The sequence below is a fragment of the Hirundo rustica genome, chromosome 20, assembly GCF_015227805.2.
Source record: "Hirundo rustica isolate bHirRus1 chromosome 20, bHirRus1.pri.v3, whole genome shotgun sequence".
Lineage (NCBI taxonomy): Eukaryota > Metazoa > Chordata > Aves > Passeriformes > Hirundinidae > Hirundo > Hirundo rustica.
Window position 1 is genome coordinate 11,003,470 of NC_053469.1, and position 142,154 is coordinate 11,145,623.

The 142,154-nt window shown below is 47.2% G+C and overlaps 4 protein-coding genes across 4 annotated transcripts; 2 read left to right on the top strand and 2 right to left on the bottom strand.

The window, feature by feature from the left end:
* Positions 1 to 2,509: 2,509 nt before the first annotated feature.
* On the bottom strand, positions 2,510 to 17,699 carry SAPCD2 (suppressor APC domain containing 2). Its single transcript, XM_040083478.1, is given in 6 exon segments — positions 2,510 to 7,487; positions 8,378 to 8,491; positions 8,977 to 9,075; positions 9,193 to 9,339; positions 12,595 to 12,728; positions 17,186 to 17,699. Coding segments are annotated over 6 exon segments (1,137 nt in total). The 3' UTR covers positions 2,510 to 7,358.
* A 19,427-nt stretch (positions 17,700 to 37,126) lies between these two features.
* On the top strand, positions 37,127 to 57,480 carry UAP1L1 (UDP-N-acetylglucosamine pyrophosphorylase 1 like 1). Its single transcript, XM_040083305.2, has 9 exons — positions 37,127 to 37,403; positions 46,477 to 46,681; positions 48,295 to 48,470; positions 49,511 to 49,683; positions 50,503 to 50,696; positions 51,503 to 51,643; positions 53,190 to 53,375; positions 54,131 to 54,197; positions 55,096 to 57,480. The coding sequence occupies exons 1-9, from the start codon at positions 37,127 to 37,129 to the stop codon at positions 55,180 to 55,182; spliced, it is 1,506 nt and encodes a 501-aa protein (XP_039939239.1). The 3' UTR covers positions 55,183 to 57,480.
* A 2,032-nt stretch (positions 57,481 to 59,512) lies between these two features.
* Positions 59,513 to 82,963, top strand: MAN1B1 (mannosidase alpha class 1B member 1). The gene is made up of 13 exons (XM_040083502.1): positions 59,513 to 59,708; positions 61,901 to 62,009; positions 64,691 to 64,821; positions 65,796 to 65,956; positions 67,627 to 67,736; positions 69,002 to 69,187; positions 71,724 to 71,872; positions 72,475 to 72,663; positions 73,514 to 73,704; positions 75,288 to 75,408; positions 77,039 to 77,236; positions 77,537 to 77,668; positions 78,455 to 82,963. Exons 1-13 carry the CDS (start codon positions 59,580 to 59,582, stop codon positions 78,656 to 78,658), a joined length of 2,010 nt encoding a protein of 669 aa, XP_039939436.1. The 5' UTR covers positions 59,513 to 59,579; the 3' UTR covers positions 78,659 to 82,963.
* A 467-nt stretch (positions 82,964 to 83,430) lies between these two features.
* DPP7 (dipeptidyl peptidase 7) lies at positions 83,431 to 108,521 on the bottom strand. Its single transcript, XM_040083503.2, has 13 exons — positions 108,400 to 108,521; positions 107,986 to 108,099; positions 103,819 to 103,958; positions 100,021 to 100,184; positions 95,006 to 95,141; positions 91,253 to 91,334; positions 89,354 to 89,520; positions 88,571 to 88,631; positions 86,670 to 86,788; positions 86,430 to 86,586; positions 86,052 to 86,116; positions 85,168 to 85,238; positions 83,431 to 84,209 (listed from the first exon to the last, which is right to left on the bottom strand). The coding sequence occupies exons 1-13, from the start codon at positions 108,464 to 108,466 to the stop codon at positions 84,068 to 84,070; spliced, it is 1,485 nt and encodes a 494-aa protein (XP_039939437.1). The 5' UTR covers positions 108,467 to 108,521; the 3' UTR covers positions 83,431 to 84,067.
* Between the last annotated feature and the right edge of the window lie 33,633 nt (positions 108,522 to 142,154).

A 142,154-nucleotide genomic window follows, 5' to 3' on the forward strand; every position in this document is an offset into this window, starting at 1 on the left:
GCACATCATGTGCATCTACAGGCACAGCTGTGCCCCTGTGCTCATGCCCTTATGTGTGTCTGAGGCAGAGGATTTCTCTAGTAGTGCCTGAATACCTGGGCATCTCCCAGAGCACTGCCATGGATACTGGCACAGCAGCGTCTGTGGCAGTGTTCCCCCATCCATCTCTCATTGGAGGGAGTCATTAGCATGCAGGCAGTCATTAGCTCACAGGCAGTGCTGGAGCACCCAGCAGCTGTTGAGCTGTGGCAGTGGCCAGCCAAGGAGGCTGTCACAGCCTGACACTGGGACACCCCAGGAACAGGAAAGCCGTTTCTTAGCCCTGCAGCTGGTCTGGCAGCTGGAAGGGTGGGCAGAAGTTCCCTGGCCCTGAGGGCATTACCCTGGTGCCTCCAGCCAGCAGCAACAGGGCAGGAGGGGCCCAGGGACCTTGAAGAAAGGATTTTCCTCCGCAGACCCACATCCCATGCTGAGGCTAGCACACCAGCATCCTGTGAGCAGGGAGAGCTGCCAATCCCCCAGAGAGGCAGGAGGAGGAAAAGCAGCTCATGCCCCCACTAAAATGGTGGAAATCCCTGGAAAAGCCACAGGAGTGGGAGATGGGCTCCAGCTCCCATTGTTCCTGGGACACGGTGCAGTCACAGTGGGAGCTCTGCCCCACCTCAGACCCTCTGGCACAGCTGCCCTGCAGAATGCACTCAGGTCATTCCTGGGGGTGTTGGATCCTCTGGGATGAGCTGCTCCAAGCCTCGCAGCCCCAACAACCCAATTAAGTTTTCAATACTTACCTTTTTTATAACCTCTTTGGTTTCATAATTCTGGGCTCCCTCTGGAGACAGGTGCTGCATGAGAAGCTGAGCAAAGTGAGTGAAGAAGGCTGAGGACCCTAAAGAGAAATAAACACCCTCTCCTAAAAGTATTGCTTACAAAAGCCGCTTTTGTGCAGTTTTTTTTTCTTTTTTTCCTCCTAATTCCTTGATTTTAGGAGGGCTAAGGAGATTTATGACTTTCTGGGAGCTGGCAGTGATGCAACAGTCTACTCATCCAAGGAAAATGTGAAAAATGGCTGGATTAGGAAAACCCACTTAGAATTTGGGACAGTGAAGTAGGACAGGAGCTGACAAGTGCAGGTGTCCAGGCAGTGGGACACTGGGTGAAGCTGCTCCTGGAGACCTCACCAAGAACCTCCCCAGAATCAGCCACTTGCCTCCAAGCTGTCAGGGATGCAGGGGTGCCAGGGATGCTGCTGGGGTGCTGGGTCCCTCTAACCCAATGGTTGACAAGCCTGGCAGCCTGGCATGGAGAAACAGCTGCAGGCACTCACCAGCCACCAGTGAGAATGCACTGGCACCGATGCACCGATGCAGGAGCATCAGCACCAGGATGTCTCTCACAAACCCAAATAATTTCTTTCCTAAGCCATCAATATTAAATATTTATGATGGAGTTGTTAGATTATTTGGTTATTAACTTCTTGGCTGAACCAGCTGAGGCCTTTCTAAGCTGGTCAGGGCACAACCTTCACAGGGGATGGACACTGGACTCAGGGTCTGGGGCGCCTCCCAGCCTGGCACAGTGGCTTGATCCACCCGTGGGACAAGGTCTTGCCCACAAAGTGGTTCAGCCTGAGGACTAATGAAGGTTTCAGAAGATTTGAACAGCTAATGGAGATTTTGGAAGGAACCCAAAGAACTGGATGCTTTCTGCCTAGCAGAACTCATGCCTCCAGAATAAAAAAAGGGAAGTGCTTAAAATGCCCAGCTGTGGGCACAAAGACATGGATGTGGCTGTGATATTTGCCCATGGCAGCTGCAGGATGCCCAAGGCTAGTGGTGCAGGCAGCCCTGCCTGCCCTCAAGTTCTTGACAGGAAGATGCCATAATTTCGATAATAAAAACTGGATTTTTTTTTACCCCCAAGGAAAAGGTCCAGGGGACATCTCTACTGCCATCATATCCCTACTGCCATCATATCCCTACCTGAAGTCTTCTTGGGCTTGTAGACACTCACAGATGCCCTTCATGGGCAGGAGTTGTTTTCAGTAGCCCAAATAAACCAAACTTGCCTGCCTGGACCTGAGGATGGGTAGTCCCTGGCTGCCCATGGCACATTTGTGGGTTCTCTTAGATCCAAAGCAGGGAAGCTTTGGGGGTAAAAGGAGGGCACATGGACTTGCTACTACTCCCTGTGCTGTCCCCTGGATCATGTCTCCCCTGCCCCATGTCCAGGGGGCCAGACAGCAAGACAGGAGAGTAAAGTGCTGGGCTGTTTGTGTTTGTGCCTACAGAATAGTCCAGGCTTTCTGCTTTGGGGATGTGCTGGTCCATGGAGAAGAGCCACAAAGATGATTAGAGGGATGAAGCATTTCTCCTGAGGAAAGGTTGCATAAGTCAGGCTTATTTCAGTCTGGAGAAGGCTCCAGGGTGACCTTAGAGCCTCTTCTCATGCCTAAGGAGGCTCCAAGAAAGCAGGACAGGGGCTTTGTACAAGGGTCTGGACAAGTCACAGCACAAAGGGGAATGGCCTCAATGGTTAGAGAGTATATGAGGGAGAAATTCTTCCCTGTGAGGGTAGTGAGGCCCTGGCACAGGTTATCCAGAGAAACTGTGGTTGTCCCAACCTGGTAGTGCTCAAGGCCAGGCTGGATAGGTCTTGGAGCAACCTGGTCTAGTGGAAGATATCCCTGCCCATGGCAAGATGCGGAACAAGATGGTCTTTGAAGATCCCTTCCAACCCAAAGTTGCCTGGGATTCCGATTCTCTGATTCAATGGTCCATGTGCCCAGCTCTCATCTACAGCTGAGGCAGGGTAGGCAAAGGGTGTTTTTACATGGGTGGATTTTGATGGCTCCCTGGAATGTGACAGCAGCCCAGACCTAGTGCAGGCTCTCTCCAGCTGCCTGTTCCCACCCTAAGCATGATCGCATCTCCCAGGAGGAGCAACCAGAGATGTTCCAATGGCACAGCAGGAGGGTGGGGCCACCTGTAGCCACTGTCTGCACCCACTGCCACATGGGTGTGTGTACCACAAAGGGACACTTTGGGTCTAAGGGAACCCACACAATGCATGTGGTCCTCCAGGGCGCTGGCAAAGACTTCAGCCCCTGCTCTGCTCCCTGACAGCTGCTTTTCCTAGGCTGGGGATCTGCCATGTGCTGCTGTCTCTTCGTGTAACTTGGGGGAGTTTAAGTCCCTGTGGTACGCAGCTGCAGAGCAAAGCGGGGATTCTGGGAGCCTGGCTCTCCTGGAGGGAGCATCTGCCTTCAATCAGCTGTACCTTGGAACAGAGTGGGAGAGCTGTGCAGTCAGAGGTGAGCGCTCACGCCAGGCTGGGATCACAGCCACAGCACGTCACTGGCCCCAGCAGAGATCCGACGGGATGCTGAAGCAGAGCGTGGATGTTGCAACTGAGCCCCTCAGGATGGGAAGTGCCCTCCAGAAATGAGCCATGCTGGTGAGTAGAGGCTTAGCCTCCACCCTACCCTGCAGCGGGCAGGGCAGACCCTTCTCCATTCCACCTGGGAGAGGGCCTTTGTTCACAGTGCTGCAAACGTCAGCCACAGGCAGGGAGGGGGAACAGGGGGCACTGGGTAGCACCAGGTGACGCTCCTAAGACAGGAGGCAGTTTATCCCTGCCAGGAAGAGAACAGTGCTGGCATTCTGGAACCTGAGATAGAAGCAAGAGCCCAGCACACCGGCAGGGCTGCAGCAACACAGCATGGGGATGATCTGGAATGGGAGAACACTAAGTGAGGGATCACAGCGATGACCAGCACCCACTTGCAGGTCTGAGATACAACAGGCACCTCCTTAGTCCAGTCAGCCCTGCATGGCCCAGCTCCCCATCCCAATGAGAACCATCCCCAGGACCCAGGGTCTTCTTCAGGACATCACATCCCTGGTGATTTCCAGGGAGTTGCACTGAGCTGCAGGGCCAGGGCAGCAGAGACTGTGGTGGCCCAGCAGTGCTGACCGTATGGCAGGGAAGAAAAGCAAAAAAGACAGAACATTCAGGTCAGGGGCCCAAGATGTAGCTGTTCCTTCTGGCATGTGGTATAATTGCTCTGCTGGGACAGCAGCACTTCTCACCTAGAGCCTAGGCTCAGAGGACATGTAAAGAACACATAGCTGCGCAGAAGAAAAATAGGTACAAATAGGTAAACCTGGGTGACTGGATCCTTCCTAAACTTCATGGCTAAGGACACAGATGAGACCCCGCATCCCAGGTACACCTCCACTGGTGTACTCGTGGACTGAGCTCAGGAGACAGCTCACTTTGCTCCAAGCACTGGCAGTGGGGACGCCCCATGCAATGTCACGCTGGCACCCACCCTAAATGCCCAGGGACAAGCATGTTGACCCCATGGTGCTGCACCTGCATGTGACAACCTCCAGTGTGGAGGGCTGTGGGGAGGTGAGGTGGGTTGGCAGGAGCTGTCCTGGCTGGGGACAGCAGATCCCTGCTCCAGCTGTTCCCAATGTAACCAGTTTCACACAGTGGGTTCCAGCAGCTGTTAAGAGTCCTGGAGGCACCACAGATCTATGCAAACCCAGTTCCAGCAGAAAAAAGCCTGAAGAGAATGGAAGGTGTTCACCCACGTGTCCCAGCATTGACATCAGGTACAGACCTGGCCCCGAATGCAGGTCTCATGGCTCCTGAGACAGCCCCACAGTAAAGGGTGCCAAAGTGGACACAGCCCAAACCCACAGGCAAGGGTCAGGCCCATCAGGGACCTAGAAACTCTGTGGCCAGGTCAGGGTGACAGCTTGAGGTGAGCCCTGCAGTTCCCAGGGGAAACCTCGTCCCAGAGCACTGTGGCACTCCCAGGGCTACCCCGCAATCTGGGGCAATCTCACAGTGCTGCTGGCCAGGGCTAGGACAAACCCCCTAGGCTGGGGGAGAAAGAGCTGCCCTGGCTCTGCATGGAGCAGCCTGGAGTGGGAACCATGACTCTATTTTTCCTTTGGAAGCCCTCATGACCTCCACACCCAAACAAAGGCATAAAATGGAAACCAAGGGAAATTACCAACGCTCTTCCCGCCCCAGCTGGAACTAGCAGCTGCCCTAAGCAGCACCATGGCAGAGATCCCTCTGCCAGCACTGGGGTCTCTCTCTTGGCTCTGCTCCCCGCAGGGGAAGCTCAGCCTCTGCAGGATGCAGGGTTCACCCCACAGCCTGGGAAAGGAGGGTGCCCCAATCAGTGCAGAGCCTCATGCTTACCCCACGTGAGTTGCCACGTCAGCACAGGGCAGAGGGACATGTGCCACACATACCATGCCACTGAGGTTCCCTGTGGCTGACCCTATGGGAAGGAGTCACTGCAGAGCACCAGTCACTGTTGCCACCACTGTGGGCAGCTCTGAGAAAGGGTACTTAAAAGCAATAAGAGGTTGAGAATTGCACCAGCACTGCCTGAGCAGTGTGAGCCCCAAGCACAGCTTCTAGAGTAGACATATGAGGCTACAGCACTTAAGGGGGACAGGTGGCTTTAAGACCCTGCCCCACAGCAGGTGAGAGGGGATCCCCAGTCCCTAGGAAGCCCAGAGGGAAAGGACAGGGAAACATGTCCAGGTGCAGAGACCCCTGGGCTCTTTGCTCACCAGATTGCAGTTTCAGCTCCCCCTGCATTCTAACAGACAGGACAGCCAGGGACTTCAGGGCTGGCAACAGTAGATGGGCTGATTTAGGGAGAGGATAGAAGGATAAATTAAATAGGTGACCCCACTTTATTAGCCTCATAAAAAGGGTCAGTTCTAATTAAACCTCAGGCAAAACAGGCACTGGACACCAGAGGAGGCATCACAAAAAGGATAACAGGCACTGATGCCCAGGGGACAACTAACACTGAACTCCTGCAGACAGGGGACACGACTGCTCCTCTTCCACCATCTCTCTGGCACTCTGCTGATCCCCACTCCAGCTGCAGGCACAAGGGCAGAGCAGGAATTCAAGTCTTGCAGTGAGCTTTAGCTCAGGATCAATCTCAAAGAGAACAGCTGGAAGGGACAGAGAGTCCTGACAGATAAAAAAAGGAGTGAGAACAGAATTGCCCGCCATGTGTCAGCTCAGGACAGAGCCAGCACCTTCTGCCCACCTCAGCTCTGCACCACAGCATCGTGCCTGGAGAGTCAGAGCATGAAAACAACCCCAGAGTGAAAGGTCCTGGCCTTGGGGATACAGAGGGCCAGGCTGTGCTACATGGGATCTTCAGTGACAGCACCATGGATGCCAAATACCAAACCACAGTCAAATGTCATTCAGCTCAAGCATCATCAAGCTGGATGGGAAGCAGGAGGAGTCCTGAGATGTGCCATCTTAGACCACCATCACCACCACCCCTCAAGAGAGGGTGGTGCACTCCCTGCACAGGAGTGCAGCTCATAGTCAGGACGTCATCCCTGGCAGTAGCCTCCACAACTACATGAGGCAGAGACGTAATTTCTCCACGTGGAGTTGTGCACAGGAAGGAGCCTGTCAGCCTCTGCTCTGTCCCACACTCAAGTCAAATACAAAACCAAGTTTTAAAACCCCTCTGTGAGGTCAGGCTGATGTGAGCATCCTCAGGTGACAGAACATCACTTCCTTTACAGTCATCATGAAAAGAATCTAATCCTGGCAGACATCAGGAAGTATTTGCCAGGTCAAGACAAGTAAAGGGTGAGGTTTCTGTCTCAACTTGTTAACAGCCCAGAACAGCAGCTCAGAGGTGTAGGCTATCTTGGTAGGTTCTATGGCTCATTCCCTACAGGAGCCTGCAGTCATGTAAACAGCAACTATGGTATGACTACCACAAACACAACAGAGAGGTTGCCACAAGGACCACCAGATTGGGCACTACAGCGCTAGGACGGTGTCTCTGGCAGACAACATGGGCAGCAGAGAGGGGCCAGGCACGTCTCCTTGGATTTCCAATCTCGTCTTCCAACGGCAGGACAAGCAGGAGCCAGCAACCTCCAAGTGCCAGGTTTGTCTGGAGATGCTGGCTGGAGCATTGAAGATGCATCACTTTTTCCCAAGAGCACCCAATTTGCAGCCTAAGTCAGCAAGGGCACAGCAGCTCACCCCACACAGTTAGCACAGACAGCAGCCATGTCTCCCGCATGCTGGGGGTCACAGGGCTGGGGACAGCATCCCTACAGCCCATTTACAGAAAGGAAAGGAGCAGCTTGAGAGCAGCATGGCTGCTAAGCCAACAGCAGGGCAGGGATGCTCCTCAAGAGAGGTCCCGGCTTCCTCCCACAGAAATGCCACCAGCAGTCACAGACCTTGAGACACGACACCTGGAGTGTGATGAGTTTGGGGCAAGAGTCCCTTGAAGCCCCCCGGGAAGTTTAGGAATGGGGCAGGGGAGGCATATGCTAGATGAAGGTGGAGTCCAGCTGGCTCATCTCATGGTTGTTGTGGGCACGAGCCTCAAAGAGCTGCTTGATCAGGGCAGATTTCTCCTGCTCCAACTGGGTGATGTGCTCGCTCTTATCAGTCACCTCCTGCACAAGATAGGGTAGGAAAAGACTGGTTAGAGGAGGAGAATGCTGGCAACTGGCTTGCTGCAGGTAAAATTTCATAGAACCACACAACCACAGGCTTTGGGTAGGTTTGGGTAGGAGAAAATTAAAGCCGATCTCATCCCAGCCCCTAACCATGGGCAGGAACACCTTCCACTAGACCAAGTTGCTTCAAGACCTGTCCAACCTTTTCTTGAACACTTCCAGGAATGGAGCAGCTTCTCTGGGCACCCTGAGCCAGGGCCTCACCACCCTCCCAGGGAACAATTTCTTCCCAGTATTCTATCTCACCCTGCCCTCTAGCAGTGGGAAGCCGTTTCCCCTTGTCCTGTCCTCCAGGCCCTTGTCCAAAGTTCCTCACCAGCTCTCATAGTGCCCATAAAGTGCCCTTTAGGCACTGGAAGGGGCTGTAAGGTCTCCCTGGAGCCTTCTCTTCTCCAGGTAAACACCCCCAGCTGTCCCAGCCCGGCTCCAGAGCAGAGGGACTCAAGCCCCCAGGGCATCTTTGCGGCCATGTGCTGGGACAGAAACTGCAGCAGCAAGCCTGGCCCTGGCAGTCCATCTCTTCCCTGCAGCCCCCAGATGCAGCTTGTCCACTCTCTTGTTACAGCCATTTGTCACAGTCTTTTCCCTCTGTCAAGAATGCCCCATCCTTGCCACTGACTCACCCAGCAAACAGCTGGAGACAGCTGGGCACAGCTGTGTGCCAGAGGGTCTCCACGTGCAGTCCACATACCCTTCTCTGGGATGACAAAGTCTGGCCAGGCTGAAGGAACACTTCCCACTGCCTGGCATTCCTTGCCCAGCCCAGCCCATGCCCTTCCTTTTCCAACACCCCCAAGGGCATTTCTTCCACCCCTACCTCCGCTCACCTTGGTGAGAAGCCGATTCTGCTCCTTCAGCATGTTGATGACTTGCTGGGAGCCTGTGGAGGCTGGGGATGTCACAGGGACCAGCCTGCTAAGGGCTGAGGAGGGGTTTGCTGTCTGTAGAGAAGATGAAGGGATGAGACACTGAGCCTCCCACCCTGTGGCTCTTCCCAGCCATTTTTCAAGGCAAGATGTTTCTATGGCACACAAAGAACTGAGAGAAGCCCAGCACAGGCCATCACAGGGTCTCCAGCCCACCAGGCAGAATGGGGAAGCATTTCTGCCAGTGTGCCTGGTTCCTGCCCACCAGGACAGTCTGCTCTGGAGTGGCTGACTCAGCACCTCAGCAGGTTGTGCTCCTTATTCCCTTGACAATGGGTGTACCTTTTTTGGGGATCTCCTTTAGTCCCCTGAATGCCTTAAGTGTCCTCCAGCCCACCTCAGGACCAGCAGTGCTTTCCTCTTGGCTGTTCCCTGTCACCTTTCCAGAGCTGGGGGAAACTCTGGTAGCTCTAATGTCAACCCAGCCACCAACATGGAGGGGGCAGGATGGGTCCTAAGATCACACAAACAATCTCAAGCTGCTGATGTGCTGTTCTCACCTTGCCAGCAGTGGAAAGAAGGTCACTCAGGCAGCTGTTCACCTCCTGCAGCTTGGGGACCAGGCGCCCCAGGTGGCTCTGGCCACCTTCAGGGAAATCCTGCAGGATGGGGAAGAAAAAGAAGCTAGAGGTTACCATGGGGCCAGCTCCAGGTCCAGCCACCTCCCAGCCCTGTTCTCCAAACTCACAAGCAGCTAAAAGAAGCCCCAGACTTACAGCACTGGTTCTCTTCTTCCCCAGGAGCCGCTGGTGCTCCTGCATGAGCTGGATGCGCTGGTGGTACCACTCCCGAGCCCGGTCTATAAGCTCCAGGCCCTGCAACAGGAAGTCCTTCTCCTTTTCCAGCTCCTTCATGTGTTTCAGCTGCAAGATAGAGCACAGGGATGTCACTCGCTCCCCACCAAGGCTTTGTCAAGTCCCAAAAGTTGGTTTCTTCATGAGGTGTGGGGGAATGTGGACATAGGCAAGGGTCTCAGCCACTTTCCACAAAAAAAGAGAAGCATGGAGATGACTGCTGCCTGATGCTGCTTTAGAAGATTTTTGGAAGAAAAGGTCTCCAGTTTGGGAGAACCAAACTGTGTGAAGGACGCTTGGGTCAACTCTACCCTCCTGCTCACCATTGTAGGTGCAGGTTTCTTCACCTATTTACCCAGGGAGGCAGCAGGAGCAGCGCCCGCAGCTGCCCCCAGCTCCCTTTGGGGTGTGAGTGTCAGCCCCAGAACAGATACACTTGGATTTTGGTGAGCACTGAAGAGTCTAGCTCACTGTGCAGGATGGAAGTCAGGGAAAAACTGCAGTCCTGTTACCCCAGTTTGCCCCATCCCTGGAGGTGCACAAAGTTGAGCAGAACATAGCACACCACACCTCTCTGCAGAGGATCTCTGCCAGTTGCTCAGGTTTCAGCACCAGCATCAGCTGGAGAGCAGTGGAGGGCCTTGCTGTCCCTCGAGAGCTGCTACAAGGGTGCCTGGGGCTCATTCTCCCAGAGAAGCCCCTTGGAATATGTCAAGCAGGACCCAAGGCTCCTGCAGTCCTCACTCCACTGTCACCTTCTGCTCCTGCTGCCCCTTCGCACCATGCTGCCAGTAGCAATCAGAGAGGTGGAGAGGGGTGAGGGGACATCCCTGGGGAACAGAGCAACTGCTGCAGTGACCTGTTCATCACCCTCACCCTGTGAGTCCATGGCCCTTCTCCCCTTTTCAATACCAGGCTGCTCCCCCAGCTCCCAAGGGCATGGGGAACTTCCTGCCTCACTACCTCTACCTTCTTTGCCACAACACAGCCTGGGCTCCACAGTCTTTTCCAGGCACCAGAGACTTTGGTCACCTAGAAAATGCTGGATGCACTAGAACCTCCTTCTTTGGAGAGCATCAGGAGTGGTACAGCCCACAAGTGACCCTGAACAGAACCCTGTGAACAAGTGGCACCATACAAGGACCTTCTTCGGGCCAACAGCATTTCCATGTCCCCACTGCCAGCCCCAAAGCCTCCCCACATCCCATACACCCCATTACACTAGGGCTGCTCTTGCTCCTGCTGCTCCTGGAAATGCTTTTTGTAACACAACTCCCCCTGCACCCTTCTCCCATGGCCCAAAGGGATGCACCTAGAGGAAGAAGTGCAGAGCCTTGGTGCTGCTGCTGAGGGGCAGGAAGAAGGTGCTGTAAGTGGCAAGGACCCCCACCCAGCTGGGGGTGCAGCCCACTGCTGCCTGGCCTGCCCTCCTCCCACAGGACTTGCTGGCCAACACAGAGACTGGAGGAAGAGGGAGCATCCCACAGAGTAGAGGGATACTGCCAGCCCTGCCCAGTGTGGGACAGGCAGCATCTCACCAGGATGAGACACGTGGGGCAGGAGAAAGACAAAGCACTGGGCTTGGCTGGTGCTTGGTGGCCGGTAAAAGGGAGGGGACTGAGCTATGCCCTGGGCTGCCTACAAATGACATTGCTCCACCTCTCAGGGAAGGTCTCAACCCAGCCACCCTAGTGGCCATGGGGAAATCAGGCCAACAGATGATGGACTGGCTGGAAAAACACCAGCTGAGTGAGTGGGCACCGGATGAGATGGTGTAAAGGGTCCTGGGGCTGTAGCACGGCCTCCACAGCTCTGCTCCCTGCTCAGGAGGAACCAGTCCTGGTGGACTTCAGGATGCACACCAGTGCTCCTATGCCCCATGGGCTTTAGGCACATTAGTCTAGTGACAGAGCTCCTTGTCCCTTGGGAGCCCAGCATTGGGGCAGGGAGGGGTAAGGGAGGTGACAGTGCAAAGATTCAGTCCTTGCTGGACTCAAATCTGTTACAGCTGTCTCTGTAGGACTGGAAACGGCACCAGCACCCAAAGGCTGTGCTCAGGGTGTCAGGGAAGGCTGAGACACCTCTTCTCTGGAGTAAGAAGCACAGAAAGGCAGTGCAGCACTTGGCAACATATAGGGAGAGAGGGAAGGAGGGGACATCCCTCCCACTGCCCACACAACAACTTGGGGGAATAGAAACCAGAGCAACACAAGCCCAGAGCTGGGGACAGACGTGGTGGTCACCACCCCCCTCACAAAGCACCCTGAGCTTGGGACCTTGAGCTGTACTCCAGCCCAGAGCTGCACACACAGGGAAGAGCCTTGACAGGGAAGCAGAGACGTTCCTCTCTCCAAAACCCCAAGAAGAGCCCTCAATCCCAGACATAGAGCTACATTTATCACTCCTTATCACCATCTTTCAGCAGAGGCCCTTCACACGGCTGCAAGCCTAGCAAACTACTTGCACAAACATCCTCTCCCCTGGCTGGCATCGGGGCAAATTGTGTCCCCCAAGGCCAGCAATGGGTTGGGCACCACTGGTCAGGCCTGCTGAGCTGCAGGAGCAGGGTGACACCAGGGTGCAAGAAGTGAAAGTGCAGTGGTGACAGTGCCACCAAGTACTTATCCTGCAGGCTTGGTCTTGGCTCTCTGCCCAGGAGAATTTAGCTTGAGCCTGTGGGCAATATGTCCAAGGCAGCTACTCCACTCCACCTGGGAGCAATGAGATCCCTTCACCTAGGCAATTTGATCCAAACCTCTTCACTCAGTGGGGGTGATCCCTCCACCCCAGGCTGCATGGATAAATTCAATGTAGACTTCTCTGCTTGGCTACCAGAATGTCTGTCAGAAGCCAAGAGGACCTGCAAGTTTGAGCCTCGATCTACATGGAACACCTAGGAGGGGACACAGTCTGGCCCCACTTCTTGCCAGCACAAAGCATACCTGACCCTCGCTGGGGTGCTCTAAAGGCCCAGAGATCCATCTGTTCCCACACCTCCACCTTTGTCTTCCTCTTCCTAAGACTTTCATCATGGGGAAGGCAGCCAGCACACTGGCTTCATGGGCTGACCCCACTCTCAGGGAAGGCATCCACCTCCTCCATGTCTGGCATGATTTAGGACAGAAAGTACCTTGAAAATAATGGCAGAATATCCACACACATCAAAAAGACCTTCATATCCAAAATATCAGGATTTGCCTGATGTCCCACAGCTCACACGTGCAGGGTGTGCAGAGAGGAAGCCAAAGCCTAGAGATGGTGTCAGCAGCGAGGGACCCCTGCAATCTGCCTCCCCCTTCATGGGAGCCCACAACACTCCCTTACCATGCTGAAGTCCACGCCATTGGTGATGGTGTGTCTCCGGTGTTCTGCACGGCCTCTCTGATGCCTCCGAGAGTCCCCAGCCCCTTGGTGGCCACTGTCTCCCTGGGACTGCCCAGCAGACTTTGCATCACCACCTGGAACAGAGGAAGTTGTGAGATCACAAGCTGCTTTCAAGAAAATCCTCCCTAGGGCCACTTCAGTGAGATGATCTGCACGGTTGTCTCGTAAGCCAAGAGACTGAGCAAACCACCAGCCTGAGTACCTGCTCCTGTTTCTGTCCAGGCAGCACAGGCAACAGAATAACTGACTCAGCTGTGCCAGGCTGCCAACAGACCTCAATGACATCTTCTGCAGAGATCAAGCAGCTTCCAAACAAAGCTGATCCAGTCCCAGCCGAGGCAACTAAACCATTAGTGATACTGCCTGCCTTCACGTGTCCTTATGGGACACCTGGCTTCCATTCAGGTGAACAGCTCTGCCAGGAAACCAACTTCTCCTCAAGGCAGCTCCTGCTTGGTGATGGACTTGGCCATGTGGATATCCAGCCCAGACACTATGTCTATGATGTAACCATGAAATAAATCAGGCTGTATGTTTTCCAAAATTTTATTAAAACCCCAACATCCTATCTTGCAAAAGACTAATCTACTACAAATACATCGCGCTGATGCAAATCCACGCATAACCTATTTTTGAAGATTAAGCTCATAGTGGCAGGTTCCAGGCTGGATCAGGCATCTCCTGCCCATCAGCCAGGGCAGGAATTCCTTGGGCACCTCCAGTGAAGTCTGTACAAGCCCCATGCTGCCTGCCCTCACCAGAAACCCAGCCCTGCAGTCACAGCTGAGCCAGCTCCAATCCGCTGCTAGCCAAGCTGGTAGAACAGCACCCTGACACCCCACCGTCCCAAACCACAGTGTCAGGACAGCCAGGAGTGCAGCCAGCACATCCCCAGGCAAGTCTGGGCAGCAGCCTGTTGCCCCTCCCTTCCTGCCCCAGTCCCCAGCCAAGTGCCCAGCACACCCTGTCTCGTACCACCCCCTCAGCTCTACAGCTCGCCTGCTCCCTGCATACCGGTTTCCTCAAGAGTTCCTTTCCCAACCTGGCTTTTCAAGAAGAGCAGCAGGGAGCCGGCAATTGATGGCAGGCAGCTGGGGGAAACACCCTCTTCCCAGGACAGCTCCCCATGTATCTGCCAGGCACCCCCACCCCTCGCACATCCTTCTACCAGAGCTGCCTGGCACAGGTCTGGCACATTTCTTCCCTCTGCTCCACAAGTTTCCTCAGCTGAGCACATGGACATGATGGAGGAAGAATATGAGGCAGCAGAGGACAGCCATGGGCACAGGAGCCACCCTCCATCTTGAAGGTACAAGATGTGGGAGCCCTGTACCAGGGCTGCCCGTGCTGCCACAGTCACACCGGTTCAGGGATAGGAGACAGGCTCAGGGGGCAGCAGGCTATGCAACACCTCAGTTTGTCACTTTGTGTCACTGGGGAAAGAAGCCACCATACTGTAGGAAAAGTCCTCCTTCTGGTCCATCACAGTATCTCACTCCATCTCCCAGCAAGTATTCTGGCACAGACAGGTCTCCAGCACATCAGTAAACACAAAGCATTTGTGAACACAAAGTCTTTGATATCACCCATCCATCTGCTTTGCCAGCTCCCTTTGGTTTTCATACACCCTTATCTATGTGGGAGGAACCCAGCAAGACTGGTGTGACCACACACATTGTCCTAGCATATCCTACTCGAAAAGCTGAGGAACAGCCCCAAAACCAATGATACTCTCAACAGTCAGAATCCCAAGGCAAAGCCAGAAGTACTTCTGATAGGAGCTGCAGGACAACACACGTTAAGTAAGTTTTTGCTGCAGTTAACTACAAGTGCTGGGTTGAGCTGAGCTGCGCCTGTGTTAAGCAGGTGCTCCTGGTCAACCAACTGAGCTCTGCACACTTGAGCTGACAAGGTAGTGGCTAAAACAGGACCCCTGCTAATGAGCTGAGATAGTTCTTCCGAGGGAAAGAACAGGATCAGATCACAAGAGGTAGAAGAGATCCTGACATGAGAAAGTGGACAGGCTCCTTCCTCCCTCTGAGACTCTCCCTGCCCAGGACAAGCAGACACCTCATGGCTGTTTTACACTTCTCCAAGGGCCCAGACAAGCCCTTACAAACCATCCCCTCCCTCCTGCTACTGCCAACATCTCTCCAGCTGCTAGAAGCCAAGTCACCCCTGCAGCAAGGGAAAGAACTGTGCTGGGGAGGAGCCAGTGCCCAGGGCCTGACACACGTCCTGGGCTCTTTCTGCCCTGTGCTTTGACTACTCCAGGTCCCAGCTCACAGGGGAACTACTGGGGTGAAGACCCCCAAGAGCAATGCACACTGCACCAGAGGTAGGGACATCATTATGGTGACTTCCCTGCCCTGTGACTTCTCCAATATCCATCTCATCATCCTTGTGTCCAGTGGGTGCTGTTGGCTCCCCAGGGACCATGGGGTGCCAAGCAGCAGCTCGCAGACTGCACCAGCACTGCTGGGCTGAGGAGAAGCTGAAAGCTGACTTAAGGAGGGACCTCAGAAGCACTTCTCTCCCCACACTAGCAGAAGTTAGTGTGGGAGAGGGGACAGAATTGTTGTCCCACTGGCTCACTGCACTCCTGCACATGCCAGGAGAACCAGCTGGCCCCAACCTCTGCCATTCTGCCATGAATCACATCCAAATCACCTCTGACACATGCAGATGCTCCTTACACCATAAAGCAGAGGTGGGGAGGCACCCTGTGAGTACTCTCTTCCCCTAAAACACAGGGAACATTTCATCTGACACACTGCAGCTTATGAGCACTGATACATCGTCTCACTGCTCTTGGTTGGGGTCTTACAGAAGCCACCACATGCAGCTCAGAACAGCCTCACACCCCAATTATATAATCTTAATGGAAACAAGTCTTCCTGGAGCCACAGGTGGCTCCCAGCAACCACCACACATCTCCACAGTAGGGATGGAGCCATATCCTGCCATGGCACCACCCAACTCCCTTGCAGCCAGCTGGGAACAGGTGGATACCTGTTCAAATGCACCCTGGGAAACCATCTGTGGAGGGGTGCACTGGGCAACTGTGCAGGATCTAGAGCTAGAAGAGATGGAGTAACAGAGTTGTACAGTTTTCTAAACTGCTGAATGAACCTGAAACTCAGCCCTCTTGCCAAAATACAGCCCTACAGTGTGGGATGGTGGCAGCAAGGGCTGAGGCACTAACCCTGCCTGCAGGTTCTGGACAGTTATGAAACATCACCCTGTAATGGAAAGATCCTCAGCAAGCAGAAAGCTTCTGCAGTCATCTGCCTGCTCCTTCCCAGGGCAGAGATTTCAATCTCCTGTCTATTCACCAAGCAGGATTTTTTTCAGGTTTTTCCAGATTTACACTCTTGATGATAGAAGAATTAGTCTGCTTAATAATATTCCCTTAGATGAAGCTCGAGTGACTAGTCTGGAAGCAAAATGGAAAGCAGAGAACCTCAGTCACAGTTAAAAGTTTCTTCTCCACTCAGCAGAAGGGATGGCAAAACCAGCTTGACCTTCCCAAGGTGGAGGAAGTCATTGCACTCAGGTGGTGCAATAACAAATACCAGGTCCTCACACAGACTTTGTCTCCTCTGATTTCAAAGCACTTCACAAATCTAGATAAAGAACTATTACCTACCCAGACAAGCCCAGAAGCATGGTTTCTTTATAATGTCTTCTACTGACTAGCAACAAATCTAGATGCCAGTGAAACAGCCTCTGCCATGCCAAGATCAGTGTACCGCCCTGGAGGGCTCTGGCAGAGCCAGCACAGTGAGCCCAGATCCCGAGGAAAGAGCAGAGTCCACAGGGATGTGCAGGTGAGCTCTGTAGACAGAGCCTGGGACAGCAGAGCACATTGCCCAGGTGCTGCTCTCCCACTTATTCATTGATAAATTATTTGTTATTGGCAGTAGTGCTGTGGAATGATCCAAATAAAAAAGCTAGATCAACTTTTGCATTTTTTTATTTGTCTAAACCATACATGATATCGTGAAGGAATCATTTCTGAGGGCTGGCCCAGCGCAGAGACCACCGAGCACACGGCCGCTCCGCAACGGCTCCGTGTCCGCAGCTTCACCCCAGCGAAGCTGCTCAGCTTTGGGGGTCCCCAGGGCCCAGCCGTTCTCCGAGACGCCCAGCTGTGCCACCCACCCCCGGGGTAGGTCAGGACAGACTCTACGCCAGGGGACAACCACGGACACATTATAGCAAAGCCCTTAGCTTGTCAGCGCTATAAATAGCCAGCGCACGGCGAGGGGAGCACAGTCCTGGGCGGGCAGCGGCGCTGGGATATTCGCACCGAGATGGGAATACAGCAAAGCCAAACCAAGACCAGCAGTATCTTCGGGGGAGTTTTACACCGGCGCTGCGGGGACCGCTGCCTCTGAGCACGGAGGAAGGCACGAGAGAGCGGGGCGAGCCGCGGGATCCCATCCCGACCTCCGAGAGTCAGCCCCCGGCCCCGGCGCTGCCATCACCCCCGAGAGCCCCAAGCCCCGAGTCCAGTCCCGCCACTCACCGCGGTCTCGGGGCTGGCCGTGCCCCGGTTCCCGCTGCCGGGTGCTCTTCCCCCGCCGCTCCTCGGAACAGCGAGGGCTCGGCGGCTTCTCCACGCTCCGCCGTCCGCCGCTGCCACCCTCCACCGTGAGCTCAGCCCCAGGCAGGGCCGCCCGCAGCCCCAAAACGAACCTCTCGAAGGTGAGGTACCCGCTGGCCGGCGCCGCCTGCCGCAACCCCTCCAGCACCCCGACGGGCAGCTCCTGGGCTTCCGTTCCCCGCCAGCGCGACTCGATCTCCCGTAGGTGCACGTAACCCCGTCGCCGGTCATCCAGGATATCGAAAAGAGTCCGCAGGCTCTGCAGGAAAACCCGGGGAAGACCCTCGGTACCGGCGAGGAGCGAGCGCTCACCACGCTCCGGCGCCATCGCCGCCGCTCCGAGCGTTACTACGCGGTCCGCCCCCCGGTGCCCATTGGTTGGCGGCGGGGAGTGCCGTGCTCCCATTGGCTAGCGTCGGGCAGGCGCTCCGGCCATTGGCTGAGAGGAAGCACGGCAATTTGAGTTGCACGCGGCGCCCGCCACGCCTTGGGCTCGCCCCTCTGGCGGGAGGAGCCCGACCCTCCCCTGCGGACGGGAGACCGCGACAAACACCAAACCCCTCCTCCTTCTTCCCCCGCTTTATGTACTGAGGATGACGTCGTGTGGTCCAGAATATCTCTTGGGTCCGTTGGGGTCATGTCCTGGCTGTGTATCCCCCCAACTCCTTACGCGCTCCTGTCCCCCTCCCTGGTGAGGTGGGGTGAGAAGAGGAAAAGACCGTGGGTCTGTACAAGCCCTACTCAGCAATAAGAAAAATATATCCATATTGTCAACGCTATATTTTGGTCCCCGTAGTTTCAGCACAAATCCAAAAGCTATCCCCTAACAGCTACAGTGAAGAGAATTAACACTAACCCAGCCCAAATCAGCACAATTTCTCAAGACTTCAGAGCCAATGTGATTAGTGAAAGGGGACAAGGAAAATCCCAACGACTCTTACTGCCGCCTTTGCAAACACACCCAAGAAGTGTCAGTCAACGCAGCATCCCTACAGGAGGGGGATGTAGAGCACCAGCACCGAGGAGTCCTCTGTGGTGTACTTGGCTGGTGCCATGGGGGAAACAAATGCTGAGAGGGAACAGAATCCCATCCTCCCACTGCTGTGGCTGGTTAGGCACCAGTGGCCAGCAGCCAGCAGGAGATGGGGTAGTGTCTTGGTTTTGAAATATAGAAAGACAGAAAAGCTAGAGCCTCCCTTGGAATGGAGAATGTAACCGCCCTTCCCTCCAAATTACTATAATTTTGCAATTAGGGGCTTTCAGGCAAAGATATGGAAAATAGGAGTAACAGTTGTACACTAGTGTTAGGAAAATTAATCCACGAACACCAGAGGTTTATGTCCAAAAAGGAGACAGAGGAGTCCTTTTACTTTATTCAAATAAAGGGAGAGGCCATGGGGCATTTCCCCTGGGGTCTCTCAGTTTTTTGGAGGATGCAGCCTCCTTTTTGTCCTAATTTCCCAGCCGCATTTCCCTCTCTCTTTCCCCATTGGCTGAGGTACTTGAGAAGTACAGACTTCCCGAAATGCCTGACCTCCGATTCCCCTTTTAATGTATAACTCCCCTAATTTTTAATTTTTATGGGATTTATGGGTTTTCCCCATTGTTGCTTTCATCTTTCAATAATCAATTTCATTTACAAACAAACCTGTGGTTTGTTTGTAAAGGCAAGTATCTTCTTTTCTATTCATCAATCAATAGAATCCTTCCCATTGTTTCTCTTGTCTCTCAGTGCTAGTTTTATCTACCAGCAGACCCAGGGCTTGTTTGTAAAGACAAATCTTGTCATTCTTCTCAATCCCTCCTCTTTTATTTTTAATAATTGTCTTTACAAACTTTAGTTATCAGTGACTTAATTTTCTGTTCTGTGGTCTTTTTTGGTTTTGCAATTATTTGCAGTGACATTAATTTTTGTCTTTTTGTCCTTATCTTTGCTTCAGTGGGCTGGCTACTACGTGCATCTCTTTCATTACATGTTGAATAAGTTGTACTGAGCAAGGGAACATGCATGGTAAAAAGATTAGAGTTGCTACTGCACATAAGAGGAAAAAAAGCATTTGTTTCATTTATAGTTTACCAGGTAACTACGAAAACATGTCTTATTTTATCTTTTTTTATGTTTGGACTAGCACATGAGCTAACTTTTTTATTCCTTTTGTTATTTGTTTTACTACTTTTCTATTGTCATCTATTTGCAAACAGCAGTTTGAGTCACTTAATTTGCCACACACTCCTTTTTCTTCTGCTAATAAATAATCTAATACTATCTGATGTTGGAATATTGCATTTCTAAGTTCTCACATAAGATTTCTACTTTCAGTTACATCCTAGATCTGTTTTGTTGGATCTGAACGAGAACCTATTAAAAAGGGTCCGAGTTCTATTCCGGTGTTGCCATTTCTACTGATAGTCACAGACAACATGTGTCCTACTTGTGGAATTATCTCAGGGGAAGCTTAAAAATAAAGGATAAAAAACCTATCCTTCTCCACTGCTTTACAGCCTTCAAAATATTTTTGGTAATTATGGCAGGAACACCTTATGCAGCTACTATTATTGAGCTTAACATGTGTTTGATTCTATCTGCCTTGATATCTGGAACAATCATAAGGAGGGCAGTTGGGGGTCTAACAATCTTTACTTATAGTCCAGTCACAAGCACTTTTTTCCCACATATATGCCTCCTGTTCTATTTAGACAATAAATGCCTCTTTTAGAAGAATGAAGCCGCCATGGACTTCCTTCTTCATCCCAAAATCCTATTCTATTATGGACCTCACTCAGGGTGCTAATCCACCATTTGGGTTCGACTGGGCTGGCCACCCATGACCAGTCTTCAAATCCCCCTGACCCTCTGCAGACCCAACAATTGCTAAGGTTAAATGTTTTTGCTACTTCTTCTCCTAAGGTTAAAAAATTATTTTCCCACTTTTGGCCTTAACCTAACTGACTATATAAAAGTAAGATTATTAAGAGAAACATTCTAATGGTGTCATCTAATCTTCTAACCTAATTTTCACTTTCATGTTGTCCTCTACACCACCTGTGGCGAGCGAAGGCACAGAAACAGCTTGACATAAAGAAAACAATGACAGCGAGGATTGGCCCTCAGTGACTGGAGATCCGAGAGGAGGGATGCCCACGCAAACCATTCATCGTGGGTTAGCACAATTTTGTTTTCTAGATATAGAGAAATGTAAAATGTTTTTCCTTGCCCTAACCGTGGCGTGGGTTGGGGGGGGGGGGGACAAGGACCTATCAAAAAGCAGGCTGGGATATTGGCAGCTAAGTTAACCAATGAGAATTGTCAGTGCAACTTTGGAAGGAACATTTAAAACTAATCTGCTGGGAGCACCTCGCTCTCTTGCTTCAGTGATCTGCCATGAGGTAACATCATGGTCAGGGCTGGGTCCGGGCCCGGCCCGGGTTGGGCTCTGCTGCCCCTCTGGGCAGCTGGGCCGGGCCCAGCCGGGCTTTCAGAAGCTGCTGCCTGCATGGAGAGCAGGGGGAGCCCAGGCTGGGCCCCTCATTGCTGGCTGGGCGGCTGGGCCAGGCCCGGCCAGGCTTCTGAAAACTGCTGCCTGAATGCAGCGTGGGGGAGGCCAAGGTCAGGCCCTTCTGCCTCTGGACAGCTGGGCCAGGCCTTGCTGAGCCCTCTGAGAACTGCTGCCCACATGAGAGCAGCCCAGGTGAAGCCTTTTTACAGCTTAGTGATAGTTCCAAGCTGGACCGCTCTAGATGAGACCGAGGGGTGGAAAAAGGACGTTTATCAGCTTCTTCTACCAGCACGGCCTTGCATTTTTTTTTCTTCACCCTTGCAGCCCAGCGCGTGCACGTGGCCTTTGCAATCCCTGGCAAATTTTAACCCTTTCTTAGCAACACAGAACTTTTAAAGCACAATTCTTCCTCGAGAGAAGGAAGAAAGAAAAAAAACAGAAGGTACATGGAACAGACGCTGCATGAAGTCAGATTGGAAGTGAAAGAACTAATAATATTGGAATAGCATTGAAGAAGTGGACATTTTTAACTGGACTTTTCTAAGGTAAATTATGAAGAAATGAACTGTTCTTTACAGCATCTAAGTATTATTTGGGTAGAATGCTATTCTAATCAAAATTAAGGACTGATGTAATAGAGATTTATTTGGGAACTTTGAAACCCATGTTCCTGGGTCAAAAGGAGGTCCCAGCCTTTTGAGACAAAGATAATTTTAGATCAGAAGAAGTATTCATAAATAATACCCCAGATACACTGAGAAGCTCTGTGGATAGAACATCACAGTCTGCAAAACTCCGGGCGGCAGCAGATGTGTAACAGAGAGAGAGCACTGGACTATTTTGTCTTATAGCAAACGTCTTCATAAAAAGATCTTAGAAGGACTCTTCTCCTAGAGTAATGAGTAGTTATGTTTAAGTGGTGAAACTGACTGAAAATTCTAAGGTGTCTTTCTATGTTGTTTAATAAGAAAGTTAATAGTTTGTAAGAAGAAAGAAGCGTGTTTTAAGGTATTATTCTGTTTTAGTTTGTTTTTTCTTGTTTCTCAACTTTTTTTCCTTTTCCTAGTCTTTTAATATATGTTAATAAAACTATTTTTGTTCATTTTTAAGCTTAAGCCTGCTTTGTTTATTTTTTCTCCTAATCTCCCCTGCCACAAAAATATTAACACTAAAACCCCTACATTAATTAGTGTTTCTGCCTGGTTTTATTAAATTAAAACCATTACATCATTTCAGCAGGCAGTTTGTGGGTAGGCAGAGGAGGCTTCCCCCTATGTCAACGCACTGGCTACTGCTCCAGTCCACTCCTGCAAAGTGTCTGTTGTGGCTTCCCATCCTTCTCCTCCAGCTGATTGTTTGAATCCCCAGGGCCTCAGAGACCTTGACCCAAGTGTGGTGGGTCCACCCGTGTTCTGCTGTCTTGACGGCTGTTCCTGTGGTCAGCAACACTTGGAAAGGTCCACGCCACTTAGCCACTAGTGGTGCTTCTTTCCACTCCTTAACTAGGACCCAATCTCCTGGCTGGATGTTGTGAACAGCAAAGTCCAAAGGTAGGGTCTGTGCCAGCTGAGCTTCCTGTTGAAGAACAACAGACAGTATCCTGGCCACATATTGTTTTAAATATACATCACTTTTCTCTACCCCCCGACTAGGCTGGGAATTATAAGGGTAAGGAATTCTAAACATCAATTCAAAGGGAGATAATTGAATATCTCCCCTGGGTCTAGCCCTTATCCTTGCTAAAGCCAGTGGCAAGAGCCATACCCATGGAATCTTAGTTTCTATTACTAGCTTCAAAAGGTGTTTCTTTATTTCTCCATTCATCCTCTCCACCCGGCCCAAACCCTAGGGGTGACAGGGGGTGTGGATGTTCCATTGTATCCCTAGAGCAGTCATAACTCCTTGAAGAATTTTTCCTGTAAAATGAATTTCCCTGAGTTTATTGCTTCTACAATCCCATATCTTGGAATTATTTGTTCCAAAAATACTTTAATAACTGATCCTGTAGTTGCTGAAATGGCTGGAAATGCCTTTGGCCACCCTGTTAACTGACATACTATTACCAGAAGGTATTTAAACCTTGCCACTGGTGGCATTTCACTAAAATCCACCTGGCATCTCTGGAATGGGCATATAGCCCAAGGCCTCCCTCCCCTGGCAAGTTTCTTTGTAACTCTGTCCTTGGTTTTAGCACAAATTAAACGACCTTCAATAGCTCGCTTTGCCAGAGTAAAAAGACCCCCAGCAGCATACGTTTTGAGGGAGGCTTCTGCCAGTCCTCGAGAGCCCCAATGGCTCCCTTCATGGAGTAGTTTTAATAACCATAAGGCCAGAGTTTTTGGTATCTACTGCTTACCTTCCCTTGTAAACTAATTATCTCCCTTTTTCTTCTGCCCCACTCTTTTTAATTATCTCAGGTTCCTCTGGTGGAAAAGACAGTTTCTCTGGCAGTGATGTAGTTACGGGGAGCAAGGGGAGGATATTAGAGATTTCTGGTGACAATGCAGCTTTTTGAGCTTCTTTATCAGCCAGTCCGTTTCTTATTGCCTTCTCTGAGCACTCTGCCTGGTGTCCCATAATATGCATTATTGCTGCCCCTGTTGATTAAGTTCACCACCTCTAATAGGCCAGAGATTGAGTTCTCATGAACTAACTTCTTTCTCCTGCAGGTTAATAAACATCTCTCTTCCTATAGTTTCCCAAATGCATGTATCCCCCCATATGCATATTTAGAGTTCGTAAAAACATTCACTGACTTGTCCCAGTATAATTCACAGGCTCGCACAAGCGCATACAGCTCTGCTGTCTGAGCTGACCAGGTGGATGGTAACCTCCCCCCTTCATTTAATTGCTTTTTATTCAAGATAGAGTATCCTGTAAATCGTTTCCCTTTTATCACCCTTGAAGACCCATCAATAAACACATTTTTTCTTCCTCTTGTTTTTACTTAAAGGCAAAATACTGTCTGCTGTCATCTGTAATCGGACAGCCCCAGAAAGCATCCTTTAAGTCCAGTACTGAATAATACTGATGTGAAAAAGGATCAGATTCAGGATTGTATAGGGATCTGGAACTGTGGGATGCCTTGATTTGACAATTTCATTTATTATTCTTAAATCCTGCACCATTTTGTAGGTTCCATCTGGTTTCTTAACCAGCAGGATAGGGGTGTTATAGGAAGACATACGCGGCCTCAAAAGACCCTCCTTTAGCAGGGACTCAATGACAGGCTGTAACCCCTTCTGTCCTTCCCTTGACAGAGGGTATTGCTTTTTAGACACTACTTATCTTGGTTGTTTCAAAGTAATTTGCAGAGGCTCTATGTCTAGTTTTCCGTATTTTCCTGGGGCTACCCACACTACCGGATTTATTTCAGCATAAGCCTTCTCAGATATTTTACATAAAGATATCACAGTGTCGGACTCTGTGTCATTTTTTACAATACTAATTTGCATTCCCACTTTAGCCATTAAATCCCTTCCCAGTAAATTACAATCACAATTAGGAACAAACAGGAATTTGTGTATTTCAAACTTGTCCCCCACATTTATTAATAGTGGTTGAATAAAATGCACTTGCTCATCCTTTCCACTCACTCCTTGAATGCCTAATGATCTTTTTGATAATTCCCCCCCCCGAGGTATAAAATTTAAAGGGGATTGAGAGGCCCCTGTATCTACCAGAAAACACACCTCCTCTCAATCTGGACCCACTTTACCACTTTAAAAGTTATCAAGGGCTCCTCAGTGGTGGGTCCTTGATATAATGGGAGCCCCTGACACCCCTAACAATCCATTTCCATTATCCTCTGGACTTCCTCCTCCTGAGGATCCAGCTGTTTCTGCAGACACTCCCTTTTCCAATGCCCTTCTGCCTGACGGATTGCACACTGTTTCCTTCCCAACTGCTGTTTGGGTTGGCACTCCCCTGCTGAGGAGGGAATGCCTCTGCCACTTCCCTGTGGCCCAACCCCATCCCCTCTGTCCCAGGGAACCTGTTGGACCCTGCGGTTTATTCTTCCGTGGCTGCAAAAACTCTGCCATCACCTTTGCCTTAGCTTTCCTCATCCTTCCCTTTTTTTTTTCCCCTTTTTTCTTAACACATAGATTTCTCTTGTTGCTTGTCTAAACCATATTAATCCACATTCCTGTTCATCCATCCTTTCCAATTCTCCTCTAAATACTTCAACAAAATTCTACACAAACAAATTCTATCTGTTCCATAAGGTGGCCACATAAGCCCCTTTGGAAACTTATACTCCGGCCACACAAAATAACAATATTTTACCATCATCTCCATAGTTACCTCTGGGTGAATGCACAGTCTGTCCCACGACCTCAGCATTCTCCCCAAAGGACTCTCCAGGGGTATTATGAGACCATCATCCCTTTTGCTGGGACCCCTTCCCAGCTTTACCCTTGCAACCCTCCATGGGTGCTGTGTTTCACCTGTGCTGCCCTCCATGGGTGCTGTGTTTCACCTGTGTTGCCCTCCATGGGCGCTGTGTTTCACCTGTGCTACCCTCCATGGGTGCTGTGTTTCACCTGTGCTACCCTCCATGGGTGCTGTGTTTCACCTGTGCTGCCCTCCATGGGCGCCCTCCCAGGTTTGCTCCCCGAAGATCCCATTTTACTCACCGGTGAGATTTTCAGTGGTCCTTCCCTGCGGACTCTTTATGGCCCCCTGGGTCTGTCACTTGTCTGTCCCTGGACAGTCTCGGGAACCCAATCGATCGCCCGGTGCCGGCCGCCACCAAGGGGAGCTGATCACCAAAACTGGGTAAGGTGCCTTCAGCTCCGCTCGCTGCCCGCCGCCCCGGACGGTGGAAATATCCCGGACGAGTCCCAAAATTGTTAGGAAAATTAATCCACGCACACCAGAGGTTTATATCCAAAAAGGAGACAGAGGAGTCCTTTTACTTTATTCAAATAAAGGGAGAGGCCATGGGGCATTTATTCCTAACACTAGGAAAATATATATATATTAAAAAAAACAAAAAACCAAAAGAAAACAAAACAAAAAACCCCAAGCAAATGTAGTAGTACAAAAAACCAGGCAAGACAACAAACACAAATCCTGGAAAAAACCCTGACAGGGTCAGGGATACGACCTGGCACCCTGGTGGTCAGGGTGTTGGAAGCAGTCCATATAAATCCTCCTGGAGTAACAGATGCGGTCTTGTGGAGTAGAGATGGTCCTGTAGAAAGTCCAGTGGCGACGAGATGGTTCCAGTCCTCCTCCAGGAATCCAGTGGGAAAACAGGATACCTTGTGTCCTTCAGTCCCAGTTTTTATCTAGCTAGGAACAGTTGGCTCCTCCCACACCGTGTGGAGCATCTCCCAATGGGATGATGGAATGTGTCATGTCACTGGTGGGCCCTAATGGACCATTATCAGAAGATGTCCCCCTGGAGGATGGAGAGGTGGTGAAAGAGATAAGAAGCACTGCCCCACCTGGGTTTAATGGCTGGGCCATTATCAGAAGGCATCTGCCCCCCTCCCCCGTGGAGTTACAAGAGAAGGATAAAACATCTCCCAAAAACCAGTTTTCAACAGATGAAATAGAAAACACATTTTTAGGTTACATAATCCAATACAGGTAGGAGCCCAATTAAACCACAGACATACAAAAGGAGGGAAAAACCCACCAGTGTTGACAAAAGTGAGAGAAACAGGATCTGGATCTTATCTTTTACAAACTTAATATGCACTGCTAAGAGAAAGAGTTTCTCTACCTTACAGGGAAATTTATTGTGTCTGTTAGACACAGCAGCATGTTAATCCTAGCGCAAGGTGCTGTCTCCTCTGCAAACCCCCTTGATCAGAGTCCATTGCAACACAGCAGATTGCAAAGCCCTGATGTCATGATTCCCATGTCACAGGCACTTCAGTTTGTTCAAGGAGCTCTGGGCAGCCATGTGCCAGCACCTCCAGAACCCCCACCCTGATTTGATGTTCATGATGTTAAGAGGTGTGTCAGGGAGCAAGCCTGCTGGAGAAGGGTGATATGTCCGGTTGGTCCCCGCTCCGGGTGGGAGCTGACCTCCAGCTAGCTCGGGTCAACACGGACACAAAGTTTCCAGTTCGTTTTGGCTTCTCGGCTCAGCAGATGGACCCAAAGGTGACAGTCAACAGCAGCAGAAGAGAAAAGGCTGGCTCTCAGCTTAGCAGGTTAAAGGATGTTTATTAGCAGAGATCTCCAAGCTCCGAGGCGAGCGGCTTGGAGCTTCCAGGCTGAGAACCCCGCGGCTGAGAGCTTCTAGGTGGAGAACCCAGCGGCTGAGAGCGCTTGCTCCTCCCTCCCACCCCCTATAAGCGGGGGAGGGTCCCAGGGAGGATACAAAAAAGACCACAAATCAGGGGTTTCAGGGGGTAACAAGGTGTGCCCACCCCCAAGCTTCAGACCACTAAAATCCAGAGCTAAAGGAATTTCCCCCAGGCTACCTATCACCTGAAGCCCTCTGCCGGAGATTTCACAATCTGGGAGGGACCCCGGGAGTGATAGGCAAGCTGCCCCAGAGAGGGGGGTTGGGGCAGAGGGGATGTTACATGTCATGTGAGGTATGGGATGATTGACACAAAATACCTTAATATACAGACAACACAAAAGGGATACAGAACTGGGGATACAGTGAAACGAACCATAACATAAACTTCTTACAAAAATCTAATAAAACAGTTCTGCACCACCACAGGGTGATGGCCAGGAAAGGTGATGAACCACTGCCCAGGAGCTCAGGTTGTGAGACTACCTGTGTCATGGACAGGTGACATCTCCTTGTGCCACATGCCAGGGGTGATTCCCTTCAGCTCTGAGTTGGCTTTGAAGGAAGAGGGTGGAAGCTACCTGGGGCTCAAGCCCTCCCACTCACCTGGCCCTTGCTGTGCTCCCCTTGACATCAGATTCCCTCTCTAGGTCAGACTTCATCCACGTGTCTTCAGCACCTTGGTCCTACTTCTGGCTTCTCATTCGATTCTTGCCACTTCTCTTCTCCATGGAGACTCAGCCTTGGCAGCCCCAGGCTGCCAGGTAAATCACAGCAGCCTCTGGAGACCCTCGGGGCTTTTTCTCTACCAAGGTCCTGCTCCAGCTGCTCTCTGTGCTGCAGCTGAGCTGTTCACAGCCTGCTTTTCTTTAACTCATTTCTTTTCATAAATTTCCCGGACCTGTTCTACCTGTTTGAGATCTCTGCTTGGCTTAGGTGTGTTTGAACAGGTTCACACCTGCTCAGGATACAGGGAGAAGGAACCAGTGCTTCCCTTCACTTCCTCCTCCAAAAACAGGGCAGTCACTCTGGTGCTGCTCAGCTCTGGCAGCATCAGCAGATGGGCACTTTTGCTCAGCAAAGGCTTGATCTGCAAAAAAAAAGGGGATTTCCTCTAGGTTCCTCCCACATCTCTGACCTTGCAGGAACAGCTAGGAATAATAGGGGGAAATCAGAATGACCTTAACGTCTTGTGTCCCATCTTCCTGCCTAGACAGTCTATCCCACCAGGAAAGTGAAGCAGAGATACCAGAAAAAATTCCTGGTGTTTACTGTGTCTGCAAGTTCAGCTGAAATACTCTTGCTGATGTCCATGTGGCAATCAGGGAGCTGGGACACAACTGCTGAGGGCAGCTTACTGCGTTTTCTGTACCAAAGTGCCCTTGTCAAAGCTGCTTTGAGACAGGCTGACATTTCCATCCTCAGGGTGGTCTGGTGGATAAGATTAGGGAGATTTTGGATATTCTTGGAAAAGACTTCTTGGGAGTTTGGGGGATTTTTTAGAGGCAGTTTTAGTTTTTCTCACTATGTAGTTTGTCTTGGGGCAGCCCAGACTCTTCTGACAAACAGAGGTGTCTTTAGGTTTTTTTAATATAAACAATGTAGTTATTCAGCTCTCCTTCCTTCAAGTTGCTGGGAAGCACCAGCTGGCATTCAGAACTGGCCCAGCCCTCCCTCTCTCCTGGCGTGTGGGTACTGGCAATGACACACACAGGTCTGGTGTGGTGACGCCCGACATACTACTGCCCCTCTCTGGAGAGGGCACAGGGCATCTGCTGAAGGCTGGTGGCAGCCCAGTGTGTCCCACCAACCAGCACTGTCACCTCTGTGAGGAGGGGACAGAGCAGCTGCATCAAACCTCAGCAGAGCACTGGGATAGAGAAATGCTGATGTTGGAGACTTGGGCACCTACCTACATGACCTTGGACATCGAAGGTTGCTGATGGGTGATTGTGGCAGTAGATTGAGTCCTGTGCTGGCTTTGGCAGCAGGTAGATGTTCACATGTAAATCTCAATGCTGCAGAGGACACGTGGTGACTTACAGCCACAAGGTTGTCTCCTGATGACCATGTACCAGCAGATGCTGTCAACCTTTACTGCCATGACTTCCCAGGGGAGAGAAAGGTCTGGTGGGGAACCAGCCACTGGTCTCTGGACTCAATGTGTGTATGCTGCTGCCTGGCATGTGGAACAGCTGGCACTTCCACTGGTCCATGCAGTGCTGCACCCAGAGCAGGTTTGTTCCGAGTCAGTGCAGGTCACCACCTGGCATGGTTGGTTGGGTCTGTGCCAGCAATAGTCCAGGTGCCAAGTCCTGCTACTTCCAGTCACTGAACAATTAAGTACAATTGTTGTTAAGTGTTCTTTCAGCCCCATAGCTAGCAGGGAATCACTCCCAGCAGGCTACCAAAGTATCAACCCATGTTATACAGAATATGTAGCCAATTTAATATAAAGTGATTTTATTTCACCATTTAAAAGCAATCTGGGACAGCCACAATAAAAGATACAACCTCGATCCCGGGTTATTGAAGTTGGGTGAATGCAGGGACAGCCACAAATCAACCTATCCCTCCCTGTTCACAATCTCCTAGGTTCAGGGAGCAGTTTTTATACAGTTTTTCTTCCTTGAGGAAATTCTGTTGTTAGTTTGTGCCTGCTGTGCATATTCATGTACTTTCTTTCTTTTGCTGCTTGGTTTTGAATGCCTTTCCCCGGGGCAAAGTCAAGGACTTGAATTGGGTTCTGAGAACTCAGCATTGGGATACTGATACACGACATCTCTTTTCCCTCTCCTAGATCCATATCATGTGCTGATCATGGAGAAAGCAGCAGACCCTCCCTTGATGGATGAGGCATCTCCTGTCTAGCCAGTCCTTTTCTGTTGTAAATTTGGACTTCGCCCTGCAATTGTCTGGAATCCTACATTTGCAAATCAGTTTCGGCAGCCAGAAATGTCTCCACAGTTTTTGGAAACCCTAGCTTGTAACACAGTTTTTATGTTATAACATATAACACATTTGAAACACGAATTTATTTCAAAACATATGTCACAACCCAGAAATACATCTGTCTCCCGGAGACCTCTCAGCAGAGGCTAAAAATAGTGAGGGGAGCATGGTGAGAGAGGTTTCCCCTTGGGAAGGGATATCTCATTTGATCTTCTCAGCTCTGCAATGCCATTGTGTTTTCCATCTCTCTGGCCTGGGACGTCTTCAGTACATGCTCTGCTTGCCTTGGTGAGGGCCAGGCACTTGCCATAAAGCATCTTTTCTCTCTTCCAGACTCTTTTTTGCCCCAGAAGGTCAGCAAGCAGGAAGTCTGGTGGATGCCCTTTGGCTCAGAGGCTATCACAAGGGCTGGGAGAAGGGAAGCTGGTAAGCTGTTGAAATAAGCTGTCCAGAGGGTAGTTTGCTCACCCCAGTCCAAGAGCAAGAACTGATATTAGTAGGAAATGGCAGTCACTGTGCCCTGTCTCACCATGCTGCCTCTCCTGCTGTCTTAGCACAGCAAGTTTAAGTAAAGGGAATCATCTGAGGCTTAAATGTGAGAGGAATGACAAGATTTGTCTTTACAAACAAGCCCTGGGTCTGTTGGTAGATAAAACCAGCACTGAGAGATAAGCAAAACAATGGGAAGGATCCTATTGATTGATGAATAGAAAAGAAGACACTTGCCTTTACAAACAAACCACAGGTTTGTTTGTAAATGAAATTGAATATTGAAAGATGAAAGCAACAATGGGGAAAAACCCATAAATCCCATAAAAATTAAAAATTAGGGGAGTTATACATTAAAAGGGGAATCTTAGGCATTTTGGGAAGTCTGTACTTCTCAAGTACCTCAGCCAATGGGGAAAGAGAGAGGGAAATGCGGCTGGGAAATTAGGACAAAAAGGAGGCTGCGTCCTCCAAAAAACTGAGAGACCCCAGGGGAAATGCCCCATGGCCTCTCCCTTTATTTGAATAAAGTAAAAGGACTCCTCTGTCTCCTTTTTGGACATAAACTTCTGGTGTTCGTGGATTAATTTTCCTAACAATTGTAAGTCCAATAGATGCTGGAAGGCTTCCAGTCAGAATCCATCTAACAATCACTCTGTCCTATCACACATTCTATTCTCTTCCTGCCGACAAAGCCAGGGGTGGCCAAGGGCAACAGCAGTCACAGCTGTGACACAGCCAGAAATTCACCAGCCTTTCACTTTGTCCAGGGAATGACTTTAATACCATATTTCTTTGGTGGTGTGTGGAAAAGCCAGAGTCCACAAAGTAGACAGAGGAGTCCTGTAACTTTATTCAAATAAAGGGAGAGAGTCCACTGTGGGATTTCTCTTGAAGTTTCACAGGATGCAGCCTCCTTTTCTCCTAAACTCGTGGCTGCATTTTGCCCTCTTCCTTTCCCCATTGGCTGCGTTACTAGAAAGGTACAATCTCCCCGAACTGCCTACCACATATTCCACCCTTGAACATGAATTGACATTTCCCCCCAAAGTTCAGAAATTCGGGCTTTGTTCTGCAGATCCACCAGAAGGTTGGACTGTCTGGGTTCTTCAATAGACTTTGTGAAGCTCCATTTCACCTATTACCCTGAAGTTCAGAAGCTCAGACTGTCTGGTCAAACTGTTTGTGTTCTGTAACAAACTTGTGTGGCTTGATGTTTATAGATTAAGACCCATTTCAAAGATATTAACACCCATTTCTCTTAAAGACCCTCACCTATCGACTCATTTGTAAAGACATTAGCACACATCTTTCCTATCAGTGCATACTTACATGTTGAAGCCTGGAGCAAGGTCCTAAACACAACCTCTGCCTCTCTCCTGGTGGGATACTTCATCATGATGGAGCAGTGTTTGCTGTCTCTGTTGTCAGTGAGCTGGAGCGTTTTTCTTGCTGAATTTCCTGTTCCACCTGCATGTTTGTGTTTTGTTTGGCCCAAGCATCCCTCCCTCCTGTTCCTTAGGGCTGTTCTGCCTGCTGTAACTAATCCAACCTGTCACCATTTTTATTGCTTTGCAGAAGAAAATACCTACAGAGTGCCATGGGCTGTAGAACCAGCCGGGAGGATGCTGCACAGCCAGACTAAGCTGTTCTGGTGGATGGCTGGATTTGGGGAGTGGAAACACATTAGCCAGCAGCAGCATGACTTGCTTTGGTTCTTCTAGAGTCCTATGGGTATGAAATCCCACAGCTCTGAGATGGGATTCTGTGATTGTGGCACACAAAGCAGTCACATGGAGACCAGAGATTTGCGGGTCAGAGTTGCTCCTCAGGGAGAGCCCAAGGGAGAGCCCAAGGCTGAGCCAAGGCCAAGAGCCCTCTGCCTGTTTATTTCCTACTTTTTATACATTTGTGGGTCTGGTTGTGGATTGGCTTCTGGGGTTATCACCTCTCAGCCGAATGGCCAGACCAGCTGTCAGTTACAATTGTTTTCAGGTTAGAAATATGCAAACAAAGGACAGGGAATGAAAAACAAAAGGTTTGTGTTACCATGTGTGAGAAAAAGCAAAAACTGCTCCTAATATTGTGCAGAAGCTAAAGAGACTGACTCCATCTTATAAACAATCAGAAGGCTTTAAAAAAACTCAGAAAAACCAGGGTGACAGGATTCCTTCAAGGCAAGACAGTAAGTTCTGCAGGAAAAGGCACAGCTTGATTTACAAGAGCATTTTCTGATAAGGGTTGGTGGTTATGTAGGCACCATGTGTGTGGAAGGACCTGCACTCCTTTACACACTGGGCATGTGTAATAAATGATCAAGCCCAATTTCGTGAATCAAAATATAGAGTTTTATTTCGAGACTTAAACACAGTCTCTAACAGCCACAATTAAAAAGGAACAGCGTCGAACCCGGGTTTCGGCACTGGGTGAACACAGAAACAGACTCTATCACTCCGAATCTCCCCTGTTCACGAAGCGTGTCCTGAGCTGCTGGTTTTTATACAGTCTTTCGCTAAGGATGAGGAGTTGCTTCACTCCTCGTGTCCCCTCTGCTTCATCAGATATTCATGTCCATGTCTCCGGTCAGTTGAATAGATTTCCTGGGGTGGAACAATGTCTTGATTGCTTTCTCCGGAGTGGGGTTTAGAGATGTAGAACTCAGCTGGAGCAGATAAGATACCCATCTGGTGTTGATTGCTGCTTCATTAGCAGGTTCGTCTCCGGGGGGGACACATCTTATCTGGTTACTCCTTCTATTCACTGAGTAAATGAGTGTTCTGATGGTTTCCTGGCAGAAACCCCTCATTTCTCAATCCTTTGTGTCCCCCTCACATTCCGTTTCTCAAATCCCAAGTACATTTTATATTTTACAAAGTTTAATTCAGACTGAACACAAATTAATTTTATATTAAATATCACAGCATGCAACCACATTGTGGTGGTTTCAGGCAGATTTTGGGAGAAACCCTCCCACGGGGCCCCCCTCCCCTCCCCCAACCAGCTTGGGAAAAGACTTCCTCAGAGAGAAGTGGAAAAAACCTGTTTATTAAACAGGCAAAGCACTCCCAGCACAAGACCCGATGACAAGAGTTTCGTGCCGCTTCCGGAGGGATAACAAACTTAAAGAAAGTCTCCTCTTGAAGATAGTCACTGTGTTCCCACCGCTCCGTCTCCGCTGGCGCTGGGAGAAAAGGAGATGTGCAGGGCTGGTCTTGGTGGGGTGGATCCCCTGTGGAGGCCCCCGGTGCTTCCCCCAGGTCCTTAGTCCGGAGAGGTTGGAACAGTTCCAAGGAGAGGGCAAAAAAGAAAAAAAGGAAGGAAAAAAAGGAAAAAAAAGCAAAAAAAAAAAAGCAAAAAGCTCCAGCTATTCTACAGCGTCTAACTACGCTAGCACTAAACTAACTAACTGCCGGGGAAAAAACAACAGAGCTTCTTTCATCTTGCCGTGTTCCAGCTCCCCCGCTTCAAGGTCACTCTGAGGAGCAGAGCTGTCCTGGGGAAAAACAAACTGCACTTCCCCTCCCCTTTGCACCCAATAGACGATTGAGGGATACACAGTCACCCTCGGACACACATCAGGGAGAGATTTCATGTAAAGGGAAGCAGAGTGAGGAACTTTCAAAACCCCAAGGTTTTTCTGAGCAGGAGCTGTGTCAAGTCACATAAAATAAGAAACAGAATGTGAAACAGAAGCTTTGGCAACTCTCAGGGATTCTTCCTGACTTGAAGGTCCCATCCGGATGGGGTCCAGCTTCCCTGACTCCAATAACATGCAGGGAGGTGGCTGTGTCTAAGCTGCTGTCTGTCTTCTCATGTTCTCCTACCCAGCTGAGCTCTGACTACAGGCAGGATGGCTACTGTGAGTTAGGGGCAATCACAGCCTGTGGGTGAGGATTTTACTATGCTCGTGTTAAAAACAGGACTCCAATATGATACTGGCTTTTACATTTATACATTAGTTTCTGCATTGATCATAAATATTAAGATATAGTATCATATATACCTTTATTTAGCTGTTTGTCAGTTTAAGTATGTGTTGCATAGCTTATAGAGATAGTAGTGTGGTGAATATAGATATTATAGGCCTTAACTAAACACTGGGTGTTAAAATACTTCTTTATAACCAAAGCTAATGGTGTAAGGCAATCATGTTACCCGCCCCCCCCCCCCCCCCTCCCGCCCCCGGCTGAATTCTCCAAGTGATAAAATAACCACGACACAAACCATAGCACTGGAGGACAACTAGAAAATACCATGTTAAATTTAAAGAGGACATACCAAATCTTTATCAGATGATGTAAAATGACAGGGTGGAAACACAAGGAGGAATAAAATGTATTAACTTGACACACAGGATGTCATGCAGATAAGCCATAGTATGAAGAAACTAAAGAGAAGAATTCCAGTAACATCACACAGCTCACAAGAACATTTGACTAATGTATAGACACTATAAATATGCATGTACCTCAGTAAAATAACACTATATAAATAACATTGTTTTAATGTACCAGTGTGTTTTTTGGCTGCTTGCCAGGAGCACTGCAGCGCTGGACTTTTGTCTCTTATTTTCATTCCCTTATTAAACTTTTTAAATTTTTTTTAAGTTTTATTCAGTTTTTCACATTCATGACTACAAAGTTAAAACAAAGTTGTTTGGCATTTTAGTTTGATTCATAATGTTCTGCTCCTCTTCTCAATTCATGGCTCTTGGTTCCTGCAGGTTTGGTTATTCCTTCATCATTCCTTCATCATTCCTTCATCTTTCATAATTTCTTTTATTTGTCCTTGATTTTGCCCTGTTACCCTTCGCATTGGTACTTCATTTCAAAAATGGGGAATTGGATCTGTGAGCGGTGGTCTGAGTCTGCACCATGTCAGTACAGCTGGGCCTATCCAACTCCTGCTGCACTGAGGGAACCCTGAGACCATGCGATGTTTCCAAGTGTGAGTGTAAGACAAGGCATTGAGACCTCCTGGCACAGGTTGCTCCAGGACCCAGAGGTCATATCAGACACACCTCATGCCAGCCACGGGACCATGGCCCCTGCAGAGCAAAGGTTTGGCCAATTTTCAGGGCCCAATTTTCAAGAAGGGCAAGAAGGAGTACTCCAGGAACTACATGCCTGTCAGTGTCGCTTTAGTGCCTGGTAAGGTTATGGAGAAGACTGTTCTGGGAGTTTTTGAAAAACACCTGAAAGGCAACACAGTCACTGGTCTCAGCCAGCAAGGCTTCGTGATCAAACCTGATTTCCTTTTATGGCAAGGCTGCCCACCTGGTTGATCAAGGAAAGCTAGTTGATATAATCTTTTTGGATTTCAGTATTTCAAAACCTGTCTCTCATAGTATCTATCCTTCCAGACAAAATGTCCAGCATTCAGCTGGGTAAACACATCATGTGATGGGTGAGCAACCGGCTCATGGGTAGGGTACAAAGGGTGACAGTGACTGGGGTGACATCAGGCTGGTGCTGGTCACTAGTGGGGTTCTGCAGGGCTCCATCTTTGGCTCTGTGCTCTTCAACACCTTTGTTAATGACTTGGACACAGGACTGGAAGAGAAACTGAACAACTTCACAGATGTGACTGGGTGGAGCTGTTGACTCCCTCAGTGGGAGGGAGGCTCTGCAGAGGCATCTGGACGGTTTAGAGAACTTGGCAATTACCAACCATAAGAAGTTCAACAAGGAAAAATGCCAGATTCTCCACTTGGGATGGGGCAACCCTGAATACACAAACAAACAGGGGAATGAGATGGTGGAGAGCAGTGCCACAGGAGGGGCCCTGGGTGTTCTAGTTTACAGAAAGCTGAATGTGAGCCAGCAGTGCCCAGGAGCCAGGAGGGATATCTGTGTCCTTGGGGGCACCAGGCCCAGCATCACAGGCTGGTCAAGGGAGGGGATTGTCCCGCTCTGCTCTGGGCTGGGGTGGCCTCACCTCGAACCCTGAAAGCAGTTTTGGGCACCACAATATAAAAAAGAGATTAGGCCATTGGAGTGTCCAAAGGAGGGCAAAGAAGATGGTGAAGGGCCTGTTGGGGAAGCTGTATGAGAAATGGCTGAGGACACTTCTGTCCAGCCTGGAGAAAAGGATACTGGGGGGAGACTCATCACAGTCTACAACCTCCTCCTGAGCAGAAGAGGAGGGACAGACACTGACTGCTTCTCAGTGGTCACCAGGACTTGAGGGAACGGCCTGAAGTTGTGTCAGGGGAGGTTCAGCTTGCATACTGGAAAACGGTTCTTCCCCCAAACGGTGGTTGTGCACTGGAATGGACTCCCCAGGGAACTGGTCACCAAACACCAAGCCTGACCGAGCTCCAGGAGTGTCTGGACCACTCTCTCAGGTACACGATGTGACTTTGGGGATTGTGCTGTGAAGGGCCAGGACTTGGACTCCATGATCCTTGAGGGCCCCTTCCAACTCAGACTATTCTGTGATTCCACGGGGAAAGCGCAGCGCTGGCCGCAGTTCCTGCGGGGCCGGGAGTGGGGCGGGCCCAGAAGCGTCTCCGGGACGCTCTGAGCGAGGAAGGGACCGCAGCACCGGGAGCACGTCACCCGCCAGCGGCGGGGAGGGGTTCCCGGGGGCGGGACGGCACCTCTGTCCCCGCCGCGGCGCCGCCCCGCCCTGCGCCGCTCAGACCGGGATCCCCACGCCATGGATCCGCCCGAGGAGGTGCGGGCGCAGCTGCAGCGGTGCGGACAGGACCATCTGCTGCGGTTCTGGGCCGAGCTGGACGCAGCGCAGCGCGGGGCGCTGCTGGCGGCGCTGCCGCCGGGGCTGGGCGAGCACTGCCGGCTAGCGGCGGCGGCCGGGGCCCGCCAGCGCGGCCCGCCCGAGCGCCTGGACGGCCGGATGGAGCCGCTCCCCGCCGAGCTGCTGGGCAGCGCCCGCCGCAGCGGCCCCGCCGCGCTGCAGCGTTGGGAGGCGGAAGGTGAGCGGGGCGCGAGGCCGCCTGTCCCTTCCGTTCCGGGGCTGCCGGGGTCCGGCCGCGGTTCTGGGACGGCCGCGTTCCGCCGGGCCCCAGCCAGTGCGGGGCGGGGGCTGCGCCCGGCCGGGCCCCGGGGCAGGGGACGCCTCTTGCGGTGGCACCGCGGGGCGCTGGATAGTCCCACCCCCGGCACCGCGTGCTGCCGAAGCCGGTGGCCGGTGGGTGGGAGCCGCAGGGACGGCCCGTCGGGCAAGGAGGGAGAGAGCGGGATCACAGCTACACCCCGGCCCTTAGTGCCGGCAGCCGGTGTCCTCGGCCTGGGGAACCTCGGCTGAGACATGGAGTTTTCACTCTGCGTTATGAAATGTAGCGGCCGAGGCCCCGCGGCCGTGCCTGGCAGGATCGGAAGATCTCTACAACTCTTTGACAGGCAGTGATAGCCGGGAGCGGGGAGTTCAGTCTCTCCTCCCACATAACAAGCGGTGGGATAAAAGAAAAGAGCCTCAAGTTATGTCAAAGGAGATTCAGGTTGAATATTGAGGAAAATTTCTTCACTGAAGGGGTGGTCCGGCACTGGCACAGGCTGCCCAGGGCAGTCGTGGAGTCACCATCCCCGGAAGTGTTCAACAAACAAGTGGACATGACGCTTAAAATACTCTTTAGAGGGTATGGGGGTATTCTGTCAAAATGATTTACAGTACCGGTCATGAAAAATATGTGATATGAAAGGATCTAAAGGGGCTCCAGGAGAGCTGGAGAGGGACTTTGGTCAAGGACATGGAATGACAGGACAAAGGGGAATGGCTTTTACACTGACACAGGGCAGGGTTAGATTAGATATTAGGAAGAAATTGTTCCCTGTGAGAGTAGTGAGGCCTTGGCACAGGTTGTCCAAAGAAGCTGTGGATGCCCCGTCCCTGGAAGTGTTCAGGGCCAGGTTGGACAGGTTTTGGAGCAACCTGGGATAGTGGAAGTTGTTCCTGCCTGTGGCAGTGGGTGGAAGGAGATGGTCTTTAAGATCCTTTGCAACCCAAACCATTCCATGACTAGGAGTCCCTGGGGGAGGAGTTTCATTGCTGCTGAACTGCCTAAATTTTGACAAGTGGCTGCACAGCCTTGGCCCAACATTGCAGGTAAAGAGGTGAGGATATATGGGCAGGGGAGCTTTTCTGCTGTGAGACTCCACTCATGGGGCTGAGTGGTGATGGAGGGAACATAAGCTGGTACAGTGAATGGAATAGAATCCCAGAATGGTTTCGGTTGGAAGAAACCTTAAAGACCATCTCATTCCACCCCTGCCACAGGCAGGAACATCTTCCACTAGACCAGGTTGCTCCAAGCCCTCTCTAGCCTGGCCTTGGACAGTTCCAGGGATCCAGGGGCAGCCACAGTTTCTCTGGGTAACCTGTGCCAGGGCTTCCCCACCCTCACAGGGAATAATTTCTTCCCAATATCCCATAACGCTACCCTCTGGCAGTGGGAAGCCATTCCCCTGTGTCCTATCCCTCCATCCCTTGTCCAAAGTCCCTCTCCTGCTCTCCTGGAGCCTCTTTAGGCCCTGGAAGGGGCTCTGAGGTCTCCCTGGATTCTTCTCCAAGTGAACATTCCCAGCTCTCCCAGCCTGGCTCCAGAGCAGAGGGGCCCCGACCCTTGGAGCACCTCTCTGGCCTCCTCTGGACTTTCTCCAGCAACTCTATGTCCTTCTCATGCTGACAGCCTCAGAGCTGAAGGCAGCACTGCAGGTGCGGTCTCACCTGAGCAGGGCAGAGAATTCCCCCCTCACATGCTGCCCCTTGTGGTATCAGCCTAGGGCACAGGGGCTTTCTGAGTGGCAGTGCACTTGGTCAGGGTATGTTGAGCTTCTCATCCACCACACCCCCAAGCTGATCTTGGCAGGGTTGTTTGAGGGTGTCAGAGTGAGGAGGAAGGGACCCTTTGAGCCCTAGAGGCAGATGGGGCTGGGTCAGGGCCCCACAGTTAAACTAACAGCTTTATCAAACTGGGTCACTTGTCCCCAGCCAGCTAGGCGAGTGAGAAGCTGGTGTGTCTGCCTTGTGCCACTGGCCACAGCACAGAAAGGAAGAGAAAGGAAGGCCAGGCTACCTGTGTGGGCTGGCCTTGCTGGTTTCCAGCATTGCCTGCAGGCAGCCCAGATCCAATGTGTTTGAGGTCTTGCCACTGTGCCCAAATCATCTGGCCCTAAAGTCTGATAGCTCCAGGCCACCTCTGCCCTGCAGGCAGACTGAATTTCTACCAGAAGGGGTACACACAGATGTTCTGTTTCCTTTGGTTTATTTTTATGATCCGGTTTATAGCTGAAGAGGGATTTTATTTCCTGGAAGAGGGCAGTCAGGAGCAAAAACTTTGTTCTGCTGAACCTGTGCATTGCTGTGTCCCTGCAGATGTGGCAACATCCCTGCATGGCATTTCCCAGTGGAACTGGTCTCATGGGCACAGGCTTTGCAGGATTGTGGGTCTCTGAGGGGATGCAGCTCTGAAAGGCCTTTGTTTGTGGTGTGTTGAGCAGGCTGGGAACAGATGAACCATCCCAACCTGCTGCCCAGTGTCCCTGAGGCAGCTGTATGGCTGGTACAGCCTGTGGCTGTGGGGTCATCATCACCCTGAGCTGAGCTGACCTGTTCTGTGCTCTGTCTGTGGGTGTCTGAGCTCCCCACAGCTGCCATCTGCATTGCATCCTCCAAAGACTGAACAGCTGAAATGATGTCTCCTTCCTCCCTATCCGCCTTTTTCTATGATAAAAAATACGGACAAAAGAACCAGACAACTGAAAACTTGTCTTGGGAACACCTGAGTTATTTTTAATAGTTAAAAATTAATACTTTTGTTATTGTGTCTCAGACAGCAAAACTGCCTGCTCAGATTTGCTTTCAGGTCTTAAATGCCGACATTTAACAATCACATTTTCCAGGCAGCCCTAGGAATGATGGTATAAATCAAATAAAGACACAAGCATTTTTGCATTCTGTCAGTGTTTCATTAATGAAATCTAAGTCATGGCCATGGGCTGAGGTGTACCTCATTTCATCAGAGAGTTTGATGAGCCATTCTGGTTATCTGACTGCTCTGCAGAATTGAAAATTTGGAGTATTCTTCTCTTGCTGACTGCTGTAATGGCACTCATGTGCCTGTTCAGAAGGAGAATTCAGTCTGTTATTGCAAGACCAGTCTGTTCCTCTTACAAAATCTATTTTTGGTTTTTTTGCTTTTTATGCAGAGTAGGACTGATTGCAGCATTGGTGGGTGTCACAGCAGCCAGCACATTTTCTCTTTAGTTGAGCTGTTTGTGTTTCATATACTGCAGAAAATAAGGTGGATTTTTTAAAAGGGAATAGGTCTTTCCATTGCACCCAGAGGAGTTAGTTCTTATGAACTTTAGTTGTGAATATTGGTAATTTTACAGTTGGGAACTCAGAGCAGAGCTACTTACTCTTTTTATTTTTTATTATTTTATTTTATTTATTTATTTGTTTTCATGGCGACCTAAGAGCAGAACTTGGAAGAACTCTGGGATCTGGTGGGGTGTGGTCTGTTGCATCAGAACCTGAGTGTGCTTGTTGGTGTGAGCCTGGCAGTGCAGGGGGGAGATGCAGCGGGGCGAGTGCCCAACTTTTTCCACTGGTGGGTGAATCTCAATTGCACCCCAAAGCAGCACACCCCACACTGCAGCAACTGAGATCAACAAGTGCTTAGCTCAGACCTCAAGCAGTTTTGGTTTAAATTGCTGTGAAATATTTGAGCTCAAGTTTCAGTTCTAGATTATTTTAAAGAAAAATAATTTTTAAATAATGTTTTAATTGCCCATTTCACAGAATCATGGAATAGTTTGGGTTGGAAGGGATGTTAAAGACAAGATTATCTTGTTCTAAATCTCCTGCCATAGGTGCAGATGCTACCCACTATTTGAGATTGCCGCTAGATGAACATGAAAAAAATGACACTCATGCAGTCAAGTTGTCAGAGCAAAAAGTGTGCATTTATTTCTCGACCTTGATTTATATAGATTCTGGACAATGACCAGGGATGGGAGAATGAGGTTGCCACCTCTCTGACCCCACTGGTCAAACTAGAAGTCCATCAATTGTCATTACTCCAGAGAGGAGTGCGAAAACAATCACTTTTTTAATGTTACAATCCGTGAGAAACTCCACTACTTAAATGCAAATATCAGAAGGCTAAGAAGATTAGGGCAACATCTCACCCTTTTTCTGTTAAAAGAAAAAAGAAAAATGAACAATGTTCATTGTCTGCTTGTGGAGGGACCATCAGAGTGTTCACTCGCATCGTCTGCATCTGAGTCATCACTCGATGGTTCATTCACTTGATGACTTTCATTTTGGTCACGGTCTCCAGCTTTCCTATCAGCTGGATTTTCCCTTTGCGGTCGCAGGTCAGGATGAACACACTTTGCAGGTACCCAGCATACCCCAGTATCTGTGGATACACATGCATACCCACGCCCTGAAGCGATAAAGTAATAGGGACCTTCCCACTGTTTGGTGACTAAATTCTGCACCCGAACCTTCGCTTGAGGCTGATGCATCTCATCCAAAGCCTGTAACGAAAGATGATGGTTCAAAATGACAGGATTGTTAGAATTCTGCGGCACTGTAAGGTGATTGATGGTATACAAAGCTTTTGCCAACTGACTGTGCAGGGTTTCACCCTGCATTCCCCGTTTCTGTTTGTGAAGAACCCACTTTAGGTTACCGTGAGCGTGTTCTACAATAGCTTGACCAGTCAGAGAATGAGGGATACCAAACTTGTGTGACACCCCCCACAGCTGCAGGAACTGCCGCACCTTCTGCGTGGCGTAAGCAGGACCATTGTCGGTTTTCACAGCAGAAGGTATGCCAAGAACGGCAAAGGCCTGCCTCCAGTGGGCAATGACATCGCAAGTCTTTCCTCCATTGTGAGCAGAAGCCCACATCGCAGAGGAGAAAGTGTTGACAGTGAGATGCACATACTTGAGCCAGCCAAATTCGGCAACTTGGGTGACATCGGTCTGCCAAATCTCCAAGGCCCTAAGGCCTATGGGGTTTACCTTTGCCAGCAAAGGTGCAGCAAGCGCGTGCCAGTCGTCATACGGCTCGACAATCTCACGAGCCTCAGTTGGCATCAACTGAAACTGCTTCTGCAAGGTATGTGCATTATGATGGAAAAACCCATGCGATGCCTTGGCCTGCGCGAGTGTATCAGCTGAGGTGCTACCCACACTGGGTTAGCCAACTTGTCAGCCCTCGCATTACCTTCCTCTACGAACCCTGGCAAATTGGTATGACTCCTCACATGCAGAATGTAGTACAGATGAACACGGGCCTGAATGGCACACCGCAGGGTCTTCAGCAAGTAAAACAAAGCGGCATTGCTGACTTCCTTCAAAACTGAATGACCCAAGTGCTGCGCCATGTCAGCCACATAGGCAGAATCCGTGACCAGATTGAAAGGTTCCTGGGAAAATTTTTGAAATGCCATGACAGCAGCCCTCAATTCAACCAATTGGGCTGACCCATCCTCATGACCTTCCGGAACCTGCCACTCAGATCCATCCCTCCAAGTAACAATGGCCTTCCCTGTCCCTCCCAAACCGCCAGTAAAGACAGTGGGTCCTTGGACAGGCTCCTGCCTAGTTTTGGGTCTCAGAGAAATTTCTGTGAATTTTGCCACTTGCAATAGCTTGTGGCTGGGCAGATGATAAGTGATCTGCCCAGAAAAATTTTCCAGAGCACTTTGCAGAGAAATACTGTTTGCAAAGCTCCAGTCCAAGTCCTCCCGCTGTGCCGGGAGTACGATCTTTGCGGGATCCGCACCCATCAATTGCAAACACCATTGCCAACGTTTGATTATCAAACGAGCGATCAGCTCAAACAATGTGGTTGCTGTCTTCTGCAGCTGATGGGGCAGGAAGACCTATTCCAAGACATGCAAGGAATCAGACTATTTGTCACTCCATTGGCCAATGACGCTTGTGGGATGCACATCTGGAGTGGTGATGAAAACAGTGACATCAACAGAGGGGTCAATGCGATAAACTTAGTGAGGAGAAACAGCTCGCTGAAAGTCCTCCAGCACCTGACGTACCTCAGGGGTCAATGTGCAAGGCGACTTCAAATCAGGGCCTCTCTTTAACAAATCAAACAAAGGAGACAGTTGTGCCGTGGTCAGTCCCAGATATCGACGCAACCAAGTGATGACACCCACCAATTTCTGGGCACCATTCAGTGTCTTCACTGAGTGCACAAATTGCACCTCTTGATGTTGGATCGTTCGGTCCAAAATATTTCCAAGGAGGTTGTTGCCGAACCTTTCCTGGAGCCACCTGCAGCCCATGAGAATGCAAAGCATTGAGCAACAGGCTGTATCCTCAGCAACTCATCCTGGGTGGACGCAGCCACCAATATGTCATCCATATAGTGATAAAAATGAGCATCAGGAAACTGCGAACTCCAGACGAGGCTCAGGCCACATACCATTGGCATATGGCTGGCAAGTTGTGACAACCCTGGGGAAGACCCCTCCATTGATACCGCTGTGCGGGCTCAGCATAGTTGATAGCTGGCACCGAGAAGGCAAATTTTGGTCTGTCATCGGGATGCAGAGGAATTGTAAAGGAACAGTCCTTCAGATCCACGATGAGGACCGGCCAATCTGCGGGAAGCATGGTGGGCAAAGGCATACCAGCCTGCAACGTCCCCATGCTTTCCATCATGGCATTGACCTTCCAGAGGTCTTGTAACAACCTCCATTTCCCAGATTTCTTTTTGATGCAGAAGACAGGAGCGTTCCAGGGACTGGTAGAAGGCTCCAGATGACCCTGGTCCAACTGCACCTGAACCAAGTCACAAAGGGCGACTAGTTTGTCTTGAGGGAGGGGCCACTGGTTCTCCCAGACTTGTTTGTCCACCAGCCACTGTGTAGGAGGCGTAGGACACTGTGCCCTTCATTGCAGTGGCCCCCATCAAAAATCTGTCCTGATGTGCACCCCGCACACGGTCAGAACATCCCTCCCCCAGGGATTGGTATGAATTTCAGTTGTGACATGAGGCTGAACCATGGCCATCTGTCCCTCTGGGTTCGTGATCATCACAGGCCTCTGGCTCATGTAGCATTGCGCCCTGTCCAGCCTGGCCTTGAGCATTTCCAGGGATGGAGCAGAACAGTTTGGAAGTGTTCCATAGGGCAACTTTTTTAGGATTTTTTTTCCCCTCCATAAGTTCTTTCTGTGCTAGATCCCAGTAGGGAAACAGTCAACACCCAAGCCAGGGCATGAGGTTTGGAGCCATTTTCTGGTGCCTCTCCACTCAGCTCTTTCCCTTCTTCTGCAGTGGTGCCCTGTGCTGGCAAACAGCTGAACATGCAGGAAAACCATATGTATGATGGGACTGGGGCAAGTACTGCTGGTGTAAGTAATACCTGAGACCCTCTGCTCTGTACTTTGAGTCTCATAGGCAGCTCAGTGGCTGCACAAAGGAGCCATTTATCGCTTGTAAGGTTTGTTGTGAAATGCTGGATATCTTATTTGCATCACCATGCAGCTCACCCAGATCCTCCATGTCTTTCATATTTAAATAATAATTTAAACCTATTCAAGCTTCCCCTGCTATCCAAGGACCTCCTGAAACTTTGAAATTCCAATATTTCCACTCACAGGTTTCTTCTTAGGGAGCTCTCCCAATCCCTCTTGGAGGATTGAAGATCTCCAGAGGTGGCTTCCAGCTCTCACTCCTGTGGCCCTGTGACCCCAGAGGCTGCTCTACAGCAGAGCCATGGCTGTGGAACCAGCTCCCTGTGCCTGGACACCACCAGCCTTTTTGGAAGGGGTGTGTTTAGGGAGAAGGACTTGTGTTACTGCTGTGCTAAGACTGAAACTTGTAAGCATGGAAAGGGGAATTGCATTACTGCAATGTCATGGACAACTTAAGTCTTTGCTGAAAAAATTGCTGGAAGCTGCAGTTTTGAACAGTATTAAAATCAAGCCAGGTTGTTAAAACAACAGTTGGTCTTTTTGCTCTATTCATTTAAAAAGCCAATTATTTAAAGATTAGTATAAACAAAATCCTTTTTCTTTTTTCCTAATTCAATTTCTTTGGTCCCCATATCTTTCAGTCCAGATCAGGAATGTTTTAGCCTCAGCTATGGTTAATGTTTGCTGAAGGCCGGGGTGCTCCATAGGCTGTCCTTGGCTGCAGGAGCGGTGGTAGTTCAGTGTTGTGCAGTGGCAGAAGGCCCTGATAGCTACTGCAGCAGAGCTGTGGCTTCTGACATGGGCAAGCCCATTGTTCCTTGCATTTCCAGAGAAACTCAAAGTATTCCCATAATGAAAAATCTTTCTTACAGTTGCCAGTCATTATTGTGATGCTGACTTTGGAGAATGCAGGGACCAAAGTCTGAGAGTGAAATGAGTGTTTATGTGCTCTGGTTCTTCCCCAGGTTCTGGACTTCCCTGGTTTGTCAGGAGCACTGACACTGGTTTCAGTTAGCTCCTGCAGGCTTGGCTGTGTTACTAGCCCTGACTGCAGCTGTGTTCAGCTTCTATTGAAGCTGGAGCACAGGTACAGATAATTGCTTTAAGGCAGATTCCAGAAATCCTCATGCTTTACTCAAGATGATGAAACTTGGCTTCTTTGGGATATAGAAATGATAAGGGACCTCTGGAGGTCTCTAGTTGGAGCAGAACTCTGAAGAGCCTGAGGGCAGGTCAGCTACAGTTAAGTAAGCCTTGAAAACCTTAGGGGACATTGCTTGCTCTCTGGATGTCTTTTCTAGTGCTGCACTACCTCCCTAGTAATGATTTTGTATCCTAATTTGAATCTCCTAAGCTGCAGCTCATGGCTATTGTTTTTGCACCAGTTGTTGCTTTAGGTGAGGAAACTGCTGCTGCCAGGAGGTGAAATGAATTTTCCCCTGTGTGTGCAGTGACTTATTTCTCTCTGAGCAGCCAGCATTGAACTGGCAGTTTCTGGCTGTTGCCAGAGCTCTGCAGAAAGGCTCAGGAGAACATGGGGAGTTGATTGCTTTGGAGGTTCTTATGTTCCCTTGGGCTTCTTTTCCTGTACAGGTTTACATCAGATCTCACAGAATAAGGTGGCAGTGCTGCTCCTGGCTGGAGGACAAGGAACCCGCCTGGGAGTCAGCTATCCCAAGGGCATGTACAACGTGGGGTTGCCCAGTGGCAAGAACTTGTATCAGATCCAAGCAGAGAGAATACGCAAAGTGGAGCAGATTGCTGGCGAGAGACACCACTGTAAATGTGCTATTCCCTGGTAGGTGACCTAAAGCCAGAGGTGATGTGCAGGGCTCTTTACATTCCAGTCTTGCCCATGTTGTCTTCAAGAAGCACTGAGCTGGGTGCTGTGCAGAGCCAGGTCAAGGGGAGCCTTTAGTTGGTAGGATTTGCAATGGCAGTGGTGGGAGAAGGGTGCAGAGGGATGGGAGGTGGTAGGTCCGTGTCTGCAGACCTGAGGGATTGAGTAGTGCCTTTGTATCACTGACCACAGCCCTAACTGCTGTACCTTGCTGGCCTTCCAAGCAGCTACTGGCAACACTGTAAACAGCACTTCTCAGTGATTGTTTCAGATGCTTTACAAGAAATTTCATCCATTTCTGCTTTCTCAGGTTCCTGCATGGAGGACAACTTAGAGCTTGCCTTCCATGCCCTTCTTCCTGCCCCTGTCCGTAATCTCTGCAAAAAGCCTCTTGCTTTGTGTTCAGGCCGCCTCCTGCTGTCACCGTTTACAGTTGCCAGTTCTGCTAGCTGCTCCTGGCTTTCAAAAGAGATGACCCCTGGGCAAAGTGCAAAATGTGAATTCCCTGTGGGATGTTGTGGGTTGAGAGGAAGGCACTGCAGATGTGTCTGGAAATGTTTTCTGCTAAATGTTGTTTGTTAGACCATAAGGACTATGTAGAAATACCCTTATGGAATCAGTGTCTGGCCTGAGGCAGGGTTTAGGCAGTGAAACAGCAGGTGTCTGAGGGCTTCAGGTTGCCACATTGTTTTACTAGAGGACAAAGTTCATTCATACATTATTTCCTCACGGAAGGTGAGTACATATTGTGCTTCATCCTGAAGCCTTGTATACAGGACCTGAATTGCAAATACGTCATCCCAGGTGCTGCTAGAAGCCAGGACGCCACGTCTATTTCCAGTTCCCCTCCTGGGGGTGAGGAGGCAGTTGAGGCAGTTTGCTGCTCCAGTACACCTGGGTCCAGGCTATCTGTGCCACAGAGATGTAAATTGGGGATGGGGAATTGAGGTCCAGGCTCTCCTGTGTTGTTTCCTCATGCTGACAGAGGACCCTGTATTCCTATGGTGATAGTTGAAGTTTGACAGGTAGATGGTGAAGGTAGCTTTTAGACAGTAGTGAAGGAGGATAGTGGAGGAAGAGGCAGAAGCAATGTGGACCTGAAAGGAAAGGAGGAAATAGAAAAACATATGGCAAAACCAAACCATCCAGCCAACATAGTGAAATACTGGTGTTTGCACTGAAGAGGTGGTGGCAGAGTGAACTGGTCAGGGTTTCTCTAGACACTTAACATAATTTTGAATCTAGAGTGAATGAGGCTGTTTTCTGCCCTTTGTCTTGTTTTCCAGCTCATCCAGATATCCAGATGTTGTTCACATTTAGGGCAAGGCTCTTCTGTCCTGGCTGAAGCTAGGCTAGGGTAGGATCATACTCTGATACAGTCATAGGATCCCATGCAGCCTTACCACAGGATGAGTTCTGGAGGAGAGCTCTTGTGTGCAAACGCTCACCACAGGATGCTGCCATGTCTTTCATTTCACGCTGCTGGGATTCTTCTGTTTTGTGTTCAGTTTGTAGTTTTGCCTTTTGCTTGTGTTATTCTTTCTCATTGCCCAGCCCCCATTCGTGCCCAGGTACATCATGACGAGTGAGTTCACGCTGGGGCCAACAGAAGAGTTTTTTGCACAACACAACTACTTCAACTTGGATATGTGCAATGTTGTCATGTTTGAACAGAGGATGCTGCCTGCTGTCACCTTTGATGGGAAGGCCATCTTGGAGGAGAAAGGGAAAATTGCCATGGCTCCAGGTACCTACTGTTTGCTCTTCCATACTGTACCTTCTTGTCTGTTGAGAATAATTATGGGCCATCAGCCAGCCTGGGCACACAGAGCAAGCTTTTGGGGTCAGGGTTAATGCGTGCAGTTAATGTGGAAAGGTTCTGCTAATGTTTCAGGCTGGTATTCAGGAGCATACCTCTGTTTAGTTCTTGCTGGAGATTTGACCACAGCACATGTTTTTTATCCAAGTCTGAGAGTGTTGGCAGGATTAGGAGTGCTGTGGCTGCAGGGTAGGAAAAAGGTGTATTAGCAGGGCTCTCTATGAGGTCTCTGGGGTGTTGCCTCCTGTGGTGAAGGTCAGGAGCTCAAGGCTGATAGCTTGGAAGTGGGTTAAAAGCAGCGAGAAGATGAACTCTTTTCAAAACTACAGCAACATCTCACCTTGTAAATGTTCTTTTAACCTAGACATGGTAAGAGACTTGGTGACACAGCCTAGTTGGGACCATGTTGCAGCTGCAGAGTGGTTCTCCTGAGCTGACAGGGGCATCCCAGTAGGAACTGTAAATGACCTGTGATAAATGTGAAGGTGTCCTATGTACAGCTGCAGTTCAAGCCTTTAAAAAGGCATTGAGAACTTGGGGGAAAATAAACAGAAAATAAGCTTTATTTTAGTCTTTCTCGAAGAAAGAGAATAAACATGCTTTTGCCCTGTACTGGAGGAGAAGTGTAAAAGACTTTTCCCACCCTTTGCATAGATTTGCCCTTTAGTATTCTCCCTCTGAGAATCTTACTAGCCTTCATGAAGTCTCATAATTCTGCTCAGTGAGGCTGGTACCCATGGTCTCTCTCTTCAAGTGAGAGGACTGGGGTGAAAAGAGGAACATGCTCCCCTAAACTGTGTGGCAGAACTGGAATAAAACCTGGTACCACTGGCTCTGGGCTAGAAAGCATTCCCGTCTTTTCTGTTCAAGAAAGTTTGTTCAGTACTTTCTGCTTTTGCTCAGCTACAAAAACACTTGCCTCAAAGTCATTAATGAGCCAAGACTTTCTCTTTTCTCTTGCATTATAGATGGCAATGGTGGCTTATACCGTGCTTTAATGGATAATAAGATCTTGGATGATATGAAGCAGCGTGGAATCCAGTATGTCCATGTATATTGTGTGGACAATATCCTCGTGAAAATGGCAGATCCAGTCTTCATAGGTTTCTGTGTTTCCAGAGGGGCAGACTGCGGTGCAAAGGTAAAGCAGGGCTAGCACTGGGCTGGTTTCCCACAGGAAGTTTGGGTCTGATGACACTTAGAAGCTGCTGGCTGCAGGGAGCTTACATGACCTGCGGTGTTCAACCCTTTGCACATCAGCAGCTCACTCTGAGCAGATTTAGAGTTGCTTGCTGCCTGCACTGCATTTCAAATCCCTGCCTGTGGGTGTCCTCTGTTCTTCCCAGAGTACTATGGAAAATAAACTTCAGTTAGAGCAGGGACTATAGCTGCACAGGGAAACTACACCCTGGAATTGCTTTGCCTCTATGCCCAGCTCTTTCTACAAAGGCACTTGGTCTGTCTAGAAGCCATATTGGACTGGGCTGTTTTATAAATGCACCTTGTAGTCTAATGGAGGCTTTTCTTACGCTCTGATGTGGAAGATGGGGAAAGCCTTCACAGACTGGATTTTGTTAACCTAAGGCAGCAGGTGCCTTGAAGAGAAACTTATGTTACTTGAGTTAATAGTACTGTTCAGGCAAATGGGGAGTTGAAGGCTAATAGCTGCAAAGCGCTTTCTTTTAATGCCAGATCGTAGTTCTTGGTAAGAAAAGCGTCCCCCAGTATGCTGATTGCTTTTAACTGGTTTGTCTTCTGAGAAACTGTCAAATTAAGTGGTTGAGTACTGGGGTTTATGTTGAATTGTTGGGCAAAATGTGCCTCCAGACTGCTCTGTGCCACTTACACAGTGCTGGAGGATCAGCAGGCAACAATTCCGTGGGATTGTTTGTACTTGGGAGCTGGAATAGTCCTGGGATTTTCATCCTCTTTGTCATAAACCTGTGTCCTGTGGCTGCAGGTAGTGGAGAAGGCCTACCCCACAGAGCCTGTTGGGGTGGTGTGCTGTGTGGATGGCGTGTACCAGGTGGTGGAGTACAGCGAGATCAGCCTGGAGACTGCACAGCAGCAGCGCCCTGAGGGGGGGCTGATGTTCAGTGCTGGCAACATCTGTAACCACTTCTTCACTGTTGAGTTCCTGGAAAGAGTGGCCCAGTAAGTCCCAGCAGACCTTCTAGGTAGCTGTGCAGCCTAGAAATGCCTCCAAGATTGGGTGTTCCTGTTTCCCATTCTGTAATTTCAGTTGCCTTTCACCTCCTCTCTCTTCCAAACAGTTCCAAACACCTGAGTCCCCTTTCTGACAGCCCCAGCTTACTCTCCCAGGCCCGACCCAAGGAAGAGGTTCCCAGGTTCACTAAATCAATTGAAATATACCATTGCATGATCTTCCTGGGCCTTCAAGAGTGAGCAGCTGTGCAGGCTGTAGTGTGGTCAATGATGCAGCCTCACACCATGGATTTCCAGTGGGAATGTCACCCATGCCAATGCTGGGGACAGCAGAGTTTGCAGGAGAGGGTAAAGTTGTGGGTGGACTCTGCACCTTGGTGTTGAGGAATGGGGATGTGATGCTGGGCGTTCAGTCAGCAGCTATACAACCTTCCTGAAGAGCTTGAACCACCCTTGGGTGAGGGACGTGCTCTGCTCCGTTTTCATCCCAATCAGGTAACAATTTGGGTTGCCTCTTTTTTTTGTAACTTCTGCCTGCAATTTCAGCTTGATGCAAAATTCTCCCTCTCCTCTGACTGTCATGTCCCAGTGGTACAGGAGGAGCCCATGGCCAGGCTGCTCTGCTCGGGGAAGTGTTTCTTGGATGTGACTTAGATCACTTGGGAGGGAGCAACACCCACAAACAGTTGAGAGTTGACCTGGAACAGTAATAAGCCATCTGCTTCCCTCAAGTGTCTTGATTTTTTTCTAAGTGGGCTTGAACTAAATAAAATGGTTTCTTCTTCTTTTTGCAGGAAATGGGAGTCACAGCTGAAGCATCATGTAGCCATAAAGAAGGTGCCCTACATTGACAAGGAGGGAAATCTGGTAAAACCGCTAAAACCGAACGGGATAAAGCTGGAGAAGTTTGTGTTTGATGTGTTCCAGTTCTCTAAGTTAGTGACAGACATCATTTTACTTTTCTCCTCCCCTTCTCAGTGTTTGTTTGAATGACTGTAGGATGAAACAAGCAATCCCAGGGAGCACATTGTTTGTGGGTGGCTTGTTAGGAAGGTTGTTGGATCTACACCCAGCTCCAATCGAACAGTAATGCTGCAGGCTCTAAGGGGAGCTCACAGGACACTCAGTGCTTGTGCCAGCCCTGCTCCCAGACTGGTCATCCGGCTGAGGATGTGTTGGCTGGCCTGGCCTCTGCCAGCCTGGGAAGAATGAATGGAAATTGAGTGCAAAGCCAATGAAGCTCATATTAGAGTGTTCAGACTTGCAAAAGTTGGTTCTTTCAACATTGTGGCTTCCATGGTAACTGCAGCTCTGGTTACATTTTTGGGTGGTGTTAGGCCAGGGCTCAGCTCGCACCCCTTGTACTCAGAAGGCTGTTTACTTAAGCACTGTGGGGCCAAGTTATAGATGCTGTAGGTACTGTCAGTGTTCACTTTCCAAGTTCTGCAACACAGCTGGGAGTGCTGTGACATATGTAGTTGGGGTACTTGTGTCTAGGGAATGCTTAATTTTAGCAATTAAGCATAAGAGCTGTTATAAAATCTGTTTTTCCAAGGTCTCAAATTCAATAGTGAAGATTCTGTTTTAGGCTTAAATAAATGCCGAAGAAAGACCTCAGGCAAACTGAATTATCTTTGTTTGGGGATAGTATTTATATTTTTATATTATTTCCTTTAGAATAGAGAGCTCAAGGTTTGAACCAGTCTCTGTTTCCTGGCACATGTTAAATAAAATAGTATCAAACTAAAGACAAAACCAGGGTGATGGGAACACTGTTGAGCTGTGAGCTGTGACAGGATTCATTTGCAAGCAGTGTTTCCTTGGTCTTTTTTAACAGCTCAAAACCACCTTGGCACCTGTGCTTCACACACGAAGTGCAGAAACGCACAGATGTTGCTGTGGGGCTTTTTAATTTGCATTCCCATTTCTGGTAAACAGCTGTACTTCACATTCACCTGTGAGGCCTCCCTTGTTGCTTGTTTGTCCTTGGGAACTGGTGTCCTTAGCTGGTGCTTACCTACAGCCTCCCAGACAGGGGGCATTTTTGGGGCATGGTGGGGTGCTCTGCAGTGAGTGCGCTGCTCGTGCTGTGCCTAAGCTCTGGACAGTGGTGTTCTTTCTGTCCTGCTGTGCTCTGAACTGTCTTCTCCAAGAACCTCCCACTGCCTAAAGATGTTTCTGTGGCATCTCTGCAGAACTGTTGCTTTTTCTCTCCTCTGAGCATAGCTCCAGTAGGTTGGGAGGCTGCTGTTACATTCCCAAAGAGACAAGGCTTCTTATGTTTTTCCATTCTACAGCCCTGGTACTTGTTGGCTCTTCAGACGACCTGTGGGCTTCCCTTGGCTTGACTGTGTCAGGCTGCATACAGTGCTTCTCCCAGAAATATATATGAGCTTTTTACCCATGAATGTTGTTGCATTAGTGGGGCTGATCACTAGCTCTGGTTTTCATGATCATTATTTTCTTTCCTTTGCTGAGTAGGAATTTTGTGGCATTTGAAGTTCTGAGAGAAGAGGAGTTCTCGCCACTAAAAAATGCAGACACAGCTGACAAAGATACTCCTACCACTGCTCGGCAAGCCCTCCTGGCCCAGCATTACCGCTGGGCTCTCAAGGCTGGGGCCAGATTTGTGGATGAAAATGGTTGCAGGATACCAGAAAAACTCAGGTATAAATCTGTGACCTTCTCTGCAGCTTCTCTGCTGGAAGTGCTCAGCTATGACAGCTGGCCAATGGCACATGCTGGGCTCTCCAAAACTGGGCATTAGTGTAGTCACAGGGTGGCTCAGCATGATTTTTGTTCAGCTGGTCCTCTCTGGATATGCAGGTTGATGTCTGTTACAGTTGCTGCTCCTCTTAGGACTGTGGGTGCCCCAGGTAGTTAGCGCATGGAGCTCTGGGCATTCTCTCTGGCAGTTCCCTGTTCTTGGGGTAATGAGTTGGCTCTTCCTATAGCACCTTGTTAGACAGCCTTTTCTATCACTCTGGATTTAGCAATGCAAGGAATTTTAATTTATAGGCCATGACAACTTTTCTGACTGTAGCCCCGACAGGATTCTCAGGTGGTCTTAAGGATTGTTTGTTAGAGTGATTACCAGTTCGGACACCTTCCTACATCATGTGTAATGGAAAGCTGCTTTTACTCCGTGGGGCCATTACTTCGTCAACTCATAGTTCAATAAACCCATAAGTTCATTTTACTTGAAAAGCATCTCTATAAAAGGGGTCTTGTGGTTTTACTGAGTAACATTTGGGACCTGCTAATTCCTTTTTATTTTCACACTTTGTTTTCACACAATGTTGGGTGCATATGACCACAACAAATGTCCTGTCTTTCTGGATATTCTATTCTGGACAATCTTTTGAAGAAATGCACTAGTTTTTAACCATGGCAGGAAGTTAATCCTGTGTTCTCTTTTTCAGTCTCTCAGGAACTGAAGATCCCCCAGCTGTGTGTGAGATTTCTCCATTAGTGTCTTACTTTGGAGAGGTGAGAATAACTATGGAGGCATTTTTAAGAGTGTGCAGGTTCGCATCCAGTTTCCTTCCAACACAGGTGCTTTCTTTAGCCTGGGCTTGCTGAGAAATGGTAAGATCAAGGAAACAGGGACTTGGGCTCTCTGTTACCATAATGTGGTTCCATTATGATTTAGTCTTCAGCAGTTTGTCCACTTTCCATTTTAGCCATCTGTAAAATGAGATTTGCAACAAGGTTGCAGTTGTATTAAGATTCATGAGCACTTTGAGATTTTACTGAGAAGTGCAGAATATTCAAATTAGAAAATCCATGAGTTCTGTGCTCATTTGTGCCCATCTCCCACAGTAAGTGAATTCTGACTGAGAAATGTGATATATGTGTTGGCTTTAGGGAAGCCATTTCTCAATTTTGTCCCTCTGAAAATAACTGGTCCTGAGAAACCTGCTTCCATTTAGTAATGAGAATAGGAGCTTCCCTGTGTTGCATGCACAGGGTGAGAAATAGTAGATTGCAGGAGAATGTGTGGGCACTCTTTGCTAGGTTTCCACATGTGTTAACTTGTAAACCAGCTACCTGCACTCCGTGTATTCTTCAACATGTGCAGGTGGTGAACTCATTGCAATCAATAGGTTGTCAGAACAAAATGAAAACAAGTCAATTTGACTTTCCTTTGCTAGGATTATTCTAATGTCAGTTAAGGACACACCTTCCCATGCTGCCCCCCCAAGAAGCTTGTTTCCGACATCAGGTCTTAGGGTTCCTTAGTGCCTCTGCTTCTTGAATTCCAGAAACACTTTCTGTCACTGGGGAAACTGTTACTGTTGCGTGTCCCTGACCTTCGTCAGTCATTCCTTGAGGACTTAAAATAGTGCATTTACAGCCTAACAATACTGTTCTCACACCTTCTCAGGGTCTGGAGGTGTACATGAAGAACAAAGAGTTCCCTTCTCCCTTTGTACTCGATGAAAACAAAGTGGAAATGCTGGAAAATTCTTGAAGTGGGAAGCCTTCCCCTCTCAAATCAGATCCATGTTTGTCAGATCCATTATAAGAACTGACAGTACTAAAATGTCAGCTATGAAGTGCATTATAAAAAAGAATTGCTTTGCAGTGTCTGATTGATGCCAAATCCTTGCAGCAGTTGTGATTGCACACATGTGCAAGCTCCCCAGTTCTTTTGGTAACTTTGAAGGCGTTGCCTTTTATCTCAGTCTGTTCTGTATACTTGGATGTGAGTGTGGATTAACACTTTATGGGTGCTAAACAGATCCTACATTTCTTATTTGCTGTTGCATATGAATATGGAAAAGAGCCAGTCATGGCCTGATAAATCAGCTTTGCCTTCAAGAAGATTCAGTTTCTTCAGTGCCTTTTTAGGTATCTTGTTTGTGTTGGTGTAGTTGTTTTTTTCGTTTGGTTTTGTTTCTTTGTTTCTAATCATGTTCACAGCTGCCGTCAGTTTGAGGTCTCATCCTGAAAAGTATGGAAGGACTTTGGATACTGAGGTTTTCCCTCCAGCAGTCAGGTTTTTTTCCCAAGAAGAGAACACAGGATTAACTTTCTGCCATGGTTAAAAAACAGTGCATTTCTTCAAAAGATTGTCCAGAATAGGATATCCATTTTTTTGTTGCTGTGCCTAAGCATTGCTTGAGGCTTGGAGTCCAAAGTAGTACTAGCTTTATATCTGGGCTTGGTGGTGCCATGTCTGCCTAGACTGATTTCTCCTTACAGTTGTAATGACTTGGGGTTTTTTAATTAAAAAAAAAAAAAAAAAAAAAAAGAGAGAATATTTTCACAACCCTCTGCCCTTCCTGACTTTGAAAATTTTCCTTTTAATTTCCTGTTTAATATGTACTATATCCCTCAGACAAGGCTCTCTTGAGGTACCTGAAAATAGTAAGAGAAACAAATCCCAGTGGTGGAATTTAATGCCTAACCAAAACAAAACAAAAAACCCCCTTACTCTCAGCATCAACAGGGTACACAGTAAAACACCAGCCTCTGCTTCTACAGTTTTTGCCCAGGTGATTTTCCAGCACTCTTTCACTTAGGAAATAATTTCATAGATGCCTTTCTTTTAGATATGTTACTAACCATAATGTAAAGATAAGTGTCTGCTAATGAAGGGCACTAATTGTCAGAACATACTGTAGTGTGTCAACTCAGCCCTGTTCAAGGGGTGCCAGGGTAGCCCTGACCCTTGACACCACAGTGATTCTTCCTGTTCAGTTTTTGGACACTGCCCCGAAAAGCTTTCGCCCATCTGATGCAGAACTTGCGCTGAGCATATCAGAGCCATTTCAGCCTTGGTGAGGATGCATCAGCTGCACTCTGGTGGATGGCCTTTGCATCAGAAATATTCCATAGTCTTCCCCTAAACGTGGTATTAGGGAAGGTAGCAAGAAAGAGGTTTAATCTGAAATGTTATTCTATGCATCAGCTTCTACTGAGGAATTGCTTATGGTATTTCATTAAGCATAATTAAGTTTTATGGCTTTCTGCAATTTCTGATGTGAAGCTCTCTTCAGAATAATAGAGAAAGGAATGGGGAAGTATAAAAATTACTTTGAGAGTAACTACAGTTTGTAAGTATGCTCAAGTTTTCCAAAGAAAGCATCTAAATGTCAGTATCAGGGGTTTTGGTTATAAAGTGTTTTTGCATGACCTTGAGTAAAGATCTTTTTACACATGCAGACTGGCTAATGACAGTTCTGATTACCTCGGTTGGCATGTGCAGGCAGTAATTCACAGTTTTAGTATAAATGAAGCATTTGTCCTTGTCACCCAATTCTGTAGTCTTTTTGCAATGTTTCTATGACACATTCCATTCCTGTCAGTCAAGTTTTGTATCTGAGAACAAATTCTGTTGTATATTTGTGAGTATTGCTCAGCAATTCAAGCACACACTGCTTTTACATTGCACTGTGCTATAAAGATTTCTTTTGCTTTTTCTAAAGTTCTTCCTCTTTGGAAGCTTCAGTCTCCATACACACAGAACAGAGCTGCTAACATGGTTTTCAAGGTTGTTTTCGAGGAGAAGCTAAATTAGAATGCTGAATGCCTTGTCTCTTGTGTTTTTTATTTTCTTTGACTCTTCACATTTTAAACTGGAACATAGAACCAATTTTGAGAGAACTTTACACAAAAAAAACCTCCCACCAAACTGTTCTGTATGTAATAAAGTCTTTGTATGCATTATAAAATGAAAAAAAAAAAAGTACCTGAAACAAGGAGAAGGCCTGTAGTACTCCAGAAAGTAATGGACATCTAAACATTTTTAACAATAAAGAAGTTACTGTGATTTCTATGTGTTTGTCTGTGTTTCTTGTATGTGAGAAAAACACTTGTTGTCTTTGTCCCTATGAATGTTGTCACCACAGCTGCAGGATGGTGTCACTGGTGGTACATCTGGAGGCTGCAGTGCCCACTCTTCCGATTATAGGGGCACATGGAACTGAACAGAGGGTGATTCCTGAAGGGGGTTGACATTGTGGGATCTTTTATTTAATCAGAAAACAGAATATTGTGTTCTTGTCTGCAATTCTGTATATTTTTCCAAGCTTTTCAGCTTATTTTATTTGGGGAAGGGAGTTTAATTGCAGGTGGTTGTTGTCTTATTTCAAGTCGATTTGAGTAATATGGTTCTGAGTCAGTCTCACAGCTGCTGTGTAGATAATGAGCACTTCCTGCAATGCAACTTTTATTTTGCTTTCAATGAGAGATGCTTCTTAAACTGGGCTCTATTTGTAGCACAAGCAGTAGGGAAAGGCAGTAATACCTCACAAATGGCAGATTGCCCTCATCTGGGGGTTTAGGGCTGAACCCAGCATATGTCAGAAGCAAATCTTTCTTACCTCTTTCCCCGTTTCTCTCTTGACACCCCTGTGAAGGCTGCTGGGGATTTAAATATGTTTTTAAGGTACATGAATCAGTAGTTACCTGTGATAGGAAAATTAATACTAAAAATTAACACATGCTTTAAGCATCTTAAATTAGTGTTCTGCTTGTTTATGTGCTGTTCATATCTACCAGGATTTTTGATTGGTTTTCTTAATAATGAAATGCTCAGAAAACACCAATTTTTCAGTTTTATCTTGAAATCTACTGTGAGGTGGATTCCAAATTCAAAGGCTCAAATGATGCATGCTAACCTGCCACTTTGGCACAGCTGGAGGTGAATTCAGCGTCATCACTTAGAGCAGCAGTCTTAAAGCAGCTGCTTCAATGCTGACTTCTTCCTGTTGGACTATGAAGCTAAAAGTTACTACAAACCCGGTCCTGGTATGGTTCTGAAAGTGTGTATCACTGAACAATGCTCTTCCCTATTCCAACTGAATATGTCCCTCCTTCTCCACAGGGAAGATGCAGGGAACTCTTTTATTGCAGAAGGAGTGACACGGGGCTGGGGGGCTCTGAAGGAAAGAATTGTGTGGGATGAGTGCTTCCTGCTGCATCCAAAAATTCACTGCCAGGTCTTATGGAAGGGTTTATTTACACAACTGGTTGCTTTTCACCCACTCACAAATATCCTCTTACAGATTCCAGTCGTCTGCTCTCAGGCCCGTGTTCCTGCATGGCCTGCTGGAAAACTGTGTCCTGGTTTTTCGGTGGCAGGTGTTAATGCCATCAGACAGCACTTCCCTGTCCCCTCGGAGGCAGCAGCATTTCGGCATTTTCCCTGGCCGTGCTCACTCTCCATGTGGGCGGCAGGAGCCGCCAGTGTTCGTGCCCCCTCCACGGGTCGGGGAACGGTGCTCTGTGCTGGGGCTGTGCCTCACCACAGCGGCCTACTCCCAGTTCCATGGGGATTTGCAGGCCATTTACTGACTTGATTTTCCTTATGACCTCCCACATGCACATCTTCATTTCCAGTTCTTCCGTGCCAATGACTCCGTGACTGGTTTCTATGTTGTACTCTCACGACACCGAAGAACAGCGAGGATTCCCAGCCTCTCCTTTGCCTCACTGCCCACCCTGGCAGCTGCTGTCCTCGCTGGGCAGGACGCAGCTCGGCGAGGTACGCCGGGACAGCAAGAGGCAAGGACAAAATCAACACAGCGCCGAGCACCTCCGCCCCGGCCTGAAGCCGGAACCCGTGAAGTAGGTGGGGTGCTCGGGCCGGGCCCACGCCGAAGGCTGCGGCCTCGGGACGCCTCGGCGAGTGGGCAGAGCGGGCTGAGACCTCCGCCTGCCCGCCCGCGGAGAGCGCCCGTCCGGACGGGGCTTCCTCAGGGCCGGTGCCTCCGCGGCGCCGCCGGACGCGCTAGATCCCACCTCGCCCCCGTGCCACCGAGCGTGGATGCGCCGGCGCCAGAGCGGCACCGGAAGCGGTTGCCGGAAGCGGCCGTTCTGTCCCGCAGGGCGATGGCGACGGGCGGCCCCTGAGGCGCCGCCATGTACTCTGGTGCCGCTGCGGGACCGCCGCGCCGGGACTTCATCTCCGTCACCCTCGGCCCGGAGGAGGCGGTCGGGGTTGGTGGCTACAACAACAGCAAGGCCTGGCGGCGGCGCTCCTGCTGGCGGGTGAGGGCCCCGCGGGGAGCTGTGCGGTACTGGGGGTATCCCTGGGCTGGGTGTGGGGAGCACCTGGCGATGGGGGAGGGCTGTTAGGCGGTCAGAAGTGTCCCTGGGCTTAGGTGCAGCTGGAGTGTCATGCGGGACCTGGCGTAGTTCCCCAGTTCCGAGTCGGGCAGAGGCCACGGGCAAGGAGAGCTGGGCTCTTCTCTCGGAGTGCTCGCGGGGCTGCTCTCCCCGGGTTAGGGGTGTGTAAGGCGCGGGCTGGCTGAGTTATCTATAACCACGTCATGTCTTAATTTTCACGAACAAAGCTGGGACGGGGGGGTATACGGTAAAATCCTGCCTTCCGTTAGTGGACATTTTAGAGGCAACGCTGCTCTCTCTGGACAGGAATGAGGGGAGTGAGATTTGGTCTCTTGTGACTTTGTTCCCCGGCTTAAAAGGAGAGTCCTGTCTTCTGCCCTAGGCGAGTAAAGGGAACAGTTCTGCTTTCAGTTTGAAAGCTGAGTGTGAGGAGAGGGGTCCTCTGGCAGAGCTCTGGGAAGTGACCTTGTTTGCTTGTGGGTAGAATGGGCAGGCAGCTTCATGTGGGATGGCAGTCTGGGCTGGAGAGTTTTTTGTGGGAAAGTGAGTCAGAGGACAAGATAACCCTTGTTACAGATAGGGGATGATGTACAGTCACCTACAGAAGCTTTACAGGTCATCAGATAAAGTGTATGAAAAGCTTGTTTCTGCACACAGTCCCACAGTTCTCTTTTTATTACTGGCTAGAGAGATATGGGCCTTCATTTTATCCTTATTCTTTGTGAGCAAAAAAGCATTAAGATGGTGGTGAATGCCCTCATATTTTCTTGTTCCTTACTCCTACCCATTGCAAGACATCACAAGTAAAGCTTCTTTTCCTGTCCTACCCTGATGAACCACAGGGCTGCTGGATTTCAAGCATCTTTCTGCTATGGGGAGAGAGTCATACAGTTTGCCATGCAGGCAGAACTGAAGATGACACAGTGGGACCAGCATCTTGAAGTGTCCACAGAGAAGGGTGTACAGTATTCTTGTACAGTCAGCAGTGCAGGTGGAAGGCAGGAAATTGCACTGTGAGACTCACAGTGTGAGCACATTGACTGTTCTGCATGGAGACATTCCCAGCCTCTGGCTGTTGCTAAGAGGATGAGGACTGTGGGATTTGTGGGAAAGGTCGTTTCCAAGTGTAGCATTGGCAATGAAGTTCCCTCTCTGTATACCCAAGCCAGAATTAGTGAATTTCAGGAGGACTGTTGGAAAAGTAAGAGTGAGTGACAATTTAGCCTTTAATGTTTAACTCCAGCTTCTCTCTGTGTAAATGGAGACTAATGTACATTGGCATCTTTCAGGTTAATGTAATTTGCTGTCAGTGTTTCAGTGATTGTTGCATATAATCTAATGCTAACAATACACTTTTGCCCAGGACTGAACTCGAAAAGATTGTGGGTTTGTCTTGTTTGTTGTGGGGGTGTTTTACTTCATTTTCACGTTGCTGTAGGTTGGTGGATTTTTTTCTTTTTTTTTTGTGGTGCAGAACTTGTTCTGTGTGACAGTTCCCATGTTTGAGCTAGGATACCTGACTTCTCTTTCACAGATTGACAGAATATTCTGAGTTGGAAGGGACCCACTATTTAAGCAAACGGCCCATATGAGGATTGAACTAATAACTTGTCCAGTGATTGGTGTTCAGCTTATTTTGAGCCTTTCTTCTTTGCTGCAGTAACGTTTTTAGTTTTCCTGCCATTTTCTTCCATTTCAAATTTTGCATGTGCGCTCTGCAGTCCCTCCTCAGCCAGGAGGAAGGAGGCTTTTGGCTGACTTCCCAGTTCATAGCTGGGCAGGTGCTCAGGTCATCCAGTGGAGATCAAAGTCAGCCGTAGTTGAAGTTTTCTGGGAGTCTTGGCATTTGGCAGGTTCTGAAGTTCTTGCAGCCAGTGGCTCTTATGTTTTTGTGAGCTTCTTGCGCCTCGTGCTGGCTGGTTGATTGATTTCTGTTTTCTCTGTCATCAAAGAAAATGAGCAATGGATACATGCAGTTGGAAACAGGGTAAAATTAACCCTACTCAGTTTTGTGGGTTTTAGTCTGAATGAACGAATAAGACTTTATTTTAAACCACATAGTTTATTAATGTCATGCTAAATATTCTTTCTTTCACTTCTTTTCTCTTCTAAAGAAATGGAAGCAGCTGTCCCGACTCCAGCGGAGTATCATTCTCTTCCTGTTTGCATTCTTGGCAGTGTGTGGAGTAATTTCGTACACAAGCATGGGGGAAGCATGGAAAAGTATGTGTTCTGTACAGCTCGGAATTGCCAGAATGAGGTGTTAGAGTTACGAGATTGTTGTGGGTCTTAGAACCAGTTTTAATTTCCATTGGTAGTGACTGGGTGTACTCATTAAAGTGCATTTCTGAGATGATTTTATGTGATGTTTGAATGATGTAATGCTTAATCAAAAAAAAATTTTTTGTATGCCTTTTCTTTCTTTACTTTGACTCGAGCAATGGGTTTTTTTTAGTTGATGTCCTGGTTTCAGCCAGGATTGTTAATTTGTTGAAATAGCTGGGGGGGGGAGGGGGTGGTGGCTAAGGCCTGGATGTTGTTCTGTACCACCTCAAAACTCACACATTGCTGGGCATGGGAGAGAGGATAAAGGCACTCTCTGTGCTGGGGGAGAAGGGGTTCCTTCTGGTAGAGAAAACATGGCAGGGGCAGCCATCTGTATTCATGCCTTCGTGTAAATAGTTTCTTTTTCCTATACCTTTTGTTATTAATACTGTTGGCCTTACTGTTTTCTCACTTAATTGATGTTTCCAGTAAATTGTTCTTATCTCAATGTAGTGGTTTCACGTTCACTAAATTCTGGTCTTAGTACTTACTCTTTCTGTGGGAGAGAGACCAGGAGAAAAACAAAGCAGGCTCAACCTTAAAATTAACAAATAGTTTTTTTAACATACACTAAAAGAATAGAAAAAAGAAAGTTGGAAAAAAAACTAAAACAGAATGAAACTTCAAAAAACTCTCTTCCTTCCCCTTACAAACTGTTTACTTTCTTACAAAACAACATAAAGAGAGAAAACTTGTAATTTTCAGTCAGTTTCACTATCTGACAATAGTCTTTCATCAATCCTCTAGGGGAAGAGTCTCTCTTAGAGTCATGGATCCCACTGACAACTTAGAACAGTTCTCTTGTGGGTTTTAAAATGTCACAAAAACAACCACCCAGAGAAACCTGCCTTTGTGACCCTCCCAGGAGCAGTTTCCCAAGCTGCTGATGGGTCATGGGTCTTAGACTTTTGCATAGTGGGGTGTCACCTTTTAAAGATGAATAACTCTAAAGCAAAGGATTCTTCACTTCAAGATACAGAGATATCTTCTCACTTCTTCACGGGAGCAGAGGGCTTCTCATCTTTATCTCTGTTCAGACATCTTAAAGGATTAATATTACTTAGTCCATCACAAACATCTTTGCTTAAATCCACACACAAATAATAAAAAAAAATCATCTCCCCAAATGCATATCTTTTCCATGATTTAAAGGAATGATCTAAATATAGAGTTCATTTCTATGGCTCAAGTAAGAGTAGAACAACCAGCTCTTCAACCTTCTGTCTCAATAGTCTTTTCACTCTTGCTCTACTGACTTCATGCTCTTGTTCTTTATGTTTACTCTGTCCTTTCTTACTCTCTTAGAGAAGGGCTAAGCTCTGGAAGCTTCATGTTGCTAAGAAAGAGTTAAATGTGCTCAGAGTCTTTGTCTCTCTCTCTGTAGCTCATGGTGTTAGATGTTCAAGGCCACGCTGGTGAGGGAGGAAGAACTCACACAAAAACATCAGAGATCAGAGCACCGCAGTCTGGAATCACAAAAAAACCCAGGCAGAATCATAAATGCCTTCTCAGCCCACTCCTCGGTGTAAATTGGGGTGGCCTTGGCCCAAATGGCTCCCACAGCTCCCACCAGGGGCCCAGCAGAGATCTCTCCCTGCTCCAGAGAAGTCTGAAGAAAGTAGCTGTTGCAAAACAGCAACCTCTCCTTTCCCTGCCTTTCACCTGGGAGCCGATGGAATCCGGCCAGGCCTCAGGTCAGCTCCCCCCAAAATGGGGGGAGCAGCAAGCCCAGCTCGATGTTACCTGTCTCTCTCTGGCCAAAGGAAAGAAGGAAAAGGGCCCACCTACAGGAAATCAAGGGGTTTTATATGGTACTTCCCAAAGTCGTAGCTAACAATTTTCAGTGGTCAGAACAGATGCCAGTATTCCAACTAACCCTCTGATAGGTCCCTGTCTTTTCGAAAGCAATTCCCAGGTCCTGACCTGGAGAATTATTCTACATTCTTCTATAACTAAAAAACCAAACTGTACTAACCCATGACACTCAACGTGTGATCTTGGCTGCCTGTGCCTCCAATTTTCAGCTCATCCACTCCAGATGGAAGTGGTGGGGGGAAACTGACAAGGGAAAGAGAGTGGCAGTGTGGTTTTTGTGGTTTCAGGGAGCAGTGAACTGGGGAGTGCCATTCCTAAACTATGACAGTTGATCAAGATTTGAAGGTTTTGAGTGTGTTTTTTTATTATGTTTGTATGTAGATATGGGTACCTCAAACCTAACCACTAGAATAAGGTAATCCTCTCTTGGTTTTGACTGCCTGTCACTTTAGAAATTCCAAGCATTTGTGTAATACTAAAGCACGTTTACCTGTGATATTATAATATTAATTGTATTGTAAAACTGAAATAGTATCAATTTCAAAAATCATCATGTGCCTTTGAGCAGCCGCCTTTTATATTCAAGAGAGGATTAATACCAAAAGATGCTTTGTATCTAAAAATTAGTGTGTGTTTATCAATGTTTTGTGAATGCAAACAGGTTTTGGAGGTGCATCTACTGCTTAAATACAGTAAACTGTTATAAATTTCTAACTTCAGCCTTAACTGTTGATTCCTTGTGCTGAGTAGTTCTGTGTGTCTAGGTATAACAAACAAATCATTGGATGAACAAGAACAAGAAATTCCTAGATTAAAGCTGGAAAATCCAGCTGTTCTACCAGCACCCCAAAAAGGAGATGCCAACCATGGAGACTACCCTGAGCTTTCACTGCAGGTAATGTGAGAAGAAATTAGCTTTCTAATGCCACAAAAAGTTTGAGAAGGCAAACAGTGCTTGGTTCAAACAGTTGTTGTGGAGGAAGGAGTTAGAACTTGCAATAAAAGTGTGCTCTTGGTGGAATGCTGTCCTCTCAGGAGGGGTTTTGGTGTAGTATTTCTTGGCTTTATCTTTTACTTGCATGTTCTGTATGCTGTTTTTTACTCACCGCTCTGCCCAGGGGTGCCAGGACTTTAGGTCACAGCGACCTCTTACTTGAGGCTTCCCTTGTGCTGTGTGCATTGGTCTCCACTCTTGCGAGGAGCTTGGAGTCATGGCTTATCTGGGAGCTTGAGAAATCGCATCAGAAAGAGCAGATGATAGGAGGTTTTGAAGGGTTATGTTTGTGGGGAATGCCGTGGGAAAGGAACATCAACTGTCTGTGTAAATCAGTGGAGCAAAGGAATACTGGTTACTGGGGTGTTTGTCATGGATTTATCTAATGGATTCAGGGATTTTCAGTTAACTAATACAACATTTTGTATGAAATCTTTCCTTCATCATGCAAAAATGTACATGTATTACTGTATAGTAATTTTTGGTCTTTACACTGGTATTGTGGAAACTTTTTTTTGCATTCTTTTTGCTAATTCTTATAAATTTACTGTGCCTAGTAAAACGAAATCAAATATCTTTACAATCCTTTGTCACTGCCTTGTGTTAAGCAAATGCCTGGTAGCAGTAGAGGTAGTTTAGAAACAATTTATCAGTGTAAACTTAAGAACTGGATGATTTTACCAACTGTCTAAAGCAAACAAAACCACAAAGTGTTTAGCATACCTTCTATTCAGAATTCTCGTGCTGCAAAACAAACAAAACAAGATTTATCTGAATTTATGCTTAATACTGGAGTGATGTTGATTTATGGTTTGAAATTTTACTATCTCTGCAACTTACCAAACACTTTTTTTTTTTTTTCTTTATATTCTCAGAAGCCACCAAAACTGCCTCATGTTCGTCGCGGTCCTTCCAATCTTCAGATCAAGGCACCACAGAGAGACACGAGGCTGAAGACCCGACATGATACCATGAGGGTTGTAGAAGAGCTTGTCGAAGTGGATAAAGTAGAGAAAACAGAGAAATCCATTATCAGGTAGAAACGTTTCAGGCAAGGTACAGTGCTTTTCCTTTGCCCCTGCCAAGATCCATTGAGTGTTGGAGTGAAAATTTCAAGAGCTTTTTGTTTATGTGTCTGAGGTTATTTTCTTTCTTTGCATGGGTTTGCTCTCAGGCCTGGCCTGATAGCTGCTGATATTACTAGGCTGATAGATTTAATTTTGATGAATGTGCAGTTTCTCTGATTTTACTGTTTGCATCACACAGCTGCAGAGGGCTGGAAGCCCTGTGAGGCTGGCTGTATTTCTAATGCACTTAGACATTCTTAATGTTAAGAAGGATTCTCTGCGTCCAGAGGTTTCTGCTGTTAGTTGTAATAAATGTTAATGTTACAGTATCAATATAATAGTGCTGCTGCAAGTGTTTTTGTCCTGGGGCACGTTTGGAAAATGATAGCAGTGTCAGTGCTGGTTGTGGGTTGGTGCCACTAAACACAGTGGACCTAGCTGACCAGGCAGAACCAAAGGATGTGTACATAGTTGTGTGTGTGTGTAACATCATCTGCTTACTTTTTTCTTACAAGATATCTCATCCCTTGTACAGATTTAGTAGTATCTTTAACACATCTGTGCTTCTATGGTACTGGAGGTTTTTTGATTTGGGAATAAGCGAAGGAGTGTGGATATAGAAAAGACTAGTAAAAGTTCAGCAGAGGTTCTTCAGACTTGGAAAACAAGGCTTGGGGGTTTTATGTGTTTATGTTCTCAGTAGCACTGGCTCAGATGATCTGATCACAGCATCAGAACTGTGCCTGGCTCAGCATTTTGGCTGTCAGTATTGTCTCAAGGTGTTTTACTGTTTTGCTTGTGCTTGTGCTGTAACTCACAGAGTTAAACAGGTGGTAATAAGAGAACTTATAAGAGCAATGAAAACAGTGAAGACTAGTTACAAATTAAAAGAATGAAAGTAAGAAATGAAATATGGCATTTATCTAAGTCAGAAGACATGCTGACTGTAAACAATATAGACTTGGAAAGTCCTATAAGCCTGGTTCCCTTAGAAGTGTATAATGGGCTCAAAGGCAACATACCTATATATTAAATGGTATGGTTGAGATTGTTTGATCTTGATATGAACGTGGCTTGACTTGAAGTCCATTCTGAAAGACTTCTGACTTCTCCTTCAGGAGATTCTTCTTAAAAACCTTTAAAAACTGATTTACATGTCTGTGGTGGCAGAGAAGACTTGTGATCCCTTGAGAACATAGTTAGTGCTTTGAGCTTCTCATCCTTTCTGCTTAATCATTAGTTTTGGTGATCATTATTTATGCGGTACTATTTAGTATTCGTAGCTACTGTGGTCATTTCAGAGCTGGTAGATAACAAATTGCTTGTAGTACAACATTTTCAGGTGTTTGATTTATTTGAAGAAGTTTTTTATTAAATTCCATTGCCAAGACATTTAATGAAATTCTAAGAGCTTGTAACACACATTTCTTAATCAAATAAAATTTCTCTGCAAAGAGAATTTCTTTGAACAGAAAACTTACCTAGTGGGCAACATAGTTATTTGGATCCTTGATACAAAATCTAACTTCTGTTTTATCCAAGTATTGTCTGATAAAGGAAATACCGACATAAGTCCCATTCATTTGCCTGATTTTTTGTGACCACAATAAGTCTTAATTAGAGTCCCTTGTATTTGCAGCTGGAGAGGAGCAGTGATAGAACCTGAGCAAAACACTGAATCTCCATCCAATAAAATAACAGAACCAGAAAAACCTTCATCTGTGGAAGCTGAAGACCAGAAAGAACCAGGTAAATAGGACAGCTAATGATACCTCTTTTTTTGTTCGCTTTTATGGTTTAAGTTGTGCAATTTCTCCCCATACGCATTATTTTATTTATTTGTTTAGATTAAAGGAAACAGAAAGTGTAGGAGAGATTGCTTACCTAGAACATCCTAGTTTTTCAGTGTTCTTATTTCACTATGCCAGCCTTCATGCTTGTTAGTCTTCAGAATCTGAAAATAAATTTTAGAGACAAATCTTTGAATTACAGCCTCTGGGAGGAGGCAGGACAGGATAACCTAAAGAAGGAGAGGGCATGAAAGAGACAGCTTCCTTTTCAGCTGTGTCTTTCCTTCTGTTCTGCAAATACAGGGAAAGTGACTTCCTCCCTGAACTAAATGGAAGTGCTTTTAAGGCTCACCAGAAAGCTGCAGCAGTTGTTTTTGAAGTTGCTGCACTTGTGGAACAAAGAACCTGTTGTTCCTTTTTCTGGATTCAGAAACAAAACCAGGAAGTTCTGGTGTGATAAACATGGCATATTTCAGTGTGATGTATTTGCACTTTTTGCAAGCTCAATATTTATAAGGTTAGTTATGCTGCTTGGTGTTTCCCAGTCTAGAAGTCTTTGTTCATAATTTTTAAAAGCTTTATCTAATGGCTTGAAATTTTTCATGTTCAATGTGTAACATAAGCTCTACTTCATGGCAAATTGCAAGCAAAAAATCAGTACAACTGTGGAAAGAGACATGGTTTTGCCAAGGTGAAAAATGTAAATTTTCTTTCTATTTTGATATTAAATAGAAAGTTCAATAAAAATAATTTTGTAGAGGTGATATTGAATTTAACAGAAAGCAGTTAGAGAGGGAAGATGAAGAAAAAATGTTATGTGTTGAATTAGCTGAGGTTTTTATTTTTAAGCAAATGTATTCAGCACCTGAATTACCATGGATCTTAATCTGGTATTTCCTGACTTTCATCTCTTTGAGCTTTAGTGATACTCATCGACAACTGTGCATGTGGTTATTTTAATGTTTTATTTGCAGAAGTGACAGTTCTATTGCCAGGGAGAAATCTCTGTTTCCACTTGGCTGAATTGCTGACTGGAAACACTGACTGGTTATTCTGCAGAGGAAAGGCTGTTCTGAAAAGAATAGTGTGAGTGTGGTTTTTCCATTGCACCTATCAGTTAGTTTGGAAGAAATTTTATTTTCAGTGGAATGCAGTAAAGTGCATAGTAGAGTTCCATCCATGCCCTGCAGAAGTCCTGAGCAAGGTGCTGTTTCTCCTTTGCAGTGCCCATCAATGAGCGCCAGCTGGCTGTGATTGAAGCCTTCCGTCATGCCTGGAAAGGGTACAAGGATTTTGCCTGGGGCCATGATGAGCTGAAGCCTTTGTCAAAGTCTTACAGCGAGTGGTTTGGACTTGGGCTTACCTTAATTGACGCCTTGGATACCATGTGGATTTTAGGCTTAAAAGAAGGTAATTTTTTTTTCCTCTTCCATTTTTCTCTCTCTAAAATAATTCCTTAATTTCTCTTCAGGCAGTGCATGTCCAGAGTTCTTTCAGGGGAATATTTATTACATGTGGCCTATAAATTTAGTTTTCCTGTGAGTGTAAATACATACGTACATACATACATATATATATATGTATACGTATACAGAGTATATATATCTGGTAGAATTCTAGGGATGTTTTACTAAAGTTCCTGGTTTTTATTTCTGTACTAAAACCTCTGTGCCATTAGACAGTCACTGGAGGCTTTCTCCATCACTCTTGGGTTGTTTGCCTGTATGTTCCTTGCTTGTGTTTTATCACACCTTGTTGCTGTGTATTATTTGGTTTTATATTGTATTTCATTTTTATATTGGGTTTTGTAATGGTTTCTTCCGCACCCCCATTCCCGTGGAAAATGTAACATCCTGAGGTTTGTCCCTGCCCCTTTTCCCTGCCCATTCTCCCACACTGTCCCCTTCCTGGAATGTAATTCAACCCTGTTCCCACTCCCACCTTATCCCTGATTGGGCAGTGTCTTGTCCCTGCCTTTAGCTCCATCCCTGGATATAAGCCAGAGCAACACGCGGGAAGCTTCTCTTGACTCGGGGTCTGGGAAGGGGCTCCCGACCCATGCAGGGGCAGGACCACAGAAGAAAGACTGAATAAAGCCCAGATTTCCCCCCGGATCAAGTGCAGACCTTCCTTTGCCATCGACGGGGACTTGATCTCTCTAAAGAAAAAGGTTCAAAGCCACTCCTGGGGTCTTTGGAGCTCTGAGGAAAAATCCTTCCAACTGTTGTCTGTCTCTCAAGCTAGCCAGAGCGAAAATGGAGCCAGGGCTCCGAGAGAGAGACAAGCCACAATAACTAATATCAGTATTTCATATATGGATTTAAGAAGGCTGTTTCTGTAAGGAATCTATGGGTGCTTAGTACCTCTTTCCTGAATTGTTTTGCTGTCTGTATTTTTGAGAGTTTTTCTGGAAATGACGATGTTAAAAACCTTTTGAACAGAATTTAAAAACTAAGCCAAAAAATTTTGCAATTCTGTTACAAAAAACTTAAATGCTTAGTTAGTGTTTAAGAGCATTTTTTTGTTGTTGGTAGTTTGGGTTGGTTGGGGTTTTTTTTGGTGATGCATAGGGGTTTTTTAATGGTATTTAAAAAATTCTGGAACTGTATCTATTTAAACATGGTAGATAGCTACCTTTGTAAACTTTAAGTAATCTTGCCGCTTTTTCTGTCAAGATAGGAAGAAGAGAGCTGCCAGTGAGGGTAGAATAAATACTCAAAGTATTTCATGGTTCTGTCTCTTATACCTTTGAAGTTTGGGTAAAACAGTATGTCATGTGTGTGCTGTGCTAGACCTGAGCAGGCTATCTTGAAGTTTAATCAAGTTATCAGTGTGCTGCTCTTTTTTTTTCATAAAATATTGTGAATTGAGTAGAGTTTTTATTGGTATTAGAGATGTGTTGAAAATGGGTTCTTGATGAGGGTTTTTTTCCATTTTATATCAGTTCTGCTGACTGCCTTAGAGAGCTCCTGGGATTTCTTCAGAATAACAAATGCTATGTAAATGCAAGTTCTGTTTGAGGCTAGTCTTATCAGCTGATGAATGCAAAAGCAGAGAACTCTGCCTTTGCTGTTGCACTGATGACAATACTGATTGGAGATTTTTAGTAATTATTCTAAATGTGCCAAACATCCTGTATTTGCCCAGCATCCAAGACTGGAGGGTGCAAAGGCATTCATTTGCTTCAGAATTTATCTCCTAAGGAATGTGTTCAGTTTCTGGCAAACTGGTTGTTCTGCTGCTTCTCACAAGCAGGGGTTTCCAGAAGCTGTGAAATCGCTGAAATAGCTCAGCCTCCAATTGTGAGGGCTAAGCTGACTCATGCACCATGAAGAGACACCCTGTGCCAAAGCAGTCATTGTGATGATGTTGCTAAGCTGGTTGATGAACCTAATATGGCTTTTCTTTCAATCTTTCTTTTGAATTAGTAGTGTGATAAACAACCATTTTTGTTTCTAGAGAAAAAAATTGCAATGTCTTGCAGGAAGCAGGCTCCTGAGGACATTGCGAGGCTAAAGCTGTTAACTGAAAATGTTACCTTGTTTATCTTGGTAGATAACAGCTTTGGTTGAAAAGGGTTTAATTAAAACTATAAGGCTTTGTGGAAATGTAACTAATTATCTGACAAGTCAAATGGATGGATTTGAAAGATTTTAATTTCTGGACTATTTTAATTAAAAATTCCTTTATTTCTTCTTTCCTTAAACTATTAAGGACTTTCTGTTTTGGTGGATATTTTTGTCTGTATGCATCTGTAGTGTGTGCTGAATAAGAATTAAGCCAACAGTAATGAAACTTCTGCCAGCATGTGCTCTTCATTTTAATTTTCCACCTAAAATTATCTCTGTAGACAAAGACAACTGTCATCGATACGTGCAGTACTCATGTCTTTAGTTGTTGGAAAATGCCAGAAGTTTATAATTGAACTACCTTTTATGCTTTGCAGAGTTTGAAGAAGCAAGAAAATGGGTAGAAAATGATTTAGTATTTGATAAAAATGTGGATGTGAATCTGTTTGAGAGCACTATCCGTATCCTGGGTGGCTTGCTGAGCACCTACCACCTCTCCGGAGATAGCCTTTTCCTGGAAAAAGCTGTGAGTGGCTGGCCTTACAAATGAAACTGGGGTTTGTATTCCATATTGGACAAAGTTGAGGGAAGTTTCCTCAGAAAGTTAAATGTTGCTGCTTTTTAACAGTTTTATATTTAAAGTGGCAGGAAAGGCATTTACCATTAAGCTTTGAAGCCTGCACCTCTGCTCTCTGTAAAACGTCAAAGCCTTGCTGTGTTTCTCGCCTCTTGTATGTCGGCTCTTCTGATGAATGGCTGACCATCATAAAGTTCATGAAACAAAAGAGGAAATAAATGATTGGTAAAGGGTATTAGTTGTCTTTTGTTGCCCTTTCTGTGTGTCTTAACAGCATCAGCCACCTTGCTAGATCAGCCAGTGACTGCATGATAGGGATTGCAGCCTCAGATGAGGTCTGCAGTAGTAAGGACAAGGTGAAACTCTGCTCATTACTATGAATAAGTTAATGACTTCTAAAATTTCTTTAATTGCTTGCATCATCTAAAACTAAGCTGCTGTTCTATCTTTTTCTGTCTGCTTTGTGAAGAAAATCTAATGGGATGTGCATGTGTATATATGTATTTTTGGTTTGTTTGTTGTTTTGTCCTGTGCTCCTGGGTTTTCTTTAGAAAGACATTGGAAACAGGCTTATGCCAGCATTCAAGACCCCCTCCAAGATACCATATTCTGATGTCAACATTGGTCGAGGCACTGCACATCCCCCTCGCTGGACATCTGACAGCACTGTGGCAGAGGTGACCAGCATTCAGTTGGAGTTTAGGGAGCTCTCTCGTCTGACTGGAGATGAAAAATTCCAGGTATGGAAGAATCAGTTGATGTCTCTTTCCATTTCTCTGGAGCTTTGCCACTGAACTCTTGATCAGTACTCACGGTCTCAGGAGTCTATGAGTTACGATAAATAAGTTGTGAAACTCTAGGCAAGGGAAGAAAAAGAAAAAAAAAAATTCCATTATTTTATTGACTACCAAAAGTAGTAGCGGAGATGAGTAATTAATTTGTCTTCCTCAGAAACAGCTTTTAACTAAAAAAGAAAAAAAAAATATAAAAATTCTGAATGTGGTTTCTTGATACCATTTTCTATATGCAGAGAACAAAATGAAATGTTAGCACCCAAGGAACTAAAATGTCACTCACTAGATAAGAGGCTGAGAGCAGGTCACCATACAAGGAAAAGTTAGTTGAAATAGAAAGAATTTCAGAGATAATATTTTCCACTTTTCATTTGCTGATGTTATTATTTTGAACTGTATCCACAGCTTAGTGTTGAAGAATGCAGTTATTTAAAGAACCTTAGCTATCGCTAAATAGATTCATGTAGTTGTTATTTTTGCTGGACTTGTATGTTGCAAGTCCGAGTAAATCTGAGTGCTGTAGTACTGGCTTTTGAGTGGGCTTGCCTTCAAGGAAAGGAAACAGTTATAACTGCTTCAGAGTATTTGAACATACCCAGAACATCATATTTTGAGAGTCCAAAAGTCTGAAATCTTGAATTTAATATATTGCAGTGGCTGAACTTGATGTCCCTGCTGCTTATTTGGGGAAGCAAAGTTACAGATTTGTTACTGAACTATAGTGACTAGACACAGTTCTTACTCATTTATTCTCATTTATTCTTATAATTTATGTTTGCCATTTTCTTTCTTGTAGAAAGCTGTAGATGAGGTGATGAAGCATGTTCACACCCTCTCAGGGAAAAACGATGGCCTTGTGCCTATGTTCATAAATACCAACAGTGGGCAGTTCACCCACCTGGGGGTCTACACTCTGGGAGCCAGAGCTGACAGCTACTATGAGTATCTTCTCAAGCAGTGGATTCAGGGTGGAAAGAAAGAAAATGAGTAAGTTCTTTACAGTTCTCATATTGGTGTGATAATTAGGTGAGATGTAAAACTCTCTGTTGTAGCTGGCTGCTTAAAGAAAAATAATGCATGTGCCCAGGAGTCAGCTGAACTTTTTACTGTTTTTAAAAGCAAGCTATGCAGAGAGACCTGTGTTAACTTGATGAAAGAACATGAGGAGAGTTAGCTTTAGTCTTCGAACTCCCTCTCCACAAAAACCTTTTCTTCCTCAGGTCACCAAATGTGAGGAGTGTCACAGACAGGAGATGAGAATTAAGTCTTTTCAATAGCTATTGAGCATAATTACACACTTCTGAAACACTGTGGGCATTTCCTTTCAGCAGCGATGTTTGTATTTGCTGTGGGATTGTTAGTAGAAGGAGACAGAAGTTTGATGTTTGTGTTATCTTTAATTCCAGAATCCCAGACTGGTTGGGGTTGGAAGGGATGTTAAAGCCCATCCTGTCCCACCCCTGCCACAGGCAGGGACACATTCCACTAGACCAGATTGTTCCAAGTCCCTGGGAGACTTCCAGGCAGCCACAGCTTCTCTGGGCAGGGCCTCTCCTGTGCCAGGGCCTCCACACCCTCACAGCGAAGAATTTCTTTCTAATATCCAGTATCAATCTACTTACTTTCAGTTTAAAACCCTTCTCTGTCACCACATGCCCTTGTAAAAAGTGCCTGTTCAAGTTTCATATGTTTCTTTTATCTGTACTGCATTAGTGGAAGAATGTTTGCAGGGAGGAGAGGAGTTAAAGAGGGAAAAGAAGCTTTCCTTCAAGACAAGCCTGCATATAAGCTAATTATGATAGACCTTGTTAATTTCAAGGAGTTTAATGCAGACAGAGCAAAAATGTGCCTCTTGGAGGCATTTCTGTTTGCCAGAGCAGATGCCTTTCTGCAAAAAAGGCTGTCATCACTGCTCTTTCCAAGGCTTACTGTAAATGTAGAACCAGCGTCTTTGGGACCACAATGGCATTTTGTGAGCCTCACAATCAACAGGTTGTTTTCCATATTGAAAGTACCTGAAAACAAGGAAATAGGAAATTAGATACAGTGAAACAATGTTACACAGTGAGAAAGGTCAGTTGGAAAAGATTTGCTCAAACTCTTTGGATCTCCATCTTTGGTGGGAGGTACTATAAAATTGCTTGCATAACCATTCAGACAATCTGATGTAATTGAATCTGCCTCAGAGCAGAGGGCTGAAGTAGAGACCTCCAAGAGGTCCTTCTCAGCCTAGATTTTCTGTGATTTCAATAACTGCTTCCAAGGATTTTTTGAAATAAAATCTGGTTATTGCCCAGAAACAGTTGCAGTTGTTTTCTTTAGTATTTGAATAAGCACTATAGTATTATTATTTACTTTTCAAGTAAACCCACTATTGCTACATGGTAGTGACAACCAATTAATGTCGTGTTGATGATTACTGAGGGTTTTTTAAAGTTTTCACGTTTAGTTAAATATTACTCTTTAGACTGAAATAACAGTTGCCTAAAAGATTGTGCTGAACATCAGCTATGACCTATTATGTTCTGACTGTGTGCATGCGAGCCAAGTGGGAATGATTTTTTTCACAGGCTGTTGGAAGACTATATGAGAGCCATAGAAGGAGTGAAAAAGCATCTTCTTCAGAGATCAGAACCCAGGAAGCTTACTTTTGTGGGAGAGCTTGCTCATGGCCATTTCAGTGCCAAGATGGTAAGAAATGTAGCTGCAAAAGAAAACAGAAAAATTGTTATAAAATTTAAACGTAACACAGAGGCAAATGTAAAACTTTTCTCTCTCAAAAACCAAAACAAACAAAGCAAAGGCAAAAAAAAAACCCGCCAAACCAACAAAAATCTGGAACCCAAGACAATATATACATACACATCTGTCCAGTATGATGGCAATAATAAGTAACTGCCTTGTAGATACTAACCACATGTGCAAACTGGGGCCTTCTCTAGGAGTTATTCTAGTAAACCTATTTTCTTCCTTCAAGACTGAACATTTTGGTGCTGGAATTAAATTTTCTTACTCTTCTTTCCTTTTTTTTTCCTGTTTTGATCATAAGATTCCAGTGTCTGAAATTGTTGAGATAATACCTATTTTACATAGTATTCATTTTCCATAATTCAAAAATACATGTAGACACTCGCATACCTGTGTTTTCAGATTTGCCTTTAAAATAAGCATGTCATCTAATACTGTATTATGGGGTTAAAAAGAAAATTAATAATTTTGGAGGTTTCTGTTCATTTATGACATCTTTATTTTCCTATCTGAAAGATTATGGAGTAAAACAGTATGGTGTTTGATGCAGGAAAAACTGATTGATCTTAACCCTCTGCTCCTAATTTGTGCATTTTAAGATCTTTCAGTTAAAAATCTCATGCAGTGCAGGTTATTGTATGTGCATGGCTTGTCTGAAAGACAAGTGATGTATTATTAATGCATGTATAGCCTTTCCTGATGTAGTATTTTTAAGATACTCAGTTCTAGTTTTCAGCATGTGAATCTGAATTTCCCAAAAGTGTGCCAAAAAACGTGCTGTGAGTAACACCAGAGTCTGGGTTTTGGGAAGAGGGCCTGCCCCATCCCAAGATAGGACAGAGTTGAGTTGAGACAGATTTTGCTTAGGTATCTGTACATGTCAGAACACTTCCTTCTGTTTCAGGGAGTCAGAATTTTGGTTTTAATCCATTATTATTGGGTGAAAGGTTGGACAGGTCTCTTACCCTGGCCAGCTGGAAAAGTGGGGGATGTTTGGCTTCTATGTCTCTGCTGACCTTTACAACCCTCAACTTTCCTAAAGGACTGGACAAAGCTTTTAAAGGTCCATGCAGTGGCATCAGAGTGGTTTTACTATGTTTTTGGGTGATGAGGCCCGAGCTTTGATTCTGAATGTTGAGAATCATTTGAGATCCCATATGTGACATTAATCTGCAGTGCTTACTTTCTTATATCAATGGTAGATTAGCCCCAGAATAAAGACAACCAAGCCTTTAGGTGGTTCTGTTGACACCCTGTATGAACTGATCAAAATGTATGCTTCTGGTAAACCAAAAGACACTCTCCTTCTCTTCAATATGACCTGAGACCTTTTTTTTCCAGAAACCTGTCATAAAAACACATTCTTGTACATTTTTGAAATCAACAATTTCTGATAGTGCTGCCTGCCTCATGTTACATTCCATGAGATCGTTAAAAAGTTACCCTCAAGTTGTTAGTACCAGAAATGTGTTTTGAAGAAGAGAAAAAAAATTAAAAAGACAAAGGCGCACCCCCCTACATCTCCTTCCTGTTTGATGTGTAACTTCTGAGTAAGAGTTGTCTTGCCTTACAGGATCACCTGGTTTGCTTCTTGCCCGGAACTTTAGCACTGGGAGCTCACAATGGACTGGCTGCTGATCATATGAAATTGGCTGAAACTCTTATAGAAACCTGCTACCAGATGTATGCTCAAGTAGAGACAGGCCTGAGCCCAGAGATCGTACACTTCAACCTCCATGCACAGAAGGGCCACAAGGATGTGGAAATCAAGGTGAGCAGATAGCTGGCCTGAACTCCAGTGCCATGGTTTCTCCGTAGCTCTCTTCTGCTGTTGAACTCCCAGCCAGTTATTAGGGATGGGGTTTGTTGTGGAGCAGTTAATTCTTTTGCTGACTTGCCTCTGTACCCTAGGCTTTGGTTTTAGTTACCCCAGCGGTATATTTAGAAGCTGACTTACGTGTAGCAAACTCTCAGGAGCAGATGGAGATGTGAATAATTATTTTTCTCCTTGTGTGTATATCCTTGAAGAAATTCCCTGTCTGGAATACTCTTGCCATTTTTTCTCTTGCAGCCTGCAGACAGGCACAACTTACTGCGACCAGAAACTGTGGAAAGCCTTTTTTATATGTACAGATTCACTGGTGATAAGAAATACCAAGACTGGGGCTGGGAAATCTTGCAGAATTTCAACAGATACACCAGGGTAAGGTCGGATTATAATGACCTTGTTCTGTCAGGACTGTATTTGCTCACTTGCTTTCTAACACCAGCTTTGAAAACATGCTATGTTTCAAGATTCATCAGATAACTGTGGGAGAAATTTGTAAGTATATAGAGAAAAACTGTCTTCTTACAGATGGAGATACCCTGCTTAGTCCATATAGTGAAAGAACTTGTATTACATTGGTGAAAAAGTGAAATGCAGAAGCTGTAGGCAAGACTACCAAAGTATTAGTATCTGTAGCTTTTAGACTATGGAAGAAGGACATAGCTGGATTGAAGGGACTCTTCAATTAAAGCTGCCAAATTAAAAAAAAAAGCACAAAATGGCATTAATGGTTTAATAAAAGGTTTTTCTCTTCATTCTGACTACAGCGCTTGTGGAGATGCCACTGATATGCTGTGAAAGTGTGGCATCAAGTATCATTTGTCTCTTCTTAAGAGAAATGGATACAAGGCTTGGGCCAGCTCTAATGTAGAAATTGCCAGTTCCTTTCTGTGTATTTGTTCTTTTTGATACCTCTCTGCCCTGAACACAAATGGATATTTTGCTTCATTTATCATTGTGGTTTCTTTTAAAATGCAATGAGATTTTTTTTTATCACTGGAGCTTTATATATAAATGAAAACTAGGTATGAAATGAACAGCATGAAAACACGATGATTTGTTACTTAGCACTTACCTTCTCCAAGAGCATCTGGATGTTAGAAAGTAAAAATTATTTTAGATTATGTAGAGATACCTTTTTTTTTTTTCTTTTTTGCACAGGTTCCTACAGGTGGTTATACTTCCATTAACAACGTTCAGAATCCGAGTAATCCAGAACCACGGGATAAAATGGAGAGCTTCTTCCTTGGGGAAACACTCAAATACATGTTTCTGCTGTTTTCAGATGACGTAGACTTAATCAACCTTGACAAATACATCTTTAACACAGAGGCTCATCCACTCCCTATCTGGGTGCCAGCATAGACTCTGCATCAGTGGATCTTTCAGTGGTGGCATTTTTATCTTCAAGTCACTTTACTTTTCAGGGTTTGAGGAGAGATGCTATAATGCACCTTTTTTGACTTCAAACAACAAACAAAACCTTTGGGAAAAGCATCTCAGTTTGAAGAAATCATGTCAGTCTTAAATACAATCCCTGGTTCTGGGATGGGTAAAGCTGTGCCATATGAAGCTGGTTTCCTTGGTACTGATGATGAGGTTCAGAAGGTAATTGTAGTGTGGACCATGACATTCTCTGGGCTCTGGTGATCCAGAACTCACTTATGTCAGTGTTACTAAATGCACATTAAATACTGGAAATGCAGCGAGTTGGCTTAGGGCACAGCGTTGTTCCTGGAGAGCAGGAATAAGCCTACAGTTTTCTGGTTTATTCTGAATTCACTGAAATACTGGATTACAGACCCATTCCTTTGTCAGATTGTGACAGTGGTTCAGGTAGAAAGTGGAATAAACAAAGAGCTGTAGTGGTGTCCCAGGGAGAAGCTGTCAGTATTGCTGCTGGTACTCTGATCTCATTCCAAACTCCCAAGCTATGCTGCATCACCTTAAAAGGAGAAGGCAGCAGAGCATCTGTTGTGTATAGTGTCTTAGTTTTGTAGAGTACTTTGAAGAGTCTGTTCAAGCTGTGGCTGAAATGAATGGTGAAAGAGGATTTGCTGCTGGTTTGGCTCAAAGTGGTATATAATTTTGTAGCGGTATTGCAGTTTTTTAACTTCCCTGCAGGAATGCAGGAGATAATGTGAAATTCAAGTAAAACTAGATGTGCATTTTATATCTTATTTCCATCAGTTAGACTCAGGTATTCTGACTGAAAGCTGCTTTCTGAGGCTGGGCACTGGGAAAGCTTGTGAGCATATTAGGTATCAGCCTCCTTCTGTCCCTTCCTGTTCAGATATCACAACATGGGTGTTTGTTGATTCAAAATAAGCTTACAACTGTACAGCAAAGTTCTTGCTTTTCATAATTTCTTGGACTATGGAGAAATTTTCAGCTGTTTTTTTTTTTTTCTTTTGGAGTACATTGGGTATTTTCAGCAGTAGTGTTGAAAGCAGACAGTCTAAAGGTATTACAGCAGTTCTAGGCCCCAGTAGAATTGGAGAAATTAATTTCAGTTACTTGAAAACAAAGTAGACCCAGGTTTTTAAAGAATCTTATATGAGCCCTGAGATCTTTCATTTTTATGTGTGCACACTTAGAGATTTTAAGCCATGAATTGGGAAATGAGCTTTCTAGAGTGCTTTTCCTTTTGAATTTGGACTTGGACAGTCCTGTATTCACAGATAAGATCTCAGAAATGTGATTGTTCGTATTTCCAGAAGAGGTTGGTCTCACTCGAAGTCTCTTTCCCCCATGGCACTGGGTGTCATGGGCAGGGCCAGGAGCTGCAGTCCCCACTAAATCCAGGGGTCCCATGCCATTAATGGAGCTGACTGAATTTGACTGTAATGATTCATTTTCCAGTGGCTGAGGGAGGTATTTTATAGTAATTGTAACCTTAGATTTGTAAAGGAAGATGCCTCTTTATTTGTTTTATGCTGGTCCATTCTGTTTGCTGGAGTTACAAGTTACTCTTGGGACCACTGTTTAAGTCTTTTATATTATATTTATCATTCCATGAACTAATGGAAATGGGCAAATTTTACAAATTATTTAAATGCACATTTCTTTGTCATCAGAGGGACCCTGTCCTGTGGTTGACAGGACATGACTATTCAGTGCAGAATGTTAATGTTCCTTCCATTCCCATGCCAGCAGTAACTCTGAGAGAGCTTCTCACAAGTGCAGTGGAATCCAGTCCCTATGGCCTTTGGCTGCACAACTGATTTGCTGCCAAGGCTTCTGTTTTCTTTGGCACAACAAATGAGGATAGTGCAGGGGAAATGTGGAAGGAAACAACCTTCAGCTTTTTTTGCTCCTGAAGCAGGTTTGTGCTGCTGAGGAGCTGAGCTTTGGTTAAAAGCTAAAGGCTTAAAATTGGAGACTAAAGAAAAAAAAAGAAAAATATAAATTCACCGACACTACCTAGGTCCTGCTGACATGTGTTGCTTTGGCCTTGTGCCTTTGAACAAAGCAAATCTTGGACCTTTAATTATGACTGTGCTATGGATTGTAAAACTTCAGAGTTCATTGTTTCACCCAGAGAGCTGCCTGACAGAGGCAAGAGAGCTTTCTTAGAAAATGGAATACATATAAATGCTTACCAGAAGCCTTCTGGTTTTGAAGGTACGTAAGTCTTTATGTTAATTGATTCTACAAATGCGATTTTGGGAGTCTGTGTAAAACTTTTTTTGCCTTATGATTGGCTTGAGAGTAATAATTCGTTTCCTAATGAGTTGAAGGAGAGAATAATAAACTGTCACTTTCCCAAACATGTCTTGTCTTTTAGCTGAGTCTGTTGGCCCAACTGATTTCTATCTAGTTCTTCTTGGGACATGCAGTCTCCTCAAAATGTGGCCTTACATTTTGTCCTCAAGCCTTTAAACCTGAGGTTCAGATTGTTAGCTCTCACTCCCTTTGATAACAAATGCTTGTTTCAGACCCCTATTATCATGTGTGAAATAGCACAAACTAAATAATCTCAACAACGCTCATCTGTTCTTTTGCAGAGATAATTTTAATTGCTTATTTATTTTCACTTTCTTAATAAACTCTGAGCTCCACAGCCTATTTCTGTCCCGTGGTGTGCTCCCCCAGTGCAGCAGAAGCTCAGAGTTTCCTTGTGGTTGTTTCAAAGCTTGAACTGGGTCCATAATCCACTTGGGTGTTTCTGCATGCTGGGACACTCTTGGCTTAAGTGTTGTGGGAAGGCCACCACTGAGCCAGGGATTCTGTCCTTCACAATGGAAAGCCTTGGGCTTTCACTGAGAGACAGGCAGAGCCACAGAGAACTGCATCACTGTGGACTTAAGAGTCTCACACTTGGGGCCTTGAGCCACAGTTAAGGAAATACTGACCTGTTTGGTCAAAGAAAATTTGGCAGATGGATGGGGCACTGTTACCATCTAATCCCTGACCTTTAAAAGCTGAATTCTCACTACAGGTCTTAGAAACTGGCAGTTTTGCAAGGTCCCTGGTAGTGGCTGCCTGCACCCTTGTGTTTTGCAGGACTTTGATGTAACAGGATTTTCAGTATTCCATGCCAAGCTCAGGTACAGGTCTATTTACTCCTCCAACGAATACACCCTGTTTCCTGTTCCATGCCAGTGTGATGTTGGCAGTAATGACAGATAAATACAGGAAAGGTTTTTGCAATAACACATTTAGTTTTCTACATTTTTCCTGCACTTCGGGATTTGCCTCAGCTGTGCTCTCAGAAATAGCCCTGCAAGGGAATTCAGCTCCTGATTGCTAGTGCCACACTCAGTATATTTAACAGGATCAGTAAAACTGACATGATGGGGCAGCTTCATGAAGCGTTTTGCTTCAAGAGGAGGAGGTAAGATCTTTCTGACTTAGGATTTAGGCAGAAAGAGTTGGGGGGTTTTTGGTCTCTGAAATACTGCTGGAGATTGCTGTCCAAAGCTGGACGCCTCTGTCCACTGGAGCCCAACCCTGAGTTCCTGTTCTGTATAATGTTTCAAACTTGGCTGCACTTACTGTGTCAGTAAATGATGATAGAACAAATAAGCCTTTGTTCAACAGCCTCACAGGTGCAGGCCTTAAGCACAGGGGCTGCACCTGTGGTCTGGTCTGGGGTCTGCTTACACGTCATTTTCCTTGTGTGGCCCTGAAGTTCAACCAGGAGCAGCATCCCCATGATACTCAAGAGTGGTGCTTTGGGGCTCTTCTCTTCAGCTCAGACAGCACCACACAACAGGGTGTTCTTTTTACCTCCCATGCTCAAGAATTCAAAACACGGATGTTGGTGGCACTGGCTTCTACCATGATTTCTTTTATAGCAGTGTTCATCTGTCCTGGATGTCCATGTGTATTATCTCTGCCATAGTATCTGAAAGCCTTTCATATCAAACTATGTGTATTCCTTTGGAATAGTAACTATCTGTAAGAGGAAAATAAGAGCTCAGTATAGTCCAGTAGAAGGGGATTAAAAAACTCATTCTTCTAGAAGGTCAGAAGATATGCAGCCCTGCTTTCTCTCCAAAGCACAAACCCAGCCCTGGTGACTGGAATGATTTGCAGTGACTTCCTAAAACACTTTTCCCTGAACCTGGCTATGTTCATACACTGCTGGGCTGGCGATCACTGGATGCCTGCTTATGGGTGTGAAGGGTGCTGTTTGAAGGGAAATAAAAGCAGGATGCAATCCTTGCTCTGTTTTGTTGGTTTTTTGTTTTGTTTTGGTTGTGGGGTTTTTTGTTTTGAACAAAAAGAACAGGGCAGAGGTGGGTGGGACAGATCTCAGCACCCAAATACTGTGAAACACCAGCAATGGCTCTGGGAAACAGCTCTGCTGTGAACAGGAAGGGCCCAGCAGTGCAGTCACTGACACCAAGCACCACTGTGACTGTGCTGCACAACCAGTGGAGACCTTTGGGGACTCAGGAAACCTCTTAACTCACTCATAAAAATCACTGTAAAGTAAAATCAACAGTGGCAGACAGCTGAGTACCAAGAATTAGTATTGTGACAGTTACGCTAGTAATTATCGGTGCTTAGTTAGTCTAGTAGGATCCACTCACATGCAAAGAGCCACCTAGGAAGGTGAGAAGGAACCTTTTTTATCTTCTTTGGTTATACTACCAAACCATGAAATTATATCACACGCTTTAATAAACTTTTATATTACACATTTTAATATACATGTAATTGATTTTCAAAAGCTCTGAAGATGTTTCAGTGGAAGTGTACTTCAGTGGTCACTAATACACAGCCCTTCAGGGAGAGCAGTGCACACCAGGGTTCTTTTGTGTAAATCTTCATCTCAGCAACTGGAATCTCATGGACAAGTTAAAACCAAAACACCCACAGCCCTGGCTGACAGTCTGTTTTACATAACTGGTCACTAGTGGAACTCACCATGACCCTGTGTCAGTCATGATCATACCTCTGCTTTTCTACTAGCCCTCAAGTATTTCTCTAAAAATAACTTCGTTTCAACCTTAAGGTTGCCTCATGCAACGATCCTGTTCAGGGCTGTGATGCATCTTGAACCTTCCAGGCAAGCTTTCTGTATTGCTGCCCTTTGTAACAGCTCATTCTGAGCAGGCAAATGTGGTTTTGGCTTCTGTCAGTGATTGACCTTTTGCATTGCTTTTGATGCTCAATGAGGTGTAGGTGGGACGATTTGGAAAAGAAAGTTCCCACCATCATGGCAGAGGAGAGAATAGTGTCCCAGCTAGCCAGCCTAGAACCAGCACAGCAGGCTGCCATGTACTTAGCAGCTGCACCCAGGGGCTGCAGGGATGGAATGGCTCAGGGCTGGCTGCCAGGTGCAGCTCCTGTGCCCTGCTTCCACACCCGCTCCATGGCTGCAGATTTCACCCAGCTGCTGATGATCCCGGCTTCAAGCTTGCGCACCTCTGTGACAGATGGGGGGTCAGCTGGGTTGTGTCCCCTAGGGAAAGCAGAGCAGTGTCAGTTACTGGACAGTAGATTTTTGCCTCCTGTGTAGGCAGTCTGTGATCTTAAGGACAGAGCCTGACTGGTTTGTGCTTCACATTTATATCCTGGAAACCAAGTTGCAGTGTCCGATCTCCAGTGCAGTAGGGCAGCAGCCCCAAGGTTGCCTTTGCTGGCTGCTGCTCCCCTCTGCTCCAGGCCCAAAGTCAGAAGGCACTGGACTACTTCACGTGACTGCCGGTTGTCTCCCACTTGTGCCAACCCCTGTCCAAGAACATGATCTAATGACACTAGGTAAGCTGAGTGCCAAGTTCTGCACAGCTCAGCATCCCTGGAGGCTGAAAGAGCCTTGTGCTGGGGAAGATCACTCTTTCACACTGGGCTGCAGCAGCCTGGAAGCCATCCTCTTTAGGTACCTGCCCTGTGCTAGGCACTGGTGAGGCTGCACCTCAACTCATGAGGTCCTTCTTGACAAATAAGACATTGAAGGGCTGGAACATGTCCAGGCAAGGGCAAAGAGCTGGAGCACCTGGAGTGGTTGAGGGAGCTGGGGGAGCTCAAGTGGGGGTCAGGCTCTGCTCCCAGGTAACAAGGGGCAGGACAAAAGGAAACAGCCTCAAGTTGAACCGGGAGAGCTTTAGACAGGATAATAGGGAAAACCCTTTCATGGAAGGGGTTGTAAAGTATTGGAACAGACTACCCAGGGAATTGCTGAGTTCACCATCCCTGGAAGCATTCAAAAAAACTTGTGAATGTGGCACTTGAGAACATGGTTTAGTGGTGACATGGTGGTGTGGCTGGGTTGATGGTTGGACTTAATGATCTTGGAGTTCTTTTCCAACCCCAACAACTCTGATTCTGTAACATCTCCTGGTTGTTTGGGCTGTGGCTTGCTGAGATCAAATACCCAGGGCATCAGGATTTTGCCAGCCAAAGGAGAGTTCGGTACTTACCGGAGATCAAGGTGATGGGCACCTCCTTTAATGGTAAGTGCAATCAGTGAAGGGCTGAGGCTGCTGTTTATCTGGGAGGAGAAGGAGCAAAGACCAATTCTCAGCAAGTTACTGGGAAGAGCTGGACATGAGTTCTGAAAACTAAACATGATCTGGGCAAGACTGAGGGAAGACATCCTTGGTATGGCTGGTACCACAGCTAACATCTGAATGAACCAGATCACCTGTCCCAAATGAAGGGAATGTTTTCTTCAAGGTGGGAACTTTCAGCTGATTCCAGCACAGGCAGTTTGAAGTTAGGTCTCCTTTGGGCCCATGCACCCTATAAGCAGTCTGTTCATCCTGGGATTCCAAGCCAGTCTAAAACACCAAGGTTCTGTATTTGATTAGGAGCTCAAACTCAAAATCCAGTCCTGGGTCATTTTTGTTTTTTAGACTGGACACTGAGAACACTCTGAAGTTTTGTTAAATCTAAGCCAAAACATGTCCTGGTTCGAGTCGCTCATCATAGCACCCACCTGGTCTCACAAAGTGTGCTGGGACTGGAGAGAGCCAGGAGCACATGGCCGGCAGCACTGAGACCACATGTGAACACAGAAACACACCAGGTTGTGGTTCAGACCCTGGGTGTGGGGAAAGGAAGGTCCTGCTGTGTCTGCACTAGTGAAGCCACATTTGTTCCATCAGTATTCCTGGCTGGTGGACACTACTCAATGTGTCTGTCATTAGTGTCCCGAGATTCCTCAGTGGTTCACCATGAAACAGCTGCTCACAGAAATTCAGGTTAAAACTGAATCGCCAGTGCTGCCCTGAAAGGGAGGGAGGGCAGTATATCACCTGCAAAGGCTGATCTGTGCTCAGGGTACAGTAGTGCACATGCTTACCCCACCTGCAGCCCATGGGTCCAAGTCTCCATTTGAAAAAATGATGTTGCTTGTACTTTTCAGGTCTGAAATTCAGAGAGTTCATAATTGAGAAGTCTCCTTCCTGCCCAGTCATCCAAATGTGTTTGGCTAGTGCCGCAAACATGGCCAAGAACAGAAAACATCAAAGAATTGAACAAACTTTTGGTAGCTTTTATGTTTTCCCCTTCTGTCCCAAAGAGATAGGGAAAGGTCTGTTTGGCTTAAGTCAGCACGAGGCTGTGATTTTCTGCCAGGACTCAGTACGCTGTGTCTGTCCTCATGGGGCTCAGCTGGACAGAGGGAAACAGGGAGACAGCTACAGGGTAACACAAAGGGACAAGCAACAGCACAACTCACCTTTCCCCCAAAAGTTTGTCTGCAGCCATTGTGCTCGCGGCCTCACACGCCACTTGTTCCAACAGTACTGCTCACGCATAGTCTCTGTGAAGGGCATCTCAGGGAACATGTCTGTCACATTGTTACTGTTAAATGTTAAGTTGATCTCCGTGCAAACCTAAGAGAAGCACAAGAGCTGTCATGGGACAGGGGCATAGCCAGGACAGCAGCTGAAACCTGTTGGGGGCTCCAACCCCTTACCTGGTAGTCCCAAGCCTCTGCATCCGAGCCAGTGCCACAGCCTGTGGGGTCAGCACAGGACTGGTACAGCTGGTATATGTCATAACACTGCACCAAGCCAGAGGAGTTGTAGAACACCCCTGCCAAGTGACAACATAGTACAAAACCAATCAATAACTCTGCTGTCTCACCCACTACCTCCCACGTGAGCCTCATGGCCAAAACCAAGCCAAGGGCTGAGTGAGTGTGCAAGGATGGGACAGAACTCACAGAGCCTACAACAGCGCAAGGTTACAGCCCAGCTTTATGGCAAAGCTTTTACATGGGGCTGACAAATTCCTCCAGATGACAGAAACTTGGCTATTGCCCCCAGTTCAATGCCAATATTGTCCTGTTTAGACAATTTCCTTTGTAAAGGGTTAAAAGCCTGGATAGCAGGCAGGGCTTCAGCTATGGCAGGTTCAGCAGGTCCCTGTGGCATCTTGCTCAGCTTAGGCCTCTGATTTCCCAAGAAGAAAACTCCTTCCAAGCTGTACCATTCTGGTATTTTATTCAGATTCTTTTCAGCCTCTGATTGCTAAATGTGGATCAAAAATCTGGCACCCTGAGCTGTACGATGTTCAAACAGATGTTGGGATGTTAGTTTCATCTATCATGACCCAAGCAAACAGCAATACCACTTGAGACATGGTATGATGGGGAAGTGCTAGTCTGGTTCTCTGCAGGTGGAAGAATCGATTCACATTATGGAGACGGAGTATTATTGCCCTGGAAGCAATCAGAGGACAACACTGTCCCCATTCACCTGTCACCAATTCAGCATCAGAGCCCATAGGACTACACTCTACCTGGCAGAAAGTGGGCTGATGCAGCACATGTAGAAAAAACAGTGTTTTCCTGTATGACACAGAGGAGCAAATACAGAGAAAAGCCAGTTCCCTGCCTGAAGTTCGGGTGGATCATTCCTCTTGTATGATTAAATTCCACCAAGTGAATGCATCTGGGGAGACAGGGAGAGGCATGAGGCCCTCCCCTGCAACTGTGAGGAAGAAATCCAACCCTGGCTTATTCATCTCGAAATAAGACTCCCACTCCTCACAAAAGAAGTAGCATGTGAATACATCCAGTAGATCAGACAGTGTTTGCCAGGACATTAGTGTTTTAACAATGATTCTAGCTGCTAGTCAAACATATTTAGCAATGATTTAGGATTGGTACATTTCTGACTTGGGGCACATACAGCATTTGGAAGGAAAAAAAAAAGAAACCTCTCAGGCATATTAAATTGCATTAAACCTGTAAGAATTCTTTTTTTATTTTTTTTTTTTTAAATGTCATTCAGAACCTGGTTTTCTGAATAATGACCAAGGTAGAACTCATTTTTAATAAGAAACTTTAGAGATCTTATGAGGAACTCCTCAAAAGTTCTTCAAATTCTATCTCTATTAATAATTTCCTTACAAACACTGCTGGGTGACAAAGTAAGTGCTCACAGAGACAAAAGTGTATGTGTGTATACATGAAGTATTTATGATTGCCTTGCCCTGGATTAAGACCACAGGACTTGTCCTCAACAAGGAGACCAGAAAAACTTCCTTCAGTGAATGTGCACTGAGCCTGTGACTGCTGGAGCCAGAATATGGGTAAACTTCCGGAAGAGAACTAAGTATTTTAGAAGTCCACATCTCATGGATGGACAACAGGCTATGGGGCTGCAATGCCTGAGAAACATGACTAGAGTAAGTTTGGAAAGGTGAGAGAACGAACATATGGGTCACTGTGAGATGTCTCAACAAAATCAAGAAGGAGCAAAATGTCCCAGAGGGAGACCAGAGTCATACCAGCTCCCCTGACACAGCAACGTGACAGGTCTACTGATAGGTGCTTCTAGAACATATAAGATCAAACTGATATTAACTCACCAACAAGAGCAGCCAAGCCTTCAATTGGGTCTTTGTGGGCAGTAATTTGGTCACAACCAACCTGGGTGAGACACATTACAAGTAAACGGCAGACAGAACAGTTATCAGTTGCTTTGTGAAAGGCCTAAGCTGGAAGATCCATTAATATTATCATTTATGTATATTATGGTCCAGTGGCTTTTCCAGAGGCCTAACACAACAGGTCTTGGAAGTTTTTAGCTTCCTCCCCTGTAGCAACAAAATACATAGAAGTAAGGAGACATGACAAGAGCAGACAGTTCCTTCACCGTTAAGGAGCTGTGGAAGGGCCACAGGCATACACAACAGTTCCTCCTACGATCAGAATATTTTAATGCCTGTTTCAGGGAGTGGGGGTAATGTGCAGAATATTTTTTTCGATTTTAGAGGTCATTACGCAGACCCTAGAAGGAAACTGGCTGCCCAGTGGAGCCAGAGGCAGCATATCCAGAGTTCCAGCGCAGCAGAGCCCTGTGTGACTTGTTGCACAGTGCACTCCAGGTAGGACTAGAACCCTAAATGTCACGTAGTCAGAGGAAAATAAAGTCCCATGGGCTTGACAACATACCAGAAGACACCAAGAATTGCAAAAGCCTCTGGTGATCTGGGATCAAAGCTGGTACCTTTCAAAAGCAGGAAAGTCTGGAAGGGCTGCAACATCCACTGCTACTGTCCTGTCCTGTTACCATCACCAGTGGTGTCTGCCTGACAGCAAAGCTCCAGACAGCTTAAGCTCCTGTCATCCACTCACAGTAATGTCCTCACCTTCACTGGATTGGCAGGGAGGTCACCCATGAAATCGGTTTTGTATGGATAGTCCATCATGGCCATCATGGTGAAGGCATTTCTAGCAAACCCAAACAGCTGGTAGATGGCCTCCTTGTTAGAGATCTTATTGCATGTGGCCATTTTGCTGCTGATCTCATCATAGGCTGCAAAAGAAAGGAAAATAAAAGACACAAACTTCAACAAAGGAAAGTTAACACCAAGCTTCAGCATCTTGTTTCACTCAGGAGTAAGAAGATGCTGTAACATAAGATGAGGTTTTTAGTGGAAATGACACATTACATCTAAATTTACACTTGTGGACAGAACGTTCAGGCACAGTCTCCCTGAGCAGTGTCACAACCTCACATGGCCCACAGCCCATGCTCTGCTCCTCACAGAGCCACTAATTAACTCCATGGGGAGCCCAGAGGAATCAGCACCTGCCAGAACAGAACTGGTCCTAGCTGAAACAGTGAGCAGAGCAGCTTGGTACAGTCTGTCCTCACCAGTGCCCTGACAGCTTTGCCTACTTATGCCTGCAGGCCCCTTCCCTGGCAGGGCTGCTGTGTCCAGCAAGGCAGGCTCCCCAGGCAGGCCTCCCACGCAGGAGAGCAGTGTAGAGCCAAAATTTTTTTAAAAGGAAACACCCAACTCCAATAAAACAAACACCACCACCACCACCCCTTACAAAAAAAAAAAAAAAAAAAAAAAAAAAAAAAAAAAAAGGAAAAAAACCCCACTTCTTGGGAGGAGGGTGCATCTGCAGTAAGAACTGACAAATGAGAACAGTCCTCACAAAGGACTCCCAAGACATGCCTTCAAATGTCAGTGGGATGCGGAGGTCCACTGAAGTCAGGAAATTCATCTCTGAAGACATTTCTTCAAGATGTATCCATACACACCTTTGTTTTTCTGCTGTGGAAAGCTGCTCCCTTAATTTTCATTCTCCACATTTTGGAGTTACAGTTCCTGTCCACATCCTGCTCTACAGCTGATCACTACAGCATGGCTGCTTTTGCTTGGAAACCTATGGCCTGGGACTTAACTCTGGATACACACTTGAGGGCCTAAGCCTTTAATGTGACCACCTTACCCAAGCTCCAGGAAGCATGGCCCCAGGCAGAGCTGGAATAGCCTGACTAGTTAACAGCAACATTCTTCCTGTTGTGACCCAAAGCTAAAATGGTGTTTTGATCCCTGGGCTCCTCTGGCAGCTCCAGGACCAGGAGCAGCTGGGAGGCACACAGCTCCTGACATGCAGCATCACAGTTCAAGGCTCAAGACAGACCCAGAAGCCACTACATCTGTCCCAACACCACGCACAGTTTCTAGGAGATGCTGCATCAGCCCATGGCATCTGGTCCAGCCCACTTAGGAGCCATTGCAGAAGTCTTCACCAGACCGTCTTAACTGTCCAAGACTGGAGATATAAGGGACTTGGATGATTGCTTCAGGACCTAGACTGCCCTCCACATTATTTCTCAGATCTGTCCTGTGAGCTGAGCCACACAGCTGTCATACCCACCAGAACAGCTCTTCATGGTATGAATATTGAGGGCAAGTATCTGGTCATAAAACACTATGCAAGTAATTTTCACCTGCAAGTGGTTTTGCATTTTGGTGCAGAAAAAATGGTTTCATTAACACTGAGCAAAGCTCCACAGAGCAACTTATGTTTTAGTTTTGGCTACCAATTTTAATACTAATTGAAACTGTTAATAAAAGAAAAAAAATAATCAATTGTGCAAGCAGAAAGAGGAAGCCATGTGGGCATCTGCACTGATTTATCTGAACAAACAGCTGAGGTAAAGCTGTATCAACTTCCCCCCCCGCCCCCCCACCATGGCTGGGAATGCTGGCTGCCCTTGGGAGCCATCTGCAGGGCTCCCTTCTTACCTCCACTCAAGCTCAGGTCTTTGATTTGCTGGAAGGCTTTACGGACAGCTGTGACACAGCCTAGGCTGGACTTCTGAAAATCCTGAAAGGACAGAAAAGATATGAGATGACGGTTTCCCACAAGAGATAACTTGAAGAGGCTGCAATGGAAAGAACTGCCAGAAGGAACAGAAGATGACAGGGGTTATTGGCCCGCTGGTCAGCACCTTATTTGCATTTCCAGGAGCAGTGACATCAGTCCTTCTGCCATGTCCTTCAGAGAGTCAGCATGTCTCTGCAGAAGCCAACACTCTGCAGAGTGTTGTGTTTCTTTATGTGACCAGACAACCGCCAACGCCAAAAGGAAAGAGTCTGCTCTCTCTCACCAGGGGAATATTGGCTTTATTGTGGAGTCCTGCCCTTCCTTGGTGGGAGCTCTTTCCCAGTGGCTCACCGGGGCCAAAGAGAGTGAGCCCCCGGCCATGTCGGGGCTTTTTCCCCGGGGGGCAGGGCCCAGAGGCAGGGACAAGCCACTGCCCAATCAGGGATAAAGTGGGAGTGGAACAGAGTTGGGTTACAGCTGAGCAAGGACAGACCATGTGATACAGATTACAAATCTGATGAAACACAATATAAACCCAATTAATGCATTACAACAGCACAGCTCAGGCCAGGCAGCAGCTGTGTCACCAGGTCTGGCTGGGATGAGACGTCAGACAGAACACTCTGCCCTTCATGGAGTATCAGGAAGAACACAAGGCAGCAAGAGAAAATGAAGCATGCTCAGAGAGGAGGGCAGCTGCAAGTGTCATAAGGATTTTCTTATTTCTAAACACGGCAGAGTGCTTGAAACAGCACTTTGTCTGTGAGGATCCATGGGAGAAGTCAGTTATGCACTGGGAGTAAAAGACCAAGATCTGCTTTTCTTCTTAAGCCTGCTAGTGGCCTGCCAAATGACCATGCCCTTTTTCTTGAGAAAACCATTACTGTACTTGAAAAATCACTTTAAGTTAGGTTTTGAAAAGCTGTAGTTGGCTATGGTGGATCAAGTTGTTTCTGTGATTGAAGGCCCTAGGAACTGAAGCTCCTTCTCCTCTCTCAAGTTGTAAGGCAGATTTAGATCTGCTGGCAACCAGTATTTTGTAACAGGAAGAATTACTAGGGTTCTCCTGAGGTCTCTCTCTACCCTGCTAGAGCAAGGTAGGTAATTACAAATCACTAGGCATTTTTCTTATAAAGACCCACCCTCAACTAAAAAATAGATTTGGGACCTTTCTTTTCTTCCTAATTCTAGCTTTGTGTTATAATTATGTCTAAAGAAATCATTGTGGGGTTTTTCCAAAGTTTACCTGGGCATCCCTTTAGGAGTTCCAAATATCCTTCTAGATGTGCTTACGGATCTTCACCTACTAATGGTTCTAACTGGAGCATGGGGATAGTTTGGCCTGGGACAAAGGAGCAGGTCTGGTCTGGCTGCTGTGATGGCTGAGCTCTCCTCTAGGCACTTCTGGGCTGCTGCCAAGCACTGCCTGGCATGAGGACCTTTTTAAGCTCACCCCGAGACCCTTACAGATCAGACACAATTCAGCTTAGCAGAGGCAGGAAGAATTGCAGCCATTTCATGTGCCTTCAATGGGATTAGCAGCTCCCACAGGTGTTCTCAGCAAGAAGAACAATTCAGGTTTCAGATGCATAAACTGAAAATCAGAGCAACCTCCACTGAAGATGGGAGTACTTTGAAACCACATAGTGCTTGCTTAAGAGCTCAGCCCAGAGCTTGGCTTACTGCTGCAGAGAAAATAGACTTTTAAATTAGTTGGAAGTTTTTTCATGTGTAAAGGTTAAAGCCCTAAGTTTGAGAGTGTGTAATGACTCACAGCATATTCACAGCTGAAGCAAGACAGGGGTGCTGAGAGGAAGTTAACTTCAACCAGAGAAGAATTCCCACTGCCGGGCCTGTTAGCTGACTAAACAGAAAAGAGTAAGGTGAATCAGTCTTTACAAACAGACTGTGAATCTGCTTGTAGATAGCACAAGGGAAGCAACAGAAGAAACTATCAGTTCTAGAAAATGTTACTAATTGACGTGGACCATTGCTCAGCCAAGGCCATGTTAAATTCCTGAACTTAAAGAAAAAGAAGAAAGGCTTAATAGAATTATGAATAGTTTTGCTATATAAAAGAAAAAAAAAAAAAAAAAAAGGAGGAGGGGTGCACAGTAGAGGGGGACATAGAATACGTGAATTAGGAAGTTGGTACCTTCCAAGTACCTCAGCCAATGGGGAAAGGAAGAGGGCAATGCATCCAGGAAATCAGGATAAAAAAAGGGGCTGTGTTCCCCAACCGTTTGAAAGACCCCATGGGAAATTCCCCATGGCCTCTCCCTTTATTCAAATAAAATTACAGGGCTCCTCTGTCTCCTTTTTGGACATAAACCTCTGACTCTGTGAATTTTTCCACAAAAAAATGGTATCACATTTTTTATTTGAAAATGTATAACTCTAAGATAAGATGTCTACTATTCTTTTATGCACTTAGGAGTTTCAAATGTGTTTATTTTCATATAACAGTCTCCTCTTTATACTTACTGGTAAAGCTATCTGTTGTGCAAGTCTGCACAGAAACAAGCTGTTTGTGTATATAAATAAGAACAAAGAGACCAGAAGTTACATACACAGGTGTGGTCTTTGAAGCGGAGAACAACAGCAAAGTAACACAAGAATGACAAGAATATGTAAACAAAGATGGATCACCTCCAGACTAGAGGGATGGGGGAGAAGAATGCTAAGGTGGCCAAAGGTAACCTAAGACTAAGCAGCAAGGTAAAAATCACTCCTGAGACACCTCACATGCTAATGTCAGACCACCCTAGTATAGTGAACCAGACATTGACCTGGAGCACGTGCAGAATAGTTAAGTTGACCAGTGAACAAGTTCTGTGTAACTTTTGTTCTAACTTATATAAAAGCCTGCAAACTCCCCAAAGAGAGGTGATGCCTTAAATATAGCCTAGCACTAATTCTGGGCAGAAAAGCAAGAAAGGTCTCAGCTCTGTGTGCTCATTGGCTCCTGCACCAGGCACAGACATCAGCCCCAACTGAAGGACAACAAAAGTAGTTCATACAAAGCCATCTGTGTCACCCATGAATTTAAAAATTCATGTCAAAAAGGAGGCAGAACAGACACCATCACAAGATTTCAGTACAACCAGGTAGTACAATTCTTTCCTTCTAAGATAAATATAAGTCAGCTCTAACATCAACTTTTCATGGACTTAAACTGCAAAAGCCACATTTGAATTTTAGTTTAAGTGATCCCGGGACACCTTGCACATTTTTAGTTATGAAATTAAGATTTCCAAGGTCTTCACTGAAATCCAATCACCTTGGGCTAAGGAGATGCTATGAATCATTGGCACCAATACAGCATTTTGGGACAGGATTTGGAAAATGAATTATCCAAAAGGCGTTCAGCCAGGCATAAAAGGAAGATTTCAGGCTCCAATATGGTCAAGCCACTAGAAATAGGAAAGTCAGTTCTTAGTGGTACTAAAGGTACTGGCCCAGAGTTTTGCTATTTGCAGCAGCACCATTGAACCCTGGCAGTGCTCAGCCATCCTGCAGTTACTGCTTTTCCTTGCAGGATGCCATTTAATTGCATTTCCTGCTTAGCAGCAATGCTGTGAAGACATATCTATCTATACACCTGGAAAAGAAAAAAGAAACAGCACTTCTAAAGGAAGAAGATACTGCTTCTGAAAAGAGATGTTACTTACTGCTGTGACATCTCTGAAGAACTGGGTGGGGTCTCCAAGCCCAGCCACAGACAGCAGAGGAGCACTGGCGGCTAATGCTCCAGCCACAACATTTGGGTATTTCATCCTCAGGTAAGCGCTCAGCATTCCTCCATAGCTACCAAGGAGAGAAAAGAGTTATTTCCTTTAACACACCACTTATACTGTAATAACTCAGAAGTCCAGACCAACATTTACAGGCTCACCTAATCCAAGGTAACAAGCTCATGAATACCTGTGATGCCTCATGTTGTCATGCATGCTCTGTGATACACATGATGCTCATGGATACCTGTGATGATTTGTGCCTCATTCTCATGTTGATCCAGTTATGGCCAATGAGCAACACACAGTGGTGCTCTTACTAGCCTTACTAGCTCACACCAGCTCTGGTGGGAACACAGCAGCTCAGTTTGCTTCTGAAGACAAATGTAAATCTTGCCTCAGTATCTAACTTTGTACCTTCCTGAGCACGTCCCAACAGCTTCAGAGCAGAGTAAAGCAGGGTTTGAGTGAAGCGCTCACTGTTCAAAGAGAGAATACACACTGTACATTTTGCATACAGAATGACAAGAACTAGTTAGAACTAGTCAGAACTTTGCAAGGCTTTTGGCAAAGGGTGTTCCTGAACATGGCAGAAACAGGCGGCCCTCTCAACTCCTGGAAAGTGGAGACTGTCCTCTCAGGGCGCCCCAAATAACAGCTGCATAGCTGAACCAGCAGAGATACAGGGCAAGGGAAAAGTTAACAAATGCCACAAGAAAAGTCAAAGCTACCTAGGTAGCTTCAGTGCCAGGGCCACAACCTACACATGGAATAAGCGCAGCCAGATAGACCCCAGATGACAGAAGTCATTGATTTGCTGATAGTTGTGGAGTTCCTCTGAGGCCATTGTGGGGGGCAAATGAGATCCCCAAAACAGGTTAAAACCTGGTCTAACTCCAAGCTTAAAAGCACTCAATCTCCCTCCCCACCACCTCAAGTGGTTCAGTAAATACTGTTCCCACAACACTGACATGTAAAGCAACTTGCCTTTCTCTAGCCCTGGTCCAGGAGACAAGCATTACCTGAAATCTGCTGCAATAATTTCAGGTTAATTTGGCACAGGTATAAGCACCAGAAGTGGCCTGTTTTTCTTGTCCTGTGGAAAAGCTCTGCTTTTCCAGCACTGCCATATTTCAGTGTTCTTCATTTGGGTTTAGTGTGTTCAGGGCTGCTACAGACTAAGCCCTCAATAACACACAGACAGCTGCAGTCTAACATGCAGCCAGCTAGGAGGTTTTGCTGAATCTCTCTCCCGTCTTCCTATCCCAGGACAGCTTCTGGGCTTTCCTGCTCTAGCAACTGTCCTGATAGTCACAGCATAAACCTCTGTGATATCAATAGTTCAGCCACCACACCACAACCAAATGAAGGCTTAATGATAACTATCATGTCAAATGCTTTTTAGCTCACTGCAATTGAATTCAAAGCCCTGTACTTCTGGAAGACTTTTGGAGGGGAACACCCCTCTACTGCAAGTGAGGGGATCCATCAAGAAACAAGGACACATCCACCCAGCTGCAGCATAGTGAGCCCCTTGAGAAAGGACTGCTGTAAGGAACCAAAGAGCAGCAGAGCAGAATTATGAAAAGGCATATAATGAAAATGGCTGGATGCTGTTAAAGAGGCCATGTTTAATAAAAAGCTATGTGGTCCCTTGAAAGAATATTTTACCAATTATTAGTTTTCTGTATTTCCAATATAAAATATTCTGATCCTGCAGAAGGAATTTCTCATTCTCATAGAATTATGGAATATGCTGAACTGAAAGAGACTCATTATGATCACTGAGTTCAACTCCTCGCCCTGTGCAGGACACTCCAAGTATACCACCCTGTGCCTGGGAGTGTTGACCAAACACTTCTTGAACTCAAACAGGCTTGGTGTATGACCACTTCCCTGGGGAGCTTGTTCCACTGTTCAACCACTCCCTGGCTGAAAAACATTTTCTTGATATCCAATCTAAACCTCCCTTGACACAGATCCATGCTGTTTCCTTGAGTCCTGTCACTGGTGATGAGGGAAGAGATGGGTGCTACTCCTCCACAGGATATTGAAGAGGGCAGTGAGGTCTTCCCTCACTCTCATCCAGGCTGAACAAACCAAGTTATTTTAGCCACTCCTCATAAGGCCTCCCCTTCAGACCCTTTCCCATCTTCATGGCCCTCCTTTGGACACACACTGATAGCTTCACGTCTTTTTTACATTGCGGTGCACAAAACAAGGTGAGGCCACCCCAGTGCAGAACAGAGTGGGTTAACTGCCACTCTGTCCTAGCCAGCGATGCTGGACCTGATGGCCCCTAGGATGCAGTTGGCCCTCCTGGCTGTCAGGGCACTATTGACTCAAATCCAATATGCCACTGGACCTCCAGTTCCCTTCCCACAGCTGCTCGCCAGCCTCTAGTTCCCAATTCCATACACACAGCCAGTGTTGCCCCATCCTAGGTGAAGAACCCAGCACCTACCTTTGGGAAACGTCATAGAATTGGTGATGGTCCACCTCTCTGATTTATCGAGGTCTTTCTGCAGGGCTTCCCTGCCTTCAACAGAGTCAATGTCTCCTCCCAGTTTTGTGTTGTTAGCAATCTGACTTAGTGTTCCTTCAAGTCCTCCATCCAGATCATTAACAAAGACATAGAAGAGCAGAGGGCTGAGGATGGAGCCCTGCAGAATCTCACTAGTGACTGTACACCGGCCTGGCATTACCCCAGACACTGTAACTCTTTGTGCCAACCAATGAGCCAGTTGCTCACTCATCATATGCTGGACATTTTGCCCAGAAAAGTCTTTGGGAGAGAGAGCATCAAGAAGTTTGCTCAAGTCCAAAATAATGACATTTACTAGCTCTCCTAGATCAACCAGGTGGGTTACCCCATCATAGAAAAGAAATCAGGTTCAACAGGCATGACTTTCCCCTCCTGAAACTGGCTGTGACCAATGATGGCATTGCCCTGCACGTGGTTTTTCAATACCTCCCAGAATAGTATTTGCCATGATTTTCCCAGATTTTACCAGCACTGAAGTGAAACTGACAGGCCTGTACTTTGTAGGGTCCTACTCCTTGTCCTTTCTGAAAACCGGAACAATGTTCGCCACCTTCCAGTCAGCTGGGACCTCTCTGGATTCCCAAGACTGCTCAAAAATCATCAAGACAGGTTTTGCAATGACATCGGCAGCTTTTTGAGGATTCTTAGATGAATCCAAACAGGCCCCATAGATTTGTAGGGATCCAGATGGAGCAGGAGATCCTGCACATGTTCAGGGTCAACAGGAAGTTGATTATTCTTGCATTCATGATACTCCAGCTCAAGGCACTGGGACCCCTTTGGTCTGTCAACCATGGTGAAGACAGAGGCAAAGGATGCAACATACACCTCTACCTTGTCTCTGTCCCTGTTTGTGAGGTGACCATCCTTATCCTGAAAACAGGCTAATGTTATTTCCACGTTGCCTTTTGCAATTAATGTATTAAAATGACTTTTAAAATAATTCTCCAATTTTGGCAGCTTCAACTCCAAATAAGCTTTAATCACAAGAATTTTCTCCCTTGTAGTGGGGTGCAGTATCTCTGTATTCTTCTCATGTCACCTGACTTTGCTTGCACTGGGCATACAACTTCCTTTTTCACCTTATTTCCAAGAGAAGATCCCTGTTCAGTCAAGCTGGCTTTCTGCCTTGCCTGCCTGCCTTTTAACATTTGGGAATTGCTACTCCTGTGCCCTTAACAGGGAATACTTAAAAGGTAACCAACACTGATGGACCCCATCACCTACAAAAACATTTTTCCAGGGAACTTTACTCAATAATTCCCTGAGCAGCCTAAAGTCTGCTGAAGTCTCTCCTCATGGCCAGAGTTGAGGTTTTGCTGGCACTTTTCCTCCTGTCAAGCAAGATTTTAAACTCAATGGCTTCATGGCTGCAGTGGCCAAGACAGCCACCAATCCCCACTTCGCTCACAAAATTACAAAATCCTCTCTGTTGACAAGCAGTAGATCAAGGCTATCTTTCTGATTCTGCTCCTTTAAGAACTGTGCCATAAAGTTGTCATCTGGGTTTTTCAAGGAATCTTCTGGCCTAGACTACCACCTGTGTGATCCTCGCAGTTGATTTTTGGCAATCTGAAGTCCCCCATAAAGACAAGGGAAGTTTACTTGGAAGCATCCTTAGTTCCTCAAAGAATAATTTGTTTGTGTCATCCTGTCTGGGAGATCCAAAGTAGACTCCCATAGTGATGTCTGCTTTATATATTTGTCCCTTGATCATACCCAGAGGCTTTCGACTGTGCCATTGCCAACTATGATCTCCAGACATCGTATCCCTTCCACTACATACAATGCCATCTCCTCATCTCTTCTGCCCTATTCCTCCTGAAGAGCCTGAAACATCCAACAGGGCAGTCCAGTCACAGGACTTATCCTACCAGACTTCACTTTTGCTAATGGTGCCAAATCTCTGGGCTTGGGCCAAAGTTTTGAGCTCCTCTTGTTTGTTCCTCATGCTGCATGCATTAGTGTAAAAACATTTCAGGTGAGATTCATTGTAGCCAACACCTCCTGAAGCAGATTGAGAGACCCCATTAGTGCTTGTTTCCTGAGGTTTTGGTACACCATCCTATTGCTCATCACTGGCAAATCTGGTATTTTCCCTTTACCCTTTCCAAGCTGTTTCTTTTTTTCTGCAGTTCTGCAGGATTCAGACATTGAAGAAGCTTAGAAACATCCAGTCAGGGGTGCTCCTCCAAAGCAACCACAAATGGAGTATAATTCCTGATGGGAAAGCAGAGTGGGACCTCATGATGAGCTCATGGGAGCTGAGGCACAGGCATATCTGCTCTCAAGAGGACAGCTTAAAGTTCTGCATTGAGAACTTCCTTGAGAGCAAAAGAGATCTACAGCAGCATAACTTCGGCTGGGAAAGGATGCAGATAAGAGAAGGAGCACACACAACCCTTACCTGCCTCCGAAAGCGATGACAGGGCAGTCTGCAGCACCAAACTCCTTCTTAAGCTCAGTAATGAGCACTGCATAGTCGGCAAGGGCTTGTTCCACGGTGAGCAGAGCAGTTTTCTTCAAGTGTGTTGACTCCAGTCCAAAGGGAAGAGACTTCCCATAGTACCTCTGAAACAAGACATACACTCTGGCAACGCTGGTCTGGGTCTTCTCTGCTCATGAACTGGCAGAACTTGTTGAGAGGGCTTTAAACTAGGTTTGAATGGGGAAGGGGATGCAGCTGGACTGTCTGAAAGCAGGCCCAAGGGTTGCAAGGCTGAGTTAGGGGTGAAGTCAGTAGCCCAGCTGAGGTGCGTGTATACCAATGCACGCAGCATGGGTAACAAAAAAGAAGAGTTGGAGGTCATGGTGCAACAGCAGAGCTATGATGTAGCTGCTATCACGGAAACATGGCGGGATGACTCACATGGCTGGAGCACTGCACTCAATGGCTACAAGCTCTTCAGAAGAGACAGGCAAGGAAGAAGAGGTAGAGGGGTGGCCCTTTATATTAAGCAGACTTTTGATACTGTAGGAATTGAAACTAAGGAAGATGGAGTTGAATGCCTATGGGTAAGAATTAAGTGGAAGGCCAACAAGGCTGACATCCTGCTGGGAGTGTTATCGTCCACCCAACCAGGAAGAAGAGGTAGATAACTTATTCTATAAGCAGCTAGGTAATGTTTCAAGATCATCAGCCCTTGTTCTTGTGGGTGACTTCAACCTACCAGACATCTGCTGGGAACTTAATACAGCAGAAAAGAGGCAGTCCAGGAAATTTTTAGAGTGTATGGAGGACAACTTTTTGTCGGAGCTGGTGGGTGAGCCCACCAGGGGAGGGACTATGTTAGATCTACTGTTTGTGAATAGAGATGGACTGGTGGGAGATGTGGTGGTTGGAGGTCGCTTGGGGCAAAGTGATTATGAAATTCTTGAGTTCTCAATATTTGGTGAAGTCAGGAGGAGCACCAGTAAAACTCTTGCATTGGACTTCCAGAGGGCAGACTTTGGCCTGTTTAGGAGACTTATTCAGAACATCCCTTGGGAAGCAGCCCTTAAAAACAAAAGAGTTCAGGAAAGCTGGGCATGCCTCAAAACAGAGATCTTGAGGGCACAGGAACAGACCATCCCTGTGTGCCGAAAGGTAAGTCGACAGGTTAAATGTTCAGCCTGGATGAGCAAGGAGGTTTTGGAGCAACTTAGGAATAAAAAGAGGATGTATCAGCTTTGGAAGGGGGGTCAGGTCTCTCAGGAAGTATTTAAGGGAGCTGCTAAAGCATGTAGGAAAAAAATTAGGGAGGCCAAAGCTCAGTTCGAACTTAGAATGGCAACTTCTGTAAAGGATAATAAGAAATGTTTTTACAAATATATTAATGCTAAAAGGAAGGGTAAGACCAACTTTCTTTACTGGACAAGGGAGGGAACTTAATATCTGCAGATGAGGAGAAAGCAGAAGTGCTTAATGACTACTTTGCCTCAGTTTTTAGTGAGATGACCTGCCTTCAAGACAACTGCCCTCCTGGGCTGGTAGATGGTGTCAGGGAGCAGAATGGTCCTCTCATAATCAAAGAGGTGGCAGTCAGAGAACTACTGAAATGCCTGGACATCCATAAATCTATGGGACCAGATGGAATCCATCCCAGAGTGATGAGAGAGCTGGCAGATGAGCTTGCTAAGCCACTCTTCATCATCTGTCATCAGTCTTGGCTCACTGGTGAGGTTCCGGACGACTGGAAGCTGGCCAATGTGACACCCATTCACAAAAAGGGTGCAAAGGAGGATCCTGGTAATTATAGACCAGTCAGTCTGACCTCAGTACCTGGCAAAATAATGGAACAGTTTATATTAAGTGCCATCACACAGAACTTACAGGATGGCCAGGGTATCAGACCCAGCCAGCATGGGTTTAGGAGGGGTAGGTCATGTTTGACCAACCTGATCACCTTTTATGACCAGGTCACCTGCCTGGTGGATGCAGGGAAGGCTGTGGATGTTGTCTATTTGGACTTCAGCAAAGCCTTTGACACTGTCTCCCACAGCATACTCCTAAATAAGCTGGCAGCCTGTGGCTTGGACAGGAGCACTCTTTGCTGGGTTAGGAATTGGCTGGATGGCCGGGCCCAGAGAGTGGTGGTGAACGGTGCTGCATCCAGCTGATGGCCAGGCACCAGTGGTGTCCCTCAGGGGTCTGTGCTGGGGCCAGCTCTGTTCAATATTTTTATTGATGACATGGATGAAGGCATGGAGTCTTTCATTAGTAAATTTGCAGATGACACTAAGCTGGGAGTGTGTGTCGACCTGTTGGAAGGACGAAGGGCTTTGCAGAAAGACCTGGAACAGTTGGACAGATGGGCAGAGCCTAACAAGATGAAGTTTAATAAGTCCAAGTGCCGAGTCCTGCACTTTGGCCACAATAACCACCTGCAACGTTACAGGCTGGGGACGGTGTGGCTGGACAGTGCCCAGGAGGAAAGGGACCCAGGGGTACTGGTCAGCAGCCGGCTGAACATGAGCCAGCAGTGTGCCCAGGTGGCCAAGAAGGCCAATGGCACCTGGCCTGTATCAGGAATGGTGTGGCCAGCACCAGCAGGGAGGTCATTCTTCCCCTGTACTCGGCACTGGTGAGGCCACACCTGGAGTGCTGTGTCCAGTTCTGGGCCCCTCAGTTTAGGAAGGACGTTGAGATGCTTGAGCGCGTCCAGAGGAGGGTAACGAGGCTGGTGAGGGGCTTGGAGCACAAGCCATATGAAGAATGACTGAGGGAACTGGGGCTGTTTAGCCTGGAGAAAAGGAGACTCAGAGGTGACCTTATCACACACTACAGCTTCCTGAAGGGTGGCCATAGTCAGCTGGGGGTTGGTCTCTTTCTTCAGGCAACAACAGACAGAACAAGAGGACACAGTCTCAAGCTGCGACAAGAGAGATATAGGTTGGATATTAGGAAAAAAATTTTCACTGAAAGTGTGACAAAGTACTGGAATGCTTTGCCTGGGGAAGTGGTGGAAGTGTTTAAAAGAAGACTGGATGTGGCACTTGGTGTCATGGTCTAGTTGAGGTATTAGAGATGGGTTGGACTCTATGATCTTGAAGGTCTCTTCCAACCTAAAAAATTCTGTGATTCTGCTTTCACCATACAGCTGGGATAAGTGTGCACTAATACAAGAAGATAACAGAGCATGAGGTGTCCTCTAACTTGTCCATAACTGAGGAAGTGCCTTGTCTCCTGCACCTGATACACAGACACTTTCAGGACAGATCATGGAGTGGATGGCCAGTACATGACAGCTACTTCCATGGGTTCCAAGTGGGTTCTCAACGTGAGTATCTATCCTGAAGTCAACTACAAAAGGGAACAGGATAATCTCCTCATGCCTAAGATGATAGATAGTGGATTTAATAGACTAGTGTGGGAAAGGTCAGCTTGGGATTTTGCAGGGTAGAGAGATTAAATATCATCCAAACAAAGTATCTCTCTACTCCAACACAGCCTGTAGAAACTACTTACAAAAGCAAATCATTCATGGCATAGGCTGTACTGAAACAGCAGTCTGTATCCTGGAGCGCTCGAAGGCATAGTAAAAAAATATTCAAAAGCCATGATTATGTAAAGAAGATCTGCTGTCATGGGGAGAAAGCTTACAGCAGCTCTGATTGAGCTCCATGGCAAAAAATTTTACCACTGTTCCAGACCTGCAGAAAGCTGAATTTGGTAACACTGAACAGAACAGGACTCTAAAGGGTGCATAATGACTAAAATACTCACATGTTCAGCAAAAATAACAAGTGCTTGCTGTTCCTCTGCTAATTCAAATATGAAGCCAGAGTTCTGAGCAAAAGTCCAGATGTCACCTTCATTGCCAGTATAGAAAAAGATGGGCCCAAATCCTTTCTTCCAGAACTTTGCTGAGGCAATTGAAAGAAAAAAAATTAAAAATAAAAATAAAACAACCCAAACCCCTAAAAACACATAAGACCCCCCCACCAAAACACACCAAAAAATATGTGCATGAAATTAGCCAATTTTTGGTGACTTTAGGCAGGAGCTTAGCACGGAAGATGTCTGTGAACAGGCTGATTCCTGAGTCCTGACATGGCACACAAAGGTGTTAGAAAGGCCAGGCTCCAGAAATCTCTGATTTGGGTGGGAGTAAATAAGAGCTTCCTTGGGGTCACTACATGGCCTGAAAAATTCACTTCTGCCTGAAAAATACCTAAAATCTCAAGTTCTGCAAGTTCTTTGCAGGCAGCTGCCCCCCAAAAGAATGATTTCCCATTTATATACCCTTTTTAGCCCAACTCACTCCAAAACACTTGCACAGCTCAATTTTCACACAGAACTGACATTAGGGAATTGCCTGCATCTTTCTGATGCTCCGGCTGTGATGTATAAGCTTGTAAATTATATATCATAGGATGGTTTGAGTTGAGGGGGACCTTCAAGATCCAGTTCAAGCCCCCTGCCATGGGGCAGAGACACCTCCAACTAGACCAGGTTGCTCCAAGCGCTATGCAGTGTGGCCTTGAACACTTCCAGCGATGGGGCAGTCACAGCTTCTCTGGGCAACCTGTGCCAGGGCCTCCCCACCCTGACAGGGAAGAATTTCATCCTTATGTCCAATCCAAATTCACCATCTGTCAACTTCAAACCATTGCCCCTGTCCTATCACTACTGGATTTGGTAAAAAATCACTCCCTCTCTTTTTCACAAACCACCTTTAAGTACTGAAAGGCCCAATAAAGCATGCCCAGAGCCTTTTCTTCTTCAGGCTGAACAAACCCACTCTCCAAGCCTGTCTCCAGAGGAAAGGGGCTCCACTTGTCACGAGACAAGGCAAAGCTTCAGACAAGCCCTGCCTTAGCCTCAAATTTTGGCAACACTTCAAATTTAAGGAATCATTCTGGCTCACAGTTCTAATGACAGCAAATCAGATCTACTTATAAAAATGAATTATTTATTAATCAGACAAGAGATAACAGACAAAAGATCTTAATCAGAATTACTCACTATACAGTATAAAACTAAACTACTAGTCGATAACAGTAAACCGTAAAACAGTGCACTGTATCAAGGCACCTGTATTAAAACTAGCAAAAGAAATAGTATTTATCAGGAATCAAATGTAATCTACCACCAAAATAGTGATAACATACACAGATTCCTTCACTCAACCCCCTCTGAAGCAGGTATCCCTGCTCATGGGAGAAACTCCACATATTTCCAGGGGAAAAAAAAACCTAAAAAACACCCCCACCCCACCCCCCCCCCCCAAAAAAAAAAAAAAAAAAAAAAAATAAAAGCAGATTTCTGCCTTGTGAAGCAGAATCTATAGCAGATTTCTGCTTTGTGAAAGTTTGGGGTGGCTTTTATAGTTGTAAAGCAAATGGCTATCAGTCAGTCAAAATCCAGCTTATCTTGTCAGATCTCACTTCAACAGTAAGGTATCTATTGGCAGTTGGGAAAAACCAGACCAGTGTTAACCCCATGGCCCAAAACCACCCACAACAGAGCTTATCCTGTTTGAGTTATCTGACTGGCTAACAAACAACAGATAAGCTCTTGGGAGAGGGTGAGATGCTCTGCCATACCAGCTCTCATATCATCTCTGGGGCATCCTCTGGACTCACTCCAGCAGCCCCACATCCAACTTGTCTTGAGGTCCCTGGGCCTGGAGGCAAGTTCTACCCATGTGGGGTCTCACTTGAGCAGAGCAGAGGGACAGATTCCCCCACACAGCTGCTGCCCACACTGTGGGGAAGAGCCCAGGATATGTTGATATATGTTATATATGTAACACACGTGCATATATGTGTGTATATGTATGATGATGATATATGAAGACAATGTGCTTCATCCTCAGATCACTTCATAACTGAAGGCAAATTGAGTCCAGCAGGACAAGCTGAGCTGTGATACCAACGCTGGCTTATCTAATGAACAGTTGCTCAAATGCTTGCTGACTTTTTGATTTTAGTTTAGGCATAAATTGCACAGGACTTAAGAGGGATAATAAATAGTTTTCTTCAATAATGAACCATAACTTACGTGTTGGTTTCAACACATCATCCAAAGAGACCCTGCACAGCAGCTGTCCCATGGATGCTGCTGTCACATGAGGCTGTTTCCATGAACAGAGGCCCAAATTTAATTCCTGGCCTTCTCAGCACAGAACTGCCAAAGCCAGATTTGGCTTGAAATGGGATTTGAAACCTCTCATTAGTGAAGCTGCTCCGCTTCATTAACAAAGAGCCAACACTCTATGCTGCATTTGCTTTGGGTATTGGGTAGGTAACTGGAGTGCTCAGCGTTCTCCTTCCTCTGGCTCTTCTGATATGCTTCATGGCTCCTAGAGTAAACAACCATCACAGGAGCCAAAAGAAAACCAGATGAGTGTCTTAGACAGGTATCTATTTTTAGATTGAAATCCTGGGGAATAGCCAGTTAAACTCAAGAGCATCAGATTCCCTGTTGTGAAATTACTCTCCATTTTCTTGCTGATAATCTGAAAAGTCTCATATTGCACAAAAAAACAGTAGAGGTAAATGGAATTACAGGAATTCTCTATACATCAGCAGAACTGCAATGTTAATATTTTGCTCCTCACAAATATTATTCAGCTTTGTCCAGGACTCACAAAACATAACATTTAGAAAGAACACAAATAAAAGTTGCACAATGCTTTAAACTATGTAATCCACACATTGTGTTCAAAAAGGGCCACTTAATTAGTGAAACTGCAGCCTTGGTATGCTCTCAAAATTCACTGGTGTGACCATATCTTTGGGTTGAACTGATCCATGAATTCACGCCTGGTGAAACACAGGATTTAGCTGAACAACAGGTGATGTGAAGACAAGCTGCAGCATCTGAAGACCCCAATGCAGCTGGGAGGCAGAAGCAGTTGGGCACCAAGCTGGGCAGCGCTCACGTCTGTTGTTATTACCAAGTCCACCTTTCCTCCCTCCCTGCAAACTGCTTCCCAATTCCTCTGTATGGGCAGGGTTGAAAAACATGTGACACTGGTTACAGAAATTGCTGTGTTTTCAGTCACATGCTATTTAGAAAGGCCCTTTTTCTCTTTTACTGTCAGTGACACAAAAGGAAGACACAGCAGGCTCCTTGCTGGCAGTGCTCATTGTTTGGCATGAATTAAGCTATCTACAGTTGCACGATTTTAAATAATGCCAACCACTGACCCAAGAGCAGATATTCAATCTTAAAAATGATTGGTACACGGTGCAACATTTCAGTCTGTTTTTCCTCTGCATTCTTCCTCGCGCATTCAGAGCACTGAACTACATGCAATTGTAAGAGATGCTGGCATCTACAGAGCCAGGTCTGGTGCAAGCCTAACACAGCTCTTGCTTCTAGTCTACTCTTGCTCCAAAGAGGCCAGTCCCCAAAATCCCTCTGCACCACACAGCCAGAACAAAAGGCAAGGAGTGAATTCTAGATTAGTTTGTGCTGTACAGGAACCTAAAGACCATCCAGTTCAAGCCCCCTGCCATGGACAGAGACACCTCCCACTAGACCAGGTTGCTCCAAGCCCTGTGCAATGTGACCTTGAACACTTCCAGGAATGGAGCAATCACATCTTCTCTGGGCAACCTGTGCCAGAGCCTCCCCACCCTCAGAAGGAAGAATTCCTTCCTAATATGCAATCTAAGCCTACTCTCTTTCAACTTAAAGCCAGGCCCCCTTGTCCTGTAAGTACATGCCTTTGTAAAACGTGGATGAAAAGGAAAAGGAGAGGAGGATATAGACAATGCTGGGGGATGCTTGGCTCGTATAGGGTTGGCCCTTTACCCTTTACTAATACTGATTCTTGGCTGCCCAGTGCTGCAGCTCCTGCTCTTACACCTCGGAACAGAGGCAGTTAAAGCTTAAGCAAAAAGGAATCCATTGTGAAGCCACAGACCCCACAGGTCCTACCCGACACCAGGTACCGCTGCGGGAAGGTCTCGTTGCCAAAGGTCTCGAAGCTGAAGTGGTCCTTCACCTGCGGGAAGAGTCGCTCCTCCAGGCCGGGCCGCACGACCCGGGCAGCTGGAGGGGGCGTCATCAGCATAGGGAAAATCGACAACAGGCGTTGTCAACCGGTACGGCACAACCCAGCCTAGGAACCCGGGCCCGGGGAACTCGGAGCACCCTCCCGGTGCTCCCCAGACTGACTGAGGGCTCCGGCTCAGCAAGGCTAGCTCGGCATCCTGCCCGGTGCCTGGAAAAGCTAGTTGAGTGTCCCGTCCATGAGAAGGCCGGAGCTCTGACCAAGGAAGAAGGTCAGCCAGAGGGGCCCGTCCCGAGGAGCGGGGAAACAGGCAGAAGGAACCGGCCCGAAACACCCACCGGAAGCGCGGGCAAACGGCAGCGGCGGGAGCAGCAGCAGCGCCGTGAGCAGCAACACCGACCCCATACCAGCCGCTACGCGCTCCCGCGTGGGCACGGTCACGTGACCAACTGCTGCAGGGTCACGTGGTAACCCAGCGTCCTTTCACGTGACCACGCGAGAGCCACACCCGCCGCGGCTGCGCTGTGGTGGCTCGGACCTGGCAGCTTCCCTACTCGTTTGGCCGGGCCGTCACCTCCCGAGCCTCCTAGGGGTGGAGGGAGCGGCGCCACTCCCTGTGTACTGCAGAGGCTAAAAAGGCAGCAGATGTGGCAAGTTAGTTCTGTAACTTGCGCCTCTGGCAAGGGTTACCTGGCCACTTCATCTTCTGTATGCTTAGGTTTGAGCTCGGAGAAGGGGGCACCCCATCCCCGATCAGGTGTTTGTTGTGGTCCCTCCCAGGTGTGAGAAACACGATTCACTCTTTAAAAGTTTTTAAAAGCTTAATAAGGGATAAAATGGAAAAAATCCAGCTCTGGGGTGCCTTTGCTAAATGCCAGAAACACACCATTAGCTTAAAACAATTTTCTTACACACTTTTTTTGGTCTACTGCTTATATTACTACTTTTACTTGTTCTGGGATTTCTTCCAGCTTTGTTCGACCCTTGACCCGTTGTTCAATAGTGTAGATTTTCTTTGGGGGAGTTGTATATGTTGTTTCCTGACAATGTATATGCCATTTCCTCCCAACGTGTGTGCTACTTCCTCACAATGACAGGAAATGCAGAGCCAGTAACAGGAGTTTTTCTACATCCTTTTTCCGATGTTATCTGTGTGCTTCCGGGATCTGTTCCTTTTTAAGGCCTTTATTATGATCAGCTCTGAGGGGGGGGTGGGGCGGGCCTTGACAGGCCGCATGCATGAACGCACGCCGACACGAAGAAGGTATGCAGCTTTGTCCGCTGGTATGGAAGCAGAACAGGCCCTTCCATCCTTGCAGGAGCACCATGATGCCTATCCATGATCTAAAGTCTGGGGTCCTCTTTCCAGCCAGCATCGCTGCTGCTTAGGGCGAGAAGTTAAAAAGGTCTAGGGAGATTGATGTGCGGAGAGAAGACTCTATAACTCACAGAGTGGTTCTGAGAGTAGGTATGAATTTATTCAGCACTGAGGTGCATGGGGATAACTCCTCAAAGACATGCACCCCTGGGAGCTTTGTTTCTCCCTTTTTATCTCTACAAACTCGGGTTATATGATACGCCTAATACATATTTATTTCCTAACCCCGCCTGTCCCCGCTTTGTATTAAAATTAGTTCCACGCCTATTTGAGGCTGCGCACTGCTCCTTATTGATCACGCCGGTGGTCGTCGGGGGTCTTTGGGGATGAAGCACATAGTCATCCTCTGAGCTGAACTTTTCAACTTGTCTCCTTGCACATGCTCTTTTGTTCTTTTGGCCATCTCCTATATCATGTTTCCCGTTTTGGGGCCCAAAGAATGCGTAGATAATCAGTACCAGGTGGGCATAACGGTGACCAGAGCCCTAAAGGAGGAATTTAGAAGTCCCACTGGGCCAGAGAGAGAAGATTGATCTGCTGAGGGGACTTGAAACTAATATGTGACAGACTGGTGCTTTTAAAGAAGAGTTCTCTGTTAATATAGTGTGCTCTTGCCAGGCACCCTTGCTTTATTTTCTCTGTCTTAGTCCCCTCTTCTAGAAAATCAGTAAATTCTTTTACTTAGCAATACTGATGCCTTTTCCTTTCCCAATCTACCTCCGCAGCCCACCCATCTCGATACGTATCCCTCATTGCATTACCATAGGCTGCTGCTAGGGAAGTCAGTGCCGCTATCCGTTTTAACATTCTCCAATTCCAAACAAGCATTGCAATTGATAGCACCAGGCTTATACTTACTAAAGTCAGTATGACAATGATGGGGTGGCAAAGTGTGTTCAAAATCCCAGTTGCAGTCGGCGACCATCCAAAGAGTGCATCCCACCAGTGGTGATTTGTATCTTGGTTTACCCTTTGTAATACTTTGCTTATTTCTTTTACATCATGATAGACAGTAACCAGAGTCTTTTGCCTTTTTTCCTGAATCTCTTTCAGGATTTCTGTCAGGTCTTGGTGGTTCATTAGTTGTCTCACTAATGTAAGGTTCATTCCAATGGGTGCTGGTGATAACTTATGGTATATTGTGTAATTGAATCTTATCAACTGGTGGGATGCAACCAGTGCTAAATATGAAAAATCACACCCTACAATCTTAACAAAATTACAAATACAAAAATTAGAATAGTTCCTAGTAGTCAAGGTTACATTGTTATCATCTATTTCTACAGAAACACATGCAGTTCTTAAACATACTCAGCCTAGGCCGATATATACAAGCATAGTCTTTTGACTAGTATCTGGATGAATCTCAAAGTGGCAAATGTTTTGCTCAGTGTCTAGGCATATATCTTGTGCATCAATCATGTTAGTGTCAGAGATGAACCCTTGTTGTTCCCGGGTAACACACAATTCCAAATTCACAGTTTGCCACTTTTTATTCATTATCCGGGCCCATGCTCTATGTTCTGAGGGGTAGAGCACTGTGTTTTCATGATTTAATCCTAATGCAATAATAGGGTGGATATTATAAATTGTGGCATTGCGTATAGTCAGTACAAAAGTAGTAGCTATTTTGGTGGTAGGGTCATAGGTAAAATTTACCAGAGTCCATGTCCTGGTTTGGGACAAATTTGGGAGAAAACCTCTGTATAGGATCCCTCTAAGGAAGCAAACTCACGTGGCTTCTCCCTCTAACCGGTCCGGAAAAAAACCCAAAACCCTCTTTGGAGAAAAGTGAAAAAAACTATTTTACTAAACAAATGAAGTGCATACAAGTATAAAGAATGAATAGTATGAAACAATAAAACCTTTCCTTCTGAAGTGAGATGGCAAATTGAGAAAGTCCTTGCCGTGGGTGTAGCTCGGCTCTCTCTCAGCGTCTCCTCAGTCTCAGTCCCTCTGGCGCTGTTGGAAAACGCCGAGGTCCAGGCCCCGGTGGGCCGCAGGTGCAGCCCCCAGTGCTCCCCTGGGTTTTCAGTCCAGAGCAGGTTTAAACAGTTCCAAGAAAAAGGAAAAAAAACAGTCCAGGGAACTTCTCTGCCCTAGCTAGCTGAAACTAACTAAAAGCAAAAAAAAGATCTCTGTCCTGCAGTCTCTCCAAGCCTCTGCCGAACACGCTGTCTGCCGAAGAATGTGGAGGAGTCGGGCAGTTTTCTCAAAACAAACTCCGCGCTTCTCCTTGCTCTTAGAACTAGTCTTAAAGGCACAGGACTCAATATACAGCACAAACAGAACAGACAATTGGGGATACAGGCATCATAAAGTTACCCTAGGACATTCCACCCCTTGTATCCCCATATTGTCAATTTACTAAAACTAATATATATTCCAGCTCTACACACACATACATCTATATAAAAACAATATGCAATATACAGCTACATACAGTGGCAGTACCATTCAGCACACAGTGATAATTACACACGGTTCTCACCCAACAATCAAATCTCCCTGGGGTACACATCGTGTGGTTCTATTTTTCTGCATTACTCACCATGTGCAGCCTGGTCCCTGAGCAAAGACCATCCCACGGATGGGATCTTCTGTACTTGAAGCAGAATTGATCCAAACTGTCTTCCTTAACAAACTTCTTACATGTACTACTGGGACTTTTTCTCCATCTACTGTATGTAGGGACTCAGATTGGGCAGGGCCTGCTCTGTTGGTGGAACTTCGGGTGTTAACTAACCAGGTGGCCTTTGCTAGATGCTGCTCCTAGTTTTTGAATGATCCTCCACTTAGTGCTTTCAGGGTGGTTTTTAGCAGTCTATTATATCTTTCTATTTTTCCTGAAGCTGGTGCATGATAGGGGATATGGTACACCCACTCAATGCCATGTTCCTTAGCCTAGTTGTTGATGAGGCTGTTCTTGAAATGAGTTTCATTGTCTGACTCAATTCTCTCGGGGGTACCATGCCTCCAAAGAACTTGTTTTTCAAGGCCTAGAATGGTGTTACGGGCCGTAGCGTGGGGCACAGGGTAGGTCTCCAGCCATCCAGTGGTGGCTTCCACTATGGTTAGCACATAGCGCTTGCCTTGGCGGGTTTGGGGAAGGGTGATGTAGTCAATCTGCCAGGCTTCCCCATACTTATACTTGGACTATCGCCCGCCATACTATAGCGGCTTTACCCGCTTGGCCTGCTTGATGGCAGCACACGTCTCACAGTCATGGATAACTTGAGAAATACTGTCCATGGTTAGATCCACTCCTCGGTCTCGGGCCCACTTATAGGTGGCATCTCTGCCCTGATGGCCTGAGGCATCATGGGCCCATCGAGCTAGAAACAACTCTCCCTTGTGTTGCCAGTCTAAGTCTATCTTTGACACTTTTATCTTGGCAGCTTGATCTACTTGCTCGTTGTTTTGGTGCTCCTCATTAGCCTGACTCTTGGGGACATGGGCATCTACATGACGGACTTTGACAGGTAGCTTCTCTACCTGAGTGGCAATGTCTTTCCACTCATCTGCAGCTCAGATTGGTTTTCTCTTACGCTGCCAGTTGGCCTTTTTCTACTTCTCTAGCTATCCTTACAGAGCATTGGCTACCATCCACGAATCAGTGTAGAGGTAGAGCTTTGGCCATTTCTCTCTTTCAGCAATGTCCAGGGCTAGTTGAACAGCTTTGAGCTCAGCGAGTTGGCTTGACTCACTTTTTCCTTCAGTGGCTTGTGCAACCTGTCGTGTGGGGCTCTATACAGCTGCTTTCTACTTCTGGTTCATCTCTACGACACGGCAGGAACCGTCAGTGAAAAGAGCATAGCGTGTTTCTTCTGCTGGCAGTTGGTTGTATGGTGGAGCTTCTTCAGCACGTGTCACTTGTTCCTGCTCCTCTTCATCCATGAGACTAAAGTTTTCACCTTCCGGCTAGTTTGTAATTATCTCCAAAATCCCAGGGCGATTTGGGTTTCCAATGCGGGCGCGCTGAGTGATGAGGGCAATCTATTTGCTCTATGTGGCATTGGTGGCATGGTGGGTAGAGGGAACTTCTGCTTTGAACATCTATCCCAGCACTGGTAGTCGAGGTGCCAGCAGGAGTTGTGTTTCAGTCCCTACTACTTCTGAGGCAGCTTGAACTTCTTCATAGGCAGCCAAGATTTCCTTCTCTGTTGGAGTGTAGTTGGCTTCAGACTCTCTGTAGCTTCGGCTCTAGAATCCCGATGGTCGGCCCTGAGTCTCTCTAGGCTCCTTCTGCCAAAGGCTCCAGGACAGGCTATTGTTCCCGGCTGCTGAGTAGAGCACGTTTTTCACATCTGGTCCCGTCCTGACTGGGCTAAGGGCCACTGCATGAGCGATCTCCTGCTTGATCTGGGCAAAGGCTTGTGCTGTTCAGGGCCCCAGTAGAAATCATTCTTCTTGCGGGTGACCAGGTAGAGAGGGCTCACAATCTGGCTGTACTTAGGAATGTGCATCCTCTAGAAACTTATGGCGCCTAGGAAAGCTTGTGTTTCCTTTTTGTTAGTTGGTGGGCACATTGCTGTGATCTTGTTGATGACTTCAGTGGGAATCTGACGCCTTTCATCGTGCCACTTTACTCCCAGAAACTGGATCTCTCGAGCAGGTCCCTTAACTTTGCTCTTCTTGATAGCAAAGCTAGCCTTCAGGAGAATTTGGATGATCTTCTCTCCTTTTTCAAACACTTCCATGGCTGTGTTCCCCCACACAATGATGTCATCGATGTACTGTAGATGTTCCGGAGCCTCACCCTTTTCCAGTGCAGCCTGGATCAGTCCATGGCAGATGGTGGGGCTGTGTTTCCACCCCTGGGGCAGTCGGTTCCAGGTGTACTGCACGCCCCTCCAGGTGAAAGCAAACTGAGGCCTGCATTCTGCAGCCAGAGGAATGGAGAAAAAGGCATTAGCAATGTCAATTGTGGCGTACTATTTTGCTGCCTTGGACTCCAGCTCGTACTGGAGTTCCAGCATATCCGGCACAGCAGCGCTCAATGGTGGAGTCACTTCGTTCAAGGCACGGTAGTCCACAGTCAATCTCCATTCTCCGTCAGACTTGCGCACAGGCCAGATGGGGCTGTTGAAGGGTGAGTGGGTTTTGCTGACTACCCCTTGGGTCTCTAGCTCACGGATCATCTTGTGGATGGGGATCACAGCATCTCGAGTTGTTCTGTACTGTCGGCGATGCACTATTGAAGTGGCAATTGGCACTTGTTGCTCTTCCACCTTCAGAAGACCTACAGCAGATGGGTTCTCTGATAGTCTAGGCAAGGTATTCAACTGCTTAACACCCTCTGTCTCTACAGCTGCTATCCTGAATGCCCACTTAAATCCCTTTGGGTCTTTGAAATACCCATTTCGGAGGAAGTCTATGCCCAAAATGCATGGAGCTTCTGGGCCAGTCACAATAGGGTGTCTCTTCCACTCTCTCGTGCCCCACGTTGGGCGCCAGTAGAAAATATGTCCTGGTTTGGGACAAATTTGGGAGAAAACCTCTGTATAGGATCCCTCCAAGGAAGCAAACTCACGTGGCTTCTCCCTCTAACCGGTCCGGAAAAAAACCCAAAACCCTCTTTGGAGAAAAGTGGAAAAAACTATTTTACTAAACAAATGAAGTGCATACAAGTATAAAGAATGAATAGTATGAAACAATAAAACCTCTCCTTCTGAAGTGAGATGGCAAATTGAGAAAGTCCTTGCCGTGGGTGTAGCTCGGCTCTCTCTCAGCGTCTCCTCAGTCTCAGTCCCTCTGGCGCTGCTGGAAAATGCCGAGGTCCAGGCCCCGGTGGGCCGCAGGTGCAGCCCCCAGTGCTCCCCTGGGTTTTCAGTCCAGAGCAGGTTTAAACAGTTCCAAGAAAAAGGAAAAAAAACAGTCCAGGGAACTTCTCTGCCCTAGCTAGCTGAAACTAACTAAAAGCAAAAAAAAGATCTCTGTCCTGCAGTCTCTCCAAGCCTCTGCCGAACATGCTGTCTGCCGAAGAATGTGGAGGAGTCGGGCAGTTTTCTCAAAACAAACTCCGCGCTTCTCCTTGCTCTTAGAACTAGTCTTAAAGGCACAGGACTCAATGTACAGCACAAACAGAACAGACGATTGGGGATACAGGCATCATAAAGTTACCCTAAGACAGTCCACCAAGACTGAAATTTTCTTTCTAGGTTGTTTGCATTGTCCTAGACAATTTTCCGAATTTCAATTGGAAAAGTACCTTCATTTCCCTCGCTTATTACTAGAGCAACGATTGATTGTATCCATAATTGTGCCTGTATGCAGCTGAGGGCTAACGACACATTGTTTTGGGCTATATTTAGTGCGCTTATTATTAGCTTATGGTCCTGGTCCTCAGCTTCTTTCCACTTTGGTAGTATTTTGGAAGTTTCCCATTGGCTAGTTCCTAGTGCTAATAAAGAGGATTGCAGGGGTTGTCTTAGTTTTATCAAATCATTTGTGGCAGTGGCTAATTTGTTCATTAATATTTCTGAATCGATTCCATTTAAGACCCCCAATCCTGTTCCTAATATTCCAGTTAAATCTCTTCTCATTCTGCCTCTGAAGTGTACTTGCTTTTGTAACCATGTTGTCCAGCCCTCGGATGATGTCCTTAGAAAAGAGGAACAGGCTGGCTGAATCTCAGAAATGTTTGTTTGCATTAGTACTTCAATATGCTTAAGAGATCACTCTGGATTAAATAACAGTTGTTGTTGCCCCATATTCCATATTACATATGGGCCAATTTCATAAATTTTGTGTTCAATTTTAGGTGGTGTGGTCTGAGCTTGGGTTACAGTTGATATGGTTGTTGCAATAGGTATAGTTGTTATTTTAAATTTAAATGAGAGCCCTTTATTACCATGACCCCAAAGGCAGATCACATTCACCGTCTGTACTAACGCAAAATTATACCAACAATCCGATTTACTTAGACAATCACAAATTTCCCGGTGATAATCTGTAGGAGAAGTTGAGACACTAATTTGAATTGCCTTTTCATAGTTAGTCCCGTTAATCATTCGGCATCCTACTCTGACTACCTCCCCTATAGTCCTTTGAAGAGTCCACAACTTTTGTTTCTGCCACTCTTGCCTTATGCATAACCACGGCTGATAGGTTTAAATCCTTTATATCAGAATGATTTCCCATGGATCCAGTATACTGAATGAAAGCTTGGGACTAAGGCCATTCAGCATTTTTCTGGTTAGAGACGCTTTCCAATTCTTGGGTTGCACTTATAGCTACAGGCAAAACAAACAAAACAATTCTACTGATTGGATTCCTGTATGCTAAATTATGGAATATTCTCAACCACAATGTATTCATTATGCCTGAGTAAGTTTTAATTTCAGTTCACTGTCACCCAGGGTTACTTTCCAAGGAGTTTTCTCCTTGGAGGATTCTCTTCACTCGAGAATGGTGAATCCAGGCACTCTGTTCCTTGATTTTAACTGCGATGAAGGTGGTGAGAAGCACCTGGAACGCTCCTTCCCACTGTGGCTCCAAAGTTTTTTCTGCAAGAGACTTAACATAGACATAATCTCCAGGCTGTATGTCATGCACTGGCCCATCCAGCCCTCTGCTCCAAGTTCCAGCCACATGCTTCTCCATTGCTTTGAGCTGTTTGCTTAAGGCTATCATATAGGCAGTCAGCCTCTCCTCCCGTACCTGGGTGGACAATCCCTTTTGCACGCCATACGGTCTCCCGTAAAGCATTTCAAAGGGACTTAATTTTTCCTTAGCTCTAGGCTTGGTTCGGATCCGCAGCAATGCCAGTGGGTAAATTAGCTTCTTGTCCCAGCCTAACAATTTGCTGTTTTATTAAACGGTTCATTTTTTCCACTTGGGCACTTGATTGGGGGTGATAAGGGGTATGGAGCTCCCAGTCTATGCCCAGGTGATGACTGACTTGCTGTACTATTTTTGAAATAAAGTGTGACCCCCTATCTGAAGATATTGTGGCTGGAACTCCAAAGCGTGGTATTACCTCTTGTAGTAATACTTTGGTTACCTCCCAGGCTTTGGCAGTTCTGGTGGGAAAAGCCTCTGGCCACCCTGAAAAGGTATCTGTTAAAACCAGCAAGTATCAATACCCCCCTTTTCTTGGGAGTTCTGAAAAGTCAATTTGCCACTGTTGTCCAGGCCCGTGGTCTTTCCCAATTTGACCTAGTTTTGGTTTGGGAGTATTTTTGGGTTTGGTCTGGAGGCAAATATCACACTGCCGGGTTACCTGGATGACAGTAGAATATAAATTCCTGGCAGTAATCTTTTCAATTAGATAGTTATACAGGACTTCTATTCCCCAGTGTGTTTTCTGATGTTCCTCTCTTACTAGAGACCATAACAAATGAGAAGGGATGACTATTATCCCACCTGTAGTAATAGCCCATCCCTCTTGGTTATACTTTCCTCCTTGATCCTGAATTAATTTTCTATCTTTTCTGGTATATACTGGCTTACCTTCCAGCAGACCTGTCCATCAGGAATTAAGGCTCCCTCGATCGTTATCTCACCTTTTGCTGCTTCTTTTGCCTCTCTGTCTGCCAGCTCGTTTCCTTCCTCCAATTCAGAGCTCACCTTCTGGAGTGCCATGATGTGCATAGTTGCTACCTGCTCAGGTAGCTGGACTGCTTCCAGTAGCCGCAATATTTCCTGAGAATGTTTGATGTTTTTCCCTTGTGAGTTTAACAGTCCCCTTTCTTTCCAAATGGCTCCATGTGCGTGTACAACCCCAAATGCATATCTTGAGTCTGTATAAATATTTACTTTCTTTCCTTTCGTGATCTCTAGAGCACGGGTTAGAGCAATTATCTCAGCCTTTTGTGCCGAGGTATCTGTTGGCAAGGGTCCAGATTCTGTTACCTCTCTGCAGGTGGTAACTGCATACCCAGCATGTCGCTTTCCACTGATGACGTAGCTGCTCCCATCAGTGAACCAGGTTTCTGCATCATCCAAAGGGGTGTCCTTCAGATCCGGGCGGCTGGAGTAGGAGGCTTCGATGGTCTCCAGGCAGTCGTGGTGTACTGGCTCCCCTTGATTCCCACTGAGGAAAGAAGCTGGGTTGATAATGTTAGTTACAACTATCTCTACATCGTCTTGTTCTACCATGATGGCTTGATATTTCAGGAACCTTTGTGGGGAAAGCCAGTGCCTGCCCTTTACTTCCAAGACTGCAGACACTGTGTGAGACACAAATACAGTCATTTTCTGGCCCAAACTGAATTTGCGTGCCTCTCGAATATTCAGCACCACAGCTGCAACAGCTCTGAGGCATCCCGGCCATCCCTTGGAGAAGTAAGCAACTGCTCTCCGGTATGGACCCAGGTCCTGGGCCAGTATCCCCAGGGCAATTCCCTGCTTTTCATGGGAGAACAGGAAAAACGGTTTGCTTACATTCGGGAGTCCGAGAGCTGGGGCTGACATTAGAGCATTCTTCAGCTGATGAAAAGCTTGCCTGGCCTCTTTTGTCCACTGGAGGTTTCTGTTCCCGTTTGTAATGAGCACATACAGAGGTTTCACGAGCAACCCATAGCTGTGTATCCAGAGCCTACACCATCCTGTCATTCCTAAGAATGTCCGCAGTTCCTTTACCGTTTGAGGCCTTGGGGTTTGGCATATCGCTTCTTTGCGATCTTGCCCTAGGGTCCGCTGTCCTACACTGATTTCATAACCCAGGTAGATTACCTTTTGCTTCACAACGTGGGCCTTTTTCTTTGATACCCTGTACCCCTGTAGTCACAGAAAATTTAGAAGGCTTACTGTCTGGGCTACACATGCCTCTTTCGTCTGGGTAGCTATGAGGATACTGTCCACGTACTGCAGTAGCTTCCCTCTTCTGGGGGAGCCTCCCAGGATTCCAGGTCTTTGGCAAGTTGCTCCCCAAACAGAGTGGGAGAGTTCTTGAAACCTTGTGGTAGAACTGACCATGTGAGCTGGGATTTGTGCCCGCTTTTGGGGTTTTCCCATTCAAATGCAAAAATTTTCTGGCTGTCCTCATGGATAGGGAGGCAAAAGAAGGCATCTTTCAAGTCTAAAACAGTAAACCAAGTTAACTCAGGTGTTAGGCATGTTAACAGAGTGTATGGATTTGCTACCACAGGATAGAGGTCCTCAGTTATTTTGTTAATAGTCCTTAAGTCTTGTACTATCCGGTATGATCCATCATGTTTCCGGACTGGCAAAATGGGAGTGTTGAACTCAGACAGGCACTCTTTTAACAACCCTAATTGCAAAAAGTTTTCAATTACGGGACTAATTCCTTCCCTATCTTCCTTTTTCAGGGGGTACTGTTTAATTCTAACTGGTTGTTTCCCTTCCTTAAGTTTGATCAATATTGGAAGTGCATTTTTCACTCTCCCTGGTACATTGGAGGCCCATACTCCAGGAAACACGTGATTTATTATTTCTTCGCTAATTTCCTCCTCTGTTTGAACGGTTGTCAACATTAAACTTAATGCCTCTATATATTGTTCATCATTTACCTCCAGAATGACCTCCCCATTTTTAAATTTAATGGTTACTTGTAATTGTTCTAGCAAGTCTCTCCCCAAAAGGTGTCTCGGGGAGCTGGGCAGATATAGGAATTTATGAATGCCCCATTGCTTTCCAAGCTTATACTTTAATGGTTTACAAAAATATGCTTTTTCAGGTTGGCCGGTTGCTCCTATCACTGTAACATAATTCTTCCCCACAGGTGCCAAAGTCTTATTTAAGGCTGAGTATGTTGCTCCCGTGTCAACCAGGAATTCTACTTCTTTCCCTTTTTCCCCCAGTTCCAATTTTATAACCAGTGGATTTACTGGGGTGAGATCTACCAGTCCTCTTCAGTCTTCTTCCACATATGCAGTCACCTTTCCTTTCTCTCAGTTTCCCTTGTCCTGAAAGCCACCCTGTCTTTTTTCTGGGCATTGATTTTTCCAGTGACCATATTTCTTACAGATCGCACACTGGTCTCTGCCCAGCCGGGACGGGCCTTGCCTAGGTGGTCTCTGCCCATGTTTTCCCTTCTCGCTCTCACTTACAACAGCTACAAGCTTCCTCATTCCTTGTTTATATCCTTCTTCCCAGTTGCTAAAGACTCTCCACGCCTCATCTAACAAAGTCTCTAAGTTCCTCCCATCTGTTCCTCGAAGCTTTTGAAGTTTACGCCTTATGTCACCTGTAGACTGCCCTAGGAATAAATTAACTAGCTGCTGTATCCCTACTTCAGACCCAGGGTCCAGTGATGTGTGACGACGCATAGCATCTCTTAATTTCTCAAGGAATTCAGATGGCGACTCAGAGGGCCCCTGTTTGATTGCATATAAGGCTGACCCATTTATTGTTTTGGGAATGGCTTTTTCCATCCCCTTTGCAATCCACTTCTGATAGCTTTCCAATTTTTTCAATTGTGGTGGTGTGAGAATTGTTTTATTAAGTTATTAAGTTATTTTTGTAAGATTTTTAAGTTATTTTATAATGGTTTAGTTCACTGTATACCCCTGTGTTCTGCATTGGTTTTCCCTTCTGCACCGGTTGTTTTGTCTATTGTAAAACCCGACGTTTTCTGTCATTCATCCCTTCCCTGCACCTGTCGCTGTCGATCCCCGCCCCCCCCTCCTCGTGGTCACCTGCCTGCCACTCAGAGACCCTTCCCTGGCTTCTAGAATCCTCCGGGAAGGGTGCCGAGTGATAGGCTGGGGCCCGGGAGACCCCCTCCCCTCATTTTGTGATTGGTCCCCAGTTCCATGGTTCACACCCCCGGTTAACCCCCCCCGATCCCTGTGACTGGCTGACCGGTTGTCGCCACCCCTGTTTCCACCCCACTTTAAAAGCTCATGCACGCCTGCCCCCGGGGTCTCTTCTGGGCGATGGGTCAGAGAGTGCTGAGCCCCGTGCTGCCTCTCCCCCTGAATAAAATCCTGTTTAACTGAGCCCAGAGGAGTCCGCCTTTTGATTAGCTGCCGTGGGTTGCATTCGCCATCTGCTGGCCGTCGCTGAGAGGGGAACCAAGACCCACAGGGAGGAGGTGGCTCGCCCGGCTTGCCACCCCGACCTCACACGTTGCCGCGGTGCACGAGACTGAGCTAGCCCGTGGCCGCGCTCATCAGCGCGAGGAACAGCACCGCGACAGCGGTCGGCGCCCAGCTCGTGGGGCCCCCACCCTCAGGACACGAGGCGGACCCCGCGGCACGGACTGAGGCTGCAAGAGCCGGAAGAAAAGTCCCTGGACGCCCCGCTACCCTTGGTCGAGCGGCTTCGTAAGATCACGCTCCCAAGGGACGAAGAGGACAGCCTGAAGCGCCCAGCAGGTCCTCTTCAGGCAGCTAATCTCGAGACCCCAGGCTTTATCGCGTCCCAGGAGGGGGTAAGCCTTCTTCGTGAGGGGGCTTACTTTCGGAGGGTGCTCCCGGTGTGGAGACCCTAATTTCGGGAGGGATCCTCCAGGAGTGGGGGGGATCCCAGGCTGCACAGCTCGGGGGGGTGGTGGTTAGCCTCATCCCCCTGCGGATTACTCTCCTCGGGGTGCTCTTTTGTTCTTTTTCGTTTTGTAAACTTTAAGTTTCGGGCAGTTGTCTTTTGGGTGGAAGTGTCCACAGGGGTTTTAGACACTGCGGTTTTATTTTTCGGTGTGGACCCCTCGGGTTTGGGTTTCAGGTTTTGCCCGGTTTTAGGGGAGTGACCTCCGCGTTCATTTTCTGTTAAGTTTGCTTTTGTCTGGGTGTCATCGGGTGGGCAGTAGGCAAGGGGGATTTGTTAGGTGTCCCCGAGCCCCTGATTTTGGTTTCGGTTTCGGAGAGATGGGCGCAAAACTCTCCGCTGCCCAAAAAGGTGTGTATTATAGTTTTAAGTCGGTTGTGGAGCTCGCCCAGTTAAAGGTTTCGAGGGGCGAGCTCAAGGGGTTTGTAAGGTGGCTTTTCCTGCACTTTCCTCGTGTGTCCCCGGAGCAGGTGTACCGCCCCAAGTTTTGGACGGTTGTACAAAACAAAATCCATGATCTGGTGCTCCAAGGGGACAAGCAAGCCACAAAATTCTTTAATCTGGCTGTGCAGCTCTCAGCAGCTGCTTCAACTACCACCAAGGGAGTGCAGAAAAAGCCCAGTTTTAGGCAAACCTCCCCCTGTTCTCCCTGTCCCCGTTCCCCTTCCCCTTGTCCCCAGAAGGGAATTCTGAAGGGAGCAGCAGGACCCCAACCTGCTGGCTCAGGCTCCCCCAGGAATTCTTAACCCCCCCGCCCGGGCAGTCCTAGCCAGACTGCTCGGGGTTTCTTGGGCAGCCCTGGCCGGGATGCTCAAGAATTCCACCCTTCCCCATCTTACCCAGTTAATAAACCTCGTGTCAGATTTAGTCTAGCTGAGACTCCCCAACCACAAAATGGCTCCCCTACCCCTTATCCCCAAGATGGAGGAGACCGCATGGCACGGTTCTCCCCATCCCCTTCTTCCTCTTCTCTAAATCCTTTTCTTCCCGCCCCAAACTCTTCCAACCCCTTCCTTTCCTATACTCCTCCCCTTCATAAAAGGGCTCCACCCATGCCTCCTCCCTCACCGAAAACTCCACCCTCGGCTCCTCCCAGCTACTCCTCCCACAGGAACGCCCACATGACATCATCGGGTTCCCAAACCACGCCCCCTGCCAGAAGACCTGCCTCCTGGGCTTCCGGTTCCCACGCTCCCCCTGCTGGTTCCCACGCTCCCCCTTCCGGTTCCCACAGTCTGGGCCCGGAGGGGGCGGGGCCAGGGCCTGAGCCTGCAGGGATGCATCAGCCCTCCCCTGTTCCTTCGGTATCCCCAGTCGTTTATAAGGGCTCCCGAGGAGGGCAGCGGGTCCGAGCGATCCATCACCCGTTCCCCCAGTCCACCATCCGGGATCTGTGCAAGGCCCATCGAGATTATGGGCGGGACAGCCCCCATTTCAGGGGTTTGCTCCGTTCAGATCTCGATGCTGCTGTCGTTATTCCTGCGGACCTGAAGCAGCTGTTCTCCTGCCTGCTTGACTCAACAGAGTTCAAACTGTGGGTAGCGGCATGGAGGCAGCAACTCAGGGAGGCCTTGCCCAGTCTCCTCCGAGACCCGGAGACTGCGGTGGACGACAACGGGAACCCCCTCACTTTAGAACACCTTATGGGTGAGGGGAGATGGGCCGACCCATCGGACCAAACCTCAGATATCCCCATCAAAGCCCTCCAGATTGCCAGGGAGCATGCGGTCTCCGCATTTTTTGGAATGGTGCCAGACGGCCCGGTCGTACCCTATTACAAGATCATGCAGGGGGCCAAGGAAAGTTTCACTAAGTTTGTCGAGCGGCTCACCCAAGCAATCGAGGTGCAAGTAACAGAAGTGGCGGTAAGGGATGGGATCTTGAGGGAGATGGTGTTTGCAAATGCAAATAATATGTGCCGGAGTGCAATTTTGAGTCTCCCTCTGGACCCCCCTCCGACCCTTCCAGATATGCTCAGGGTGTGTCAGCTAAAGGTCCCCTACATGCAGGGAAACGACTGGGAAGGGAAATCAATAACACAGAGAGTTTCAGCAGTGTCTGGCACCCAGGGACCGACACGCGGACCGTATGTGCCCCAGAAGAACCGGTGTCTAATCTGCCAGGAGCCCGGGCACTGGGCGAACACCTGCCCACTGCGGGATGCCGTGGAAGCTTTAAAAAAGAAAAGGGGGGAAGGCGGGGGGAGTGGGAACAGGGGAGGGTCGGGAGATAGCTCCCGACAGTTAAACTAAGGGGGGAGCGCAGGTCCGCCTGGCGCGAAGATAGAAATAGGGCGGACCGAGCAGCGGGGGAGGGGGAAGAAACATCTAGCGCCAATGATACGCTGCCTTTCACTGAGACAGACAATAATACCGGACGTGACACACCGAACTTGACATACAATACTGACCATGACCTTTCAAAGCCAATTTTAGTAACATCATCAAGGCATGAACCTTATCGGCTGCGGCTCACCGAAGCGCTCCATCTGAGGACGGCGGATTGGACCTTCCTTTCCATAAACACCAAAGAACAAGGAGCCTGGCCAGTCCAAGGAAAGGAGCTTGTCATCATCGGGGACTGTAAGTACACCCCGCAAGAGGTCGAGATTCTTCCAGGGGTTCTCGTCAACAACCCCGGAGATCTCGTCCTCTGGCTGCGCTGCACCCATCCACCCACATTTATTCCTAAGGGACAGGTGATCGCACAAATCATCCCTACCCGGGGACCGAACAACACCCCGGTGGCTTGCCCTGTGCAAGCCATCACTGAAGAAAGGCCCCGGGTAGACTGTGAGTTCAGGGTGGGCGGGGAAACAATTAACATCTCTGGTCTTTTAGACACCGGGGCAGATGTGACTGTTGTGCCAGCCCAGGATTGGCCGTCACATTGGGCTCTGCAGGACGTGGCTGGACACGTTCAAGGTGTTGGAGGGTTGCAATTGGCGAGACAATCCAGGAGTATAGTGCAAATTAAGGGGCCAAAAGGACAATTAGCTAACATCTGTCCTTTTGTTTTAGATTACAAGGAGCCTCTGCTTGGCAGAGATCTCATGTCGCAGTGGGGGGTCAAAATTGACATACCCAACCCCTCAGTGGAGATTTCCGTAGCGTCCATTGACGAGCGTCCCACCAAAAAACTTAATTGGCTGACAAACGAACCAGTTTGGGTGGAGCAGTGGCCGCTTTCAAAAACGAAATTAAAAGCGCTCGAGGAGCTCGTGAAGGAGCAGTTGGCCAAGGGCCACATTGTAGAAACCAACAGCCCTTGGAATTCCCCAGTTTTTGTGATTCAAAAGCCGGGGAAGGACAAGTGGCGGCTCCTTCAAGACCTCCGCCAAATTAATAATGTTATCGAAGACATGGGGTCTCTCCAACCTGGGATGCCTTCCCTGACTATGCTCCCCCAAAATTGGCAATTGGCTGTAATAGATATAAAAGATTGCTTCTTTCAAATTCCTCTGCACCCTGACGATGCCCCACGTTTTGCTTTCTCGATTCCCACCATCAACCGGGAAGCCCCGAGGAGACGCTATCACTGGCGAGTTCTCCCGCAAGGGATGAAGAACTCACCTGTTATCTGCCAGTGGTATGTGGCCTCCTTGCTGTCCCCTGTCCGCGCAGCTGCGGGACAGGCCATCATCTACCACTACATGGATGATGTCCTGGTGTGCGCCCCGAATGATGACATGCTTTCCCATGTGCTTGGTCTGACAGTCGATGCACTGGTTGCTGCAGGGTTTGAGCTACAGGAAGAAAAGGTTCAGCGGATGCTGCCCTGGAAGTACCTCGGGCTTGAAATCGGAAGGCGGACCATTGTTCCCCAAAAATTGGCAATTCGAACAAAAGTAAGCTCCCTTGCAGATGTCCACCAGCTGTGTGGGAGTTTGAATTGGGTAAGGCCCTGGCTAGGTCTCACCACCAACGACCTAGCCCCCCTTTTTAATTTATTGAAAGGGGGAGAGGAGCTGAGTTCTCCTAGGGTGCTTACCCCTGAGGCAGAAAAGGCTTTGGAAAAGGTGCAGGACGCTTTGTCCAAAAGGCAAGCTCACAGAATTGACCCAGAGCTTCCTTTCAAATTCATAATAATGGGAAAGTTGCCACACCTCCATGGGATGATCTTCCAATGGAAGAGCATCCTGAAGAAGGACCGTGAAGGGAATGATCCACTCTTGATCATAGAGTGGGTCTTCCTGAGTCATCATCGGTCCAAGAGGATGACCCGGCCACAGGAGTTGGTTGCAGAGCTGATCCGGAAAGCGAGATTCCGGATCAGAGAATTGGCCGGCTGTGACTTCGAATGTATTCACATCCCAATTGGCTTGAGATCGGGCCAAATTTCAAAAGCTATGTTGGAGCATTTGCTTCAGGAGAATGAAGCACTCCAATTCGCTCTGGACTCCTTCACTGGGCAAATTTCTATTCATCGGCCTGCCCACAAAATTTTTAATTCGGAAACTAAATTTATATTTTATCACTCAAAGAGGTTCGCAGTAGGAGGCCCCTCAAGGCTCTAACCGTTTTTACAGACGCGTCCGGAAGGTCCCACAAGTCAGTTCTGACTTGGAAGGACCCTCAAACTCAGCAGTGGGAGGCTGATATTGCCGAGGTGGAAGGATCACCTCAAGTCGCTGAGTTGGCTGCTGTCGTTAGGGCATTTGAGCGGTTTCCTGAACCCTTTAATCTGGTCACAGACTCCGCCTATGTGGCGGGGGTGGTATCCAGAGCAGAACAGGCGATTTTACAGGAGGTGTCCAACATAGCACTTTATGACTTGCTCTCGAAATTAGTTAGATTGGTCTCCCACCGAGAGCAACCCTATTTTGTGATGCATACGAGGTCACACACCGATTTGCCAGGGTTCATCGCAGAGGGGAACAGGAAGGCTGATGCCCTTGCTGCCCCCGCTGAGATGGCCCCCCTGCCAAACATCTTTATGCAGGCGAAACTCAGCCACCAGCTCTTCCACCAAAACGCGCCTGGCCTTGTTCGCCGTTTCCACCTTACACGGGAACAGGCCAGAGCGATCGTGGCCGCGTGTCCGTCGTGCTCCCAGCAGGCAGTTCCAACTTTACATGCAGGGGTTAATCCCCGAGGGCTGAGGAGCTGTGAGGTGTGGCAAACGGATGTCACACACTTCCCACAATTTGGACGACAAAAGTATATTCATGTATCCGTGGATACCTTTTCTGGAGCCGTGTTCGCCTCTGCCCACACAGGGGAAAAGGCCGGGGATGCCATAAAACACCTCATCCCCGCCTTCTCCTTCATGGGCATTCCGAGAGAACTGAAAACCGATAACGGCCCGGCGTATAAATCCAGGGAGCTTCGTAGCTTCCTGCAGCAATGGGGGGTGGAGCACAAGACCGGCATCCCCCACTCCCCCACAGGCCAAGCCATGGTTGAGAGGACCCATGGGACCATCAAGCGTGTACTACATCAGCAGCAGAGGGTCCTCAAGACAGAGTCACCATCAGTCAGGCTGGCCAGAGCTTTGTTTACCATTAACTTCCTGAATTGTTCTTACGAAGGTCTCAATCCGCCCATTGTCCGACACTTCGGCGCGAGCTCACTGTTTGGGGTCAAAGAACGACCGCAGGTCATGGTCAGAGATCCTGGGTCTGGAGGGACAGAAGGGCCACACGATCTGGTCACATGGGGACATGGGTACGCCTGCGTGTCCACCCCCACGGGACCAAAATGGATTCCAGCTAAGTGGGTGAGGCCCTATGTTCCCAAAAGCCCAGGGTCTGGCAAAATCAACAGTCCGCAAGTCACCGTGGCAGCGTGGAGGCGGAAAAGGAAAACATCAAACGAGGAGAGCTGAACATCAGCTCCGGGCGGAGCCATCCCTTTCCCTGCTGTGTCAAATTTAAGTAACGTATTTGTTTAGTGTCTTTCAGTTTTTCATAACAGCAACCCGAGCCGGATTCCCCGCTCCGAGGAGGTTCCACCTAGCCCTCGGAGCCTTGGCAACGCTCAGCCTGAGTCTCCCAGTCGTCGGATGGCTGGTCCACCAACCGAACAACTACACCACCATCCGACAAGTGACCAGCATCAAAAGGGAGACCAAGGACTGGCTGGGCGGACTGTCTTCTAATTGGGGAATCTCCGGTTGGGCTTCATCTATGATAAAACTGGGTTGCTGTGTTTGTTTGTTTTATTACTTGTTATCCTTGCGTTCGGTGTACTAAAAAAGATGTTGTATAATTTGGTTTCTACCACCTCACACTCCCCCACAGTTAACCATGTCACCATGCCATCAGAAGAGGACCATGAGGAGGAAGGACTGGAGTTGGAAGAGGTGCTGGAGGGGACCCCAGAAGACGAAGAAAGAAATCCGGATGAAGAAGAGCATGAACTGGGGTACCCAACACAGCATCACTGACCTCCCTCCTCCGTTCCAGTCCCACTCCTCTTGAAAAAACAAAAAAGGGGGAGATGTGGTGGTGTGAGAATTGTTTTATTAAGTTATTAAGTTATTTTTGTAAGATTTTAAAGTTATTTTATAATGGTTTAGTTCACTGTATACCCCTGTGTTCTGCATTGGTTTTCCCTTCTGCACCGGTTGTTTTGTCTATTGTAAAACCCGACGTTTTCTGTCATTCATCCCTTCCCTGCACCTGTCGCTGTCGATCCCCGCCCCCCCCCTCCTCGTGGTCGCCTGCCTGCCACTCAGAGACCCTTCCCTGGCTTCTAGAATCCTCCGGGAAGGGTGCCGAGTGATAGGCTGGGGCCCGGGAGACCCCCTCCCCTCATTTTGTGATTGGTCCCCAGTTCCATGGTTCACACCCCCGGTTAACCCCCCGATTCCTGTGACTGGCTGACCGGTTGTCGCCACCCCTGTTTCCACCCCACTTTAAAAGCTCGTGCACGCCTGCCCCCGGGGTCTCTTCTGGGCGGTGGGTCAGAGAGTGCTGAGCCCCGTGCTGCCTCTCCCCCTGAATAAAATCCTGTTTAACTGAGCCCAGAGGAGTCCGCCTTTTGATTAGCTGCCGTGGGTTGCATTCGCCATCTGCTGGCCGTCGCTGAGAGGGGAACCAAGACCCACAGGGAGGAGGTGGCTCGCCCGGCTTGCCACCCCGACCTCACACGTTGCCGCAGTGCACGAGACTGAGCTAGCCCGTGGCCGCGCTCATCAGCGCGAGGAACAGCACCGCGACATTCAATTCTGCTGTTCTGTTTGGATCCCACTGTGGGTTTTGAAGTGGGAAATAATCGTTCACATCCAGCTGTTGGGTTTTACAATAATCTTCTGCCAGATCCCCTGCCGTTTTTATGATTAATTGTTTTTCTGTCTCAGTCAGTGCATCCAATAATAATTGCATATCGCTCCAATCTGGATTGCGTTATTTTATTATATATCGCAGACGTTTGGCTGTGTTAACTGGATCACTGCGGTAGTTTTTAGCAACCTTTTCCCATGCTTCCAAATCAATTGTGGAGAAGGGAACTTTAACTAATACCACTTCTCCCTCTGGTCCCACTGCCTTACGCAGAGGTGCCTGTAATATGTGTGTCTGTTGTCTAGTCTGGTGTGCAATCGGGAAAGTGTCTGCACCCTCTGAGTCTACATCCTCCTCCTCATCCCTTTCTTGTCTTATGTGGGGAGGCTTAAGCAGATCATCTACCAGGTCTTGTTCCTGGGCCACAGTTTGGTAAACCTTGTCTGATTTTGTACATCTTTGCCCTATGCTACATGCTGAACAACACTGTTTAAGTCCTCCTCACAAGGGGGAAGAGAAGTAGCAATGAGACCATTCCAGAATATACAAATAGATTTCACCGAGATGCCCCCAGCCCAAGGTTACAAACATCTTCTAGTGATGGTGGATTGTTACCCTGGTTTTTCTGAGCCTTTTGATTTTCTTAAATGGAGTCAGATCTTTTTAGTTACTGTACAGTATTAAAAGCAGTTTTCTACCTTTCTCACAAATGTAACATAAACAAATCCTTTGTTTTTCATTCTCTGTCCTTTGTTTGCATATTTCTAACCTGAAAACAATTGTAACTGACAATTGGTCTGGCCACTGAGGCTGAGGGGTGGAAACCCCAAAAAGCCAATCTTCTGCTAGACCCAGAAATGTATAAAAAGTAAAAAAATAAACAAAGGGGCCTCTTCTTCTCTCCACTCTCTTAGCTGGGAGCTGGATCAGAAGGACCTCTGCAAAAATCTCGTCTGCGTGTGACTGCTTTGTGTGTCTCAGTGACACTTGGAAATGCCTGTAAAATCTGAGATATTTTTGGACGCGTTCCCGTTCGCAACACCTCGGCTGCTATTTCATCATAGCTGCCGGTGGGCGGAGTCGAGCTCCACAGCCCCTGCTGCCTGGGGGTGGTGCCTTTGAGACTCTCTCCGCCTCGGCCACGCCCCGTCCCTGCCCGCTCCATCTCTGTCCATCCCGCCCCTGCCTGCCCCGGCCCGGTGGTATCCGGCGGGATATCCCGCCCCCTCTCACGCTCAGGATTCATCCTCCCTCCTTCGTCATTTGAATCTGCCCCCACCCGAACAGGACTGCACCTTGGGCTTTCTCCTGCCCCTGCCGCGCCTGCGTTTGGATCGGCCGCTGAGACTTCTGGGATTTGTAGTTTTCGGCTCGTTGCTACCGTGTTCGGTATCCCACTCCCGGCGCTTCGCGACGCAATATTTTGAGCTATGTTGCTTCCCGTAGCTTGCATCATCAGTGTGCGCCGAGTCGCCTGCCCGGTTCTCGGCCCCCCCGGCGCCTCAGGCTCGCTGCCTGTGATCTCACCCCCTCCGCGCTCTGCAAACTGACTTTCCCCGCGGTCCGCCTCTGTCCCGCCCGACGCGTCCTCCGATCGCGCACCCCCGCGCTCTGACGCGCTCCGACGAGATGGGTTAGGACCGCCTTCCCACGCACGCCGCTCCCCCGGCGCTTCGTCCGTCCTACCTTCCCCCCCCCATGCTCCATTCCTCCACGGGGAGGGAAAGGAGCGGCGAAATGGTGTTGCGCGGTGATTTTGGGGCGTTAAAGGGGCTCCACAGTGGGTTTCTCCCCCCCTGCTCCTGGGAAGAATGCGGGGTGTGCTCTGGAACTGCCTCAAAGAAAAGCATGTCCAATTTCTCCTGTTCATTTGGGTGAATTAAAAGCTTCTTTTTTCCTGGAATTAATTTTTGGGTTTCTGATGAGCTTCCTGACGAATCTTGAAATGCATGAGAGTTCCCCCCTCCTCCATACTCCGGAGGAGGTATCTTGCCTGTCTGTCCTTGCTCAATCTGCCCGACAGATAAGGCCCTGTTGTCTTCCCTTTTGCTGCATGTTGCCAGCTGTCCAATGCTGGAGCTTTCACTGCTATTTTCTGTTATACCTTCTAACATAATTCTCCCTGTGGGTAAAAACCTCACAGTTATATTGTCTTTTTTTTGTCTAGAAATCCTTTCTTGTGAAATGTTTGCACCCATAGTGTGGTGTGTTCTAAATCTCACTATTCTTACCAAAGCCAAAGGCTTGCTGCAGCTGTGGTCCAATTTGTCTCAGAGATGTCCCAATGTCTGTCCTGCAGATGTCAGGGTGACGGGTTCCAGGGCCCTTGGAAATCCGTCGTCTGGGATGAATTGGAGATGAGCTGTTCTTCTTCTGGCCAGAAGGGTGTTTCTTCTCCGGAGTTGTCGGTTTGGCAGTTTGATCTTCTGAGAGCTTTTGATATTTCTGCAGAGGTTGCTGTGACCCTTTTTGGTGCTCCTTTTCAGGAGCGCCAGCCAGGGACGCCAGATGTTGCCCACCCAGGGACGCCAGATGTCGGGGCTTTCCCCGTTTTTCAGGTGGTTTCAGAGTCTTTTGCCCCCTGCACAGCTCTGTGCCAAACCAAAGAAAAGGACGGAGTCTTCGAGCTCTGATTTTCAAGGTTGCATGTTTCATTTATTGTTTCTTATCTTACAATTTTCTCAGTGTCCAACGGATGTTTGCCGTGGCTTGGACTTCTGATGACTCCTCCCGAGCTGGGTTGTCCTTATCTTTTATACTAATTGCTGCATATTTTTTATTTACTATTTCTTACCAATGTCTATCACTATTACTAAAAAGGTCATCTTTACTCTGACCCAATCCTCACTAACTGCTTTGTGCCAATGTCACTGCAGAAATGGAGTGAGGGAAGGAGAATGAAGAAGAAGGAGACAACGCCCCAAATTCTCCATCTTGCCTCCATTCACTTCAATGCTATAAATCTAATATTACTGTTTTTTCACCCTGTGATATACTAAACTACTATTTTTCACACTCTTGTGGCCTGCAATGCTTCCTGCAGTGCAAGAAGCCTTTCCCACGGACTGAAATCAAAACCAGTGTCTCTCTGAGCTCTGGGCTGGGGTCCCAGACCCCCCTGCCCAGGTTTCTGACCCTCCAGGGCAACCAAAGGAATGCCCTGGACTCCAAGAGTTTTTCTCATAGCCCGTTGTTTAACTTTCTGACAGATGACACACCCCTGGGTTATAGCCTTTGCTAATTCATATACCCCCTATACATAGGTACTCCCTTAGGAAATGGTCACATAATCCTTGGGTACCCCAATGAGTTAACTCATGAATTCCATGTAACGTTCTTCTCGCTAGGGGCTTATTTAAAAACTTTCTCCCATCAGGGGTTATCCACTCTCCGCATTTGCCCTATTGCATCCCCAACTCTTCAACTGCCTTTAATTCCTTTTTATTGTATACTGGCTCTTCCCTATCCTCTTTTCTTCTGAACTCTTACTCAACACCATGATTTTGATTGGTTCCCCCGACTCTTGAGCTACCTTCTTTGCTTCTAGGTCTGCCATCTGATTTCTTTTTTCTTATAACGAGTTTCCTCTTTGGTGACCTCTCACATGTACTACAGCTAATTCTGAAGGCTTCAGCAATGATGTTAGCAAGGCTTTCATTAGCTCTTTATGTACTAGGTCCTTTCCTTTTGAGTTCAGGTACCCGCGCTCTTCCCAGATCTTCCCAAAGGTATGGACTATCCCAAAGGCATACTTTGAGTATGTGTATATTGTCCCTCGGTCCCCTTCCAATAAGTCCAGTCCTCTTTTTAATGCATAGATCTCTCAGAGTTGGGCTGACCAATGGCTCGGTAACTTCCCTGCTTCTAAGACTGTCGCAGTGCCCTTTGCTATTGGTTGGCGCAGCCCACAGACTAGCTCAGTCCGCACTGCGGCTAATGCGTGGCGAGGCTGGGGTGGCAGGCTGGGCAAGCCACCTCCTCCTTGTGGCGTCTTGGCTCCCCACACCAGCGACAGGGCTTCGATGAAGGCACGACCACGGCAGCAGATAAAGAGTCGGCACTCTCTGACAGGGTAGCAGGATGGTTTATTGGAGGGGAGTCTGGCGAGGAGCTCTGCCTCAGTCAACCACTGCCCAGAGAGAGCCCCGAGCAGAGCTGTGCAACAACTTTTGAATGGGGGTGGAACTAGGGGTGGCGACAACGGGTCAGCCAATGAGGGAGCAAGGGGGTGTAACAGGAGGTGTCAACCTTGGGACAGGGATCCAATCACAAGAGGGAGGTGGGGGATTTCCCAGGCGCCCGCCAATCACTCGACGCCCTCCCTGGATCTTTCCAGAAGCCAGGGAAGGGCTCTGAAGTGATGGACAGGGCACCCGAGGGGAGAGGGAGAGGATTGACAAGAAACAAACTCTTACATAACAACTCATTGGGGGAGTGTCGCGGTGCCTTATCGCTCAATGCAGACCGCAGGCTAGCTCAGGACCACTGCGACTGGCGTTCAGTGGGTCGGGGTAGCAAGGCACACAAGCCACCTCCTCCCCGTGGGTACTTGGTTCCCCACCAAGCGACAGAGATGAAGGTGTAGACACGACTGCGGCAGCAGGAAAGAAGCCGACTCTCTGGCACAGTGCTAAAGGTGTTTTATTGAGGGAGTATCTGACACAGCTCTACCTCGGGTGGCAGCTGCGCTCAGAGAGCACCGAGCATAGCCGAGCAACAGCTTTTAACAGGGGGAGGGTTTAGGGGAGGCGACAACGGGTCAACCAATGGAAAAACAAAAGGGCGTAACAAGGGGTGTCAACCACAAGATGGGGATCCAATCCCAAGAAATAGGGAGGGGGCTCTTTAGGCACCCACCAATCACTCGATGCCCTCCCTGGATCTTTCCAGAACCCAGGGAAGGGCCCCGAAGTGATGGACAGGATGCCCAAGGGGAGAGAGAGAGGATTGACAACCGGGGTAGAGGGGGTAGGGATGATTGACATTTAACGAACGGTTATATAACAAGACTAGGGAAAAACCATCAAGGAATGATAGGGGGGTACAAGGAACAAACCAATTCACACAGAACTTTAAAACCTGCATAGAATTCATTAATCAACAGAATTAAAACGCACCGCTACAGGGGAGGAACTATTACAAAGAACAGGGGGATACAGCGGAACATACCATCATGAAATCTCATATAAAATTTACAGAAAACCCTTATATAATCAGCAAAAACATAACAAATCAATCTTTTGCACCACCACATCAGACCTTCAGATCTTCCTTGGTTGACCCTTCTATGATCGCGTATCCTGATGCTCTTTGTCCCTCTATTACCCTTGAAGACCCATCTATAAATAACCTTCTTCCATAGGGTATAGGCACACTTTCTAGGTCTTCTCTTACTTTTGTTTGAAAGCCCATGAACACTAAACAAGTGTGTTCTAATTCCTGGGGAGGTTCCCCGTAAAAAAATTGTGCTGGATTGAGAGTCTTTGAGATAGTTAAAGTTAGATTCTCTGAGTTCATTGAAGTGATTTCATATTTGAGTATTCTGGAATCTGTTATCCATTCAGGGCCTTTCTGACTTAAAACGTTTTTTAGGTCATGAGGCGTGTGGACTTGTATCTTTCCTTGTAGGGTCAATTTTTGAGCTTCTTCTACCAGCACTGCAGTTGCAGCAATGGCTTGTAAGCAGGTGGGCCATCCTCTGGCAACAGGATCTAGCAACTTTGATAGGAATGCTATAGTTTTCTTACACCCTCCCCATTCTTGAGTTACCACCCCATACGCAACTCCTTCTACATTTACAAATAGGTCAAATTCTTTCCTCAAGTCAGGCAAGCTCAGGACAGGTGCTGTGGACAGTTTATGTTTTAAGTCCTTTAACTGGTTTTCATCCTCCTCTGTCCACACAACTGGTTCTGTGTCCACTAACTTGTTATAGAGGAATTTTACACTCTGAGTATATTGGTCAATCCACAGTCTGCAATATCCAAAGAGGCCTAAAAGCTTCCCTATATCTTTCTTCGTCTTGGGCGCTGGTATAGCTTGGATCCCCACAATCCTCTCCGGACTCAACTTTTTGTAACCTTTTCTAATTAGGTGTCCTAAGTATGTTACCTCCTGCTTGACAAATTGGAGTTTCTTCCTTGACACTTTCAGTCCCTTCTCTCCCAGAAAATTTAGGAGTTGTCTGCTAACTGCTGTTACTTCAGCTTGGTCTTCTCCAGATATTAACAAATCATCAACATATTGTAATATTTGCACCTGTCCTCTAGGGACAAACTGCTCCAATAGTTTTTCTAAAGCTTGCCCAAATAAATTTGGAGATTCTGTAAATCCTTGAGGTAAACGGGTCCACCTCAGTTGTTGCTTCCTCTTCCTTTCTGGGTGTTCCCACTCAAATGCAAACGAGTCTCTACATTCCTCAGCTAGAGGGCAGGCCCAAAAAGCATTCTTTAGGTCGATAATGGTAAACCATGCATGCTGTCCTGGTTTGGGACAAATTTGGGAGAAAACCCCTGTATAGGATCCCTCCAAGGAAGCAAACCCACGTGGCCCCTCCCTCCAACCGGTCCGGAAAAAAAACCCAAAACCCTCTTTGGAGAAAAGTGGAAAAAACTATTTTACTAAACAAATGAAGTGCATACAAGTATAAAGAATGAATAGTATGAAACAATAAAACCTCTCCTTCTGAAGTGAGATGGTGAATTGAGAAAGTCCTTGCCGTGGGTGTAGCTCGGCTCTCTCTCAGCGTCTCCTCAGTCCCAGTCTCTCCAGCGCTGCTGGAAAATGCCGAGGTCCAGGCCCCGGTGGGCCGCAGGTGCAGCCCCCAGTGCTCCCCTGGGTTTTCAGTCCAGAGCAGGTTTAAACAGTTCCAAGAAAAAGTAAAAAAACAGTCCAGGGAAATTCTCTGCCCTAGCTAGCTGAAACTAACTAAAAGCAAAGAAAAAAAAATATGTCCTGCAGTCTCTCCAAGCCTCCGCCGAACACGCTGTCCGCAGAAGAATGTGGAGGAGTCGGGCAGTTTTCTCAAAACAAACTCCGCGCTTCTCCTTGCTCTTAGAACCAGTCTTAAAGGCACAGGACTCAATATACAGCACAAACAGAACAGACAATTGGGGATACAGGCATCATAAAGTTACCCTAGGACATTCCACCCCTTGTATCCCCATATTGTCAATTTACTAAAACTAATATATATTCCAGCTCTACACACACATACATCTATATAAAAACAATATGCAATATACAGCTACATACAGTGGCAGTACCATTCAGCACACAGTGATAATTACACACGGTTCTCACCCAACAATCAAATCTCCCTGGGGTACACATCGTGTGGTTCTATTTTTCTGCATTACTCACCATGTGCAGCCTGGTCCCTGAGCAAAGACAATCCCACGGATGGGATCCTCTGTACTTGAAGCAGAATTGATCCAAACTGTCTTCCCTAATAAACCTCTTACATGTACTACTGGGACTTTCTCTCCATCTACTGTATGTAGGGACTCAGATTGGGCAGGGCCTGCTCTGTTGGTGGAACCTCGAGTGTTAACTAACCAGGTGGCCTTTGCTAGATGCTGCTCCCAGTTTTTGAATGATCCCCCACCCAGTGCTTTCAGGGTGGTTTTTAGCAGTCCATTATATCTTTCTATTTTCCCTGAAGCTGGTGCATGATAGGGGATATGGTACACCCACTCAATGCCATGTTCCCTAGCCCAGTTGTTGATGAGGCTGTTCTTGAAATGAGTTCCATTGTCTGACTCAATTCTCTCGGGGGTACTATGCCTCCAAAGAACTTGTTTTTCAAGGCCCAGGATGGTGTTACGGGCCGTAGCGTGGGGCACAGGGTAGGTCTCCAGCCATCCTGTGGTGGCCTCTACCATTGTGAGCACATAGCGCTTGCCTTGGCGGGTTTGGGGAAGGGTGATGTAGTCAATCTGCCAGGCTTCCCCATACTTATACTTGGACCATCGCCCGCCATACCATAGGGGCTTCACCCGCTTGGCCTGCTTGATGGCAGCACACGTCTCACAGTCATGGATAACCTGAGAAATACTGTCCATGGTTAGATCCACCCCTCGGTCTCGGGCCCACTTATAGGTGGCATCTCTGCCCTGATGGCCTGAGGCATCATGGGCCCATCGAGCTAGAAACAACTCTCCCTTGTGTTGCCAATCTAAGTCTATCTTTGACACCTCTATCTTGGCAGCCTGATCTACCTGCTCATTGTTTTGGTGCTCCTCATTAGCCCGACTCTTGGGGACATGGGCATCTACATGACGGACTTTGACAGGTAGCTTCTCTACCCGAGTGGCAATGTCCTTCCACTCATCTGCAGCCCAGATTGGTTTTCCCCTACGCTGCCAGTTGGCCTTTTTCCACTTCTCCAGCCATCCGCACAGAGCATTGGCTACCATCCACGAATCAGTGTAGAGGTAGAGCTTTGGCCATTTCTCTCTTTCAGCAATGTCCAGGGCCAGTTGAACAGCTTTAAGCTCAGCGAGTTGGCTTGACCCACCTTCTCCTTCAGTGGCTTGTGCAACCTGTCTTGTGGGACTCCATACAGCTGCTTTCCACTTTCGTTTCATCCCAATGATGCGGCAGGAACCGTCAGTGAAAAGAGCATAGCGTGTTTCTTCTGCTGGCAGTTGGTTGTATGGTGGAGCTTCTTCAGCACGTGTCACTTGTTCCTGCTCCTCTTCATCCATGAGACCAAAGTTTTCACCTTCCGGCCAGTTTGTAATTATCTCCAAAATCCCAGGGCGATTTGGGCTTCCAATGCGGGCGCGCTGAGTGATGAGGGCAATCCATTTGCTCCATGTGGCATTGGTGGCATGGTGGGTAGAGGGAACTTCTGCTTTGAACATCCATCCCAGCACTGGTAGTCAAGGTGCCAGCAGGAGTTGTGTTTCAGTCCCTACTACTTCTGAGGCAGCTTGAACTCCTTCATAGGCAGCCAAGATTTCCTTCTCTGTTGGAGTGTAGTTGGCTTCAGACCCTCTGTAGCTTCGGCTCCAGAATCCCAGTGGTCGGCCCCGAGTCTCCCCAGGCACCTTCTGCCAAAGACTCCAAGACAGGCCATTGTTCCCGGCTGCTGAGTAGAGCACGTTCTTCACATCTGGTCCCGTCCTGACTGGGCCAAGGGCCACTGCATGAGTGATCTCCTGCTTGATCTGGGCAAAGGCTTGTTGCTGTTCAGGGCCCCAGTGGAAATCATTCTTCTTGCGGGTGACCAGGTAGAGAGGGCTCTCAATCTGGCTGTACTCAGGAATGTGCATCCTCCAGAAACCTATGGCGCCTAGGAAAGCTTGTGTTTCCTTTTTGTTAGTTGGTGGGCACATTGCTGTGATCTTGTTGATGACTTCAGTGGGAATCTGACGCGTTCCATCGTGCCACTTTACTCCCAGAAACTGGATCTCTCGAGCAGGTCCCTTAACTTTGCTCTTCTTGATAGCAAAGCCAGCCTTCAGGAGAATCTGGATGATCTTCTCTCCTTTCTCAAACACTTCCATTGCTGTGTTTCCCCACACAATGATATCATCGATGTACTGTAGATGTTCCAGAGCCTCACCCTTTTCCAGTGCAGCCTGGATCAGTCCATGGCAGATGGTGGGGCTGTGTTTCCACCCCTGGGGCAATTGGTTCCAGGTGTACTGCACGCCCCTCCAGGTGAAAGCAAACTGAGGCCTGCATTCTGCAGCCAGAGGAATGGAGAAAAACGCATTAGCAATGTCAATTGTGGCGTACCACTTTGCTGCCTTGGACTCCAGCTCGTACTGGAGTTCCAGCATGTCCGGCACAGCAGCGCTCAATGGTGGAGTCACTTCGTTCAAGGCACGGTAGTCCACAGTCAATCTCCATTCTCCGTCAGACTTGCGCACAGGCCAGATGGGGCTGTTGAAGGGTGAGTGGGCTTTGCTGACCACCCCTTGTGTCTCCAGCTCACGGATCATCTTGTGGATGGGGATCACAGCATCTTGAGTTGTTCTGTACTGTCGGCGATGCACTATTGAAGTGGCAATTGGCACTTGTTGCTCTTCCACCCTCAGAAGACCTACAGCAGATGGGTTCTCTGATAGTCCAGGCAAGGTATTCAACTGCTTAACACCCTCTGTCTCTACAGCTGCTATCCCGAATGCCCACCTAAATCCCTTTGGGTCTTTGAAATACCCATTTCGGAGGAAGTCTATGCCCAAAATGCATGGAGCTTCTGGGCCAGTCACAATAGGGTGTCTCTTCCATTCATTTCCAGTCAGGCTCACATCAGCCTCCACCAAAGTAAAATCTTGTGAACCCCCTGTCACCCCAGCAATGGAAACAGATTCTTCCCCCACATGTCTTGATGGAAGTAATGTGCACTGTGCACCAGTGTCAACTAAGGCCTCGTATTTTTGTGGTTCTGATGTACCAGGCCAACGAATCCACACAGTCCAAAAAACACTGTTTTCCCTAGCCTCTACCTGGCTAGAGGCAGGGCCCCTCTAAGCCTGATTATCCTTATTTCCCTGGGTAACCGGAGCTGCTTCCTTCTTGCTGGATCTTCCTCTCACAGTCTTGCCATCCAACAATTCATGCAGCCGTTGCGCCATAGCATCAGTAGATTCTCCATCCCATCTTTTCATGTTTTCTCCACAATCACGCAGGAAGGACCACAGCTTAGCCCGTGGGATGCCTTTTCCCTCTCTATCTAGGGAACGTTTGCGTGTGGTGCCAGAGCCCCTAACTTGTACTGCAGAGATCTGGAGAATGTCCTGCTTGAGTTCTTTGTGATTCTCCTCTATCTTGTCTGCTAATCCCCGCACCTGTGTTTCCAGAGCTGCAATTCTTGCATGTGTTGGACCATGCACAGCATCTGCATATGTTTGTAGCTTCTTCGCCATATCAAGCACGGTCTCCTCTGTCTCATCCCGCTTCATTATTGCTAAAGCAGAGGAGTATTCTTGTGGCCCAAGTCGTACAAGTTTTCGCCACATCACAGGTGTACATGGTACCAAGTCGGGGTTCCGAGTGTTTATGTCATCTGAGAAGACAATCTCCGCCACTGCCATTTCTCTCAAGCGCTGGATCCCTTGTTCAATGGTTTTCCACTGGGTTTGCTGCATATAGAGATCGTCGGCACAGAGATATCTTTGTGCCACACTTCCCAGGACCCGTTCCCAGAGACTGCAAGGACTAGCCTCCCTCATAATTTCTTGGTCAATAACTGGATCATGTGACAGGGATCCCAGATGTCTCGCTTCAGTGCCATCCAGTATTGTAGCCTCGCCTGCAGCATCCCAAAGACGGACTAACCAACTAATTATAGATTCATCAGGTCGTCGAGTATAATCCTTTCTTAGGCCCCGAAGGTCCTTCAGGGAAAAGGACTCAATAGTATCTCCTGCTCTTGCAGCAGTTGGTCGGGCTCCTGCTCTTGCAGCAGTTGGTTGGTCTCCTGATGTTGTAGCAGCTGGTTGGGCTCCTGATCGTGTGCTAGTTGGTTGGACTCCCGATCTTGTGCCAGTTGATTTGGCTTCCGATTTTGTATCAGTTGGTTCGGCTTCTGACTGTGTATCATCAGTTGCTTCAGCTTCTGATTGTGTGTCAGGTGGTTTGACTCCTGACTGGGTGTCAGGAGGCATTGAGGATCCTTCACCTGAATCATTGTCTACTGGTCGATCGGTTTTGTCTGTGTGCTTCTTTCCCTACTTTACTGCAGCAACTGCCAGTGTCTTAGCCTCACTGTCTGGTTTAGCTGCAGCCTGAGTGACTGATTTATCTCCCTGCTCCCTTGCCTCTATCTGCTGCCCTACAGTGTTTAGCAGTGTGTGACTCATTCTAGAAAAGCTATAAACCATATAGAGGAAAGTCACCAGGTGAAATACCAGGAAGGTGGTGTCTTTAACATTCAGGAGACGCTGAACCTTCTCCAAAAGTGATGTAACTGACTCAAAAGAGAAGAAGGAAAGAAGAGGCTGAAGAGCCTCATCCCCTACTCCTCCTCTAACAAACTGGGTGCAATTGTTGATAAATCCCCAAAACATGCTGCTGGAACTAGGACGCAGGATAGGACGAAAAAACCATAAACTGAACATACCCAGAACAAACTCCAGTATCTTTATAAGCTTCTTGTAAACCATAATCACCGAACCCAGCAAAATAACTATTCTAATTTGTGCATCCCTAGTGTAAAAGCTGTATGTTAGGGACAATATTGGAGCTATTTCTGGGTAAGAAAACAAACCTAGGGACCAGAAAGGTATTAAAACCTCAAAAAAGCCTAGGGAACAGAAATGCAGAAAAGACTCCATTCTAAGAGACATTAGGAATTCAAGAAGCAACATGGCCACTGACTGTTTAATCCCCACCCAAAGGACAACCAAAAAATGCAGTTAATAATAATCAATACAAGTTTTTTCCACTCTCTCGTGCCCCACGTTGGGCACCAGTTAGAAATATGTCCTGGTTTGGGACAAATTTGGGAGAAAACCCCTGTATAGGATCCCTCCAAGGAAGCAAACCCACGTGGCCCCTCCCTCCAACCGGTCCGGAAAAAAAAACCCAAAACCCTCTTTGGAGAAAAGTGGAAAAAACTATTTTACTAAACAAATGAAGTGCATACAAGTATAAAGAATGAATAGTATGAAACAATAAAACCTCTCCTTCTGAAGTGAGATGGCAAATTGAGAAAGTCCTTGCCGTGGGTGTAGCTCGGCTCTCTCTCAGCGTCTCCTCAGTCCCAGTCTCTCCGGCGCTGCTGGAAAATGCCGAGGTCCAGGCCCCGGTGGGCCGCAGGTGCAGCCCCCAGTGCTCCCCTGGGTTTTCAGTCCAGAGCAGGTTTAAACAGTTCCAAGAAAAAGTAAAAAAACAGTCCAGGGAAATTCTCTGCCCTAGCTAGCTGAAACTAACTAAAAGCAAAGAAAAAAAAATATGTCCTGCAGTCTCTCCAAGCCTCCGCCGAACACGCTGTCCGCAGAAGAATGTGGAGGAGTCGGGCAGTTTTCTCAAAACAAACTCCGCGCTTCTCCTTGCTCTTAGAACCAGTCTTAAAGGCACAG

Excerpts from the sequence above, each read along its gene's own strand:
- DPP7 (XM_040083503.2), bottom strand. The coding sequence starts at position 108,466 with ATGGGGTCGGTGTTGCTGCTCACGGCGCTGCTGCTGCTCCCGCCGCTG. Across the intron at positions 88,632-89,353 it reads TCCCTGCCAATCCAGTGAAG|GTTGGTTGTGACCAAATTAC; the intron begins GTGAGGACATTA and ends TGTCTCACCCAG. Across the intron at positions 84,210-85,167 it reads GCCCATCACCTTGATCTCCG|GGGACACAACCCAGCTGACC; the intron begins GTAAGTACCGAA and ends TGCTTTCCCTAG.
- MAN1B1 (XM_040083502.1), top strand. The coding sequence starts at position 59,580 with ATGTACTCTGGTGCCGCTGCGGGACCGCCGCGCCGGGACTTCATCTCC. Across the intron at positions 64,822-65,795 it reads ACCCTGAGCTTTCACTGCAG|AAGCCACCAAAACTGCCTCA; the intron begins GTAATGTGAGAA and ends TTATATTCTCAG. Across the intron at positions 75,409-77,038 it reads GCCATTTCAGTGCCAAGATG|GATCACCTGGTTTGCTTCTT; the intron begins GTAAGAAATGTA and ends CTTGCCTTACAG.
- UAP1L1 (XM_040083305.2), top strand. The coding sequence starts at position 37,127 with ATGGATCCGCCCGAGGAGGTGCGGGCGCAGCTGCAGCGGTGCGGACAG. Across the intron at positions 46,682-48,294 it reads TGTAAATGTGCTATTCCCTG|GTACATCATGACGAGTGAGT; the intron begins GTAGGTGACCTA and ends ATTCGTGCCCAG. Across the intron at positions 48,471-49,510 it reads GAAAATTGCCATGGCTCCAG|ATGGCAATGGTGGCTTATAC; the intron begins GTACCTACTGTT and ends CTTGCATTATAG.